This window comes from Epinephelus moara, chromosome 24, assembly GCF_006386435.1.
Source record: "Epinephelus moara isolate mb chromosome 24, YSFRI_EMoa_1.0, whole genome shotgun sequence".
Lineage (NCBI taxonomy): Eukaryota > Metazoa > Chordata > Actinopteri > Perciformes > Serranidae > Epinephelus > Epinephelus moara.
Genome location: NC_065529.1, coordinates 13603952 through 13748130, shown reverse-complemented (window position 1 = coordinate 13748130; position 144179 = coordinate 13603952). Strand labels below are relative to the sequence as shown.

Here is a 144179-nt window from a genome sequence, read left to right as displayed (position 1 = left end):
AAATTAGCAGGCTTGTGGGGGAGACTGGCACCGCACGGGCGCAAATTTCCACACACACGAGGGTGCAGGGAGGGGACGTGCGCAATGGAGACCAGTGGTGGGAGGAGGGTGGTGGTGGTGGTGGCGGCGGTCATCGAGGGGAGGGGGGAGGTCTGTATCGTCAGCTCAGAGTGTGGAGGGAGGGCCCGCCTTGTGGCTTCCTGGCCCCCTGCACCGGACGGGTGTATTATAGATGCGCATCCAAGCAGCCGGGCGGCGGGGGCCACTGGACGGGTGCAATGTGACGGGGGTCGGGAGAGACTGGGACACAGCCTTAACCGCGCGGAGGGAGGGTTTAACCATTAACCAGCATTAACCATTAAGGCAGCTGTGCAGAGCCGGTACCGTACATAAGGCGTGCGCACCGGCGTCCACGCCTCAGCCTGAGCGCGTTACCAGGAGGTGGAGGATACATCCAGCAGCCGGCCACGCGAAGTGCTTGTGCTGTTCATCACTCCGGTCTGTCCGCTTCTCCTCTCCGGGACTGCTGACACTGAAAGGTAACCGAGGAGCTTTTTATCTGACAACCTGCTGGACATTTAGCTGCTTGTTCATAGAACAGAGAGAGACCGGCTGTGACAGTCACGTAATCTAACGGAATGTGTCACTTGGCGACTCAAACAGCTCAGCACAGCTTGTACCCTAGGTGTGTGTACAGTATATGGTGATGATAGAGGATGGAAGATTCTGGTGCGTTTGCGTTTTTATTTTCAAGAGTTAAATACTCGTGGTGATAGTGGCAGTGACATGAGCCCGAGCCCGGTGTTGGAACAGAAAGCCCTCTGCCCTTGTTTAAATGAGCAGTAGAATAGAAAAGGAGGGCTCGTCTATTCAGCCCTGACCAGGGGAGCACTAATTTACGCCTTTGCCATGTTGGGTTCGGGTGGTATTGGTCCTGACTACTAAACAGAGGATTGTTTCAGCGGGGAAAGCCAAAGTCTATGTGCGGATGTCGCAACATGCAGGCGGATGAGAGCTGCGTCAGGTCAGCAGCAATCAGAGCAGAAGCAAGTAGATTGGCCTTCAAAATAAAAGTTTGTATTTATTTTGTTGAGTCAGGGCTGATGCACAGTTTGCTTCATGACATGTGTCTGTCGGGGGACTTAACATACTCTACCAGATTTGATGTTGTAGCTTTGATCACACACACTAGACATCCTCCTCGATCAGTCGTTGCTGATATAAGATCCAGGATATTTTATGGTGACATGCTGTGGTTAGAGAATGGAAAAGGGTGCTAGATGTACCAGCACTCTCTGTATGACTGGTAGAGACATAGATCTTCCCACATCTGTTCCCATGACAGTGTTAAAAAATGTTCCTTCATTTGACACTTTTGTTGCCTAAAAAGGAGTTGCACATTATCCCTATTGTCTGAGACGGTCTGAAAATATTAATTAACATTAACAGCTTCATCCCAAATCCGAAAACTGGAGTGCTATAGCTCAAATTTCTGTTGTGATCACTTGGGTATAAAAAACAAACAATCATTCTGTGGATCCACAAAATCAGGGTCCCATGCATTTTCTATGAAGCAGCTCCACACTTTGTACTTGATGACACCACAAGTTTGAGACTAACTTATCTGGTTTCTGGCTTTGACAGAAAGTAGCTCATGTTTAAATATATCGATTTAACTTTCTTAGACCATGGGGATAGCATACTGGCAAGGCTGTATCCATAACACTGAGAAGAGAGTCATTTATAAAGTTATTATTTTCCATAACACTTTATAAAAACTATCACAATATATATTAAAATGACTGCCTTGCATAGTGGAATTCTTAAATTAGGTGGTATTCCCCTTTAATTCCACTTCATTAATAAAATGGGTCTTTCAAATGAGATTTCAAAATCTGCTTTTTTCCTACTTCTATAGGGGTAAACACTAAAATGTAAATTTACTTTTGCTGTACATTTACTTTTGTCACTTTGAATTTGCCTGAGGATAACAAAGGCTGTGCTCATAATAGGGCCAGGGTATTTACTTTGAAAGATGTGACAGGAATTACTGTCTTTGCATTGTGGGTAACTGACATTAGTGTGACACTGTGTTACAGAGGATGTACTCAGCACCTCTGCTCATGGTAGCATATTTTTAGCTGCCGGGAGGAAATTAGGCGCTGAATGAAACTGTTTAAAACTCACTGTTGGTCTCTTCTCACTGCTGACACAGTGTCAGTGAGGAGTGAAGTGGGTTTCTGTTTGGCTTAGATGCTATATAGTCTATTGAAAGGACTGAGAGCATTTGAGATACTCAGAATGAACTTTATGGGAGTTTTTGATCATCTACTAATAAGTCTAAATATTTTTCAGGAGTGTAGCAGTTGCATTATATTAATGTAGTGAGTTTATGCTTTTTGTGTGTTATATATTTTTAAAATATTCCTGAAACATCAAGATATTTTTGGTTATACAATTTGCACATTAGCCTACATCCATCTAGGATTGCTGTTTTGTGATAAGGGAAATGCAAACTGCTAAAATGTCATTTTTTTCCAGGGAAAGGAAGCTTGAACAGCAGTTTTCAGCTCTTACATGTTGTCTTCTAGGCAATCCAAGCTCAGTTGTGCTGTAGTTAGCTGTTTTATTATGATTTAATTGTATTTCTGTATGGATAATGGCATCCACATTACATTGTCAGGAAACAGTCTTGATCTGCTACCTACTGATATTCTGAAATTAACCTGGAATGGAAGGGAAAGATGTTTAAATGTAAAACTGCATAATGAATGAATCTGTTCTCTTCCCAGGTGACTGTCCACTCTGGTTGGAGAGGTACTTTCCGAAAGCTGTAATTCAATCTTCATACTGCAGACCTTTAAATATCTCCCAGGAAAACCTCCCAGCAGCCACGTGGTGTAAGGTGAGACCTTCCCAGCCCGGTACACTCAACAGTCTGACATGACCAGTGGGCAGAGAGCATAACCAGTCTGTGCTGCAATCTGGGTACTTCAGACCTCTGATTTTATGTTTTCTTTAGCTTATGCTGAACTGTTGACAAGTGACTGGAGGGGATTTCTGTGGTGAGTCCCCAAACCTGTTGTTTTCCTTTCTTTTCTGTTTTGAACCAGTATGCTTTCTTCTTTTTTTCGCTGGCCTACCCTGAGCACCTTGCAGTGAATGGAGAACCTACTGGTTCTGCTCCCGAAGCACCGACAGGAACACGGGCTTTGCAGACACACGGCTGCATGTGCCTTGCTGCAGGTTTTTTCCTACAGTGCAGTTTTCTCCTGGTCTTTAGTAGCGACCCCCACTCCCAGTAAGCCTCTTTAATGGGATAAATCAATTGGACTGATCAGGTTCAAAACCAGATCAGGTGGACCGTTCCATTCTGACTTCCCCAAAACTGTTAGGCCAAGGTAACCTGACCTTTTCTTGTCAAGCACATTGTCTTCCCAAGGCTTCCGCATGGTACTTTGGTCGAAAGAACAAGACAAACTCCCTGACATCGACATGTCCTCCGGGGACATTGAGGTGAAAAAGGAGGGAGGCCTCCAGACCCCGGCCCTCCTCAACTCCAACTGCTCCATCCACCCGGTGATCCTTACAAAGGGCCCCGAGGAGGTGAGCCCAGGGTCCGGGGGTGAGTTCGAACTCACAGAGGTCACAACATTCACCGAGAGGGCCGGTGAGACTGGGGAGGATGAGGAGAGGGCGGAGATTGTGGTGGCGTTGGACTGCCGGGCCAACGCCAAAGGTCAGCGGGAGGAGGACGCTCTGCTGGAGAACGCAAGCCAGAGCAACGAGAGTGATGACACCAGCATCGACCACAGCCCAGAACCACCGGCACCCCTCAAGGAGACCTCCTTCTCCATTGGCCTGCAGGTGGTGTTCCCCTTCCTGCTGGCCGGGTTCGGGACAGTGGCAGCTGGAATGGTGCTAGACATTGTCCAGGTGAGTGATCCCAATATATTCTATAGAGTGAGCACACAACATATATTTATGAATGTCCTTGGCTCTGATTCTAATTAGTAAATGGTCATTTTCAACATAACCTCACACAATGGTTCGTATGAAATCCTGTGAATTAGTGTTCCACAAATAACGTTAGGTCCTTAATGCAAAGTTAAGTGATTAAAGTGTAGTACAGAAGTTCGGTTTAGGCAAGTAATGTTACCATAGTTGGGTTTGGTAAAGGAAGATGTTATAAATGACACTTTGGTATCACAGGATACCTAGATTCAGATGTCTAGAAACACTCATTCAACTTCAATCCAGTGAGCTGTCTCCACTTTATTCCCTTTTCTCACAGTCCGTTACCTCTGATAAACAACGGGAGCTACGTCTTATTTGAACCCCCCGGTAAAGTTAATCTGACGTGTCACAGTTGTGCCTCTGATCAGAGCCGGTGCTCCAGGCGTGTGTGCGGAGTCGCACTGTGGGATGGGCCCCGGGAGTGTTTGAATGAACTGGTTTAACAAGCCCCGCTCGCCTAAGCATGCGTCTGTCACTGTGCTGCCGGCCTTATCTGACAGCATGCGTTTGGGGATGGGTGGGGCAGCCGTCACACACCGTGGGGCTATTTACATAACCTTTCTCACCTCTAAGGCCTGCCTGTCCTCAGGGCTGGCACATGCCGGTACCGTGTGTTTTAATATACGTCACACACCCTTCTGTTTGAAATCTAACTTGCTTTAATAGAAACAAGAATAGAAGGTGCTAATTGTAGTGCAGTGTGTAGCCAGAGTAACAACTCGGCCTCCAGGAAAAGATATGACTACTCTTTTTCCTTCTTTTCCTGTTGGCACACTGTAGCAGTCGTCGTCAATGTGCAGTGTAGAAATGCAGACTAAAGTCATGCTAACAGGTCATATATTTCTTTAAAGTCAGCTTGTGATGCAGATAAAGCTGGAGGTGTCAGGCTGCCAGGAGACCAGTCCCAGCACATTGTGTACACGCATACTGATGCCAGCATGGCGGACCCCAGGAGCTCAGCACATTGAGGAAGCAAAAGAGGCAGGGGAATGAGTGTACTTTCTCTGAGCACCTGAAACGGCAGCTGTCGAGCTAGAGTCAGAGTGAAAACAAAATGCAATGTCAAAGCCTCTATTACCGTGTGGTTAGGTATCGTCACTAAACCAGGAATGCAGAGGTTTGAGGTCAAAGTTTTCATGCTGCCTCAACTTAGGCACCATGCTGCTGCAGTCTCTCCAATTTCCAAAACACTCAGCACACCATTCCTTTAGAGGTGAGGCTGGGAAAGAGGAGACATAGAAGGTGCAGGGCCTTGTCTTTCCCTTCTAGTCAGCCATGCTTGTTCCTGTGGGTAAACCTTGAGGAAATGCTTGCAGTGAGATGCAAGGGGAGGTCATCCTGAAACCATTTCAGCTGAGCATCTAGCAGGGTTGTCTCGCTGCCTAATTCCCCTTCGATGACACTGAAACGCTAACTCAGCTAATCCCCCCCTGTCCTTGCAGGAAGGTAATTGTCTAACTCTCTCTCAGCCTCTCTCCCTCTCTCCCTCTCTCCCTGGTTTGGTCAGACTGAACCAGTTCTCTGCTAAATGTAAGCTTGCAAACTATAACACGCTAGAGCCTTCATTTCATGTGTCTGTCTGGTCTGCAGTTTTGAAGTTGCGGCTTGGACCGGTGCATGACTTGGCTTTTTGCATCACTCTCTATAAGGCTTCTTTGAAATGTGACCTCTTTGGTAACTTTGACTATGGACAGCACACACACAGAGCTCATGGCCTCATTCCCACTCAGGGTTGGCCTAGAAAAGACAGTCCAGGCTGGTATAGAGAAGTGAGACGTCTGCATAGTTCTGCTTAGTGACTTGGCAGCAGAATGACCTAAAACTGTCCGTCAGTCTCCCCCAGCCAGGGCTAGAAACTTGGGGCTCTGAGGGTGATCGGCTCACTTTGGTTACGCAGTAAAGGTTAGGTGTGGTTCGTAAAGGTCATGGGGTGCTAGTTTTCCTGGAAATGCCAGTGTCAAAAGCCAAATTGCTGATTTGTTATCAGTCACAAGACAATTTTAGATTCTAAAACTTACGGTTTCTTCCTCTGCGCAACAAACCAAGAATGCAAAAAAACTTGTTTGTAATATTTTTTTTCTCAAATGAAATGAATCATGTGTATGTCTGCCTCAGTATCTAGCCATCTGTCCAGCGCCAAAACCAAGAAGTGGGACACAGCTTCAGCCTAAAAAACAAACAGTCTAAAAATACAGGCACTAGTAAACAGGAAATCGTAGTCGACACAATGGTTTAACACCAGCCAAGCCCTCGCTGCCCACCAGACACCATTTTGGTCCAACCACATCCACTTGCCTGGTTTTCCACTGTGAAACCAGAGTGTGGGCTTCTTCCCTCAGACTGAATCATCATTCCAGCTACTACTGGTTTCCAACCCCAGAGTCGTTCACTGGACAAATCTGATGCTCAAATTGTATACATCATAAGTATTCCATTTTATCCCAGGATTTTCCTAAACAATGCCACCAAACTATGAAACGTATGAGGAACAAGTGCAAGTATTTTTAAACTTTCATTGGTGTCCAACAATTTGTTTTAGCCCTTCTATTCATATTGGTCATTTCCTTCAGCCAAAGGTATTATGTCCTGACAATCATTAACAACATATCAGCTCACAACTATTAACACCTCATGCTATCCCAGACAGCTACTTGGTTAGGATGAGTGATAAAGATAGAAAGGATTAACAGGTTATAATGCTTTTGTGTTGTCCCAAACCCTGGCTAATCTTTCACTCTGTCCAGAATCCTCATGAATCCATGGAGGGTCCCGTGTCACTTATTTACACTCCCCCTGGTCAGATAGTTCAAGCTTTACCCTTAACCTCCCTCATCTGGTCTCTGGACACCAGCAGTCCACATCGCTGGCCTCTTTAGGTCTTAGCTTAGGGGCTGATCATACTTTTTGTGTACATGTCTGGGAGATTCAGTGCTTCCAATGACAACTTTTCACCTGAATGCTCATTAGCATGTGTGTCACTAGTAACTTTACTCTTCATCCAGATCTTGGAATCCGCCAACTCCACAGAGTTCAAGTTGACTAATTCGTCAATCAATTCAGTTAAAATAAAAAACAACCATTGAGCGCCGTAGGGGGACTAACAATGAGCCAATCAGTACCACAGACAGGACTAACGCTATTGTCAAGCTGTTGCCAAGCATTCTTAAGCTGTGTGCCGGAACCAATGGGGAGTAAATAACAACAATGATGACCACAATGGCTATAAACAAGGAAGATGCTGCCATAAAGGCTGTTCTAGATTAACATGTCTCCTCAGTATCAGCCAACATTGTAGTTAGTTTTTACTTTGCTCCTTTCCATTCTTAAAACTCTAAGAACATAGTGACATACTTAGCTTGTATGTTAGCATGGCTACACATCAGTGTGGACTTAAAATGATGTTAGATTCAGACAAATACATTGCTCTTTAGTGATTGGTTAAGGAAAATCAAATCCCACCATGGAAATAACTTACTGTGGAAGCAATGTCAAACTGATTAGAGTTGTTCCAATACAATTCCAGAATTGGAAATGCCTCCAATACTGTCTGAATGCTGGATCGGGCATCAGTAGCTACGCAGGTCCATGCACCAATCCGATACCACGCAAATCATTGATTAAGTACAGTGTAGTTTTACACCTGGATAAAACAGAAGTTTTCTCATTAATCAATTTTACTTTGCAGCTGTAAAACAGTAGCCTAGACAGAAAGTTGTGCTGTGCAGCCACTGGCAATACTGTTTCAGAGCGGCAAAGAAGTTCTGCTAAATTGTTTAACGTTAGCTGTGGCAATATGTCAACAAGTTGGCAATATTTTACACTGGGTGGAAGTTCTATGGCATTCATTCCCTGCATTCATTTGATTGTGGTTCACAAACAGTTTAACCTGAGCCATGCCATACATCAATGATAGCAATCATTTGTCATTCATACAGGGTTAGTAATTTTTTTTAACACAGTAGTATCAGATCAGTTCTGGGTATGGGCCGATACACAAGTTCAGGTTGGGAATTGATATTGGGAAGGGAAGAGATGGTATCGGAACATCTCTACTGAAGATGGAAATGGAGTGTAATGAGTTGACAATTTAGGCAATTGAATGCCAATAAGGTCTTGCTGCATAGCTGATGTTCATCTTTCAGGTTCAGCTCCAGCACGTCCAGTACTTTTGGCCCCAGCTATGATAGTTTTACCCTTCATGGCATGTGTTTGCACACGAGGTTGGACCCGAGCTGTCCCATCCATTGAAACAGACACCACCTGAAGTAGTTTCTGTGACGCTGCCGGAGTTGCGTTGACGTTGTATGCCATCAGTTATAACTTCCTACTTAGTACAGCAAGTACAGTGATCACAAATATAATTGGGCCATGTTACTCAACCGGGCAACCCGGCCCTTGTGGGGCTTGCATACCAGAGCTCCTATAGGTCTGTACACAGAGGTACTGGGGTTGTCCAGTAGAGTTCCTGGAACCAAGGAGGTGGCCGTGAGGAGGGAGGGCTTGCTTGGCTTGGAGCCAGTGTTCCATGGAGACAACAACATATATCACCACAGGGGAGGCAAAGAGGGAGATAGGGGAGTGAGACAGAAGTAGAAGAGAGAAGAGGGGGAGAAAGCTTGAAAACATGCGGCTGTGAAATAAGAGAGGAGTGCTCACAGAGGTGCTCACAAGGCTGCTGGGTTGGCAGAAGGCAGTGAGCCAAGCTGAGGGGCTGGCTGTTGGAAAGGAGCTCTGCTTGGCCTGGTGACAGCAAGGGGATAGACAGAGGGAGTTTAACCCGCACTGGAGTTTTGGTGCCACGCCTACTAATACAACACACAGTGAACTGCAGACGACACCCCTTCTCAGTGCTGTACATCTGGATGCACAGTGGGAGCAACATAGAGAAACAGAAACACAAGCTAGCTGGTGTGAGAAATGCAGGCCAGCAGTGTTTGTATGTAGCTTCAGTGTCAGCTACTCCTCTATTTTCCTCCCCTCGTCTATTTTCTCCTACGCTTTTCTTTTCTGTGTCAGCCTCGGTGAATATTGATTCAGCTCTGGGCAGGCTGGACTGTAAGTGCTGAGGGCCTGTGGGACTGGCCCCAAAGATAAGCACTTTTACTGGAGATAGGTCGATGGCCACAGCCTCAGCAATAGCGTTGTCTCTGGCCAGTAAACCACAAACCTGCCATCACTGCATGAACTCTAATGGGGGCACAGCAGAGTGAAGCACTTCATGACGGTGACAAGCCCAGAGACTCACAGGGAACCTACCTCTTAAGGGCTGGCCAGCAGCCAGGGAGGAGGTTGTCAAGGGTCAGGTCTAATAACACCAACTATAAATTTCATTGAAGGCCATATACTTGGATCTGGATGCATAGCTGAGCAGACACGTTCTCTTGCATGTGCTAAACAGGATTTGTGAGTCTCTCAAGCAAGCCCACCACCTGCCCAGGTTGCCCTTTAGATTTAGCTGGCTTAGCTCTTGGCTGACTTTGGTTCTGGGGTTAATACATTAAGCAAAATATATTGTTTTATGCTGAGGTTGGCTAAGCAGCAAGGCCACACAGGGTGGTGATTGTCCTAATGCTAAAAAAAGCTTTAGTGATTTGCCATACTTAACTGGATTTGTTGTTAGTATTTCCATCTTGGTGCATGATATAATATGGGTTCTCTATCATCATGGTGCTATTGTGCCATTTTATTTCACTTTCACCTGTTTACGCCTGACATTATGTTCATTTTAGCCAAATTCAGTTTTGGTGAGGGGGTGTCCACTGTACGTCATTTTCAGTCAATGCAGGACCTGGGGTAGTGATTGCTTTGAGCACCTTACTTAGCATTTTTACAGCAATCATAGAAACATGAGATGTTATTTCCTGAAGTTGACTTAGAACAACATGTAGTCTACATTTCCGTCCATGTCATCCATGCATTGTGCCATTTTTCTTCTGCTGCTTTTCATGGGTCAGACCTTTAAATCACTGAACAAATCAAATGTGTGGACAGCAATTAAGAGGTCTGGAACAAGGCTAGAAACTCTAAAATATCTTAAAAGAGAACATGACTTAGAACTTTATACTTACATAAAAGGTCACTCCTGCAGAGAAGGATTATAGAGTAATTATGAAGATAGAGGATTCCACATTAGTGTAAACCACCCATGTTTTTTGACACGAATATCAAAGGTTCTATACACAGCATGCAGACCATCGTCCACCCCCCAGTTTCCATTTACTATTAGCTCTGTCAGCAATGTTGCTGCTGTTAGCATCATTAGCTGCTAGCCCCTGGCTCAGCCACCTCCATGTTGAGAGCTGTATGCAGGCAATCCCAGCTCAGACTCTGACTCAAAGATGTGCTCTGAATGTATTACATTTTTGCTTTAAGTAATAACATTATTATCATAACTAGTCATTTGTAATACACAATTTTAATGGGATGAGGCAGCCCACTCTCCTTGTGTTAAATGAAGATTGGTGGGTAAAGGTGAAAGAGAATGGGGAGAATGGGAGCCAGAAGAGGAGGATGATAAATCATTTCAGCATGAAGTCCCAGTGACCTTGATCTTGTTAGAGGAGAGCAGAGAGCTAAAATGATACATAGTGTTAAAGGTCTGTAGAGACACACTATCTGGTCCATCATACAGGTCTGGTTTCACCACTGAATCAATATTAAAGAACAAGGTCGCACAGGCTATCTGCTCCCAACTAAGGATAGATTCTATGTATGTATGTGACACTGTGAGTGCACTGTGCCTCTGTCAATCTAATATGTCCTGTTTTAATGTGGCAGTATGTTCATTATGTCCATGTTGTGTTACTGACATTACATGGTGGTCGTTACAGCACTGGACGGTGTTTACGAATGTGTCAGAGGTGTTCATCCTGGTTCCAGCACTGCTGGGGCTCAAAGGCAACCTGGAGATGACGCTGGCCTCCAGACTTTCCACAGCGGTAAGAAATGTGTGTGTGAGAAAGTGTGTGTCTGTGTGTTTGTGAGGTTTTACCTTCATCTCAGATATTTTCTAGTCATCCCAGAGTATCAAGTTTACTGTATGTCCTACCAGAAGTGCCACTGGTTGTATTCTATCTTATTATTCTATATAAAAAATAAATCATCTTATCTGTGAAGTAGAAGTAGCCAGTGTATAACACAGCAAATGTCTCTGATTCTAACCTTGGAGATTTGTTTCAATTGATTGTGGTTGTGTAAAGTGTGAAGTTAACTATCTCGTATTGCCTGGCAAACCCTGTCAGACCCATGAAAGCAGATTGCTCCTGGGGTCGGAGGTCATATTGACAAATGTGACCTTGGTTTCGGACAAACTGATAGAAACATTCCTGTCCCATTCTTTGTTTTTTAACATTTTCTGTGGCCATGCAGCCTGTTCACCTCAGCACACAGGTTGGCTTTATCTGAATATGTAGTTCACCTCAAACATCCACTGAATAGCAAGAAATTATTTCACCAATATATATTTTGCATATACTAATTTTAACTAGCAGTTAAAATAGTCAGCATGTTCAATCCTATATGCTGGTTTAGTCAAATGGTGTCGTAGTTGACAGACAGTATATAAAGTAGATAATTAAATAACATAATGCTGATTGGGCTTCTGCTCATATTAATGTCACAGTATCTGTGCTTGTGAGAAGCTTACTGTATTTGATTCAACCAGATTGGTCTCAGTGGGCCTGTAAGCTTCTCTTAGCAAGAGGAGCAGGCTTCTTGTCTTTAATTGGCTTTTTAAAAATAAAACCAATTTTTTGAATTTGTATTATGGTGTGGTTCTTGTATTGTTATAACTAGCTGACTTGCTGGCTATCCATATTCACAGTTTAGACGGTTAAATGGTGTTGTTATCTGGCTGCAGCTACACTGAGCTCTTGGCTGTAACGCTTCACTCTGAGCTAACGTGGCCATTGTATAGTCTTAAGGGTCAATGACCTGGCAACATTGCTGACCAGAGGTTTGCAGCACACCCTACAGTTATGAAGGCATGAGGGAATTAGTCCAGTATTGCTCTTAAGCGCACCAATCCTCACATTCTTTCCACTGGCCTGTGGGAAACAGGTGACGAAGCTGATTAGCATTGCTAACAGTTGCCCACCCTGCACGGGGAGCTCAACCCAGCCACAAAATAATCTATCCTAACAAGATATTTAGAATTACACTCACAGTTTTCATGCCTTGGAACACACTAATTATCTACCCTGACGTCATTAAGTTGCCTTAAATTGCTTATGATGACAGTTTAAAAATGTTTCGTCATCATAGCCCCTATGTCCTCACTACTTTTCAACACAAAGTGATGCCCTTGCTCAAATGTCTATAGTATGCTACACTGCCCAGTTGCCAAAGAAAATGTCAGCATGGTACGTTTCTGCAAACCACAGTTTTGTTACATTTGTACATTTCATACATTTCGTATCAACATTTCTAAAGTGGCATATTATATGAGCTGACTCTGTCATTGGGAGGTGGAGAGGATGGTGGATGGCGCAACACCAAGATGAGATGCCTGCCAAGCTGCCCATAAACAACAAAACCATTTCTTTTTAGTGAGTCACTGCTGTGTTTTTAGCAGCTTATTAGGCTCCAAACACGGGTGTTTTTATAGCAACCCGTTCCTGTTTTCCCAGGCGTGAATGTGCCCCCAAAACTGGGAATTTCAAGATGAACATGACCTTTTTTAACCATAACCAAGTGGTTTTTGTGTCTAAATTCAACCACATGTTAACCCCAGTGTTGGTGAAACATAAAGTTTTATCTGCTACATAATAATGTATGAATGAAACATATTTGTGTTTGGCAGAAATGTACAAAGCAAATATTTTATCTGGGGATTGGGTTGTGCTATGACAAATCCACAATTGTCACAAAGTTTCCAAATCCTAAAAGCATCAACTATATTGAGTAGTAGAACAGTAATTACCAACATTATGTGATTCGGTTAAGGTCATATTATTGTATAATTGATAAGCAAGTTGACATTGTCCACATTTACACTTGAAAATTGAAAATATCTATTAGTAGTAGCTACAGCAAAACGTTCAGTTGAGACTTTAATGTTAAGACCTGCATGCACATCACTGTCAGTATCATGTTGCTTAATGTTGCACTTTATAGACATATATGTAGCTCAAATATATCTTTTTCAGTTTTTCAAAATAAAAGACCAAATCCTGGCTGTAGATAAAGTGGAACTGAGAGTGACAGTATTTAAGTTGAATATTTGACGAGACACCACTGTTGATTTTTTTGTTCCAGTTGTTCTCAGTTAGTTTTATGTTTAACTTTACATAATTACTTCCGTATTCAGTCACAGTGTCACAGATGTGATGGTGAATCAATGCCAGATTAGGAAGTAGATTCAACAATGTTTCACAAATTCTTCAACACTGATTTAACAAATTGTCAGTGGTTGTTGTTTGGCTACGATATTAAATCCGGAGCCTGTGTGGCTCTTTTCAACGTAACAATGTCTTGACATAAATGACCTTAACATACAACATACAAATTATGATATAAGTTAATTTTACACGGAGCAGCTTGACGCAACTTGTGTTCGAAATGGTTTCATAGTTTGGAGTTCAGTACAAAAGGATTCTCACATCCATCATCACAAAGTAGGCCAGAGTCTGGTGCCTGTCCTGAGACATTACCGTTAGCTCTCTGCTGGCTGGCCCCAGCAGGACCACGTTTCTTTCCATGCCGTCGCTAATTATGAGCAGATTAAGACCACTGTAAGTTTCCTAATGCGCTTATTACTGGAAAAAAAATAATGTAATCCCTGGGACGGGCTGGCTGTAGTTTGAGTTTTCACTTCACATGACCGTGTTTCCTTTCTGATTTTTTTTTCTTTCTTTTGAACCTCTTTGTCTTTGAATATGTCATTGAAATGAGTCTTGTCTTTGTAATTTCTCATAATTATTTATTTGAAAAAAGAAAATAAGCAGTTTTTTCTCACCTTGTCTTATCCCCTCTCATGTCATTGATTATATGTATTTGGGTAATGATACTTTATGGATTAGTGGAACTTGCGTTGCAACTGTTTCCAAATTGCAAAAAATGACAGCATTGCCCACACTGTAATCAGAGATTACAACCACTACAAAATCCTACTTTATCCTAATTTCTTAGATGTTTCAACATATTCACGTATGTTCAGGCTCCAACCGCATAAACAACAGATTTTCTCTGAAGTGAACGAGTTGAGAATGAATGGTATTATTCAACTGAAAAACATAGTGATGCTTTGAATCGTATTTTAGCTTTTCATCTGTCTTATGTCATCCGTGAATCACTTTCACAACATTCACCCTGCTCCATCTCTGTGATGATCCAAACATCACTAATCCAATCGCCCACACACACAAACACACCCAAAGCTGAGGACTTGGCGTCTCCATCGCACATCATCACATAACACCAGGCGACGCTTCTGCGAATTTCTGAGCTCATCTGTGGGCTGAATCGGTTTGCATATTGTTGCTCTAACAAGGAATTATGCTATGAGTTTCAAAAGCTTTTCAACTCTTCAAACATCTCCTTAGCTGAACTCCTGAAAGGTTTTGCAGATAACAGTTATGTCTGAAAGCAACAATATGCGCCTCTTTGCATTAGGGAGTTCACTGTGAGTCTATGATGTCCCCAGTGCTCTGCACAGGCTTAGGCTTTCTCTTATCTCTCTTATCTAATATTTGTGGCAGTCTGCCCCGTGTGAATGACAGCATGACTGTGGCAGCAGGAGGCATCCATGCACACGTTCACATGGAGCTAATGGGTGAGGAGTATGCTGGCATGGTTATAATGCTGGCAGATACACATGTCGTAATGACGTACAGTCCTAAACACATGACTGTCATGTCAGTCAGGCTTGTGCGTGTTCCCTGTCATGCTGCCAGATATAGTCGTCAAATGGGCATGGATTTGAGACATTTGAGATGGATAGGAAAGCGACACACACATGAACACACACACACACACACACACACACACACAGAAAACTGATAATAATAATGATGATGATAATAATAATACCCAGTCATCAAGACCATCTCAGTATGGCTCCTCACTATTAAGCAGTTATTAAACGTTTGAATACTTTTTAATATTGATTTATTTTTATTTACAGTCTTTATAGGGTTTCAGCATCTAAAAAGTCTCGTTCCAGCCTTAAAGCTGTTGGCCTTGTTGGTAACTTCTATAAAAGTAACTCTTTATATCCACACAGTAGTACATAAGACAGATAATCTGTCAACAAAATTATGTTCCTACTCCTCCTCATAGTGCTTCTAATGGCATTTGCAAGAATCCACTGCAGATGAACAAAACCAACCAATCAGAGCTGAGGAGTCTCTAACTGTTTATGTCACGTAATATAATAGCATGGCTAACCTTTTAATTTTGCCCTACTTTAGTATCTCTAATCCTTTAAATATTGTTTGAACATTGCATTTGTAAATCAGTTAAAGGTCTAGTGTGTGGGATTTAGTGGCATCTACCGTTGAGGTTGCAGACTGCAACCAACTGAAAGTTCTCCTGTGTGTCTGGCGTGTAGAGCTACAGTGGCAAATGCAAAAAACATGAATAGCCCTATCAAGAGCCAGTGTTTGATTTGTCCATGCTGGGCTACTGTAGAAACACCATGGCAAAGTCAGTGAGAGGGGTCCTGCTCTGCATGTATATAAACACCTCATTGTAAGGTAATGAAAAAACAACGATTCTTAGTTTCATTTGATTATACACTAATAAAATCATAGTTATGTGTGTCATAACTGGACCCTGACCATTATTCAAAGATTCACTGAATAGAAAAAGATTTGGGGCAAGATTCATTAAAGCTACAGATGTAAATCCGTACTGTGACACGCAGCAAAATTACTATTTCGGTGGAGACTAGCTGCCTGGCTAATATAAGCCCAATATTTACTCTTTACTTCTCCTTATTGACTCTTTTTTGTTCCACAACTCCAGAAAATATTGCCATGGTATGTAGCCGCTGGATGTTTGATGTCCTTCACCAGCTAATTGCTAACTTTGTTTGTCTGTCGCTGCACAGTGTACATATGTCTATAGATTCCTTTAAACATCTTACACTGCTTTATTACCCAAGCATGAAGCGGATATTCTCCTTGTAGACTTGTATGTGTTTTCATGTGTCCAGATGTTTCCCTTCCCTCGGCATATGTAAATGTTAGAGGAGAGGAAGGAAGAGGAGATCCTCTGTTTGTGTCCTCTCAGTGTGGATGAGCATCAGGATCATTGCTCTGGACACACAGTAGCCCACTGTGGCCACAGCCACTTGACACTTGAGACCATCAGCATGTGCGCGTGCGTGTGCATGTGTGTGTGTGTGTGTGTGTGTGTGTGTGTGTGTGTGTGTGTGTGTGTGTGAAAGAGGGGAGATGAGATAAGTGGAGTCGGCCACAGGGTGGGGGATCAGATCAGAGTGTCTTTGTCCAGAGAACTGACATCTGATTGTTCTGATGGGACCAAGAGGCAACAGCATGTACACACGCTGTACACCCACCCACACAAACACAGACACACACACACACACACACACACACATACAGATGACAATTTGTTGACTTTGTGCTTTCTTTTCTCTCTTTCAGGCTAATATTGGACAGATGGACACAGCCAAGAACATGTGGAAGATGATCATGGGGAACTTGGCCCTCATCCAGGTGACTGAAAAAACATCGTACTGGGAGCAATCAGGTTAAAGCTGTAGTTGGTGACAATTATAAAAATAACGTTTTGTCATATTTGCTGAAACTGTCACCAAATCCACACAGTAGTATGTAAGAAGGATAATCTGTGAAAAAAATCTGTTGACTCCTCCTCTTAGTGCTTCTAATGGCATTTGCAGGAATTCACCATGTGTGAATCAAAACAGCCAATCAGAGCCAAGAAGTCTTGAATGCAGCTGTCAATCATGACGTGAACTGTGACCAAGCTGTCAAACTAGGCAGTACTGATCAAATATGAGTCAAGCTTCTGTTACCGCATTGCCTGTTTCCGCTCCGGATGGTTGGTGGTGCTGAGTCTTGGCTCGACTGTTTTTAATATGGCAGCCATGTCACAAATGTTCCCATTTTACAGCAAAACTGTGCACTAAAATATGTTTCTGAAAACATTTGAGGTGAGAAATAGGCAATGCAGTAACAGAATCATGATTAATATTTGATCAGCGCTGTCTAGTTTGACAGTTTGACCGCAGTTCATGAGACACTCCTTGGCGAGTTGGGACATGATTTTTTTTACAGTATTACTGTTTGGATGTGGTGACAGTTTCAGCAAATACGACAAAAGTTGTGTAGTGTAGCTTGAGGGCAAGAAATCAGATAATGAGTTCATGTGCCATCCAATTCAAATGTCAGATCGCTCTGAAACTCAGTTTACATGCCTACATTGTAATTTCAGTTTAAGTGTTACTTTGCTTAAATCATGTTGGATACCACAGTCCACAGCTACAAGTTTTAAGGCTTTACCTTTTCTCTGGTCACACTTTTGTCACAGCAACAAAGCCCTTGCCCAGGATCATTTTTAAAAAACCTTTAAAACCTGCTTACAGTTTCACATTGCCCAATAACAAGGTTTCTCTCAACCCCTTAACCTGATAAAGAAAACCAAGTTTCTGCTTTACATGACATTTCAGGACTCAAATTACTGCCAGACCTGGGAACAATCTGGTTTCGTAAGTGCACTGTGTGTACAGTAAACACAGCAGCTGATCATTACTGGGCACACCAGTAACACTTGTGTGCTGTGTAACAACTTCTGAACACCAGCTCGGATCAGAAATAAAAAGGGACGTGCAATTTGATTGGAGAAACATACTTGAAACATCTACACACCCAGGCTACACCAGCACTGTGTGATTCCACTTATTGTCTGATCTGATCCGCACCTTCAGAGTGTTAAAGGTATAAGCTGTCCCGCCCTAACAGGTGCAGCAAAATTGTCGGGAAAGTCGCAGCTATGCCAGTTAAGCCCAGTCTGAAAATAACTCCTGTCCTGAGGCAGTAAGCAGGAGGTACAGGAAATAGCATGGGCAGGAGACTGCAGGAGTTTTTTTTCATCACACACTATTGTCATTACTCTCAATTAATGTCCTTGCACTCTCTGCTGCTTGTATTACTTCTCAGACCAGTTACTGTGCATAAATAGGACTATACACAAACAATATTCCAGGATGAGAAGTCAGTCCCGCCCTTTATTAATATGTATCAATCATCTTCCGTGAAACATTTAAACAGAATTTTATTTTCCAAAATGAATTTGAAATGAGCTTGTGGTTATGTAATGTTTGGTGAGTCCATAGTTCCTGGAACACTTTAAACCGGTGCTGGCCGGGTGCTGACATAACCTCCTATATACTGTAGGATCAGGTTGCACTCTGCACACTGGGTCACACTGGTACTCTATTAAGAGAGCTATATTAGAGACTCAGATTTTTTTTGCCTATTACTTATTCTGATAGTTGGAGATCACTTTGGTGGAGTGTTGCACTTTGACACAGTGTGTGTCTGAATGAATAAGGTGTTTTCTGTGACCTGTGATATTAAATAGATAGCTGTAAATACAACTGTATGTATAAATGGCACATAAGCTTCTACAGTGTGCAGATGAACTACTCAGATGTAACAAGATCGTCTCATATACATCTGAGTTTACATATTAACTGTAATGGATAGCTACATGAACCATTTAAATGTGTGTGTTCAGGTCCAGGCCACAGTGGTGGGGTTCCTGGCATCCATAGCTGCTGTGATCTTCGGCTGGATCCCTGAGGGACACTTCAGGCTGGGCCATGCGGTGTTGCTGTGTGCCTCCAGTGTGGCCACCGCCTTCATTGCCTCTCTGCTGCTAGGTATGGTCACCACATGGGATGTGAGGGATAACGCAATGTTAACAGCTACTCAGCATCAGGCATGTCTGGGTTACATACCACCTAAACTAACTAATGTAACTGACTGAACTTACAGTATGTTTAGTTACACAGCTAGGTTAGATTAAAGTGGCTAACGAAGTTACCCAGAAAAAAGTGCATAGCAGATAGCATAGCTAAATTAGGGCCTGTGTCCACATGGTGTTTTTCTTCTGCAGAAAAGTGGAGGCAGGGCGCGGGGGAGTGCTTCATCAACTTGCTTCATGATGCGTTTAACATGGGTTTTGTTTCTATGACAACAATATCTTGACATTGCCGTTAGCTAGGTAGCTAATGTAACGGAGGGTTGATTACACATTTAACAACAAGTTTACAAAGGTACAGTCATAAAAGCATAACACTTACAATATTCAGACTCCGCTGGTCAATCTGCTCCCCCAGTTGGGCTTCTTTGTCCTTGTTGTGATAGTAGCATAACTAAAAAAGCGGCAGTGACGACACCGGCGCCTTTCTGAAAAGTTCTGAGATCTTCAACTAGAAAGGCACGGAGCGGCCACACAAAAAGGTGGTACGCTCTGGAAAAGGATGCAGGGCATGGCACTTTTCCCCTCTCCTCATTGGGAACAATTGAAAAAAAAAAAAAAACTATTTTGACACAGGCCCTTACTGTTAAAGGTTCAGTGTGTGACATTCAGAGCATTCAGACAGCAGCACACATCTAATTGCCATGTAAAAATATAGAGGAGAAATGGTGTCCTGAGTAGAGAATAAAGTCACACTTCCTCTGTGTGTTGTAGTCTGAGCTTCTCTGTGGTTTGTTGTGGTAAACCAGCCCGGCCACGCGTGTTAGTGCATGTGTGTATCCCAGTGGCTAGCTTACGCTGCCGCCTTGCACTGCGCTCATGCTGCGGTCACTGCTTGTCATGGAAGCTTAGTGCCCAGCCTCTGGTTCCCCCCTGGTTAGCTCTGATGGCACTATTGCTGTTGTTTAGTGGCATTTATGGAGTTAGCGCCATTAGCTGCTAGCCACCTGCTCAGCCATCTCAATGTTGACAACTGTGTCCGAACAACTAGAGCCCCTTTCAGATAAGATACTGTACATTCACCTGCAGCCACAAGCACAGTTGTTCATAATATTCTGACATCATGTTTAGTGTTAGCTTTGAATGTAAAAACAGGCAGAATTTTAACATTAGCACAAAACACAAAGTGTAACTGAGGCTGTTGGTGATGTCTTGCAGGTATTTGGCCGTTCATCAAAGTATTACAGGTATTAGACAAAGTAAAACTTTGACCTGAGAAAATTGTGAAGTTAAGGGATCGTCAAAGTTGCCCCCTCAGGGTGGACATCTAAACCAAGTGTCATGGGAATCCATACAACATTCATTAAAATATTCCACTCAAAACCATGTGAATGTAATGGTGGGTAGAGGAAAGTCAGGGTATTATCGAAGTCATTAGGATTCATCCTCTGGGGACCATAACTGTCTGTACCAGATTAATGACAATCCATCTGATAGTTGTTGAGATATTCAGTCTGTATCAAAGTGGTGGCTTGGCATTGCCGTCCTTAGAGGCATGACAGCAAGGCTAAAAATTGATCCTACAAAATTTCAGGTGAAAATCTGATTATAAAAAATGTAATTTGCATTATCAACACTTTGTGGCTGTGCTATTAATTGTGTTGCTCTCCTTTCCCTTTTTTCTTATCCTACCTTTCTATGAGGGAAGCCATATTCTTAACTGTCCTTGCTAACCTGGTAAACTGCAGTGAAAAGTTTCCTGTTGCTGTCGGACACACAACTTTTCCAATTTCTGATGAACATAAAATTTTAAACTTTAAAACGGTCTGTTCTTTTCATATATCTTAAAGCCCTCAGCCTCTCTGGACAGCAGCTCTTTATTGCTTCAGGTCCTCTCACTTCATATTTTTAACCCAACCTTCAGGTTTTATTTTTGCCAGCTTCAACTTTCCTGGTGGAAAACAACAGAATCCCTTTCCTTTGTTCTGGGAAAAACAACAACCTCTGGCTACACCCTTAAAGACAACATTTTCTATTGTTGTGTTTTTGCTCCTCACACTTGTTTCATGTGGACAGTCAATGAGACCCCAGAACTCTGATGATCGATGGTTATACACTGAACATTAAGTAGAATATCACATACTGATTAACCTCAGATGCCCTCAGATGCCTTCCATGTTTTGACATCTCTGCCCTTAAATCCCACAGGGCTCATCATGATTGGTGTGATCATCGCGTCTAGGAAAGTTGGCATCAATCCTGACAACGTGGCCACACCTATTGCTGCTAGCCTGGGAGACCTGATCACCCTGTCCCTGCTGGCAGGCATATCAACCGGACTCTACAAAGAACTAGGTAACGAACACACAGGTGCGTCACAGAATAAATGTGATACATAAAGTATCTAATGTAATGCTCTTGCCAGTCCTGTAAAATGAGCCTAAAATGCCTACCCAGGGCACACCCAGAGTAAACATTTAGAGTACATGGTGTCTGACAGCTAATTTGAGCTGATGCAACGGCAGTCTTAAGATTTTGTTTGTTTGGTGGTGGTCTGACAGAGGCGTTGGCGTTGTTGTGGCTGTATCTTGAAATAGTTAGGGATGTCAACAGTCAACCATTACTCTGTTAACCACTGAGAATATTTGTGACTGATTACGCATGATGGTCTACAGGTTAATTAAGCTGCTTTTCAGTTTACTGCACTGTGCACCACCCAGGTCTGGTGGCGATAGCTTGTGACGCTGTTTATTGGGCAATTACATTGTGCCCAGTTTCCCCCCTGGTGAGTAAGTGGCTCATTTTTGAGCCACAAACACCGTTTAGCATCGTTAGCATATGTTAGCTCTGTTAGCACAGTTAGTAGTGTCAGCACAGCTAATGGTGCTAACATAGTTAACAATGCTAAAGGGGTTCTGTGGGTCAAAATGAAGCCACTTACTCACTGAGGCTGCCTTGGGGGGGAACGGAGGGTGGCCAACATGTTTCCGTAGCATTAGCGGCACTGCTAGCTTGCTCCAACCCAGACTGGCTGAACAGTGGAGACTGAAGGGTTTGCAGTAGGCACTATATGTTTCCACATGTTAATGGGAGTAGCCGGCTGTCTATCAGCAAAGCCAACAGAGAATTTAATAAAAACCAACACATTTACATCCTTAAAATATTAAAATTTCACCACATTTAAATGGATAGTGCTTTGAAACGCAATGCTAAAGCTCACTGAATCAGTGGAGCAGTGGACCAAAAGGAAAGGCCTCTTGTATTTTGTCATTTTGTGTCGTTTTTTTCGTGAGTTACCAGTTAATGGGTGTCAGGCCAAAATTAAAATTAAACAACAAAACTGACTGTTTGCATCAATCAAATCACAGGAGTCTTAGCTTTCCAAAGATATGTCACATAGCAGTTGTGCCTGTAGGCAGTCGGACTGTTAAGTGCACAATGTGTTCAACAGAATTTTAAGGAGTTAATGATGCTCCTAAGTGTCAGACATCTTTTTTTTTTGCTTGTGATTTAATATTTTTGGCCTTAAAGGATCATTCAGCTGTTTACTTGAATAAAGGACTTGCATGTCGTTTTGTTGTTGTTGCTTTTCACTCATTTCCCATTTGCATACGGTGCAGGCTTTACTGAGCTGAGTGTGTGCAAGAACTGTAAGGAGGAGATAGGGTGTAAAAAATATTATTCATTAATTTAAAGCAAATTATTGCATTTTACTGCATTGTACTGCAAGTATTGTTGCTCCTACAGCTGTATTCAGACGTCAGATACTACAGCTTGTTCCATCATGGCAGGAAAAACAAAAAAAAACAAATAGGTGTTACATAACATACACAGTAATAATTTCTACAGCCAATATTTCTGTGGTGGAGTCACCGCAGTTGCTGGCCTCTATTACCTTTGAAGATGTTATCCTAAAAGGGAGCAGCATGTGCAGAAATGTGTGAAATGTGACTCTGCGTCTGGCTGTGTACGGTAAATAAGGATGAAAGCCGCCCACACCTAACCTCAATGCGCTTTAAGGCCAGAAATCCACAGCTATCTGGCTCTATTGTTAGCCCTGCGATCTTTACCGCAGACAAACCCAGATTTACTAAACCAGCGGTTGGCCACACCACAGACAGACAAACAGACCAACAAACACTGACGCACACAGGAGCAATGAAACCATCCTGACTAGAGTGTGGAGGAATCCCATATCTGCTCCCTTAGTCTGAGAGTCTGGAAACTTTATAGTCTTATTCACTTTTAATGCCACAGTCTGATACTATGTTGAGCTTATTTGGGTTATTCAGACTGTTGTGTTTGTGGTGGCTGTAGTGTCCTGTAGTGTTAGTTCAGTAGTTAACACTGCCTCCTAGAGACAACACCAGGGACTTACTGTCAGTCCACCTATAGTCCTACTCAGCTCTCATGAGCTCTCTGTAGTTATATTATCAGTTCAATGTCAACCTCAGTTTTGCTTTATTACTATTAAGAATGTGTATATGTTGAAGCACTCATCAAAAATTGTTACTTTGGTCTGTCTTTGATTTCATTTTCATTAAGTCTATGGTGTTTTTGATATTAAACAACAAGGAGTGCTAAGCATTTTCATTTAAGAATTGTGTATAGTAGGTTGTAATATTCTTACACACTGCACTTTTTTAATAAAATAAAGCAAACAAAAAAATTAAAATTGTTATAGAAGATGATATATCATTGAAAAAAGACCATCATTAAGTCACAGACAACGTACAGTGCTGTCATTATTAATAAATGATCCACAGACTCCTCAGTAAAATCTGTGCATAGTGAAAGCATCAACACATTCTTGGTGTGTGTCTTCCTCTCATACAGAGCACAATAACTATGCCAACCCGCTGGTGTGTGCTGTGTTTGTGGCGATGTGCCCCCTATGGGTGCTGATAGCCAGGAGGATCCCATCCACCAGAGAACTCCTGTACTCCGGCTGGGAGCCAGTCATCATCGCCATGGCCATCAGCAGGTACAGCTGTTTCACCTTTATGAAAACACAAATCACAGAATACACACACTGTGGGTGTGGTTTAAGGTTCTGACAAACTATAGACTGAATCATCATGACGTTGCACTCACAACATCAGTCACTTCTGGGCAGACCACTGGCAAGTGATGCTGCATACTTCGAGGTCGGAAGCTGGAGCTGAGAATGACGTCACACTCAAACTAACAGCATTCCAGTTACACAAGTTGGAAAAACACTGTAGGTTAGCCAGGTTAGGATAACAACATTTTACATGGTAATTTGCTAACATGCTAATTTAATGTGACACACATAAGAAGGAAGTGCTAATCAACAATCTATTTCTACGGCTTTCGCTACAGTTGGTGCACAGAGCAGCCATCTTGGATTTTGGGGTCGAGGTTTGCTGAGATGCTCCCTGTTTTCCAAGTTAGAAATCCAACTTCAGGGGATGTTCCAGTTGAAATTCCTGTCTGGGAACTTGGAAATTCCAACTTCCCTGTTCAAATGGAACACACCATGATTTAAACTGTAGAGATATGTGAAATCGGCAAACTTGTTTATTTCAGCTGTAACTTTAACATTTTAAGATACATAGTTGAACATGGTGGTCCAACCTATCTGACATTTCTACTGTGTTTATTCTATGTGTTGTGTTGCTTTGCTAGTGTCTTTGATAAACCATGGAAGCTGTTTAAGTGTATGCTATCTTTTGAATATTTTTAATATCTTTACCTTACCAATGGAAGCAGTGGTAAACTAGCAACTTCTGTGTTTTGCAAAATAAATTTTAGTTTTTGTCAGTGGAGTCTGGTGGCGTTGAGATAACTTAAGTCCCCTGTCAGAGACAGCTGTCTGACAGAAGGGTAAAGCAGTAAAAATATTCTAAATATAGCACACACTTAAACTGATATTGACTTTTTAGGTGGCTGTAAACGAACTAATCGAGGCAGTGTTTGCTCAGCACCGTTTCACTTTACATATGTGACGTGGGGGTTTTCTACACGGATATTACTGAAGACAAACATTGTGCTTCGGTCTGTTCCACTGTTTATCACCATATTTTACATCAATATTGCAAATAAGTCTTTTTTTTTTGGCCCTATTTCAAAAATATTACAATTAAATTATAAGAAACTAATTTGAAGACTTATTTTTATATTATCTATTGATACAATTATTTTCAAGTTTTTTACTTTTGCATTCATGTCCCAGAGTCTTAATTGTGTGATGGATTGCCATGTGTTTTTTTTTTTTTTGTTTGTTTTTGTTTTTTTATGATGATTGCAGTGAAATACAACGGCTAAGTTTCAGCTAATCACTCTCGTCTGTCTTTTAGTGTCGGTGGTTTGATTCTCGACAAGACCGTCACCAACCCAAACTTTGCTGGCATGGCTGTCTTCACTCCGGTGATCAACGGTGAGTCACAAAAGCCAACAGATGAAACTTTAATGATTCATTTGGGGGAAGTGGGGGGAAGTAAAGAAAAAGATGAGTGTGTGGTGTAGATAACAACAGCCAATATGCTCATAAGTAAAACATCAAACAAACAAACAGTGACAGAGATAGAGGTTGACATACACGCTTCATCCCTGGAGGTGGAGAACAAATATAGAAGAATCTGTTCTGGCACTGAAATGTGTTTTTAAATCTGTTCGTGTTTCCACTTCAGTCTGCTTTAATAACAGCTGGAGGTGTCAAATGTGCAGAAATGTTTATCCCTTAAAAATGGAGCTTGGCATGTTGCTCTGATGCCAGGTTTTTAGACATGACAAATACAAAGTGGATGAAAATATTTATTTCATATATTTATGTAAATATTCAAATGAAAAACACCAGAGCACACACATATCAACATCTGTTTTTTATCTCATCACAGCAATAATGAGGTTGTTTTGTTCTGTTTCCATGTTTTCTCCATGTGCATGTGTGTGTCAGGTGTGGGAGGTAACCTGGTAGCAGTTCAGGCCAGTCGAATCTCCACCTATCTGCACATGAACGGCTTACCCATGGGGGATCCCAACCCCACCCCCAGGAAGTGCCCCACACCCTGCACCTCCTTCTTCGGCTCCTGTAAGTTGACGGGTGGCTGCGGAATGTTCCACTGTTTCTCTCCTCGTTTTATCTAATGAAAACAAATCTTTCCATGTTGGAAAATATCCATCATCCATCCCAAAAGAGCCCAGCCTTCGTTTTCCTCCAAAGCAGAATAGAATAAGTTCCACTTCATCATATTCTGCTATTAAAGTAAGACTGGTTTAAAAGGAGCTCCTCTTTCTCTTCCAGCTGTGAACTCTCGTTCAGCCCGTGTGCTCTTCCTCCTGGTCGCCCCGGGTCACCTTGTCTTCCTCTACACCATCAACTCCCTGAGGGGGGGACACACCACTCTGACACCTGTCTTCATTACATTCTACCTGGCTGCTGCACTACTACAGGTACACACAAACACACTCTTTATTTACTCTACCTGCACCTGAGGGGAGTGAAATGTGCAGGTAACCAAAACTGGGAGTGATTTATGTATGCAGGATTGACACAGTGTTATTAGTTACTGGGAGTTTTATAACATGCATCAAACAGAAAACCTAATTATTTATTATTACTATTATTAATATCAGTGTGGCAGCAGCAAATACTGTAGCAGTAGGTGAGATGTAAATAAGCCTCTGCAGAGACACACTGCAAAGTAAACATCTTAGTGAACCATTACAGAGAAGAGGAGCCAACACGTACACCTCCAAATCTCAACACGATGTAGACTTGCTTGTTGTCCCTGTGAGGTAGTTTTCTAATTTTATGCCCCCGTGCCGGCGACAGCCATGGCCAGAGGCATTATGCTTTCAGGTTGTCCTTCTGTATGAATGTACATCCCATTCTCATGAATGCGATATCTCAGGAACACCTTGAGGGAGTTTCTTCAAATTTTCACAAACATCCACTTGAACAGATTACATTTTGGTGGTTAAAGTTCATGTTTTTTGGCCATAAGTGGAGAACACTTACGCTATTTATGATTTCAAGATTTCACACAAATGTCTAATAGGATAAAATGATGAAGTGATGACATTTTATATCCAAAAGGTCAAAGGTCAACTTCACTGTGACATCATAATGTTCTGCAAAAACACTTTTCTGGCCGTTACTCAACATCATAACACAGGAACACAAGGGGAGACATTTGGTCAGATACTGAATCGGTGACACTAATCTTGGGTGTCCACCTGTGCTGGAAACTGTGCTGATTGTATAGATCCTCTGTTCGGCTGGGTCGAAGATGTGTGTGCGGCATCCATGTTTTAGAATATGCAGCTTACCCACAGCAGCATTTGAAGCATTATCACATGCCATGGCTTCATATGAGTCTGGACAGACATGGCTGTAAACTGTAACTTGATGGTTTACGGAGGCATGCAACCACAAGGCGGTAATTCTAGTTTCTTTCAGTGTTTTGATGTGTTTCTGCAGAGTACTGCCACAAGGGAGCTTAGAGCTTACTACTTTTATCGTACAGGGCTATAATGCCAATGCAGACGTTTTTATCTTTTATTTAGGCTTACATATTTTGATAGATGCGTTTCAGATGTGCAATTTAGTGTCAAGTACAAACTTTCTGACAGCATGATATGACCTGCAGGTCATATCATGCTGTCAGAACCCCTCTCTCTCCCTCCATTGCCAGTCTGCCATTACACTGTCAAATGTCAAATAAAGGTGAAAATGCCAATAAATAGTAATACTACTAAAAAAATCTGAAAACACATCAACCTCACATACATAATGATATTTCACCCTCAGGGCATCTAATTGGTTATTCAATAAAACAGTTATTTTAATAATGTCCACATCATTTAGTGACATTAATATCTCCTCCTCCAAACCATGAGGGAAATAAAAGCAAATTAAATCAGATAGTTCCATCCTGCCTCTGTCTTCTTAAGCAGCGATGATTGATAACCACCTTAAACATCTCTCATAATTATCCTGAATTATTATCCTGAGATGAGGATCTTATAATTACAAGTGTTCATGTAATTATGTGTGATCCTGATCTTGTAATTATGAGGTAGTTTTCCCATAATTAAGAGATACAGAAGTTATCGTTGCCAGATCAGGCCTCTAATTAATTTTTTCTTTGTAATGCATTTCTGTATTGTGTATTTATTATATTAAAATATTGCAAATCAGTGAGATTGAAATGGGATCTCAGGGCGGTGTGCTCTGTTGCCAGGAGCCCATAGCTTGTACTAAGCAGTACACTGAATGCGTTGCTGAAACATTTTCTTTACCCTGAATTAAAGGGTGACCTCAGCACTACCTACCATGCCATGTAGGACTACTGACAAGCTACAGAGCTTTATAATTGGCAAGCATTTGTTCAGTTTGATGAGTTTATAAGGAAAGATGGCAGGGAGATCTCACAAGGTTTTATGGGGATTGGTTGAATTTCAATTACATGATCATGATTTCCGGGAATCCCAAAACTGACCTGTCTGTACAATCAATCAAACACTGTCTTCCGGTTGAGGTTTTCTGAGAGAGGCAAAGTCTCTGTGGCTCCTGTAAAAAGAGTTTGCTCCTCCTTCTGTCTCCCTCCAGGTGATAATCCTCCTCTACCTGGCAGACTGGATGGTCCACTGGATGTGGGGTCGAGGCATGGACCCCGACAACTTCTCCATCCCCTACTTGACGGCTCTGGGTGACCTGCTGGGGACCGGTTTCCTCGCCCTCTGCTTCCACATGCGCTGGTTCATCGGGGACAGAGACTCTAACGCGGGCAACTGAATGCATGCACAGACACACGCACAGAAGAAAAAGACAAAAAAAAACTTCACATACTGTACGCTTGAACGCACGGACAGTGACGAACATCACCCGTATGTCTGAACATTATCTGAAAGTGGACATTGTCTACTATAAAAGGGCTAATCTCCTTTAGGGCTCTGATTGATGGTATAGCACTTGTAGGGCAGTAGTGTTTCATCTCATCTGGATATCAGGACACTGATGCACCACAGCAGAAGACCAGATTTGAAACAGTATCTGTGTTTCACTTTAGAAACAATGCAAACACACATATCTCCACCTCAACCAGTGAACAAAACTCCACCAGATGGATCCAGCCCCACAAACTATATTTTACTTAATAACTGAGTCCTACTACTTTTGTTATTATTATACTATTGACAATGATTATTATTGTTGGTAAATAATGCATTTGATATGAATCGATATTTGTTCTATGTACAGGGCCGGTCCTCATTATTTTCAATGGGGACGTTAGCCCATCCGTTTTTAAAGATCAAGTTTTAACACTTGAAACTAAGACAACAAAAGATAGCAAAAATATATCCAAACAAGCCTAGAATGCTTAATCACCAAGTGCTCTGTCTTACATACAGAATGAATATTATACGTGTCTCATTTCTGATTCAGTAGAGTGCATAGGGCTAGCTGTTCTCTCTGTTGTACCCTGGCCTTGTGACTGTAGGAAACAGGATTGGGGGGTTTTACTACAGGGGACTGGACCACAAACGTAACAAGCTAAATCCCTTTTGGCATCGCTCCCATCGGCGGATGGCTTAATTTGAGTTGGACGGGAACAGAAAATCAAGGTTGTAATTCCCACGTTTACTTCCCCTCAATTCTGGGCTTGAGAATCAGGAATATTAGATCTAAGGTCAGATCAATGTCCAACAGATGTTTGCATCAGCCACTCCAAGAAGGTATACCTCTGATTTTATCAGCAGTTAGAATTAATTAATGTCTATTTAAAAGTTAATGGGGGTTGTGTGCTCACTCACTTCCTCTGGAGTCCACAGAGGTCACACTGTTTCCTTTTTTGGCTAAATCTACTAAAAACGGACGTAATGAAATGGCCAGAGTACGATTCTTCTTTGTTTGAGCAAACACACAGAAACAGTGGAAAATAGTATGTGGAAAAAGGCCAGACAAGTGTCAGTTAGGAATGTGTCAGTACACCTGACACACAAAAACACACACCTCACTGTTGGTTGCAGCTCACAGTTTTTTTTTCTTTATGGATGCCAAGAGGTTAGAGAGGCCTTATTTTGCCGTGAGCTGTTCCAGGTGAGGAAAGCACCAGTCCCCCTGTCTGAAACCATCTGCCAACTCTCTACTGGAGCAGGCTTGTTGTTGTTGTGTTGCCCAAGCCAGGCTTATAGTAAGTGACAAGAGGCTCAACATGCTGCAACGCACTGGAAACAACCTGCAGAGCTCAGCCAAGTGAACATGGTTGTGTCCACACGTGGTAACAGAGGGTGAAAGTTTAAGTTGCCTTAGCCCAGATGTGCTCACTCAGGTTCAGCTGTCTGATACCAGATGAAACGTTCTGATCGCTGATATTTTGTGTGGATATTTGATACATCTTTAATTTGACTATTTTCATTTCCACAAAGCATTTAGATGGTCTAAGTTGGAGCACTGAATTTTTCCAGTGAAAGACAGACCAATTAAGTTCTTTGAGGTTGGTTGACGGTTAGGTCACAGTAGCCGCAGGAAGCTGTGGCAATTTTACTGTTCATATAGTTTTCATTCTATAGCCCTTAGATTTCACCAAAGGATTAGTGTTGTTCTTAAAGCTGCCTGAGGGCCCGGTCACACCAGCATTTAAAACAGAAACATTTACATAAATTCACTTCAATGGAATCACAGCAATCAGTGGATTCTCTCACAGGGTGGAGAATATGTTCCCAACGTTTTTGCATTGAGTTCAGCTCAAGTGAAACTGACCAATAGCAAAATGTCTTGACAGTCCTGACCTTTGAGGGAACAGAGCAGAGCTTCAAAAAGTGTGCTGGACTTTGAAACCAGCTTGACATAGTGGTCAAACCGTGTAGCTACAACTTCCAGGTCCATCATGTGATGCCATTCCCATAGATGTGCATAGGGTCAGATACTTCTGTAAAGTTCTGAGTATCACAACCCCTTTGAAATTACTTGTTTTGCCATCAGAATTTGATCCTGATCTGAGATTTGATCCATTCAATCTGAGAACATTTCAAATGTCTGCAAGAGCTGCACAACTAAGTCATTTTATCCCCATTCAGGTTAGTAAAGGGCTGATCCGGAAGTAGCTGGCTGAAGCACTCCCCAGGGCCCTGCCACTGCTTTTCTGCCAAAGGAAAACGCCATGTCGACACACACCCACAGAGAACTATTATCCCCCTTATAGTTACTCTATGTTGAATGAAATTATGTACAATCTTCGGCAACAAAATGTCGAGGGGGGGTACAGAGAAACTCAGAGCACTTGTGACTGACTACGCTAGCTTGTTACTGTTCTTTGATTTAATTTGCTAGCTTCTGGTGTGACCGGGCACCGAGGATGATTTAATCCTAGGTTGTTGTCGTTTTGTTTTCAGATACTGTAGAGTTGGGTTAGAGTAAAATTCCAGGATTTTTTTTTTCTTTGGTCCGGAAGGAACCTTCTGTAAGCGAATGACTGACTGGACAATGTTTAATCAGAGGGCAAAATTGGTTTAACCTTGGTGTATCATCCACTGAGGGTAAACCTTAGTCCCCCCCAACACACAAACACACACAAACTATCTACCACCAGACTCAGCTGCCCCGAGCTGACTCTCTTTGAGGGCTTACAGGTGAAGAGGAGAATGAAAAAGGAAGTCGTGAGCCATTTTGACAGACTGTACCAATTACAGACGATGGCCCAGGGCCAAAGCCCAGTGTCTTAGGAGAAACCTGCATGTGATGCTTAAATAATCCGGCGCTTGTCAGACTTCTGTGCTGTTTCTAAGGGGCCAGCAGAATGCATGTGCAGGGCACATAATGTGATTGTGCAAAAAAAAAACTTGATTATTTTTTCTGTTAAAAATCTTTTGTTTTGGGTTTGACTGATTTTTTTTTCTTTTTTATGTGTCAATTATGTTAAAATTGTGGGGTTTTTTTCTATTCCTTTACTCCTTTCCCTAATCTTTTTAACTCTTCATGATTTTTGTTTTGTGTGGTAAATTTCATCAAGCAAACAACCACTGTAATAAGATGAAGCAACTTCTCCACGCTGGTCAAAGGCACAAAGTACTGTAATCTGCAAAGCGGACACCAGAGGGCACCGCAGGGATTCTCTTAACTGTGCAACTTCTCAGTGCATCTCTGGGTCCTCTGGATTCAAACCCCAACGTGTCCACCCGGAGTGACTTTATTTTGTCTTCTTTTCTACAGCGTTTGACTTGTTGTAAAAGTTGCATCCTTCCATCTGTTCACTCTCAGTCTGTATCCTCCACTCTCTTACCGACCAGGTGCCAGCGTTCTGCCTCTGTGTCAATGGAAAGTTGTGAATACTTCTATAAGGGGGCAAGTAATGCTTTGTCTATTTATTTTTAGATGCACACAAAGCAAATTGTACATATTATATTTATTCTATATATAAGGTTGTTTATTTTGTCATTTCATTTTGGCTCTGTTTCCTTGTCACCATGTTGTTGTCATTCTTCTCTTCTTTGTTTTTGTTTTTTCTTTTCTTTGCAAAAGGCCAGTAGAGCTTCTTGGTACTTCCCGCACTAGAACGGCGGTAAGGCTAATGAATAGCACGGTGCCTAATACCAGTCTTTACACACCTCACACATATGCACACACACCCTGTCACACACAGGGTAAGCATACTTATAAGATATAGAATGGCCTTAACCTATCAGAGCCAAGCTCAACTCAGAGTAACCAATCAGGAGCTAGGTTCGCCACAGAGTAGCGTCTCTTTAATTAGCTTTGATTAATAAAAGATGTACAGTAAGTTGATTCTGATGTAATGTAATGATGACTTTATATGATGCAGCAGGGGGGAGGAGGGCTTGTAGCATCAAGCTTTTGTTCACATGACTCGGCAAAAAAATGAGGATGAAGGCTGAGAAACCTCAGTAGGTCTACAGGGCATCTGAAAAGTAGGATTTTAACCCACAAACACGCCAGAAAACCTGAGTGCAACATGACAGAATGCACAGTGTCACTTCTTATGATTCCAGACGTTTCCTCCTTTAATTGAAATACCCAGCCTTTAAAACCCTTCACCCTCCTACTGCCTTGTTAACCTCGCTGCTTCAAACCCTCAAGCCCCTGAACTCACAGGGAACCACGCTGATCCTCAGGCTGCCACCATCAAGATGGAGCCTTTGATTCAGACTCTAAACTTCCACCTGTCTTACTGGGGCCAGGGTCTTTGCAGTCTCTGTGTTCTTCTGGTAAAGCCCTCCCTCTGTGAGGCTGGAGGAACGCTCTCTCCCTGCAGGACTTTGTAAATTGCTGGAAATAAAGGACTATATTATTTCATACCATTCCTCCGTCTTATTGTCTTTGTCAGCTTTTACTGTAAATGTGTGTGTGAACTGAACAGATGTTCAGAGGCAGGGATGAAGCTCAAGCTGAACTCAGATGAGGGATGTTCAACTTGCTTTTCCCAAGGGCCTCTTTTGCAAAATGACACGAGGCCAGGGGCCAGCTAATAAACAGACAATAATATTTATCTGTATACATTATAAACAAATTGCCCGTTTTTAACCTTTTCGACAATTGTAGTCCCCATTCATCTCTGCAAAGATTTGAGGATATTTAGGGGATCAGCCCTGACCTCTGTTGGAGGGTGCGATAAGCTTGTGGCTTATTTACATTCAAAGTACAAAAGAAAATTCTCAGTGTGAATCTCTTAAGAAAAATCGTAGGCGGCCATCCAGCACCCTATCATGGGCCACATTGTGGCCCGCAGGCCATAAGATAAATATCAATGATTATAGGCTGTCCTACAAAACATTCCACAGGCTGATGTGTACCTGTGAATTTATAGTAAAGAATATCAAACATGTGGCAACAATAAGCAAGCATTTTATGGGAACACGGCTATTTGTCTACATCATAAGTTAAATCTTAAACTGCTCTCAAAGTGAAGCTAACTCCACTCCACAGAGACACGTCCACACACACATCTGCCCATTAAAACTTTTAATACTTGAGTGATCCTTGAATGGAAAGTTCTTGTACCCATATGATCTTCTGTGGTCATTGGTTTTGTTTACTATCTCTTAGTAGCTCCGCCACAAAATACAAATCATGTCACATATTTCCCTTGAGAGATAAACTGCATTCGCATTGCTATCTTGGTGGTTCAAACACCCTGAGGGCAAGTTGAAGAAAAAAAAAATTACAAGCAATGTTGGCCAAAACCTAAGTTTATCTCCTCCTATCTCCTCCTCCCATAGTGATAAGACCTCCTATACAAGTCTTATCACTATGTATCGGATTTCATCTCCTACAAAGATAGATACAGGATGTTATCTCCTTTGAAGACACAACCCCATTCGTAGGAGAGAATATCTCGTACATAGGAGATAAACTTTTTGGCCAACACTCACTGCAAAAAAAAAAAAAAAAAAAAAAATCACCCTGTTTCCCAGGGCTTCTATAGGTTACATAGGATTGTGTATCTGCAAAAACTGATTTTTATTTATTTAGGTAATATTTTTTGCAATTTTGGGTGTTTAACAATGTGCTTAAGTGTTGCAATACAGTTTAGACATTATTAGATCACGTCTGCACTTATTTTTCAGTGAAGAGGGAGCTGAGCTGGAAGGCGCAGATTTCGATTTACCGGTCCATCTACGTCCCAGCTCTCATGAACTCTGTGTAGTGACCGAAAGATTGAGATTGCGGATACAAGCGGCCGAAATGAGTTTCCTCCGTGGGGTGGCTGGGCTCAGCTTTAGAGATAGGGTGAGGAGCTCAGACATCCAGAGGGAGCACATAGAGCTGCTGCTCCTTCACGTCGAAAGGGTTCAGTTGAGGTGGTTCAGGGCAATTGATCAGGATGCTTCCTGGGCGCCTCCTGTTAGAGGTGTTTCAGGCACCTCCCCTAGGAGGCCCCGGGGCAGACCCAGAACACACTGGAGGGATTATCTATCTCATCTGGCCTGGAAGCACCTTGGGGTCCCTCAAGAAGAGCTAGAAAGCGTTGCTGGGGACAAGGATATCAGGGTGGGTGCTTTTCTCGGCCTGCTGCCCCCGCAACCCGGCCCCGGATAAGCGGATGAAAATGGATGGATGGACTTATTTATCATGTAAAACCTGATCCACTTAGAAGTATATGAATTGCTATGTGATTGCTTCCAGATCCAACAGTAAGTGACCAAACTGTTTGATTTATTTGGGACCTGTAGTGAAAAACTTTGACCTCCAACAATGATGCTGAACACAAGATTATGTTTCACAATGCCAAAGCTCTCCGCATTAACTCTCACACTGAGAACAAAGGGTTTGGATAAAAATATTTAATCATTTGTATTAAATAGATAAAAAAAGACAATACAAAGAGTAAATAAAATCAAATTTTAAATACACAGAAAATATGGGGTACAAAATATGAAAGTTACGCGGGTGCAAACAAGCCAAAGATAAAGAGAGGGAAAGGTAAGTACCACAACAGTAGCTTATTTAACAGGAGATGAGCAGAGGGTTGACGCTGCTGGTTTGACACCCTGAAGATGAAACCAGAGGTTTCTCTCTGCTCTCTCCGCCTTCATCATCCTCTCCGTTTCCATGGAGATTCCTGGAGGACAGCTGGACACAGAGGGCGTCAGCTACCTGCAAGACCTGAGATGGACCTGGATAGGGAAGGACAAAAGACAATTTCAGTGACAAGTCACAAGCAACACCATGAATGAACTAACTGTGGATACCTCAACTGGGAGATGTAGAACACACCTACCATTTCCACTTCTACTGCACACATCCAGAGTATCCATCACAATCTTCCCCAGCTCCCTGCGGGACACGTTCTACAAATACAGTGAGAGGTGTCTTACTTACTTTACTTTATATTTGTGTTTTTAATTTTATTCATAGAATCAAACATACAACAATATGAAAAACATACCAAACAGCAAAACCTGTCAAAACTCCATATCAGGCATATTCAGCTTCATATCAACATAGACACATACAGTAGCACCTTAAATTGTCAAGTCTAATGCCGTATTTATATCATTAAAGAGCCCAAAGAGTTTAGTATTTAAAAACCAAATAACAACATGAATAAATTGTGTAAAATATATACAAAAAAAAGTCTTTTATTTCAAACCCAATAACACTTTTATTTCACTTTTATTTCATAAAGGGCAGTGACAAGAAGTGACATTATGAAATATAACTTGACATGAAATAAAGTGTCATTGGGGCAAAAAAGCCATTTTGAAATAAAAAACAGTCTTTTGAAAAAGTTTAAAATGTTATTTCTTTGTACAATGTGCCCTTGCAAAATAAAGCAGCATTAAAGAAACATAAAATATAAATATAGATACTGAAGGAATCTATCATAGCAGCTCATCATCTCCATGTACTAGGGTGGAATAAACACTAGATGGCAGTGAAGAGGCGTGTGTGTGTTGTATGCCTGAGCTGAATGGTGTGTGTTATGTGAACCTTGTTGCGTAGCTGCAGCAGCAGTGTAAGGCCATCTGTGAGTTTCTCCTCCAACAAAGACAGACGAGTCTTCTCTTTCTCCTCCAGCCTTGTCTTGTCCTCCTCTTCCTCAGGCCTCTAGCAAACATAAGGAGAAAGAAATAAATGCAAACATTCCCCTAAACTATGTCTACAGTATTAGTCGTCAGGTGAGTCAATATTAACCAGTTCCTAAAATGTCCTTTAGAAGTTTCAGGACTTTAGTTTGAGGAGATTCTGGGGCATTGAGCACATATACACAGAGAGAGAGACCTGGTTATGTTTGCTCTGAGGATTAAGTGTTTTCATTCAGACAGAAGGAGCTACTTAACAAACACAAAGGAATGGAAGTACGACTCCAATATGTCCTCTGTTGAAAAAAGAAGAAAAATATCGGTGATAGAATCAGTAACAATTTGCAGTTCAACAAACATTTCTCCATTTCTGAACTGCTCTGGATTAAGCAGGAACCTCCTGAAAAGTGAAGCCAACACAGAGGTGCCAGAAACTAGCCTGGTTCCAGACCGTAGACCCCGCCCACTCAACTGAGTAGGCTTGCATTACTGGTCTGGCATACTGCAATGAATTTGCGATTTATCTCGTCCAAACGATGGAAGGACCAATGAACGCCGGGGGTGGGGGCGGGTCTAGCGATTAGCCAATCAGCGCCACACTGATGTCAAGCTGTGCGTCGGTGGGTAACTGGTGAGGATAGCAACAATGGCGACCGCTACAGATCCTACAGACCACATTAACGATGCTATCGAGGTATTTCGCCACTACTCGCGTTAATGGAGGACCAAATTAAGGAAGCTGCTAAACTGGATTTAACGGCGATGCAGCTGGGCGTGCACGACAACGGAGACATTTTAAACGGGCAATACTCGCTTGTTTTCGGCACCCCCGAGGCATAGATACTAATGACGTCAGATTCTGGGTGAGTCATTGATCTCTACTGATTGGTTAGGGAAAAATCAAATTCCCTCCCACTTGTAAATCGCCTTCAGTGGAGGCGATGTCAGACTGAAGGTTCTGGGTCGCCTTCAGTGGAGGCGATGTCAGACTGAAGGTTCTGGGAGCTTCAGTCTGACACTCAGGCTAGCCAGAAACTGCAGTTCCTTAAATGGCCACTTGAGGCTGACTCCAAGAGTAAATAAATCCCCAAAGTGACCATGTTAAAATGCCCAACTTTACAGTAGAAATAAACATGTTCACAGCCTGGTACAAAATCTGGTTCTGGTCTCTATAGCTGATTTTCCCGATCATGAAACTGTGTGGGGGTGAATTTTTGCATTGCATTGCCATAGTTAAAGCTATATCAGTGTGTTTTCAGTTCATAAAAGCTAATTGTAGTGAACACCACCACATCATACAGATGTAAGTTATACATGTTTTGTTGCACTTACTTCTAATAATGTGGTCAAATAGAAGCTGCCTGTTATGTTTGTTGGGTCTGTAATTATTTAGTACCGCAAACAATAATGTGAGTGCTGACATTAGCTTGCTGGCTAACGTTAGCATTCACTAGCTAGCTAACTTGCTCCTAGCTACGGCAGCACATTTTAAACAGCACTGACATTGTGGCGTAAGTTTGGTTTACAACACTGCTGAAATGAATGCACCATGCAAGAAGTACTACATTGAAGTGTACTAATGGAAGTATGCGATTTCAGACACACTCTTAGGGTCAGCTTCAGCCTCTCGTCCAAATATGGTCACGTCTTCCAAAAATACAAGATGGCGACGGACAAAGAAATTACAAAATTGAGGCTTTAAAATGGGAGTCCACAAACCAATGGGTGATGTTATGTGGCTACATCCATTGTTTATACAGTCTATGCTGTGGATGAAGAAACATGATGATGGGTGAATTACACCTCAAAGGTTGAAGCCAAAGAGACTCAAGTTATTTAAACAAGAGCATGTGACTGTATCTTCCTTCTCTTTGAACTCTCAAGACATTTTTAAAAGCCTAAATCAAAGTTATCCTGCTAAATGAATCAGCCAAATTACTGGCAATACATAATCTGACAAGCCCTGTTCAGTTTATCCTACAATACTGTATTAAGCTTACTTGTTTGGTTGTTTGGCCACTACCCAGACAGAGGTTTTTTCATTAGCTAATCCAACATTAAGGCTCCAGATCTTTAAAGCTGTTTGCAACATAGTCTGCACTTTGATCTGTTAGTCATCTTAACCAAGTTTCTCTCTCCCACCTTTTCTCTGCTTCCGTCTGGCTGCTCTTGGTTTTGTCCCTGCCAGCTGCAGCTCCCCCTGCTGTCCTTAAAAGTGTTGATGAGGTTTTTATCGTGCAGGTGACTCTGAGGGACAAGGTGATGGACCACATGGTTCTGACATCTGCAAGAAAAAGAGAAGTGATGTCTTACATTTGGAATGGAAAAACGTGTCCACAGTGGTGCTGTGATAGATGTTTGCTCACCCTTTGCCACAGCCGTGCAGTCGGTGCTTCTTCACCTCCAACAGGCAGCACTGTCCTTCCTCCCTGATTCCTCTGTCCTCCTCCTCTTCATCAGAGGCAGCTCTCCCCTCGACTGCTCTCTGCAGACACTCTGCCTCTGCAGGCAGTATAAGCAGTTACTTTACTGGCTCATTCAGTACGTTTACATGACACTTGAAAAAAACGAATTATTGCCTTAATCCGACTATAACTGGACAACTGAAGTGCATGTAAACGCGTTACTCAGACTAATATCGGAGTTCTCCAACTCCGATTAAGACACCCAGATAATGCGATTGGAATTCGATTTTCTCTGGCACGTATACGCCTTAATCGGAGTTAAACTAGACAATACATGTGCACATGCTCCACACCCCCCGCGCTGGCGTATGACCCCGGAACAGAGAAGACAAGCTATTGTTGTAGCCCTCCAACAGCATACGGCGTTCTTGTCTGCCACTCGAAATCACCATGACCACAAGGGATAGCGTGCACCTTATCTGCACAATCAGTAATGCGTACATTACGTACGAGATGAACAAAGCTGTACAATTATCCATCTTGCTGTTGTTCGAAAATGCTGGTCTGCCGCCTGACTCCAGTTGTTTATTATTAAGTGACGTAATAGGTCAACTGGAAAGGGGGCCATATTAACCCGCTGAAACGACGCATATCGCCACCTAGTGTTGAGGAGGAGGATACGTTCCCGTCAGTAATTCGATTTTCTCAGTTGCATGTAAACTGGGACAAGGACAGAAGTCCGATTAGACGCCAAAATCGAATTTTGAGCATAGCTCGATTAAGCTGTGCATGTAAACGTACTGACTGACACCTCAGTGGTTAAGGCTCCACACATTTGCACCGGTGTGGTTTTTTGTTTGTTTTGTTTTTTTCATGGTGTGATCATTAATTTTCCTTTTGCAAATCACTGGTTAATAAATAATGTTCTGTGTGCCCTGTAGACCTTTTCACAGCAGACATTTGGCATGTCGCAGCAGGAAAACCACAGGTGTAACTGATAATATTAACAACAACTGCATTCTGTTTGGGTGTGTCTATTCCTGGGTCCTGGTACTGTTCATGCTGGCTCACTGCCTTACTGCAACACTTGATGATAATGAGCCATTAATTACAGAATTTGTTCCACCTGTGCTTCTCCTGCTTTTACCAGTAAACATGTCGCTGTGATAAAAGGTATATTGCAGAGACAGACTAGTCACTGAAATAAAATGTTGGCATTGTACATTTCTGCAAACCAAGAGTACATTCCTTTTGCACATTTCATACATATCATATCAGTGTTTCTAAAGCGATGCAATATATGAGCTAACATTTGCTATCAGGAGATAGTGGGGATGGTCGATGGCATGACACTTAGATGAGACACCTGGCAAGCTGCAGCCCACTGCAGACCACTGTCCCAGACCAACAAACAACAAACCTGGTTGTTTTTTAGTCATTGCTGTGTTTCCAGTGGCTTTTTAGCTACCAAACGCTGGGATAGTGGAATGAAAAGCAATTTTCAGCGTTGTTGAAACATTAAGTTTTAATGTATCCACTCCATAATAATCTGCAAATGTAACATATCCGTGGTTTGCAAAACCGTACAATCCCAACAGCTTCTCTGGATTGTATATCAACAACTCCTGACAAATAAATGTTGAAAAATGTTGGTCACCATTGGATGGAAAACAAAGAGTGCAGTCCGAACATACCTGTGATCCCAGATAGCTTAGTGATCAATTGGTTTTCCAGTCACTCACCTGTCTTGCTACTGCCGTCTTCTGCACTGAGTGGGTATATTTGTTGAAGGGCAGGGTCAGGGATGCAGGTGCAGTGGGATCTGAAGGTGGTAAAGGTAGAGAACATGCCAGAAATGAATTGCAAATCAGCTGATACTGTGGATAGATGCTCCCTCAGTTGTGCGTTTATATGTGAGTCAGGGTTAGGGGTTAGGGGGTTAGGGTTTCTTCTTTCCACTCTGCTAGCACAGACTACATGTGGAACCCCTTGTATCTTGCCATGTTTCATGATTTGCATTGTGTGAAAGGGTGATCAGGCAGGAGAGGCCAGATAAAGACTTCTGGGATCAGGTAAGTCAACAAGCATGGTGCCTGAAGTGTAACAGAGCATGTCAAAGACATCCATCATCAAACCAAGTGAGGGCAAAACAATCCTGACCTTCCATTCTTTCCATTGAGTGCCTCGTGGGGGCCTGAAGCTTCCTAAACATAGAATCACTTGTCTTCCACATTATACACTGCTGTCATACCATACATACTGATACTGTAGGATTAGGCCATTGTCAGGCTGATATTGTGTCCAACCCCAGCTTTAAGTGAGACCACCCTGTGATGGAAAGGCCCCAAATTTTGACCTTAAAACACACTGTGTGCTGTTGAAGTGTCTCGTCTAGATGTAGTTGGGCACTTGCAGGTGTCCATCTTCACTGGGTTTTGACCTAAAGGTCAAATCAGTCAAAACTGGCGTTTAAGGATAGGTTCACTATTTTCCATACAAGTCTGTATCACAACACTAGTCAGGTATCCATATGAACATTTAAACTGTTTTCCCTTGTTCCTGTTCACACCAGGCATTAAAAGATCCCTGTCTTTCTGACATACTTCCAGTTGCATTGTCAATGGAAATGTCGGGGGACGAAATCCACAGTCCTGCTTTTGTGCAAAAATATATTATAAAATGTATGGGAAGTAAACATGTGGTTTCAGCAGTCAAGTGAGAGCAGTGTGAGCAACTCACAGCAGTAAAACCAAAGCAATGAGCTGAAAGACACCTATAACATGCTGTAGAGATGATAGGAACTGCAAAGGTGTTAATTCTCTGAGGGTTCATCTTTACAAATGACTCCTTTCACAATCATTTGGTTCTGCACAACAGTCAAGTTTCTCTTACAGTCTACATCTATGTCTGTTAAAATGTGAATGCTCACACAAATCTTGCCCAGACACACAAATGATCTTTACAATGAGCACAGTTTCAAGGTGGACACCAGAGATTAGTATCACCACTTCAGTATTGAACCAACTGTCTCGCCTTCTGTTCCTGAGATATGACACTGAATAATGGCCAAAAAAACTTTTTATGCAGAGCATTATGATATCACAATGTTGACCTTTGACCTTTTAGATATAAAATGTTATCACTTCATCATCCCACTAGACATTTGTGTGAGTTTATTCAGTTTATTCTCCAGTTTGAAGAAATTCGCTTAAGGTGTTCTTGAGATATCACCTTCACAAGAATGAGACAAGCTCAAGGTCACAGTGACCTTGAGCTTTGACCACCAAATTCTAATCAGTTCATTGGTGAGTCCAAGTGAACATTTGCGCAAAATATGAAGAAATTCCCCCACGGTGTTCTTGAGATATTGCGCTCAAAAGAGTGAGACAGACATGGTCACAATGACCTTGATCTTTGACCTATGACCATCAAAATCTTATAATTTCATTGTTGAGTTCAAGGGGACGTTTGTGCCAAATTTGAAGAAATTTCTTCAAGGTGTTCTTGAGATCTTGCATTCATTAGAATGGGACAAACAAATGGAAAACCCAAAAACAGCCTTAGGCTACAGTTATCGCCGGCACAGAGGCATAAAAATATGGCAGACGTGTCTTTGACAGCCATCAGAGCAGGTTCAAACTATCTCTTATGCATTGCGCATGTGCATTATCTGACTGTGTGTACAGTCTGGTCACTGTGGAGGGTTAGAAAGAGTTTTTGTTAAACATGAATACAGTAGTGTTTGTTGAAAGTAAACCTTTACACACTTTTACCCAACACTCCAATTCAGATTGTGTGGCACGTGTGTAACTTGAGCTGCCGGCACTGGTGCATTGAATTTCAAATGAGTAGAGCGCGGAGGCAAATGATGTGTAATGGATGTACAAACATGTCTGTTCACACAGTGTTTGTACCTGTACTGGTGTAGTTCAGTCTCCAGTTGGGTGATCCTGGACTGAAGCTGCGGCACAGACTGAGCCTGCTCCTGGATCATCCGGACCCTCTGAAGCCCCAAACTCAGAGCCTCCCTGGCCTCCTCCGCCCGCCTCCTGATGGAGATCATCCAAGATCATTAAACCATTCCTGTAACATCTATCCATGTCGTCATTCAAACATCATCAAGTTAACTACAGAACTCCAACCTGATCTGAGCGTTCTCCTTCCTCAGTGCAGACTCCACCCCATGAAGCTTGCGCACCTCCTGGTACACCCATCGCAGCTCCTCCTCCAGACGCTCATTGAATTTCATGGCCTCCTCCAGTTGCCCATCACGTGAGGAGCGGATCAACTTCAGCTCCCTGACAAGGGGGTCCCTGATGTCCCGTCTCCTCCCCACCCTCCTCGCAGCATCTCCTCCGGCACCACTGCTTTGTCCTTTAATCCTCTGTGTTGGTACCAGTTTCCCCTGTACGAGGGTGATGGAAGATGTGGGAGATGAAACTGTGGACTTGAAGTTGGATGAAGAAGGGAGGGTACGGCTCCTCTCCCGTCGGAGTGCCACTTCCAGGGCCAGGCAACGAGCATCGCTCCCCTGCAGCGCCGAGCGGAGGTCCTCCACCAGCTCCCTCAGAGCAGCTACTTCATCAACTATAGGGACACAGAACAGTTTTAAGTTGCAGTGCAGATAACTTCTCTGTCCTCTGAAGTTGATGTTCTTGCTATTGCGTAACTAACAGGCATCTCGCTCAGTGTGTGATGGGCACTTGTAGATAAAATAAAGGCCTATATTCATTTGTATTCCTCTGTAATGTAGCACAGTGTTAACAATGATACTTATACTATGCTTTCTCAGACTTTGAATTCAAACCATTGTGTGACCCCGCCAAAAATATATAATTTAATAATTAAATTAATACCGTAAACATGTGTGCGACCAGTCAACTAATGACCCTAAATGACGACTATTGGTGGACGAGGAAAACTGTTAGTCTGGGGAAGTCCTACACTTTGTTTTTTTGCTGAAACTCAAGTCATGTATGACTACAAACTCAAGGTACAGTACTTGTCCTTTACTTCAGCGTTTACACTGTGTGCTATTTTCTTATAAGTACTTAAGCACAATTTTGAGGTACTTATACTTTGTTTAGATAGTTCCATTTAAAGCTCCTTTCTACATCTACTCCACATTTCAGAGGGAAATATTGCAGTCTTTACTCCACTATGTGACCGTTTAAGTTATTAGCTAGGAAACAAGACAAACTACATTTAAAAAAACATATGATAAGCTTATAAAATACCACACTCTGTTGAAGATTAAATCAGTGGCTCCCCACCTTTTTGGCTTCGCTTATATTAAAACAAACAAAAAAACAGTTGTGTCCCTTTGTCATGTTTCAAATATCTGAGTAGGCAGCAGTTCCAAAGAGTGATTTCCTTTTTAAAAAAATATTTTAAAAATTGTTAAAGCAACAAATAGGCAGTGGCACCCCCAGACATTTTCAATGGGGTAGCCAGATGGGGTGGCATACCAAAACAAAAGCCAATAACTGAATTTCAGGAATTCAAATATAGGCTGTTAAAGTACACAGGCTTGTTGAAAACTATGAGTAGAGGAATCACATATTGATATACTTTGGTTCAAAGTCAGACTCCAACACTACAATTGCTTTCTTCTTTTCTTTGAGCTTATGTTTGGGAAGCACTGAGCATACGACTGGAAAAATTAGACTTAGATTATACTGCAAGAGTTGTGTGAGAGTTTGTGATTGGATGTGATGATACTTTGCTGTAGTCTGACATGGTCCACAGGGATTGTATCAGGGTGGCTGTGGCCCCAGCGACCACCCCTTGGTGGCGCCACCGCAAACTATCATTAATCATCACAGGACCCCACAGTTTAATCTTGTGACGCCTAGCAGAGGGCTCGACCCCTAGGTTGGAAACCACTTAACTACCTAATCCAAAGAGCTTAAAACCAGCTCCACCTCGATCATACAACAGTATAATGCTTGCTGAACGGACATTAATGCACCAGTATCAGCAATCTGATGTTATAACATATCAGTCACAGAGGACTCTTTTACAGTGTTGCATTGGAGCAGTTGCTTCTGTAAAGGGTGTGAGTGCCTCCAGCACTGTGTAGGAGAACAACAGAGTGACAGAGCAGGTGGTGAGTGTACAGGAGATGGAAAAGATGAAGTACAAATCAGGTGTCAAAGCACAGTGTGTTGGGTGTTAAGATCAAATAAGTTCAAGTAATTGGTGCTTAATTGCCTACTTCCTCTCTTACCACACACTCTCTCTCAAGACTATCATTACTGCTCTGTGCATATGAGCAGATTAGACAGTGTGGTTCTGTGTGTACAGTTAAAACAAAGTCCTATACATAAACTGTAATAAGCTTCATGCAACAATTAACCCCCTCAGTGGTCACAGAGGGCTTTTCAGTGCAATAACACATGTACCAGACACAGCACCTACCCGACTCGCGATCCTCTGCGGTTCGACCTTTACTCAGTCTGTTGACGGATGCAGTCTGATCCCTGGTCAGATCAAAACTCACACATTTTCTCCGTCTGACACGCGGCCACCGGAGCCGTACCTGTCGCTCCACCAGCTCCGTGTCCTCAGTAACGGGCAGGCGCCAGGCACACTCCCCGGTGCCTTTACGCGCACTGCGCACACGGAAATATCCACAAAGCCGCGAGTGGAAGTCTTTAAAGGACAGCTGTCTGGGCAGCACAGAACACACATCCTTAAACTCGTCATTTTCCTCATCCCTTTCTCCATCTTCGATTCCTCCTTTCATTGTCCTCTTTCCTTTCTCCGCTCCGGTGAGTCCCAGCACGGCGCATAGCGCGGTGAAATCCTCCGCCGTCACCGTATCGTCCCGGTTGGGGTAGGCCAGGTGGTGAAAGACCTCCTGCAGGTACTGGTCTATTCCAGTAGCCAGGACGACGATTTCGTTTTCCACGCCGGGGTCGGGGCAGTGGTGGTGGGACAGGGCGCTCCGCAGCCACTCGCTTTTACGCGAGGGCTGGACGCGCGGCAGAGCCGATGCGGTGCGCTTCATGACTGCACATGAAGTGAGTTTTTCTTCACAAGATCTTACCAAATTAAAATCAGATCACAGGAATTAGCATCGGATATTATTTCAGAACAGAATGACGCTAAAACGCACTCCCATTCCCGGTGCGGTTTCAGGCTACGTAATTCCAAGTAAACCTCACTCTGGATTCCTTCCCGGCGCGTCAAGTCAAAATCTGATCCCCTCGGGTGAGAAAAAGTCTCACTGTATCGACTCCACCCTTTTGTGTGCACACTCTGACACCGCGCGCGTGTGTGTGACTGTACCCGCAAGGTGCTTACACTGCTCAGTGCACAGTTAAGAATGCAAGAAAGTGAGGTCAATTTCAGTGCTATGGTTGTTTGATCTCTATTACAAAAGTGGATCACATATCATGTATTGCCAAAACAGTTTGCAGGCTGTATCAGTCTCACAATGTTCCTCCACAGGAAGCACTAAGCAAAACTTCTTTGGTGAATTTAGCTGACAAATGATCGGATTTATGTCATACAAGTGGGGTTTTGAGGTAATGACATAATTTGCAGGGACTTAGGGCATTTTGTGGCACCTGTCATCCAAACCAAACCACAACAATCCAGAGTGAGTCATGCTGGGTTTTAGTTTGCACCTTTTACCAAAATGAATCTTCAGTGGATCTGACTCACTGCCAGTGTGGCAGCAACAACAAAAAGAAAGTCAAATGACTCCTGATACCCTACACCTTCTGTTCTCGTAAACATCGGGTACAGATCTTTACTTGGAATTAAGAGTGATCTGAACTGTCAGCGGAAATACCTTTCCTCACCCTGACCACCACTTGTCACACACCTAACAAAGAGGGCGTCTTGATTACACTCACCTAGGCATGACTAGACCACACAAATTACACTCCACTGCACTGCTGGCACATTACTGAAGCATTACACACAGACAGAATCAGTGCCAAAACAATCTGTCAATTGGAAGAAAATGAATTAATGAAAGGTCCAGCGTGTTCTCCTGGTTATGATTCCTTCAGTGTTTGTTGTTAAGGAGACTTTGCCCACGGGCCAAATTATCCACAGAGGTCTCCAAAACAAAGGATGAAGCAGTTTCACGGAAAAAATCTGTGTGTTTCCGATGCTACTCATCGCAGAGAGGCCGCTAACTACAGTGGCTGATGAGAAAATGCTCTATGTAGAGTCCGTGTTTGGTTTGTCCATTCTGGGCTAATGTAGTAACATAGTGGTGCAACATGGTGACCTCCACAGACGAGGACCTGCTCCCTGTGTAGATATACATGACTCATTCTGAGGTAATAACCACAGAACGATTCTTTATTTCAGATGATTATACACCATAAAGAAGACATACGTGTAATATTATATTCTATTTCTGCCAATATATCCCCCTAAATCCTACACTGGACCTTTAAACACTCAAATCATTCATCTATATCTTTGGGTTTGGGATTGTTACTCAGACAGAATCATTGAAGACGGCCCCTTTAGCTTTGAGGTAGTGTTTTTTTAATTGTTTTCTGACAATTTATATACAGACCAACCAACCATATAAAACCAAATGCAGGAAGACAGCTGAGATTAATGTTAACTAAGTATAAAGTACAAAAAAAGATTTGCATACTCATTTTACTCCCGTAATGAACATGGAAGCTAAAAAAAACAGATTTAAAAAGGCATTCTGATAGATTTGGGCATGCAAACTCTTTTTGTACCTGCCAACATTTTATAGACCAGACGATATGAAAAAGTGCAGTTTAATGTCCATGATTTGTGCAGACCTCTAAAGAAAAAAAAAACTCACCTGTCTTGACAAACATGGAGAAATATACAGAATAATTTAAGATAAATCATGAACACTACTAAAGAGTTGCAGACCATACTTTTCCACCTTTGCATACCACACTCAAATGTACTGGCTAGCAGATGAGTCATCTGAAGTCATATGAGCTCACAGAGGGAAACCTGAGATCTTGTTTAGTCTTTGATTTGGTTTCTCGCACTAATCTGAATATGGTTGAGTTGCAGCACTCCCAGTGACTCATCTGGGGCTTTTACCTTTGGAAAGGTATACAGTAGGAAAGGTGATGTATTGTCTTAAACACACAAATTGTCCTGAAGATATAAAAAGGCACTTATCGCCTGTGGCCTGTGTCACGGACATGTGGGGGCAGGCAGGGCTTAGTTCAGATCTTGGAAACTATGTTTTTCCTTCCAGGCTGCCAGGAGAAAATCTGTGATAGCAGTCAAGGTCAAGGTAGCAAAAGAGACACACACATATTGCTTTTATTTAACACATCAATGTATGGAAATAGAAACTGCTGTACAGCCCTCCTAGCACACATTTACTATTTTTTTTGTAGAAATCATCAGCAGTTTTGGAGGTTTTTTTTCTTTATGGTGTTCTTACATACTAGCCTTTATTTTCATGTGAATGTATATCAGCTGTAAAACTATCCTGCAACAAAAAAGTAGGAGTAGGAGTAGGAGCCAGCCTAAGGCACACCTGTGCAATATTCATCCTGTCTAATCAGCATCTTGATATGCCACACCTGTGAGGTGGGATGGATTATCTCGGCAAAGGAGAAGTGCTCACTAACACAGATTTAGACAGATTTGTGAACAATATTTGATGTAAATGGTCTTTTGTGTATATAGAAAATGTTTTAGATCTTTGAGTTCAGCTCATGAAAAATGGGAGCAAAAACAAAAGTGTTGCGTTTATATTTTTGTTCAGTGTAAATCACATAATAGGTGTTTTGGGGAGGGTAAATGCTTTCTTTATGCTATGTGTGTGTGTATACACATGTGTGTGTTTGTGTGGGGTAACTAGAAGTTAATGTGCAGCTCAACAGTCGTCCCGTCAGCCCTGCTGTCACGCTGCCTCCCTCTGAGAGTCAGTCCTCCAGCTGCTGCCTGCTCTGGGTGAAAGGACCTGATCTGAAAATGAAAGGATGGAGAAGCTATAAGAGGGGGCTGTAAATAAGAGGGGTGGGGGTCTGCAGCCAGTGTGTGTATGTGTGTGTGTGCGTGCTCATGCAGGCATGCCTGAATGTCCTGTTGTTCACCTTTGAGAGGAGGAGCAAGGCAGTATCAGTGTTGATAGGAGCTGGGTTAAGGCTTTGTGTTGGCTGCCATATGTTCCTCTAAGGGTCAACAAAAAGACAAACACTGCCACACACAAGTACCACCTCTTTGAAGTGGTGACATTGACAGATATTCTGTGTCAGTTCACTGAGGGCTAAACCTGGTTTAACCCCTGCAGGGATGTGAAGGTCTCTAAACATGGGGTCACACAGGTTAACCTATTTGTCAGCTTTTAGTCGTCCTCTTACTTTTTATTGATCTGTGACCATTTCCTGTCACAGCCAGTGTGTTTCAGCACCAGGCCACAGGTCAAGGACAGTTGCACATTATAGTATCATATGTGGCTGTGCAAGAACACAGATGTTCCTGACTGTGTACAAAGTATCTGTCTCCTTTGTCTCATTGTGTGTTATGTTCTGTTGCTGTATATAATCTCTGAAAAAACTTTTCATTAAATACAGCATAATGTTCAAATTAAAGTAGACTAAAACTAACTTCACAGCATACTTTATTTTCCTTTAAATTGTAAGATAAACAGACTTAAACCTACAACAAGTGACCTTTCGGCCACTTATGAGCAGCACAAACAAGCCGTAAACACATCTATGTGATTATCCGATGTGTTCTCATCCCAACGCATCAAATATTGCTGCTTTGTAAGTAGACTTTCATGTCTGAACATGACGCGCTAGGTATCTCCTATCTGTTGTTGACATTATGGGACAGTGTGTCAATTTATGCTTGCTACATGCATTGTGTCTTTTCAAAAAACACAGTTTCAGCTTGTTATGTGCATACAGTCTTTTTCAAAATAAACTTTCAACGTCAGAAAAACACCTTTACGTTTATTTCCTCGTGCAATAAAAGCATGTGGTTAGTTTAAGTAAAGACATCATGGTTTGGCTTTAAACTCACACAGTAACAGAACAGCAGGCTCTCAAGTGAAGGTCTAGGGTTTGTTGGACCTATCCACTTCCCCTCCTGTTCGCCCTTTAGGAACTTCTCAGCTCTTTATATTCCATTGTTATCGGTGGCATTATAAGCTGCGAATCATATCCTCACAAAAGCTGCCTTTGAGCGTCTGTATCTGACGCCAAAGTCAGACAAGCAGATAGGCAGTCATAACACACACAGTAAAAGACAAGAAGAGCAACATGGAGGCAGAGAGGCACGCAAGCAGATAGACAGAATTATAGAATTAGTATGAACTACTGATTGTGATCGCAGGCCTGATTATCTTTTAACCATATTTTTAGAGTGTGTTTGAAGGCTTTGTTTGTTTCAATATTGCGAATGTGTGGTGGTAATGAGTTCCAGAACTGGGCAGCTCGCAATGACTGGCTGAAGGAACTTTTTCTCAGTGGTACGATGAGGGTAGTTGTTGAGGCCGATCTGGTCAGTCTGCTGCTCAATATAAAAAAGTCAGCAAGTGGTGGTGGAGCCAAACCATGGAGAATTTTGAAAACTAGATTTATGTTGTGAAATTTTACAGTGTTATCCCATCTTAAAAGGACATGCTTGTCCAGGATACTGCAGTGATGATGACGAAAAGATTTCTTGTCCAGGACTTTTAGGGCTTGCTTATACACAGATTGAATTGGTTTTAATGTTGTTTTGCAGGTCTGGGTCCAGCTGGTGAGGCAGTATGTTAAGTGAGGCATTATCATTGCATTGAAGTATAATTTTGCGGCTTCCATATTTAAACAATTTCTGATGTGTCTGAAGTTGGCCAGGTTGTATTTGATTGTTTGCGAGACTTTCTTTACCTGTTTTTTGAATGTGAGGTTTGAGTCGAGAATAATTCCAAGATATTTGAATTCTGTCACCACTTGAAGCCTCTCACCTGCAACATACACATTTGGGTCAGGTGTATTAGATGTTTTCTTTGTAAAAAACATGCAAACAGTTTTTTTAACATTAAGGTGAAGACTAGATTCTGGGTTAACTCCACCCTCTCATCCAAATATGGTCACTTCTGGCTCAGACAGTTGGTATAGCTGAGGGCATTCTCGGAACCCATCGTCTGTATTCGACGTCTGACTTCCGGCAGACGGCAATAGAGTCTGTATATAGAGACTAAGCTGAGGGGAACTGCAGTTGGTCAATAAGTCTCTGTTACTACCTAAATTCAGAGTGGTACTTAAGTACAGCGTATGAGTAAATAATTATAGCCTTTATTTTTTTAACATAAGCCTATCCTGTGTCATGGAGTTTTTTCAGCTTGAAAGTGGAAGCCTTGAGTATAGCCTAGAGATTTACAGTAGCCTACATCATTGCAGTTAAGGGGTTACCTTGTACTCAAGCAGACAAGTCAACAGCCATTTTTTAGAGCCACTGTATGTCACTGAACATGTAATCCAGCTTTATTTTACGATAGGACAAACAATCTTTGTGAGCAGTGCATAAGCTCTGAGTGCTTTGGTGATCTCACTACTGTGTGTGCTCAGGTGTGGCTATCTGAAGTATCTAAAGTATCTGGAGTATCTGGAGTGGGACAATCACTGACCTAAATCTCTGACAAACCTCTAACTCTGAAATGCCATGGAGGCTTTAAATGAGGCAGCCAACATGAGGGGAGTGAAAAGAGAAAAAGAGATGGAAAGAATGGAGAAAATGGTGTAAAGGAAAGGGAAAGGTTGTCATGACAAAAGAAACACTGGCAAAAAGACAAGATAAAAAACAGAGATAGTTTACAAGTTTACAATATAACAAGTTTGGAAGACACAAAAGTTTTACATTATTTGAGATGTCTTTGTTATGACATTAACTAAGACAACATAACTTGTCATACTGTATGTATGTCATAGCAAGCCTAATTATCAAACTTAAAGAAACTATTTAGCTTTATCCCCATGACCTCAACCACAGTGGTACAATTTGGACTAATCATTCAGATTCAGATGTCATTAAGCGTTATTACACTCTGTTAAGGTGGAACAAGTAATCCATATAGTCAACAGTATCGAGTTCCCACCCATACACCCGTCCGACACATGGATGTATAAGGAAAACTGGATAATAAGGTGGAGGCAGGGCTGCGTTTAGTTCTGTGCAAGTTGCAAAAAGTTTGACTTTACCCAGATCTTCTGCATCACAGACCCATACAGTAAACACACCAGAGACTTCTGTGAGCCAGGCAGCTAACTTCCAGTTTAGCCCTCCGCTAACTTGAATAGGGACAAAACGATTTAATCATGCAGCTCCTCTAGACTTTCAAAATGTTATTGTATACAAGGGATTAAATTTTGCGGGGTTGTCGTCCTTGAAAAAACACCCATCTTCAGGAAAAAAATTTATTTGCCGTGCACATTTTTAGTTTGTCCCATGTTCCCTCTGCTATAACACGAAGGGAGAGATGTTTGTGACCTATACTGCAGCCAGCCACCAGGAGGCAATGAAGATGTTTTGGCCTTACTTTTAAGGAGCTGACATGTTGTCCATCTTTATAGAGTCTGACAGAAATTAGTTCTAAAATCAGGAAATGAGCATTTTACCACTCCTGGTTCATCTGTGGTTAACACTAGCTTAAGAGCCTTTCACATTTTTGTTTGCTGACATAAAACATGCCAGTAAATACACCACTTGTGAACTCTGAAGCTTCTATGCGTCTTAATAAAGGCAGTTGCTAACAAATGGCTAAATGAGACTACAGAACGTCATCACGCTGCGTAGTGCTGAACATGGCTACCAGTCTTGCTATGGTTGGTGATGTTACTGTAGGTAATGTGACTGCAGTGTAGTTTGTTTATAGCCTAACATTAGCTTTTTACTTCTGGTAATTGCATTTATAGGCTTCAAAAATCGGAAAAATGGTGTTCATTTGTGAAGATTATCTTGCTGAACAAAAGGTGTAAGTATCGTAAACATTTGTTTGCCACACAAATTATTTTCTGCAGTAATTCAAAATCCAATAGAAAAACCCCTTAAGCTTTCAGACAAGGGAACCGGTGCGATTGTAACTTCCGCATTGGCCTACAGAAAAAACATCATCCCTGAAGCACTCTACATACAGTTATTAGTTATGACAGTGTCATAACAATGCCTTGTCTGTCACACACACCCCTTCAAATAAAGTGCTACCCAAAATAAAAAATGAGTTCATAGTCTATAATTAATGCAATATTTCACTGAAACATATGAGTAGGCATACTGCGAAAAGGGTCACTCCCAGTGACAAACTCACTGTCACTAAGTGTTTTAGCTTATTTTTTGCTAGTTTTTGTTAAATGGCTCACATAGCCTACTGTTTGGTTCAATCTCTGCATTCTCATCAACCGTGTTACCAGTAGGCAAAGAACAACCTCAACCAAACTGAGCCCCCAGGAACAGTGCCGGGCTGTGTCTGTTATGTGTAAATCTTTCTGGCCCATGGATGTATTAGGAGAACTGGATACAGCTTTGAAAGCAGGGCCTCATTCATTCCTAAGAAAGTTGCTCAGTGGTGCATAAAGCCAAAATGTTTCAGCTGCCGTGTATAAAATAACCCCAATGGTTAGCACTGCTTCCACATCGTGGAGCCCATAGAGCAAGCACACTAGAGACTTACGGCAGCTAACCTGACAAAGTGCAGCCAACTGGCTAACTTCTGCCGGCTGAGTGGCTGACTTCCGGTTTAGCATTCTGCTAACTTGAACAAAGGTACAATTATTTAATCTTGTGGCTCTTCTCATTTTGCAGGGGTTGTGAAGCTCAAAAAATGTATCCACTGATTTACAGATGTCTCTTTTCCAATGTAAGTCAATGGGAAAAAGTCATTTTGGGCTCAATAGCATCACGTGAAGGCTCCCCGGGAAATTGCGTTACCACTTTTTGGTCACTATGAAAATTAGCTTCAAAGCCTGGCACAGTTCCTGGTGGTTTGTTCTGCCCCCTAGCAACAGCATTTTTACAGGAAAGATACAACAGGTAAGACAAATGACAGCCAAAATGACATTTGTTCAATTGTTTTCAGTTTACAGTAAAAGTTTTTAGATTTAAGCAATTTTGTTATTCTGAAAATCAGTCGGCCTTCTTTACAATGTTTTTAACACTAATACAGCCTCAATATAAGTCCGCTATAACTCTGCACAGCAGTAAACGATGGCAACAGGAAACAGAACATTAGGAAGGACAAACAGTGAAATTTAACAAAGTCTGTTATTCCAGTGATCTCTAAACTGTCCAGATGGTCAGACGTCCTTGAATGACCTCCCATTTACTTACTTTGTTGTAGATCAGAAGCACATTGTTCAGCCACATCTGTCAACTTCAAAACCAATCCATGTCCTCTGAGTGAGTTTGTGTAAATGTTATGAAGTTGTGTGTGAAAGTAAACACTCCTTACATGGAATGGTCCCTTTTCCCAAACACCCCGATTCATTCTAATCATGCAATCTGTGATAGATGAGGAGTGTGTCAACATGAGCCTTGACATGACAAATTAGGTTAGACAGGAAGCAAGCCCTGAGTTGACTCTTTGAATGGAGATGTGATTTATGATGTGTGCGTGCATGCGTGTGTGTGTGTGTGTGTGTGTGTGTGTGTGTGTGTGTGTGTGTGTGTGTGTGTGTGACATTGTAAACAGCACTCCACAGTGTAACAATGTAAACATTTCCTCATTCCTCAGATATCCAAGTAGCACTGGTCTACCTTTGAGCTGTCCCACCTGCGTACAAGGTCATGGCTGAGACACATGCATGCACATTCACATTCAGCCACCTATCCACTCACACATCCACACCTTCCCACCCTCTCATACACACAGTGAGACACACATGCACACACAATTTGCCAACTGCATTCCTGAGAGCCAGTGAAGAGACTGGATGAAGTTTAGGGAGAGCAGATGAGGCATGTGGCTACAGGTAGAGCTGCGGCTCTGAGCTGCTACATTCACACACACACAGTGTCTGGGTGTGACTGCACACACCAACCCATCCCACCGTGTCCCTTGAAACTAATGAGTAGCCATTAGTCACTTGCAAAACACATACAAAGTTTAGTTGCTCAAAATATTGGCTGTGAACAAAACCATGCATGCCTTGCTGTTTGCATATCTTTGTTCATCTTTGTACAATGTGCTGCTCATTGATAACCTCCATCTCACAGCTGCACACACTGACACAAACATACAACACATATGCACATTTACTCTTCCCCTTGATGCCTCTCCAGTTATTTAAACCTAACTATAAAAAATAGGAGGTATACTTTAAAACAGGAAGTTGTATGAAGTAACAGCAGTCCAAGACATGGAAGTCTCTTTTTTGTGAATAAGTAAGAAAATTCCTTTTTTTCTGTAAGGCACCATGACCTAAAATTATGGTGCTTAGCATACATATGCCATACAAAACAAAACAAAAAAAAAAGTTTTATAAATGCATAAATTGAGCTGTAAAATGCATCAATGGCTCAACCATAGACTGTTAAAACAATGTGATGTCACTGACTGGTTTGTGGACTCCTGTTCTGAAGCTCCAAGTTTGGCATTCTGGCCATTTCCTTTGATTCCAGAAGTGACTATATTTTGATGAGAGGGTGGAGCTGTGATGGAGTGAGGGGTGGATCTGACTCATAGGCTGTGGTGACACCTCGCAGACAGCCTGTCACTCAAATAAGCCCCGTCCTTGATAATGCGCAAATTTAAGACTTAATAAAATGTGTAGAAAAAAAATTCACCCCTTGTACAGTTGTCATCACCGGGGAATTAGCTATAGAGACCAACACCTTTTTTTGTATCAGGCTGTAAACATGTTTATTTCTGCTCTAAAGTTGGCCATTTTAACATGGCGTCTATGGGGACTGACTCGCTCTTGGAGCCAGCCTCAAGTGGCCATTAGAGGAACTGCAGTTTCTGATACTTTTGCCTTGGCTTCATTTTTCAGCCTCGCAGGTTGCTGCTTGGGCTCAGCAGGCACACTTTAATGTAATGTACACTGGCCTTGGCTAAAGCTATCATAAGGTCAGTGTGAGAAGTGTGTATTGACTGCTGGACCCAGCTTTCAGAGCTAAAACATATATATTTAGCATTATTTTTCATATAATATTTCGCATATTTTCATTGTTATATGTAGTATTGTGTTCACAGATGCACTGTATCCTCTATGTATGACATTTATATTGTATTTACCTGTTGATTTTCTTATCTTATTTAAATAAGACCTTACACATGTATATATTTGCCTAACTCACAAATGTGCTTGCTAGTTTGGTCCATAACAGTCACAGCACACACAGTAAACAGTGTAAAGGCAAAAATCATGAATATAAAAGAGAAATTGATAATAAAAAATATTAAAATACATCTGTTTTAAAATGTCAGTACCTGTATAGTGTTTAAAACAAAGAGGATGGACATAGCAAAATACTGTCAAAAGAATGTGCAAATGTTCACATTATAAATACAAGTAAACTCAATGGGCTGTACATTGAAATGCATACAGAAAGTGATACTTAGAGTAAAATACAATACAGCACAAAAAGTTCAAGAAAAAAACAACCCTCCATAAAAATGTAATGACAAACCCACAGACACAAACCACAGACACAGTCATAAATCATACCCCAGAGAAAACTCAATGTTAGAAAACCACCACCAGAGGTCTGACTACTGTAGTCAGCAGGTCAGAAATGTACAGAGTGGGACCAAATCATGAAGTGCATTAGCATCCAATGAAGGGATCTGAGTGCTGGGGTAAATGTTGAGCACTGTATGAATGCATAAAGACTCAGGCTGCTGCAATAAGAATGTTATGGGTAGATTATACAAATGTATCTATGTAGGCCCAATCACAGCTCTTTGCTCTCAGACAGTAAACACCGCAGCCGAAAATTCCCTAAACTTTCTGTGGACTTGTTTATGTAGTCTGGCTTTGCACACATACACACCAGTGATGTGGAGTGGTTGCCTCTAGCAATATAGGCGACAAGTTTGAGCAGATTTAAATGGCCGGATGTCCGTGGTTGTTTATGTCAATGTTCACCAGCTGTCTGGCTCCTTGGGATTTTAGTAACAGACAGCAGAGTCATGATGAGCACAAAAGCCAAGAGCCACGGTGCTGGTAGGCATCCCATGAGTGTGGAAGTTAAGAAGTGGGAGAAATTAAGTTTTTGATGTAAAGAGTATTAAAGATTTGACATAGTATCAAAACAGCTGAGTCCTTCCCATCTTTCAGCATGTTTAACCCAAGCTCTCATTCATTAAAATCACAATGTGACAAAGTATATCACAATTTCTTGTTTGAGGAAGAATTTGTATTTAGCACTCATATACCCATATGAAATTATAATCATGTGGAAATTCATAAAAGTTGCTTTATCGATTCAAACTTGCTCCATCACTGCTACAACCACCTGAGTGATGTCAGAAGAGTCCAAACTGAGGACAACTGGGAAGTTATCTGTAACAAAAAGGGATACTTATTCTAAACTGGATCTTTACCAGGAACAAAGACATTGATATTGGTACGAGAAAGACAACTTATTGATGCAGCTGAAAGAAGCTGATAGCTACAGAGTTCTCTGGTGTACTCATCCTAACAGGAAGTAGCCCTTCTTCAAAGTCATCCCTCAGGGTAACCTGTCCCTCTGTTTGAACCACTTGACAAAGACATTTTTATTACTATACTGCCACCACTTGACTCAGAGTCGGTACTGCTGTAGTGGAGGTTGCTGGGTCATGTTCCCTTCATTTATTCTTTTCAGCGGCTGGTGGGTGTGCTCATTTTTGCCTTTCTCTTGTCTACTTTATGCAAACTACTTATCAACTTACCGCACAGTGACATGACTCTGACAGAGTTGGTGGTTTTGTGGCATATTGGTAGTCTTTATCCTCATGCATCTTTTTAAGCAGCAGATGTCACGGGTAGAAAATAAGTACACATTTGAGATAACTCGTTATATTTATCCGGTGGCTGTATTTTGTCTTTGCTACCAGGGTTTCCATGCATAAATTACCCAACAAAGCGCTTTGGGGTTGTATTTTTGATGTATGAAAGGCGCTATATAAATAAAGTTTGATTGATTGATTGAACAGCACAGACTAATCATTCAGACCAGCGACTATATTTAAATGATTTTTTATTTCACTGGACCATTCTTCAAAATGACAGCTTTTACTTTTAATCAAGACTTTTACAGGTTGAAATCACGTCCTATTGGGTCTTGCACATTTAGCTACTACATCAGTCCACATAAAGCACATTTATGTACCCGTGCCTAGGCTACTCTATTTTATATGCAGGTATTTTATTGTTTCAATTTACTGTATAGTTTTTGTGCTTATTGTATACTCTTCTGTACTTATTTATATAGCTTTAATTTTATTTAACACAAACACAAGAAGATATAATTAATAAATTATATCTTCTTGTGTTTTTCTTTTGCTCCTTTCTGTCTCTTGTGCTGCTGGAACACCTAATTGTCACTCCTTAGAATTGATATAACTTATCTTACCTTAATTTATCTCCAGTACAGTGGTTTTTAGCCAGGGGTCCAGCAGAGGCCCCAGGTGGTCATAAGAGTGACTATTTTGATCATAATTTTTCTGTCCTCCATGGTTATCTCTTTTCTTGACAATAGGGCAACTATTATTTCCATAATTGATTAATCTGCCCTTTATATTTGTGATTAATCAATAAACCATTTTATTGGTAACATGTCAGAAAATAGTGACACATGCCCTGTATAATTTCTCAATGCCTAAGGTGACGTCTTCAAATTGTATGTTTTATCTTTAACAGTCAAAAATCCAAAGAAATTCAGTTTATTGTCATGTATGACATATAAAGCATCAAATTATTATATTCAAGAAGCATGAAACCAGCAAATGTTTGGCTTCTTTGCTTAAAAAGTTACTATAACAATTACTCGATTATCAAAATTGTCAATTAATTTTCTGTTGATCGACTGATCGATTAACCTGCAACTTGTTGCAGCTCTGGATGACAACTATAGAATCTGGTCTTAATAATATCTAACAACCAAAATCTTTTCAGATGGATGTCTCAGATGCAAATTCTTATCAAATGGAGGTCCTTGACCTGGTGAATATTTATAGGGTTGAGAACCACTGCTCTAGCACACATTGTTCATGCTATCAGTTTAATAAACAGACCAAGATATGCAAGTCCATAATGTTATTATGTTCACTAATTACAGTACATTGGCTATTTTTCTTCCACATTATGACCTGAAAGCAGCTTCTCATTATATTCTCATTAGGTACAAGAGAAGAAGCATTGGCCTCCACAGTTCACACATGACAGTAACTTTAGACAGTGGTTAGACTATTAGTTGTTTGTCTACAAGAAAACCCTCTCAGAAACTGAACCCTAGTGTCCCATAGCTTTTCAGTATTCACTGTAGTTTGCCTACATTAAGTACCCGTAGACTTTGCCTTTGGTTTTCCTCTAAAGAAGTTATCATGACTCATGAGGCCACCAGTATGTGACGCTTTCTTCTTTTCGGCTCAACTCGGCTCCACTCGGCTCCACTCGGAGACAAGGGGCGTGCACGGCTATGGTGCGTCTCAACCGGCGGTACAATCGGATGATCCCGGGCGGGCGGAGCCAAGTAGGAGGAAATGGTGCTGTTGGCTGACTGCTCCCAAGAAAACCGGCGACGAGCATCCATACCCGGCAGTTTGACCGTACATCTTCGCTGCTTTCAATTCACCTTTACTGCAACTGCAACCGAGCAAGACACATCTCTCAAGCAGAACTTCATTCACGCACTAAAACACATCGACATCTCGCTACTTATAAACCAAGCAACACTTGTATGCTGCCATTTCTAGAAATATCTGTGAAGGGCTCGGAGATTAACGTTATAGTTAAACGGCTGCAGGATGGAGACGCAGATACATGTGCCCGTGGGGTCGCCGGTTATTAGAAAAATTCCCATTTTCGTGGACGAGCACAACGTGACGGAGGGGGCGATGAAGCTCATTAAAGAGCTGAGACCGGCGTGGGACACGAGCCATGTCAAGACCAAGGTAACGTTAGCCGCTAAGCTAGCTGTATGCTAGGCTAAGTTAAGATTGACAGCTCTGCAGCATCACCCAGCACTACCAGGCAGCCTGGAGGAGGGCCGTGGAAACATTATCTGCTGTCTAGGTTAATTTCTTAAAACAAACGACACACCGCTCTCTACCTTACTTTTGTTTTAAGGCGTCTTATTAGCTAAATAATATGGAAACGTTAGCTTAGCTAGCCCACGCCCCCAGACTTGAACTCTAAGTAAGATAAACTATCGTCACGAAGTTACCCCAAAGGCAAGCAGGGATATATATTCCTATTACAGACAGTTTTATGTGTCCAAAGTACACAACACGTAGCACCAGATACAATAGTGAAGCCCAGTCACGGTCAGGTTAGTGTCTGAGACCATCTGATGGGACGTGATGGTCAGTTTGGGTGAGAAATATGGTGAAGCAGAGACACACCTTATGAGACTGTGTCATAGCTGGGTGAACTCTGGTCACTGATAGTCAGCCTTGCTTCTTTATTATGTTGCTCACTTATCAGTTTTTAAAGTGTGTCTGGATGTTAATAGTTATAGAAATATTGCTATATATATGCTAGGCACACATATAGGCAAACGCATGCTGGGAGACCTTTCCTATTCAGCTAATTTATTAGGTAAAATGATAAGCAGAGTTTGCATGAATAAAGTCAGTGAACAGACAGGATTAGAAAGCAGACGTGCAGGTCACATTACACAGGTCTGTGCCTGTTCTGTAAATAAACCTGAAGGTGTGTCTGCTTAAGTTTGACACCTAACTTAAAACTGAGACTATTGCAACTTTTATAGCTCATGAAAATTCAGTGACAGCAGCAGGAAGGAGAGAGTTTCAAGGAAAATATCTGAGAGTTAAGCATTTCTGAGCTGTTACAGTGCAAGTACATATAGTAGCCTCTACAAACCTTTATAGAGACTATTTTACTGTATGCATTTTACTTTGTGTGTGTATATGTGTATATGTATATAGCAGGGATGGACCTGAGTACTCGATTTGAAAGTCAGTTTAAATATTTGCATTTCTCAGACAGGACGCAGTGATGTAACTGAAATCTATGAGTATCTGCACAGATCCAAATTGCAAGAATGATAGATCTGCACACCCGCAGATTACATTTAATATTGTCAGTCAGACACACTTAATCTAGCTTTAATGGCAGAGTGGCGACCGGGCATCAGAGTGAAGTTTGGAAGTATTTCAACCATATACTGTTAATAAAAAATGCACAACACGTCTCCACTTACTCCCACTATTAAATAGTGAAGCCAGCATGTCCTAGATATGGCCACCGCCATCCTGTGCCGGTGACGTCATTTTGAGCCAGTCTGTACAGCAGCGATCTCGGCAGCGTCGAGTTCCCGCCCGTACATCTGTCTGACCAATCAGGAGCAGTGCCATTGATCACGAGCACACCAGTGGCCGGCACAGTTGTCAATCATGATGTCAAACCTCCTTTTTATAGCATTGAATAAATAACTAAAACCAAGCCAAACCAAAATGGGCACAAAGCAGCGTGGTAACAGCTACCTTAAATTACAGAAACCATATTTGGGAAAACATTTATTTGATGTGCATTTTGATTTTTTGTTTTGGTCCATGTCCCATCCACTAACATGGAGGGGGTGGAGCTTGTGACCCATATTGCAGCCAGCCACCAGGGGATTGAGATGTTTTGGCATAACTTTTTGGGAGCTGTCATGTCGTTCATCTTTATATACAGTCTATGATTTCGAGAAAATAAATGCATGTGCAGTGCAAGCTACGTAATGTGTAAACTTGTGTTTCCTAGCCACTCTCTACACTCTGGCCTCCGGGAATGCAGCTCAGCTTTGCTTCCGGTTTTTACCAGTGGCCACTCACGGTATTGCAGCGTAAAAACCCCAAAAAGCATTTTCCCCATTGACCGACATTGTAAAAGAGACATCTGTAAAACTGTTGACAGGACACCTAGAACAGCAAACAAGGTCAATATGAATTTTTTATTTTTTTTTTATCATGGAGGTTTTATATTTGAAAAACTTCCTCAAGCAGAGAAAAGCAATTTAAAATTCTGTGACGTCATCACAGTGTAAAAGTCTATGAGCCAAGTGTGAGTTCATGGGTGGGGCTAGCAGGATGAAACATTACTGTGCATATTAAGTAAGCTGCATACTGTGTAAGTAAACCCGGAGGCTAGAAACCTTTTCAGCGTATGTTCCGGGAAAGCAGTTCCATTGGACTGAATAGGTGCTATCTTGACGTCTGGTTTCTAGCTATATACATCTATGTTTCGGACCCTGTTCTTAGGTTAGATTTATTTTGCAAGTACATCAGAATTGATGTGAGTACTTTAACTGTCTATCTCTAGTATATAAGTGTATATAAATGACTGTATGTAGTTTTATGTTATTTGTATGTTTGTTTTATGTGTGTGTACTGTGAAAGGGCTACAACTTACATTTCTTTGTGCAAGCTTGTGTTGTAAAATGACAAATAAAATGGACCTTGAATCTTAACATAAGAAAATATTACTTAAAATGATTATTTAATCTACTACTTGTTGCAGCAGTACATGAAATTGCATAAAATTCATTTAAAATATTTAAATAAATAAAAAGGTAATAAATACACACCAAGACACATTTCTCTCAGAAATAAAAAGAACACATTAAAAACAGAGAGAAGGGAAAAAATGACAAAAGTTAAATCTAACAAATCCCTTTTAAGGCAAGATTTAAACATTGCATAAAATTAATTGAGATGAAGTTGCATTCCCCTATCTCTGATTTAAAAAAAACCTTTTTCTGCTTCTTTCCAAAGTAGCATATTAACCCAGCGTCGGCATTCTGCCCTCAGTAGCCTTCACCACTTCTGTTGAACATTTTACTCTGTCAGTTACATATTCAACAGCCTGATCAGTGTGTAACAGAAAATATGTGAGCCGCATTTTGCCTTTAATAAAGCCAGTACACGTGTGTAAAATGCAAGTGCAGATTATGACACATATCAAGTGTTTTCCATCATAATAAACTCTTACTGATTAATGATATAATGATATTAAATTAGACAGTGTCAGATAGTATCCAAAGAATTTGTCCACAAGAAATGATACAACTCTCAGCACATGGAAAAAGTTGTAAGATTTCTAAATGCAAGCAAAACCAAAACAATATGTGTAGCTGATTGTTATTGTCCATATACAGGCCTATCTGTTTGTTCATGTGAAGAAAAACTAGCACATCAACACACATGGGTGTGCAGTCAAGATAATGTCAGCACACATTCACAGTATATAACAATGAATCAAAATAAACAGTGAGTGGGGCCATACACTATAAGTAATCGATGGTTACATTATTGTATCCATCTCTGGTATACATTTCTCTTTCAACCAGTATGAAACTAAAAGCTGTACGAAAAGCTTCACCACATCATTATCACACACACACACACACACACACACACACACACACACACACACACACACGTGTGTTATTGAGCAATCCATTTTACAGATGCAGCTTGTCAGGGCAGGGAAGATGCATAATTGATTCCTTGTAAAATGATCAAGTGACTGATGTGTCGTGGCCAGGTCAAAGTCCTTGGATTAACTCTGACAGTGGGCACCATTGAACACCATGTACTGTTATTACTCTCCCCAGTGGCACGTTTTGAACACGGTTACGCCAGCCATGTGTTTACATCCTGCTGGCTAATCTCTCTGAATCCAACACCCCACACATTCACACACCTGCAGATGAGGACGCAACAGTGTTTACCTCGACCTCTGCAGGCCAGACCAGCAGAGCTTTTCTCAGTGATCAGCATCCAAACAGGCTTTATGTTCCAGTGGAAGCTTTTGTCAATCAGACCTCATATGGTGTTGTACAGCTGCACAACTGGTGAAGTATTCACGATACGGGTCACAGCTGAAAATAGAGTGAGGAGAGTGTGAGATTAATGTAAAAAAAAAAGTGTTATTTGGTTGAGTTTGGGAGGATGTTCCTGAGCAGCGGGACCATTGTTTTGATGGGAGCGGGAAGCGCTAAATGTGGTGAGGAGCAGCAGGGCAGCACTATTGACAGAAACACCTGATTAGCCCCGCCACCTGGACAGGAAGACTTTTACTGTAAATACACACTGTCCATTTCCAAACATCACACACACACACACACACACACACTGAGTTCCGAAAAAACAGCAGAGTGTGCCAATAGCAACAGAGCATCAGTCTCCTTTTACAACTTTCTCATGCTGAAGACAGAACGATTCCTCTCTGCCAAAGAAAGGCAGCTTCAGAGGCCTCGCAGTCAGACCCCAGAACGTAGACTCATACATGGAAAAAAAGAAAGCGTCAGGCAGTATATGGCAGAATGTTTACCTCTGTCTGGGTCCAAGCTTATCGCTGTCTGTCGATGTATTGATCGCAGGTCTTAGCGGTGTATTGTGTGGCGGGTAGAAGGGATCAGTCATGTGGTAGCAAAGGCGTGTATGCTTGTGTATGTACGGTCATAACAGGGATGCCTGCGCGCCCATCTTTGTGGTCAGCCACGTGTGGAATGCCAGATATGTGTGAGTGAGCGTCTGGGCCGGGGGAGATGCAGGCAGCGTGTATGTTGTTATTGTGTTCGCTGCAGTGGGATGGACTGGCCCACTGGTTTCCACTGGAGTGATGTTGTCACTCAGATATTTAAGGCCTAGCTTTAGACACAGAGGGCTTTTGCTTACTCTTCATTTTAGGAGAGGCATTTGACTTAACTTGTTAACTCACTGATGCAGTGCCAACACCACCCTGCAGATGAGTCAAGTAGTCTTGGTTGCGGTCAGCACAGAGAGGGTGTGGTTGGACGTGCTTCACTCAGGATAAGCGGGAACTTTGGATGTTTGTCAAAGCCCTATGTGTTTAACTTGCTGCATTTAATACACCTGCAGACTGTAGTGTGCAATGCCAAGGTCTGCGTTGTCATTATAAAAAGTTACTAAGCGGTTTATAGGGTAAAGCGAAATTGTATCCACTGTTTTAGAATCAAGCATGTTCTTTTTAATCTTCAAAAATGTTGTCATGTGCTGGACTAAATGGCAAATCTGGAATTATATCAAACAAAGCCTAACCAAATGAACTGTATTAGCAATATTCATACATCATTTTTCATTCTAGATAATTGAAGAGTAAGTGCTACCTATCAGATTACTCTTTTCCTCAACTGCTTAAACACGTCATTTTCTGAAATACTGTTCTCAGAGTAATAAGTTCAATCACCACATCAGTTTATATTGTACAGCATTAGGGTTGTAACAGACAAAGAATTATGTGAGTCGAATCAGATTTAGCTGTTCAGTACAAATATTCGACTATTTGCCCCTTTTTCATATCAAGTTTGGTGACAGCGCCATTCACGTAATATTGTTAAACATGCCAAGTTAACCGTTTGAGCTAATGTGATGTAACTACGCTGACAACAAATTGGAAATTTGCAAAAACGTTTCTTTGCTGACACTAGAAATCAAACAAAATCCAGAAACTATATTGTATTAAGTTGCCGTTCTAAGCAAAAGACAAAAGATAAAGTTATCTCAGGGCCCGACTGGGCAAAGCCTGTCTTCCTGCAGGCAGCTGCCTCCATCTCACTCACGCACACCCTGGGTCTGGGTCTGCAGCTGCCTGGGCTGGAGAGCAGCGGGACTGAAAAAAACTGACTGACTGAAAAATGAAAAGAAAAAAGACTGCTCAACTTGCCGAAACTCAGTCAGCTGAGGGGTCTCAGATTGATTATTTAATGCTTTGACTTTTGGGGGCAGCACTATACAACATAGGAAATCACTTGTAGCAGAAACACCAAATAAATAGTATCAAGACTCATCAGCATACTTTTAAAAAAAAAAAAAAAAGGTCTGCATTCAGTTTACTAAGACAACAACTTAATTTTTTTGTTGTTGTGTTGTCGAGTGCATTGTTGAAATATGCCAGTGACATGTTTTTGCAGAATCTCTTTTATTGTTGGTTGCCCAGCAGTCTCTTAAGGTGCTGCTAGACACAATATTCACAATTATCCCAGTAATGGATATTCACCGCAATTAGCTTATTGTGAGACATGACAGTTGGAATCTAGATAAAAATGCAAGTCACTTTTTGAGTCTAGTGTTTATAGGTAAAAAAACATAGCAGTGATACATGTTTAAAATAGCTCTTGCAGCCTGATGCCATGTGCAATATCTAGGTTGTACATATCAATACAGTACATTAATCTGTTGAAAACGACTGCATCATGAGGAAATTGATGGAACATCAATGTATATTTTATACTTAAAATAAATTATACAGGTTTTTAAATGACTGAATGTGCCAAGATTTACATGTTGAATTTAATTTGTTTTAAAAAGCATCATGGTGAATGCTTGGCATTTATGCAGTATTTGTGGTCTGAGGGCACGTATGACAGTGATTCTGTAAAGAATGTTGTTCTATGGTACATATATGCCATGTAGGTCAGAGCTGCATGGTGTCTGCACTGTTGGTCCTGACCTTAAAACAGCTGATAGCTTTAGAGAACACACAACTTCAAAGATTTTCTTTGGGAAGCACTCAGCACAGTCAAAGGTTGGGCGTATTCTTCTGTATCTCAGGTTAAATGATTTCTTCTCTTCATCTTCCAGCTCTTCACTGATGGAACCACCAACAAGCTAGTGGGCTGCTATGTGGAGGAAAGTCCAGAGGATGTGGTCTTGGTCCGAGTATACGGGAACAAGACAGAGCTGATTGTGGACAGAGACAATGAGCTCAAAAGCTTTCAGGTAGTGTAATAGCAGATGAGTCTAAAGTGCTTGGCTCTCCTGTGACTTTGAAAATAGTTTTTCCCTTCTAACGCTGTTAATGTGTTGTGTATTCTTTTGTCTCTTCTATAGGTGCTACATGCTAATGGTTGTGCTCCTCGCCTCTACTGCACCTTTCAGAACGGCATCTGCTATGAGTTCATGCAGGGGGACGCTCTTGGGACGCAGGACGTCAGGGATCCTTCCTTACTAAGGTTGGGACATGGTAGAGTCTTGGGACTGCTCATGATTTTTACTGACTTAGCTCAGAGATGTAACACAAGTGGCATTGTCCAATTGTGCTCAGAATCAGTCTAGGTTTCCACACTGCACTTATAGACACAAACTGCTTTACAATGCAGCAATACCTCAACACCACTCAGGAAAGAGGCAAATGAAGCAAGAACATAGGAGTCACATGCAAATAGTAGTTGGCGGATGGTTGATACTGCAGAAACAAATCATCAAAGGCCAATTCCAAAGATAAGTTTGGAAGCAGAAGAGTTTCAGTTGTTGTAAAGTGCACAAAGAAATCAGTACTAATTCTTTATCTGTTAAAACTCATTATCCTTGGTGTTGGCTTTTAAACACTCCTATGTCTACATCAACTCAGTGTGTGTCACATGGTGTATTCAGTTGACTCTTTCCAGGAACTCTGAATTCCTTGAACTGGAGACTCATTCAATGTAGCTGAACTGAAGTGGTGTATGGGTTCATGTTGAAACCTGGTCATCTTTTTGTGTGTCTGTCTCCTCGCAGAATGATAGCTAGGGAGATGGCTCGTATCCATGCCATCCATGCACACAATGGCTGCATCCCCAAACCCAACCTGTGGATCAAGATGCGAAAATACTTCTCCCTCGTGGCCACCGAGTTCACCGACCAAGCGTCCAACGTTAGGTGAGATCTGGCTTCTCAGCTGCCTCTCAGCAGCTCTTGGTGGGTGATCCTGCTTGTGGCTCAGCACACACACACACATGCGCTCTGATAATCATGCAAATAGTTCCTGAAGCGCAGCCTGATTTGCCTGTAACATTAGTAATGAGGATGGAGTCAATTTACCCTGAGCCTGATATCATCTGAGAGCACTCAGTGAAGTAGTTTTATCAAAAGTTTTTGCACCAAGATGTGTTCCCCTGTTTAATTCTCTAGGTACCAGAGGTCGTTAATCTGGCACATGATGTACTTACAGAATAGTCATCTGGCTTACTGTGGAGTCAGGAAGTGAGAGGATACTGCCAAGGTTAATACTAGAAGGTGGTGTCTTTTTCTTTATGACAGAACAGAAACTTTGCAACCACCTTTACTGTTTTGTGAAAGCATATTTTTAGCCACACGAGCATGTCAATGTTGTTTCCCCTGATGATGAATCCAACTTCGGCAATCTGACTTTTTATTTAGCACCATTTCACTTTGTCCAATATTTTGGTTTATGACTGATTACCTGCAAAACTAGACACATTCCCACTAGCTGTGCATTGTGTTTAGTGCTTAGTAATTTATTATTTCATGATGACGACATCATGTGCTGTATCATCGGCTGTATATTGAACTGAACAACCTCAGAGAAAGTTAGAGACGAGAGAAAGTTGTCTGACAGCATGTTAAACTTTTGTTCAGTCTCCATCTTTTCTGTCATTACCTGTACTGTTTTATGCAGCCAAGTTCACAAAATAGTTGTTTTGTCAGATAACTAAACAAATATGAAATAGAGATTTGATCTGGTGTCATAAACACTTCCTGTTAACAAGCAGTCAGCACTTATTCCTGTCAGTCATTAATCCAGGTTAATGGCTTAATCCAGGTTACCTTTACTGTATATGTTGTTATGGCCAAGCATAGATGTTGCAGGAAAGAAATGCATTACTGAAAATGTGGTTCATAATGGAAGGATGGAACGTTTTAGCAATCAAGGCAGCTGTTGTAATTTATAAATCACACTGCTTCTGACCAACTTTAAACCCTGAAAGTTTATAACTCCTAGAATTTATCTAATAACTTTTGACTCCTGGGCTGACACACACATAAGGCTGGTGCATTTGGCATTGAGAAATGTATTTTATGGAACTGCATTTTCATCTCAGGAAAAGAGGAAGGAAAAGCAGTTCAGGCTGAAGATGGTTTGGTTTGCATCTTGGCACCGGAGCTGTGGAGCCGACAAAGGTGGACCGTTTCATAACCTGGCCAGCTGCCCAGTCACAGCAGATATCTTTCTTCTGATGGCTATTAGATTAAGTCCAGCATGTGGCTTATATAACTGTAACAATAATAGCCGACTGGATTAGGGAGTCTGAGGCATGCAGTGGGCCAGCAGATGTTTGCTCAGCTCAGTGTATCGGGTCACTTTACTCTCTTCCTTGGTTACACAGACAGCTAGAGTGTCCTGGTCCTGGACAGCCGACACTTGTGGCCCTGTGGTCAGAAGCAGATTGTATAAAAGCCCAGATGTTAACTGGCATTGTCAGAGATCTATGTGATGTGTAATATTCCAGTGTGATGCAAAATTACTCCACCTCTCATAGATTAACAGTGTCATATCTCTGCTATACACCAGGCAGGGGCTGAACAGTTGAGACTCAGCCTCCCTCCCAGCTTTCTCTCATCTCCTGCTATCAGGCTGACGGTGGATTAAGTCCCATAAGCCCATTACCGGTAGCACTGGGGTCTTTGCTTGGCACACCAGTCTGGTTAGCTGAGAAACTAACTCAGCGACTTAACCCTTTCTCCACTAGCCAGTAATACCACTTTCAGACCGACACAGATTTGTCAACGTGCGTCATATGAGCGGGGTTGAACTGTATGAATGTATGAATGTTCAGCAGGCCTGTGTCACATGCACAGAGATAGAGAAGGGCAGATATCTGAATAAATACAGCTGCAGGAGGTGCATAAATGCCATTTTCAAGCACAGTATGTATATGCAGTGATGGAATAAATCACATATCAGATGGTTATAATTAGATCTCACAGGTCATTTCAAAAGGAGACATAGAAGTGTAGCCATAGTGATTCGGTAACACTCTGCAGCACTGCGAATGTCCACTGAGATCTTATTTCTCTGTAACTGTGCTCCCAGGAGCCAGCAGGCCGTAGCCCCACTGAGCCTGTGTGCTGTTTGTGCATGTTGGCCTCAGCTGTTATCACTGCACGTGTGCTCCCACTTTGTGATGATCCAAAAACAAGCAAAAAGCTGTTTGTTTTAGTCAGTAACAACTAGCAAAACTATTTCTGTCACTTTCCTTCATTGTGATTGCGGAGCCGGTGTCGTGTTGCAGACACTTGTGTTTGCATATTTGTCACAGCCGGTCAAGAGAAGCATCTGGGGAAAATGTGTGTGGAAAAAGTTGACCTCTCTCCTATCTCTCCCTGTCCAGAATACAGCAGGAGGTGCCCAGCAAAGCTGTGCTGGAGCAGGAGATGGTGTGGATGAAGGAGCATCTCTCCACTCTGGGCTCCCCTGTGGTGCTCTGCCACAATGACCTGCTCTGCAAGAACATCATTCACAACAGCAAAGAGGGTGAGTGCCCCAGTGTTTCCTGTGGCACGACGGGTTTGCTCTGAGGGCAGTGTTACATCCGAGCACAGACTTCCTCCTAATTTGTGCTTCATGGGTAGAGTAGCAGATGCATTTCACAGCTACAACCACGTACGTGTGCTTTGAGGAAATATTTTCTTTTCTTATGTGACTTTTTTCTTTTCTGTTGCTGCTTGCTGTTTTACTTCTTTGGCAGATACTTTGCTGTGGCAACCCACAAAATGTTGCCAGTGCAAACATTGTACTTTCTACCTAAGTGGTGCCAGTTTGATTGACTTCCTCTGCCACAGCCTGAAGAGCCTGTGAGCAGGCACACCTTTATACACTTTACATTTTACGTGTCCTCTTTGTTGTCTCACAGGTCATGTTCGCTTTATAGACTATGAATACTCCAGCTACAACTACCAGGCATTCGACATCGGCAACCACTTCAATGAATTTGCAGGTTTGTCGAACCAGTGTGATTTGTGTGTTAGAGTTAAAGGGCTAGTTTTGAACTGGGGTTGTACAGTAGATCAGTTTGTACAGGCAGGAGTACAAACACGGAAGCTACTGCTGTGAACAGGGCAGCAACAAAACATATTGTTGCCACTTAAGTCCCACCTAAAAAAAAAAATCAATATCAGTTTAAGTGTATGCTACATTTAGAATACTCTCACTGCTTTTCCTTACCATGACACAACAATCTCTGATGGGGAACTGAAGCCGTTAAATGGCTCTCTTCAAAGCCAGACTCTATTGAGAAAGACAGCGATTTAACATCGCTGAACACTACCTGCTGGTGCACTGCTGCCTCTCAGTTATTTTGTTTGGGTTACTGTGTGACTTTGTTTTTTTAAAGGGTTAGTTTGGATTTAACAAAGTCAAACAATAACGCAAACTAACTAAGGGAATGAGGCAGTGGTAGATCAGCAGCTCCTCTGTTTAGCAAGCCAAACTGGGTGTGCTGACAGACATCTACTGTATGTAATACACTATGGATAAGTTCAACTATGGATAAGTTCCCCATACAACCCCCCTTCAAAAAATCCAAACAATCCCTTTAATGTTATATCCAGTGTGGCATCTTGTACAACTGTGTGTCCGTGTGTGTGGTCAGGAATGGCGGAGCTGGACTATGGACTGTACCCGAGTCGGGAGATGCAGATGGAGTGGCTCAAAGTGTACCTGCAGGCATACAAATTCTTCACCAAGAAAACAGAGGAGGTCAGCCAGCGAGAGCTGGAGACACTCTATGTACAGGTCAACAAGTTTGCTCTGGTGAGACACACACACCTTCTCTTACACACTCATACCCACAGTGCCTCACATTACTTTACCTCACCTGATATCTGCTTTGTCTCTATTAAGGCTTCTCACTTCTTTTGGGGCTTCTGGGCGCTCATCCAGGCCAAATACTCCTCCATCGACTTTGACTTCCTCGGGTAAGTCTCTGTGTGAGTGTATGAAAGATGTAGAGCTGTGTGTAGTGACCCCCCCTGTGTAGGATATTACATAAGTGATAGGTCAGCCTGTGTGACTGAAAAGAATCTGTCTGTGTGGGTTAAACAGAGCATTGTAAAAGACTGAAACCCAAAACCCAAAAGCAAAGTCACTTATTTCTTTTGTATGCATCCATACCACTTAACACTGGACAACAAGCTTGCCCCCACCTAGTAGTTCACAGAGAGGAGGTAGACCTAAGGAAAGATATGACTGGCAACCCAATCACTCTCACCTCACTGAGGAAGAAAGCAGTGAAACAAAACAGTGGATAAATAAAGTAAATAAATAAAAGAAAACAATATCTGTAATAGCTTCACTATAATTGTAGTTTATATTTCCTCTTCCAAACTTGGGGCTGTTCTTGCAGGTACGCTGTGCTACGTTTCAACCAGTACTTTGAGACCAAACCTGCAGTGATGGCCCTGCAGATCCCAGAATGAGAGGAGACGGAGAAAGACAGACTGCGGAGAGAAGACAGGAGGGAGGGTTCTATGCTGGGACTTCCTGTAGGGTGGGAACTCTTCTCTGTGAGCCAGCTGTTGATGGACCTCTGCTCGGTCTACCCAGCATCCTTTTTCTGCAACAAGCGCAATTACTCTTTCATTGCCCCAACGTAGCTCCACGTCTGTCACAACTCTAGCTCAAGAATGATGAAACTTCAGTGAGCTCTGTGTGTATGTGTGTGAGTGTATGCTCGTGTATGTTTGTGTACTTAATTTATCTTGATAAACCCTGACGTCTCGCTTTCCCTCTTCGGGCAGCTGAACAAGGCATAGTGAGCAGAGCCGTCTGAGTTTAGGGTAGAGATCACAGACTTGCTTTATCGTCTGTCACTCTGGCGCCAAAATGTTCCACAACGCTGGTAATGAAGGTCAAAAGAGGGACGAGACTGTTAAGGAGGGTTTGATGCTGACATTGGCAGATAGTTTGTCCTGCTCTCTGTGCACTGTATCTATGGCTCAATGCCACGGCCTCGTTATAGTTAGAAACTGACTACAGAGGCATTTCACCTGGGATTCCTCAGATTTTGCATGTGGTGTGTGCGGTGAGACCATTCCTCCTTCTGTCTGCAGACATTTTAACACTTTAAGTTCTGACTCGTGCGATCCTTCCTCTTTTATTCCTCTGTCTTTGATGCTAAGTGCTCGTAGCTGCGGTATTTCTGCACTGCACTTCCCAGAGATTACCTGTGCATCAAACCCTGTGGACGGTACTGTGTTGTCTGTTTCCTCTGATTTTCTTCTGTCGTTGCAGTTTGAGCTTCAGTATCTCTTGTAGTTATTCCAAGCAAACTACTGCTGCTGCTAGAAATGCAAAACAAACTTCTCTGTGTGCTAGTGGACTTCTCTTTAGGAAGAACCTCCACTGAGTCCATGGAACAGCAAATGGAAAAGCTTTTCATGGACTGGCTGTAGGTTGAATCACTATTGTGTTATAGCAATCGGTGATAGAGAGTAGCTTAATGTGCATTTATTTATTTATGTGAAGACATGTGGATTACTTAACATCTCAGGTGAAACAGCTCCTCAGTTTGGGTTGTTTTGTGTTGAACTTGGAAGTGATATGAAGCAGGAGGGGAGATAGATGTTGGGTAAAAAGAGAGGACCTGTGTAAACGTCACTTTCAACTCTGTGTGCATTGCTGTCCTCGAACAGTTTTCCACCTTTTTGACTTTTATGGTTACAGCGAATCGCTCCGTTAAACTTTCCATTTAAACTTTCCAGACCTCTTGGAAAATCACAACCTCTGTCACCCCCACTGCCAACCCCTCCTTTTCTCTTTTATGCCCTCCTGTGTCTGCTCCCTCCTCACTGTTACTATCTTTGTTCTGCTCCCACCACAGTTTTGTTTCATATCTCCCTTTTTGTGTTGAGATTGAGGCAGTAGCACCTGTTCCACGGGCCATCTTACCATCAGAGACTGCTCTCAGCCCCACACTGTAATCTATTGCTATTCACATCCCAGATTTGGAGCTAAATTTTGTTACGTAATCAGACATTGCATAAGTTATATCTGGGGTCAAATCAAGTGTAGCTTTCAAAATGAGGCAAGAGTGGGTTATCTGGGGCTGTGCTGCTGTCATGAGAGCCCCCTATTACTGGGATGAAAGAGCATAGCATCGGACTCTCCAGAGATGTAGTCATAAAAAAAAATAAAAAAACACAGACACGTACAGTGTCTGTAAAAGCAAAAATACTATAACTCCACTGATTTTATACATCAAAGTCTGTTTCCAGGTGTTAGCAAGTACTACAGTATGTGTGAAAAAGATTGTATCAAGCCTGTCGTGTCTCCAGAGGGAGCTGTGTGAAGTCTGATAAATGTCCTCAAGTGATGTCACTTAAGTCAGTGTTTGCCGAAGACTACATCTTAGAAAATGGAAAAAAAAATTCTAGAGGTGTGGAGTCGGATTCAAGTGAGCTTACCAGACCTCACCACAGCACGCAGCTCATATCTGCTGGAGGCTAGCGACTCCAGGCTACATTAGATGCCACCCATGGGGCTTCATTTTGGTGCGTTATCCGGCGACTCCTGATCTTTTTTATCAGCCGTGATGCGAAAAACCAGGCTAGACCTGTTGCTTGTGTGGGTATATCATGGTATGAAACACACAGGTACTGTAGCTTCAGCGAGAGAGAAAGCAATGACGTCACTTAAACAACTTGTGTAGTCTTTCTAAGTACTTATTACATACTTGCATAATGCGTAATTACATACACAGGTTTTGCTTGAGAAGTGAAGCTGATCATTATTTATGTCAGTCGATCAATCAGTTTCAGCTCTATTTGAGTTCAGATTTGACAAAGCTTCTTCAGAGCCACAAAAGTAACTTTACATCCATTTCCACAGGCTGAGTAGTGCTAACTGTGCCAGGTAAACTGAGCTTCATGTGTAAAATCAGCGGAATGCGCCTTTATTAAGCACAGTAGGTCTTAATGGTCCTTAATTATTGATTTTTTGTTCTTTATTCTAATTTTGGCCACTCATAGTTTACATGTGTTCATAATGAACTCAGATTTAATTAGACATCGGTAACTTCTTTCCTTTAATTCAGTAGGACTTACATAAAATTCTGCACAGACTTTTAAACTGTCAATAATCCTATATTTGGCTTTTGGTGCAGATGATCTTTGCACTGACCAGTAAAAGTTAGTCAAATCTTGATACAGCACAAGCACTGGCTTTATAATGAACTGAAGCACAGGATTCACTCCTCCTCCTCATCCTCCCCATAGTTGACACAATCACTGGCCTGATCACACTGGACTGATAAACACAACACGTTTATGAATGAATCAGAGCTTCAGATCATATCTTCTGAAGCTGTTTCCACAACACAGATGTGTCCTCTCTCTCTCTCACCTACACACTCTTCTGGATATCCAGTACCCACATAATCCCAGCAGGGGGAGACACTGAGCCCTGAGCTTTGTCCTCCTCTGCAGGTCTCATGTAACTGATAGGCTTAATAATTTACCAAGTGAGCAGCAGCCCTTCAGGACAGCAGAAGAGACACTAACTGATGTTAATGGTTTTCAGTCAGAACCGTTAACCTGAGAAAGTGTTTTCAGAGGGATCACAGCTACATTTGAAATGTGTCAGTGGTTCTTATCCTGAGATGGGATGATCAGAGCATTCTGATGTGAATTACAACTCATTTTAGGGCTGTGAGGCTAAGTGGGTTTAAAGGGACAGTTCATCCTGAAATCAAAAATACACATTTTGACTCATCCCTTTAGTGCTGTTTATCAGTCAAGATTGTTTTGGTGTTAGTTGCAGAGTGTTGGAGATATCGGCTGTAGAGATGCAATGTCTCTTTCCAGAAATCATGACTGGGTTACTAAAATAATCCACAGATCTTGTTGTTTCCTATCATGCTTCACCCGCCAAAGAAGGAAATGTGATTCTACTCTTGGACAAGAGTCTCTTGCCTGCTTGTTTGTGTGGCGCTAGATGTAAACACTGGTGGCATCCTCTTTGGCTAAGTTGTGACATTTGCTAGCTCAGTGGTGCTAGGTGAGCTAGCAGTAGATTCACACTTCCTGTAGTTCAGTAAAAAGAAAATAGTTCCTACATGAAACTGCTCACAACAAGGTCTGTGGATTATCTTGAGTAACTATGTCATGATTTCTGGAAAGAGACATTGCTATTGAGTTTTTGAAATGTTGTTTTTTTTGTGGCGCTTGGAGCACCACAAGCTGAGTGACATGTAGTTCCATTATATTTGAGAGAAGTTGACATCTTTACAGCTGATATTTCCAACACTGCAACTCAAACCAATACCATCTAGACTCATAAATAGCACTACAGGTAGGAGGAAAAATATTCAGTTTTGATTAGGGGTGAACTGTCCCATAAGGTACATAGTGAAAAAAGTACTTATGTGTTGGCACATATTTGGGAGCAAAAAGCTACTGGCGATATTGTCTTTTGAAAGCTCAAATGATCCCGGGTCAGTAGCACATTTTCCATTTGAGGATAATCAAGAGGCCCTTATTTTAGGGGACTAATAGTGGAGTAATCTGCTTAGTAGATTTGCAGACAAAGGCCAAATTAGTAAGCTTGCTGCTTGAACGCACAATCCTAATACCCTGGTAGGAATTCAGCCTGGATAAAAAAAAAAGGGCATTTGCACTGAATGAATTTCTCCATTCACTTAGCTAGAGGACACCAACCCTGAGTGGAAGTCATCTGTTGACACAGTTTGGGATTTTGGAAGAGAAAAGTTAGGGCAGGTTTATTTAGTTTCCTCTGAAATTAAATCTAACACTCCAGCGGTCACCAATGTGAGAGGCTAGAGCTAAATATAGAGTTGTACTGAAAACACATTCCACACAGATCTGAGATTGTCCTAAAAACTCTGCTCTCATTCTCGAGTGTTGTAGTATATTAGCAGCTGTTTGGCCCATTGGTCACCTTACCCACTGTGTTGTATGGCATCAAAAAGTTTGATACCAAAATCATGTCTGAAATAGTTTGGTACACACCGCTTTCTATAATCATTGAAGCACTCTTGTCCTTGAACTTTCTCAGGAAAGGTTGCCCTTCTCTGAAAAAACAAAAAAACATGGACACACCATCAAAAATCCGAACATTAACTAAGAGTTTTCTGTCACTCTCTAAATCATTGACATGTCTTTAAACAGTAACTTAATATCAGGCTGAAAAGCAATGTTTTAACTGCCTTATTTGGTAGAAAGTTTCAAGTCTATTGCACCACCCTGCATCTGTGATCGTAGCTAACCGTGATGTCAGGGTGTACTGACAGACCCTGGAGTACACGTCCACATCACTGTGGCAAGGGGAGATATTAAACCACTACAAAACTTGTGTTAAAAGTGTTAAGTTACTCAATAAATACACTAACTAGCACTGGACAACAAGTAATGGATTCAACAGAACTATGTCAACTCAAGGCTCACTTACTAGCTTTTTCAGGAGCTTTCAATTGTATCAGACGGTCTTCGTCAGCAGATGGAGTTTGCTATGTTGTCATGGAGACGGATCTGTTGTCTGGTATAAGCTAAACGTGTTAGGATCGCTTTGTCAAACTAAATTTTGTGGATAAACCTAAAAAAAAAATTGTAGTCAAAAATGAGACCAATGACAGATCTCTCTTCCTACTCGTCTTAATTGTAACTTACATATTAACCAAGGAGTTAGCTAAAGTTTTTGCACTGTTGACTGCACTTGCAATCAAGTTCGACATTTCTGCTGCAGAACTTGTAGCTCTACAAAACATAAAATAAAACACTGACTATGATTACATGCACAAAATAATCCAGTTGTCCTTATTCTGAAAAATAAAATACTCCTACTAAGCTGTTTGTGGCTAATGAAAGTTCCACTAATATTCCCTGTTACACGCAGCCATGCACACTCCAATAAACATGCCGTAGCATGTCGTCAAAATATGGAAAAGGGGATCGGCTGTGGCTTGTGCCAGGATTTTTTCAGTTTTACTCCAGTGACGGACTTGTTCAACCGTGTGAACACAGCCTCCCTCTTTAATTCTTTTAATCACCTTCTTGAAAAGGTTGGTGTTGCAATATTTGCACATATCTTCAAACCTCTTAATATCCAAGTCTTTCATAATGTTAAGAAGTTCGGTGTGTTTCTCCTTCAGACCAGAAATGTGGACTTTTCTTTTGGGCATGCATCTGTACCTCACAGCCCTACAAACTGTTGGCTAGTTGGCTGTGTACAACACACAGAGCTGACGGCAAACAGGCAAGAGGCATTGTGTCGTAAAACCCCCACTGAGACACATATTCCATATTGGCTGTATACGTGTCCAAAGAATGCTCCTAAAATCAGACTAATACAGACATATCCCTCATGATTTAACCCGAAATTGGAATATTCAGACAGAATATGCTGTTAACATGACCCCTATCAAATTCACAATATTGTCATATTCGCAATAATAGTGGAATATTAATGTGCATGTAAACATAGCTGAAGATAAGTGTTATTTTAATTTCTTATTAGCATTACTAGCCACAACAATGACGTTTCTCAGTACATAACACACTGGGTAAGGTGAAAAGAAGCCAAAGGAGAATGGGAACTCTTTTTCTTAAGACCAGTTTGATCTGTTTTTGTGGCGACCTCTAGTTTCCCAAAAATGTCCTGTTCCATGTTGGCCGTCAAAGATTTGACTCTCTTTTTGTCAGGCCTTATTGGTGTTTTAAAGCAGTTTTAAACAGGGTTTATTTATTGAGTGACTCTAACATTGTTTTTCCACATTTTGTTTTGTTGTTTTCTAATCATACCAAAATGGTTAGCTTCAGAGGGTTTGCATTGCAGTTCATTTGAGATTAACTATTTTTGTGTGTGAATGTACTAACTTAATTTTAAGAAACACTGTACAGATAACTGATTATTTTTGTTTCCTTTGTATGCTGATATTTACTTTTTGTAAATGCTTTGAGCGCTGTTTAAAGGGACCCAGCATTTAGCTTGCAGATGTGACTTTGTAAATGTACTCATCAACTGCTCAAGGAGATGCTGCGTTATCGCGTGCGGCCAGCGGAGATGGAGGATGTAAATAATGTAAGAAATACTGTGAAAAGCTTACTGTACAGTGATCCTTCACACCTGTAGGAGTGGCAAGAAGAATTATTTAACAGTTGTCAGTAAACATTTCCATTAAAATGTATAAAATAATTTTAAAAAGTCTGTGTTTTTCATTGGTCTGCTCTCAGAAGTTCTGACTACCAATATAGGACTTTTATTCTACTGACTCTCCAGTTTCCTCCTGTTTGTGTGTGCGTGCCAGCTGACCTGGTGCCTTGGCCTTAACAGGAGGAAGGAAGGAGAAAACACTGCTGTGGGACATCCTGCCAAAACACACACACACACACACACTCTGAGGTGATGACTCCTAACATCCTTGCCGTTGAGCTTTCATGTCTCTGACTGCATCTGCCTTCGCCATCACTTTACTTTATTTAATAGACTCCAATCAAAACTGAGTTAGCTGCCATTCAAGAAATAAAACAACCAATAAAATTTAAAATTTAAAGAAATAAAAAAAAGTCATCCATCAGTAGGATACCAGTGGGTAAGAAGGTTACAAATGTGTTTAGAAAATACACTTTGCTTCTGAGGAAATTGTAAACTGATTGTAAAAGGAGTTTATTTTTTGACTCACCAACTTATCTAAATGAGAACCAAACTTGTCCACATGTACACTGGTATTTTTGAAAACAGGGTTGCCCCCTCTTGTTCTCAAAAAATTCCTGTCCACACAAGCACCATTTAAAAAAAAAAATCTCAGTCCAAATGAAAACGCAAAACCCAATCGTTCGCTGCCAAAACAACAGACAGTGATACAGGCTGATCGTAACCTTAAAGCCGCACAAAGAGGAAGATGATGGTGGCCAATCAGAAGCCTGGAAATAAGCTATTATCGGAAGGCTGCCTGGAGCAGTGACCTCTGTAGTGCATTCTGATGCCTCTGGTTCTCAATATAGTGGAAGAGTAACTGTACTTTTATGTGCAAACATGTAAAAAGTCATGTAATTTTGAAGGTTTGAGCCAGCTCTACTTTGGTCACATGGCGGACACAAAATGCCGCCTCACAAAGCAGATAACAGTGCATACTCCAAGACAGCTGTTTTCGGGAGTTCTGATCTTCGCCCTGGACTAAGTTTTACCAAAGAATGTTTTTTCCCACATGTGGACGAAAGGTCAAAACGCAAAGAAAAAATGTTTTCAAATATACCCGTAGACGTGTGGACAAGGCCTGAGAGTCTACAGCCACACTAGCTGTCCTGTGAGAATGGAGGCCTACTTAGACACAGAAGTGCTGTGATCTACATGCTAATGTCGGCATGCTAACGTTAAGCAGGTTTGGTATTTACTATGTTCAGTTAGCACAAAATACGCAAGGTAGCCTACACAAGTGTCATTAGTTTTGCAGGTATTTGGTCATAAGCCAAGTATAATGGACAAATAGAAATTTGACCTGATTGCACTAGTTGAAAAGTCAGAGGGTCAACAAAGTCATTGCAGTCTGTTCCCAACAATGGTCTCAGGAAGTTGTTCACAACCCAATTACCAGAACTTTTTTTAAGTTTTTAAGCCTTTTACAGTGCAGTTGTGATCCACTTAGGTGCATCAGTTCCAGTCAGTTTATGTGGACCTGAACCTAGATCGTCTGATTGGACAATCCAGGTATAATTAGTGCTATTAGTTAAAGCTGTGTTAAATTTTTTTAACACTTTTCGAGGTCCCCTGTTAAGATTATAGTGAAAATTATTTACTAAGACTTGAATAATCAGTTTACATTAGATATATAAGAGAAAAGTAGAACATCCAAGTATACACTGCTGTGCTGATATAATGTGTTATGCAGGCGTGAGCTGAAAAGAGCTGAGGTGATGTGTTACCCAGGGAACGACCTCTGGGAGACCTGAATTATTGAGCAAAGTAATTACTGAACCAACTGAACCAAGGTCTGTGGGGAGAGATCCACACCTGTCTCAGACACACATACACACACACAAAAATAAAAAAAATCGTACCAAACGCAATTAGCACAACCAATTTATTGTCTTTCAAGAAAAAACAAAACGAAAAAACAACAACACAAAACTCTGAAAACATAGAGAAACATACACCTTTAAATTACACAGGCTCTTATAAACAAAATAAAGTCTCTTTCTATATTTACATCAGCAGGGGTAACGACTCCTCAGCATGTCTCCGCTAAAATAAGATAAACATTTTCCTCTGATATCCATCTCTGTGCACAAAAGCCAGCATCTTTTCTCCACACAGCCCTGACCCTGATTGTTTTGGATGAGCCCCAAACCCAAACATCGAGGCCTGAAACTCCTCTTTTCCCGCCATTTTGATTTGTCATGCTTGCAGCTAGCTAAGAGTGGATTGGCCCCAGTGTTATGTAGGTACACTACATTTTGTTACATTGCCCTATTAGTCAATATGGTTATTGAGTGTTGAGAACAAAGACACCAAAACTATCCATGTGATTAGAAGCGTTAGCCACAGATTCCTTCAGGCTAATAGCAACATGCGAATGGATAAACATACTGAGTAGGATGTAGCAGGTTTATTTCTGGCACTATTTTACTTGTGGCAACCACATATTCATCTGTTGAGCATTGAATTGGGGAGGCACACATTCTCCAAAAATCCAACACCTTTACCTTTTTCCACGACGTTACATGGAAAGAGGTAAAGCAGTAGCTAGTTAATCGTTTGCACATCTTTTGTCCTACATTTACTTTAAAGTATAACAATGTTTTACATAAAACTACAACTTAAACTACAGTTTAAGACTACTTTTGACTTCAAACTCAAACTATTTTTGACGTTAAAACTAACTCATTAAATAAATTTGGAACCTACAGTCACTTAGGACCATGCATGCTAAACTGTAGCATCATTAGCATGAAGCTAACCAAGTTTTATTATTGGAACTAACCTGTTTCCTACAAAGAAAAACAAAATAAAGCATACCTCTAAAACAATCAGTATGCCAATATGTTAACTCCAATCATCAGTGATGCAGCCCTACTATCAAAGAACATAGTGCTAAGTGCTAACATGGAGCCAAATATCACTCAGCAAGCTAAACTGTTAGCGTGGCACACTGTAGCCGAAAACGAACTGAGGACTCACGGATGATTTTGGTTTCTACGTTCTCATGAAGTTGACCAGTGGTTCAGTTACCCAAAAACTTTGTTTCTATTTAGCCTCACTGTCAAAAGCTGACAACCATTAATGGACCTTTTCTCCATCTCTGTAACTGTTAGAGAGAACATCCTACCGATAAACAACAGCCTCCACGTGACGTGTGATTTGGGATTGATTTGGCTCTGTTTGATAGCTGGAACAGGGAAATAAAAGATGAAACAAGAAGACAACAATTTAGCCTATTCAGATGGAACTTTACCTTAATTCCACTACGACGCTGATTGATCTGTCTGCAAAAATGTCATGTAGTTTAACTTTGAGCCTTTTAAATATGAAAATAATTCCTGAAAAATTATGGTGCATGTTGGATATTTTCTGCAGTGCTGCAAGAGGCTGCATCTCAAAAGCAGCGAAAACAACAGCTGACATTTGGATACACAGATAGGAGGTGCTCAACACGACAATCAATTAACACTCAAAGAAGCAAACACAGAGGTATAAAAAAAATAGGTAAGGCTGAGGTCAACCCACTGTGCTATGGAGAGGGAACTCATAGACACACAAATACAGCATATACAACACAGCTCAACTGAACAGTGTGATGTGGGAGGACGAGGAAGAGGAGGGTTAGATTGTTAATTTACTGTACATTATCTGGGATGTAACTTCTTAAAAAGGATTTCATTGGCGGTCTGATTGTAAACCACTGGGTGCTGTGACAGACCCCTCAGATTTTTATCCTTTTAATTAGCATTTGAATGATTTTATGCAGTTTGTCTTTCTGCTTTTTTAAAATTGTTTTTAATGCATTATGTAAAGCACGCTGAATTACCGCTCTGTATGAAATGTGCTACACAAATAAATTTGCTTTGCCTTAACTGAAACATTTACTACAACCATGGTGACCATAGATGGACGACATGACGGACAGCTCCCCAAAATTGAAGCCAAAACGTAACGATCGCCCCCTGGTGGCTGGCTGCAGTATGGGTCATAAACCCCACCCCACCATTTTAGCAATGGGACATGAGCCAAACTAAAAACTCAATGTAAATGTCAAATACATTTTTCCCAAAGATGGTTTCTGTCATTTTACGTAGTTCTTATTATGCAGCTGTACGTTGAAGTGATATTTTTTCTTCAAAGTTAGTTATTTGATGCAGTATTAATGGGGTTTGAGGTCATGATTGACAGCTATGTGTGCCACTGGTGTGCTTGCGATCAATGGTGCTGCACAAGACTGGTTGGACAAAGTGTTTGGGCGGGAATTCGACGCCACAGCGATCGTTACCACGCAGACTCCGGCTCCAAATGACATCACCAGCAGCCGTATCTGGGATATTTTGGCTTCATTTTCGTACAGTGGGGGTAAGTGGAAATGTGCCGCTCATCTTCATATACAGTCTATAATGGTGACAAACAAAACTCTGCGTATTCTGTCGAGAGCCACTACATGTATGTGAAGCAATGACTGGCATCTGCCATAGTTTTGTTTTAAGTGAGATCAATTTAAAGATGTATCTTATCTGCTTCAAGTAAACAATGTTCCAGAATGCTGATGTGATGTGATCTGATGTGATGTAATACATTTTACACATTAGGTTCATTTTGTTTGTCATGACGACTACTTGTCAGGCTGTGAGAACAGCAGAATAATGTCTGAAAAATAACCCTGATGATGTCAAAAGGGTTTATCAGTGTGAGATTAGAGACTAACAATGTATACTTTTAAGTCAGAGTTAGAAAGTAGGGGTTTAAATTTTGAAACCACATGGACATTTACCAGGAAGTGGGTGTCTAATGTGGCAGGGTATGAAGCTGCATCATGGGAAGTGTAGGATCCAGTGTTTTAGGTGCTTGAACCATACTGAGGTTAGTCCTCAGTATGGTTCAAGCACCTAAAACACTGGATCAGGATATCAGGATCAGGATATCTCAGCCTCTTACTTACTTACTGCCCTTTATGTCAGCTGGCATGTAGGGCAGCATCTCAGCCTTTGCTGCTAACCATTCTTTTTTAATCTGAGCCCCCCATCTTTATATATCTTACCAAATTGCTGAAACAAACCTTCGATCTCTCTATTTATTTTCTCTTTGTAAGATCAAATTTAAATTGGAGCACTATAATCTGCCAAACTCCAGGTTCCATACTACTCCAGACAATCTGATCCATGACTTGCGTGAGTGTCATATAATATATGAGCATGTGGTGCAACAAGTGTCAGTGTTCTCAACACTGAGATACTTAATGTGAAAATTAGCAGACAGGAATGCTGCTGCTCTGGGTTTTTCCATGACGTAATAACCAGCTTCTACCAGCAGGGGGTAGTACTGACATGCTGATAACATACAGCTCCATCACTGGCCTGTTGCTTCAACCACAGAGTAGTAACTCAGCTGTCAAACAGGTGAAAACAGGGATTCTGGTAAACGTGTGTGGTTTTAAACTTTCCTCCAATGAGAAGAATCCCTGTGGTGCCAAAAGTCAACATGGGAGGAAAGCAAGTAGCATAAGGGATTAAACAGTAAACCCTCTCCCTTGTAACTTAAGTATGACTTCTGTATTCTAAAACAAAGCAGCTGATGACATGTCTATGAAGGGAAATGAGTAACACAAGAGCTTGCCTCTATGTGTGTGTGTGTGTGGGGGGGGGTTCTACTAATTTCAACTAATTTACAAAGGAGTGAGTATGACGTTTTCTCACCACATCTGTTCACGTTTGCCTACCAGAGGGGCAATCTTATCATCTGGTGACAACTCAATCCCTCCCGTCTCCCCTGTTCCTCCTCCATTCCTCTTCTCCGACTGTCAGTCAACAAAGAGCTCCCTTCCTCCTCAGCTACCCTCCCCTCTCATTCCTCACCGCCATTTTTTCCTCTCCCACCCACCCCACTCCCCCACTTCAGTCTGTCAGGAGCACCAGTTCCCCCTCGCTCCTCTCTCCCGCGTCGCTCTCCTCTCCTTCACTGTACGGCGGCCGCTCCCTCTCTCGTTCCCTCTCTCGTTCCCTCTCTCTTTCTCTGGGCAGGGACGTAGGTGTGGCCTGGCCCTCTGCTCGACGCATCGTGGGGGGCACCTGTGGCAGGTAGTGCTCCAGTAATGCGGGGTGAAAGGGCATGGTTGCCACTGAGACCGAGCTGGCACCGCCCGGGTACTGGCCATCGCTGTGGGAGTAGTGGATCTGCTGCGGTTCTGTTTGACTGTAAAGACAGGAAGTGATGCGTACCATAAGACTGTAGGATGAATCAGCTTTCTATTGATACATCAGTTTGCTGATATTCAGAGACTTTTACCTTTAATATCATGAAGGTGATGAGTTTAATGGACAGTAACCACTGCCTAGTCTGAACTGTTGATACAGTTTCATCTGGTTTTAAACAAGTACGCATGAATATGTTTGATTATTTATCTAAATCAAACTGAAATTTGAATTCTCCTTTTTGTGCAAGGACATACAAATTCTAATGATATTATTTCATTTTTCAGAAGAGGAGAAATTTTTTTTGGATGTAACATTTGAGATTCACCATTCATATAACTTTTCTGTTTGAATCATCAGTACAAAAGAAAACAAAATATATCTAATTCTTTGATTAAATGTCAAAGGTTCAACCTTGTGAGCATAAAAAGCATTTTGTTCACAAACTTAGTGGCAAAGTATTTTGAATTTGCAACACTGATTGACCTCTTCTCCACAGATACAGTCAGTATTTATGGGAAAGCCCACAAAATGTCACATCCTTTCATGCCAGGGGGAAAGAAGCATTTGCTACTACACCAAAGAGTTTTTGTGTGTCTTTCTGCACATTGAATAAGCTTATAAATCCAGAGTTAATGGGTATTTTTCAACCTGGACCTGATTTCCCCATGTTTTTTGTGTCTAAGTGAGTAATGGGAACAACATTTTTTGAAAATAGTTCAGCAATGAGTGAGACCACTGCAGCTGACGGCAGCCAGCAATGTAAACATGGAGGGCAATTGTGCACCATCAAGCTACGTCCACTAAAAGAACTTGTTTTTGCCACTGACAGGCTCAGGACAGGATTGTTATTGACAACATTATGGAAAGGATCCTTACAGAGATAGACCGTTTTGTTATCCTTTTTGATTAACCAGAAACAGCCCCGAAATCGCCATCACCAAACCCACCAGACTCCATTTAAATGATCAGTACTTTTATCATTGTAAAACACATTTCCTTCAGAGTCAAAAGAAATAAAATAAAACTCACAAAAACAACCCTAGTTCGTCTTTCCACTGTTTTAACAATAACCAACTCTGGCTTGGTTGAAACAAACCCTTAATTCATCCAGTTAGATGTGAGAGTACGCTGACTCGATACATGCTAGAATTACTGTTTATTTAAATGGGATCTGGTGGGTTTGGCGATTGTGATTTGGGGGCTGTTCCTGGATAAACAAAAAGGGTCTAATGCTTTATTCAGTGTTAGCCAATGGTAAAAAAGTTGTGAGCGTCCAAGAAAATGTAGTTCTTGAGATTTGACAGTCCCAGTATGTGATGACATTATAGCAAAAAATGGTTGATGGCTAATGGTGTTGAGTACCGTTAGCACTGCCATACTGTCTCCAAACATGCATGGAATTCACTAAAGCACACCAGTCTATTACATCAATGGCTGTGCTGATGGCTGCGGGGCAACGATATTATGGTAAGTTTAACTACTCATATTGTATCGTGTAGTAAATTTAATAGTGTCTCTTATGTTTGTTTAAAAATTGCACTTTCCCAGCATTGACAGGCTGAGGGAAAGGACTGTTTTCCCCCTCGTCTACTCCACCCTCACCATGTCTAGACCATGTCTAGACACCGACTGTATCTATAGCAATGGTAGCCAAGGCTCATGGGTATTGTAGTGTTAAGACCCATCAACCATGCAAAACTACTGCACCTGGAAAATGGAGGCTCGTTGACCTAGCTTGCCAACCTACACACACCTAGAAACAGGAAGTGAAAACATAATGGTCTTTAAAATACAGTATCCCAGTCACTCTGAAGAAAGCCGATATGAATAACACGATCACAAATGAAATCTAAGGCCATTTTGAGGTTCTGATATTGACGTTTATTTCTCTCAAAAGAGTCTAAAAGACAAAAGATGTGTTGAGCATATCTGGGAGGCAAAGAAAAACATCACTGAAACAGAAAAACGCTCAAAACCAACCACTGTTAACAGTTCCAACCTCCAACTCCTCCAGCTTAACTAGTTGGAGGAGTTAGAGGGAACAATGGCAAGGGATGCTATTCATCGTCAAGGACAGACTGAAAAAAAAAACAGCCCAGCTGCGGTATCAATACTCCACTTTTGTTTGTGTCTTAAAGAATAAAAGGAGAGCTTTGGGAGCTGCAGGCATTGTCTACAATGTGTGGAGGTGCAGAGAAAACTCTCGTCAATGGAGCGAATTGTCAGCGTTGTCTGCCAGGGACAAACTCTCGTGCATTGCATTCTCAAAGTTGTGCAAATGAAGTTGGTGCGTGCATTGGTTTCTACCTGTGTGTGTAGGTCGCTCTCTGCTCCTGCCGGCGGTTCTTCATCATGGCCTTGTACTCGCCCACCCTCAGCCTCCGTCCCTCCACAATACAGGTCCGTTTGGGCCGGGGCTTGTACTTGTAGTCAGGGTAGCGCTCCAGATGCTGTCTGCTCAGCCTCGCCTGCTCTTCGTAATAAGGCTGCTTCTCTTGATTGGACATGCCCTTCCATCTGGAGCCTAAAGACACATTGGCACAAGGAGGATGAGGGAAAAGTAAATAAACAATAAAGATGAGTTCAATCAAAGTGTTCTAGCAGTGAGGAGAGAGCACGCTTAAATGTTTATGTAGCTTCAACTTAGTTTTGGCTGGGGTTCTCGTCCTTTCTCAGGTCTGTCAAAGGTGCATCAATTTGATTCCATCTGGGAACCTTGTTCACATGTTATGCTTCTCTTTCTCCCATTGTTTCCTGTCTGTCCTAACTGTTCAATGAAGGTGAAATGCCAAAAAAAACTAAAGACAATCTTGTGGTGAGATCAAAAACAACAGGATTAAATCTAATGTGGGCCAGGGACATTAAGGACACATTCACACTGGTGCTATTTGGTCTGCTTTAAACGAACCCTGGTCCGCTTTCACGGATAGTTTGGTTCATTTGGAGTGGTGTGAACACTCATTCGAACTCTGGTGCGGGCCAAACTAGCTAACCCTGGTCCACTTGAAAACTGGGGGTCTCGGTTCACTTGCAAGTGAACGCTGGTGCGGTCCGCTTACAGTGGGAAATGCAAACGCACAATCCAGCGGACCAAAGAGAGGAAGTGAACCAAAGAGAGGAACTGATGTAGAGCGCAGTGCATTTTGGTGTTAGGTGTTTTTGTGAAGGGAATGGATTTCCATTTTAGTCCTGGCCAATCGATGAGCTGGGTTTTCTTCTTCCTCGTGCTTTTTTTCTTCCTGTTCAGTGGTAGTTTCGGGCAATACCGCCCCCAAACGAGCAGCTGTTGTAACTGTGTGACGTTGTCCAGGCGGTTTGGTCCGCTTTAATAAGTGCAGTGTGAAAGTGAACCGAACCAAATGAAGGTGTGAAGTTTTTCGGCATTCCCCACCCAATCGAACCAAATCCCCTGGACTATCCTGGTGTGAATGCGCCCTAAGTGTGTGTGGGCAATGACCCCGTCTCTACTTCCTATCTGCCTACTTCTGGCCCCTTTGCTCAGACCACACCCCCTTTTGAACTTGGCGTTCATTTAGATCTCAACTAATTTCAATCCTCTCTGCTGATGTCAGGTGTCATTTCAGGACAATCAGATGCGGCCCTCCACCACCCCATTTACCTTCACTTTTAAACATTCAATGCCCGGTCCTGCTCCACATCCCATCATCCTCATCTTCATTTCCATCACCAGTGTCCAAGCTCCATCAGGGGAATATTCCAAAACTTACCATGGTACCTCTGCCCACTTTGTATACACATCATGGTGGCGTCTAATCGCCAAAGAACTTTCCACTATCCACCAATATCCTGCACTATGTAATAAATTATTGTTAACTCCATATGAAGTCTGTCCTGATTGAAATATCGTCATCATGATATTTCACAATGTTACTATGCATTGCATGTTTTCCTTGTATCATGCAGCCCTAGTCTACCCATGTATTTAAAGTTGTTATGGTTTTGTCACTGTCAGTGTGGTACACAAGAATGCACATTTTTAAATTCATATTAGACCAAAAATGATTTGATTGGTTCCTTGTCTCTGGGTGAAGGTGTGGTTAACACATCTTCACCCACAGAGGTGTGAGATTAGCTGCTGTAGTAATTGGTGTGAAAACCAGCACAAACATGGATCTCAGTGATCCCACCACAATGAACAGAGAGTACTGGAGAGAGCAGTTCTCTGCAGATTGAGATGAGGTATTTAAGTAATTATTAATAAAATGTATATTTGAATTAAGTCGTGGTTTATGTGACATATGACATGACATATGCATGACTTGGATGCATGTGTGTATTCAAGTCTGCATGTCATTGTGTGTCCGTGTGAGAGGTGGTTGCTCCCAACAACCAGCTCTCCACAATAGAATGGAATGTAAACGTTTGGTCCAAGGAAAAGGATTCAATCCAGTATGTGTGTGTGTGTGTGTGTGTGTGTGTGTGTGTGTGTGTGTGTGTGTGTGTGTGTGTGTGTGTGTGTATGTCTGGTGGGACAAGCAGGTGGCTATTCGTGCCCTCACATGTGCCAGGCAGTGTCTCAGAATAGAGGCACAGAGTGAAACCCACCCCTGCCCAGAGCTAGGCTCACCCAGGATCTTGCTGATGGAGGAGTTGTGCATGTCGGGGAAGGCCTGCAGGATCCTCCTGCGCTCGTCCTTGGCCCACACCATGAAGGCATTCATGGGTCTCTTGATGTGGCCTGAGGAGGGAGGGGGCCGGGCCTCAGCATAGTTGCCTTGGACCGAGACGGACAGGGCACCTACAGGAAAGAGGGCTACAGTCAGTGGATCACAAAAATCCTTGGGTAAACACTGTTAGTTCACATCTGATAAAGGGGGAGCAAAAGGCGGGACTTTGAATGTGCAGTTATTAAAATGATGGAGCAAGTGTGTGATTGGTCTCACTTCTTCTTTAGACAGAATTAAACCAACTGAAGGAACTTTGCTCAGCTGTGTGAAGCTTGAAACCCACTCGCTGTAGCTTGTGGCCTCCATTTTGGTACTTGAGCTGCCTCCTCCTCTTTGCCAGGAAAGGGCTTGAACCCGCAATTGTGGCTGTATCTCTTGTTCGTTAACCTTTTCTTTTACACCTCTCTTTTTTCTCACCTGGTTATTAACCTTGACTTGTTGAAGGGGAAGTTTCTCTTCACCCACAAACATCCGATTTCACAAGCAGTTATGACTGACTTTCCCCGCCCACATTCATCATCCTGGGTCTGTGCCAGAAACTTGTTGTCTTCTTTTTTCTCATTAAAGTTTCAAGAGGATGATGCAATATGTTGATACAGCTGAACATGGAGGTGGTGGTGGTGCAAGTTATTTTGGGATATTTAAATGTCAATCCGATATTCTGAGGTGGTAACACGAAACCATGTTAATAAGTAGTGTAGTAAACTGCCTTTGAAACATAAAATTGTGACACTACTCATGGAGGGTTTACTGAACAAGCCTACCAAGTTTCAGGGCCCCCCCTGGCTGTCACCTGCAAAATGTCACTCAAATTAACAGTTCCAACCAGGAAGAGACCACAAAAAGACCACAAAGAGATGCAAAGGAACTGCAAAGAGACAAAAAATAACTACAAAAAGGGGCAAAACAAACACAAAGAGTCAAAAAAATGACACAAAATTGCCTAAAAAAAACCTCAAAATGACCTCATGGAGGCACGAAACGACTACAAGAAACACAAAGATGTATGTGTGTGTGTGTTCCTAATCCTGAGAGGGAAAGGTGGTGGCGCCTTTTCCATGTCTATGCCCAGGGGCCTACTGTCTCATACTCCGCCCATGTCACTACTCATGCCTGGGAATACAAAACATTTGCTAAACATCAATGCATAAGGCCGTCCTTATTAAACAGGCTCCTGCGGGGACACCTACCCTCAGAGTCACTGCTGAGGTGGTCCTCAGTGGACAGCGGAACGTGTCTGTCTTCACCCCGCTCGGAGGAAGAAATTTTCTCGCTGCGGGGAGAATCTTTGTACTCCTGCAGACATAAAAAAAGACAAAGACAGATGAAGTCAGACACGCAGTGAAGTCACACAAATATTCACACCTGAGCACAAAGGGTCGATTTGAATTTGGACTGCAGTAAAATGATGACCCAATGTGCAAGGGGTGTGTTCAAAGCATGCATGTGTTTTACAGAGTTGCTATTTAAGGTAAAGAAACTGCACGCTCACCATATCAGCTGCTGTTATAATGCAGAGCTGTAAATGCAAAGAAAGGATATGACAACGCCGTGCTGGAGGAAGAATGGTGTTTATTGTTTGAGAGAGGAGAGGTGAAGGAGAAAAGGCAGAGTTGGGAATCTAACTCTAAATTTGCAAAACTATCACACCGCCAGTGTTTCTATCGCCCGTTCACGAGCTGTAAAACATTATTTATCCCCGTTCGGCGGAGTGTAATACCAAAATAGGTCAGTCATTGGGATTGGTGTTAAAGCAGCGGCAGAGATGGAGCAGGATAATGGAGGAGAGGAGGAGGAGAGCCACAGAGTACAGTATTACTGTGGACAAAGAGAGAGGGCAGGTGGCTCAGTCAATGCCACACTGAGGCCTTTGTGGTATTGTGAGGCTGCAACAGCTGTTGCGCCGGGACGAGGCTGAGACCAAAGCTTCAGCCACCTCAAAGAATGAAAACCAAGACTAGAATAGAAGACAATTTTTACAAGAACCAAAACAAAAAAAACAAAAACAACCGGCACTTTTACTGTTGAGTTCCACACAAATTATGTAATGTTGAGATGCTTTAGGAGCATGTTTCCATTTTGCTCCACATTTTACTGCTAACGTCAAGTGTGTAATTAAAACATGTTGTACATTTTCACTGGAGCACATGACTGCACTCACATAAAGAGGGATAGCAGCAGTTGATAGCATCTTTGTCAGGGGATACTGAAGCCCCTTTTCACTTACTAAAAATAGACACAACAGACACATAACTTCTTTGTCTTTTCCATACAGTGTTTACTCAACAGCATATTCCCTAAAGCAGCAGCGACAGTGCTGAGCTGTCACAATGCGCTTCTGTGCGTGGTTATTCTTCAGTTGGTTAAATCCTCAGGAGAGGCATGACTCTCTGTAACCCTAAACCTGCCTCTGACCCCCGATTAGACCCCTTTGTCAGTCAGAATCAGACTGTGAGTGTTTCTTCATATCCAGTTTGTTCAGTAAGACGGTATCGGTATCCAGCTCACCACAGGAAGATCTGACAGATTTCTTTGTTGATATACCGGCCTTGTCTGAACAACCATAAGATCATTTAATTATTCAGAATTTCAGTGGTGAAATGAACATAATGCATTTTCACAGGCTTTCAAAGTCTCTTAGCAGCTGAATGCAGAAAAAGGGAATTTCAGACATAAAATACGTAATATTGCTGACTTCACACTTCAGTTAAAGTAATGGCTTCCTGTAATTCAGACTCAGGTGATATAAATTTATAAAATTACCCCTGAGAATTCTCAAGTCTGCTTGTCTGACAGGTGTGGATTAATTTTCAAGATATTTTTTCATTGGGCTTTGGAGCAGTTGTTCCCAACTGGTGGGTCGCGGTCCAAAATTGGGTCGTGGGTCCATTCTGAATGGACCGCAGATGACTCGCGAATATGTCAAGTCTGTTATAAACACACTTTATTTTGAAGTGCAGTTAACTTCCAGCACAGAGCTTTAATTTTGAAGTGCTGTTTCCTGCTGCAAAGTGAGTGACTAATGGGCAGCTTCTTAACAGAGACAGCAAACTAGCTCGACGACATGACTGAATGCCAGTATGACGCTGAATATATGAAACTGTTTGGACTGTGAACTGAAGATTAAGGAAAAATCTGGACGAGTTGGGAGCTGCTGCTTTAGAGACTAGCTGGTAAACATAGTGGAGCATTTAGCAGCTAAAGATCTGAATATTTCCCTCAGGAGAAAAACAGAGCAATAAGTGAGTGAATATTGGACTTACATTCATCAGGTGGCCGTGACTCCAAATGAATGATAACATTGCTTCATAATTGCTGTTAGAGTTAATAATAAACTTTGCTAAGTTGTCAAGTTGTTGTGTTAACTACTTGTTTCCGCTGCTCCAAGCAGTCCAAAAAATCACTTATTGCAGGAAGGACCTATGACGCAGGTGTTTGTTTGCAGTGGCAGCAACAGTGTGAGAGGGAAGGAGAGACTGCAATAACAATGTGCATTTACATTCCCTCGGCGCATGTCTTATCTCACTGCTGTAGCCTTTAAGCTAATCATACAGCATTCAGCTCAGACCTCCACTGTGCAAAAATTAAGCCAAAATATTTTGGATACTGTCACTGCCATCTTGTGCTGGTAACGTTATTTGGAGCCAGAATCCGTCCGTTCAATCGCGACAGTGCCAGTACAAGCGAGCGTACCAATTAGCACACACAGCTGCCAGTCATGACCTCAATCTGCCTTTTTTTTAACATCAAATTACTAGTTCTAACCAAACTTACCAGAAAAACAAACACTTGAACACACATCAGCATGATCTTTTGGAAAAATGTGGGAAAAAGGTTTGGGCTATGTCCCATCTGCTAACATGGAGGGGGCGGGGTTTATGACCTATACTGCAGCCAGCCACCAGGGAGCGATTCAGATGTTTCAGCTTCACTTTTGGGGAGCTGTCATGTCATCCTTCTTTATATACAGTCTATTATCTGAACAGAATGCTTGGGACTGCGTGTGTGGACTGTGCATTTTGGACATCAGCTCACCATCTTTCCGCCACCATCTCTCTCTCTGTCCCTGTCTCTTTCTCGCCCTCCGGTGCTGTGACCTCTCAGGAGCTGCTGGGCATCATGGATGGCCTGGGTGACCACATCGCCTTCTCCGAGGAAACCTGAAGACAAAAATACAGGTAAAGTTAAAGTGATAATGTACAGCTCCTGCTTTAAATTTAACTAGTGCCCATTATGTCGCTGTGCGCTGGTGTGTCTGCATGGCACAGAGATCATCAAACACTGTTGAATGCATTGTTTTCTCAGCAGTATATCATGTTCTCAAGGAAAGACACCACACATTAATGCTTTGGGTCAATAATGAACAACAATAGATAAAACACAATTTATATGACTTTAAAAATTAAAGCTACTATGTGTAAATGTTTTTGTCTTTTGATTTACATAGATACAAACAAAACAGGGACCCACTCTTAAAAACATTGCTCTATAGTGCTACTAGTGCTAACAACCTCCTCAGGTACCTGAAAAAAGATTTAAAAGCCCTGTTACCATGCCAGAGCAGAAACACATAAGGTGTCTAATATAACCAATTTGATTCAAGCATCTTAGAGGAGCTGTGAGAATGCAACAGTTTTTTTCCCCCTTTTGGGATCACGATTTCCCACTTTCTATCACAGCAGTGCAGCTGTCAGCATTACTCACTGAGGGCAGATCGTGGCGGGCTGTGGGACACCTCTCTGTGGAGATCTCTGGACCTGTAGGCCCCCTGCAGCGCCAGTGATCCCAGCTCCAGGCTCTGAGGACTGGGTGTTTTCCCCAGCTCCAGCCCCTTTGGCTTGGAGGTCAGGTTCAAGGGCTGACTGGCTTCCTAAACACACAGTGAGAGCAGATGAGCAGGGGTGGGGCCACTTAACACATATTTAGACGTAACCGCAAAGGGTGAGGGTGTGGATGTATTCCGGTTATGCATGGCAGATTTGGCATGTCGGAGCGCATCTGTCACACCTTTGTGGAGTCTCTGTTCTTTTGTCTTCGTATTCACCTCATCCTTTCTTTCCTTTTGTTTTTCTAAGCTGTGTTGGGCTATCTATGCTTGAAAACCCGCCGTGCAAATACAGTTCAGGCCACATACACACACAGGTACACTCACACACACACACACACACACACACGCGCGCGCGCACACACACACACACACACCTATACCACACACATTACGTCTCTGAACAGAGGGTGTGGTGTATTTGAAAAGCTTTAGACTTCCAAATAACTAAAAAATACAATATCTGTTAAATCTGGAGGCAGTTTCTTTCTTAAAAATCCATTAAATACACACACTGTACATTTAACACACACACACACACCGAACCATAAGTTCTCACGGTTATCTTCACATTTTAGATATGTAATGTAGGTGCGTACATTAGAAATGGACTTGGGAGACGAGTTTGTTACATTGAGATAAACAATGAAATGCCTGACACACAATACATTCTATAGTGATATTGTACCTGTCGGAAGGAACCACTGCTCCTCTTGACAGGGGTGGGGTGTGGGTTCTGCAGCAGCTGCATGGAATAGTCCACAGCTGTGGAGGGTGTAAAATTTGAAGAATGAAAAACATGAACACTGAAATACCTGTGTAGTTACTTTGATGTGATTGAAGATTTGCAGTGGAGCCCAAAGTGAGGTGACTATTAGCACTCACTAGCTAACGGTAATTAACTCTGATGGCAGCACACAGCTAACTGAGGTGTAAGTGACCCTCCTGTTCTCAATAGCCCAATTTACATTCTACATTATACTTTTCAGTTATGTATGCTGATGACACTACTCTGTCCAGTGCTGCCACAAACTGGACTTGTAAATAGACGTCTACACGTGGACTGAGTGCAACAAGTTGGCTTTAAATATTTCCGAGGTAAAGTCCACTGTGATCGGATCCTGACACATGTTGGCCAACTGGCCATTGGTTTAAAAAATACTGAACACCTAAACACAATAAAAGTTCTAGGCATAACTTTGGATAGCTCACTATATTGGTCTAAACACACAAACAATATTGTCATAAAAATGGGAAGAGGAATCCCTATGACTTATACCAAGCATGGTGCTAACTCCATAATCAGTGCTGAACAATGGCAACAGTGCTGACAGAGCTAATGGGGTCAACCAGGGGGAAACCGCAGGATGGGTGCTTTGTCTCTGTGATGACGCCATCCTGATATCAGTAGTAACTGCTGTATGAGCCCAGTGCAAAGCGGCCGGACCTGCTTACCACAACAAACCACACAGAAGCTCAGATTACAACACACACACACACACACACACACACACACACACACACACACACACACACACACACACACACACACACACACAGAGTCTTCATTCTCTACTCAGTATGACATTACTCCACTATATCTTTCCAAAGATAGTTCTTTGCTGTATTATTGCTCTGAATTTTGCATACAGGACCTCTAAAGTCCTCCTCACTGTTCATGTCGCCTAATGTCTGACCTTGACTATACTGACTTGTACATGGTGTAAAGTTTGTCACTGCAGAGGTGTTTTCACATTCCTCTAATGTCTGGTCAGTCTCCTAAAATCTGAGGTTCAAACGTACCCCAGGCAAGCTGAATTAGGTACGTCGCTACTACGACAGTCAATGGCTGTCTAATAGAGGAAGCACATATTGATGGAGAACAGACTTCGACACAACATCGGCAAAGAAACCTGAAACGTCCACAGCACTGAGCGGACTTGTCAGTACAGAGAGCAGAGTTAGCATTAGCATAGTGAAAGTTTTGACAGGAAACATGATAGAGTATGCAGTTTTTGGATGTAAACTGGACCCCGAGCTTCTTTCCACTATTTACGGACTAAAACTCCATCATAGCAGATATTATTGTGTGTTTCACAACCATTAATGCTGTGTCTCCCACTGCCAGTTAGCCCACAAGCTTACAAGCTAACAAACAACATAAACAAATAAAAGATGATAACTTCACTTTCTATTCTGGTAGTAGCCGATTTTGGTGCGCAACAGACTCCTCATGTAAGTCTGGGTCTGACTGAGGCTAAAACACGTCTGGCTGAATCCCTCTCATGTTTCCTCTAACGCTAGCCATCTTGATGCACACTGCTCTTTCACTGATCAAACTAGTGCAAGCAGTGCAGGACAAAATGGAAAGTGAAGCCGCCAAAAGTAGCGGTGCTGGGCGTGGCAGAGGCCAGATCCAGAATTCTCAATGCAGCGCTGCAGGGACGATGTGTTTTTTTGTAGGTCGATGCAGAAGTTAGTGTTGCCCTGGTTCCCTCGTCAATAACACAATGGGGTTTTCTCACTCAATGTTGGATAATTACAGAAAATAAGCTCTGTGGCAAACCAAAGTTTATGAGTCTACTTACACATTTTGTTCAGCTAGATAATATTCACAAATAGAGACCACTTTTATGATTTTTAAAGCTGAATGCAATCGCCAGAAATAAAAAGCTAACATAGGGCTACAGACAAACTACACTTTGGTCACATGACTTATCATTGCCACCTCAACAAGGCTGTAAAGCCGTGTTTGCCGTGATGATGCTCTGTTGTCATTTAGCCACTTAGCAACCGTCCTTTTGAAGACACCCAAGGGCTTCAAAATCCATGAGTGGGGTATTTACTGACCTATTTTATGCCGTAGAACAAATCGTGAAAATCTCTAAAGCTTGTGTTAACCACAGACATTATTTCAGGCATCTAACCAAAAACCCATTCAGTGGACATTGACCTTGAGACGAAGGAACCGGGAGTGCTAAAATGCTAACTCATTTTTTTGTTTTAGGACTCATTCCTGCAGATCTACTCTTTGTGGGACAAAGAGTAGATCTGCTTCTGACCCCATTTATTTTTTTTTCTTTTTAAGTAGGAAAACCATGTTAAACAAAATATTAGTATTCATATATGTATGGAGGGGTACTTTTAAGAAAGTGACAGCTATGAAACCTATTATGGAATAGGGAATGTTTTATCGTAGCATTAGTGATAGCATTAATAAAACTCACAGCATGGCTAAAAAGGAGGTGCATTTAGTTTGGACTTTGTGGTAAGACCCCAGAATATTATGTCCAATTGATAGTGAAGTTATATGCAAATGAGTAAACTTATAAAAGACTCTGACAAAATGAAATCAAACAGCAAAGCTCCCTCTCTCTGTCTATACCTTCAAAGAAAACACAACCTCAGATTGCTGGATATAGCTGACCTCTTCCACACAACCCTGCAGTCCTTCAACAAATTATTACATTCATCTGTCAAAGCATTCTGAAGCACACACACACACACATACACATTTGTTGAAATAAAATAAAGCAAATGAATGGTTATCCTTAAATTCCGCCTACAATGTTTTAAAGACTGGCCTTGTGTCTTTTAGGTTTGAAAAGATAGAGAAGACAAGGTCACCCATGATCACAGCTTTTAAGACTCGTGAAAGCAAAACTGCACAAAGCTGCGGCTTTCGAGCTGTACCCTCTATAGCCTGCGAACTGTACAAGCATAAGTGTGTGAAAGCTACTATCAACCATATTGTTCAACTGAAGTCCGCATTTGTAGCTCACTGATGCCTTTCCATTTACTTTAAAGTAGACCTTGAGTTGAAGAGCTTAAATATGCTTAAGTCTCTCTTCAAAAACACTTGATTGAGAAGACGTTGCAGCGTGGATGGCAACTCATGGAGCTGACAACTTTTCAGCACTAAGTTTCAGACCTTGAAAGCACAGTCATTGTCAGAGTGTCCATTCTACTTTTAATAACAGAGAATGCATGAATAGGCTATGAAAGAACTGACAAAACCCCAACCTTCCCTGCACTAAAAACCTGGTGGAGGAAAACCTTGATGGATTATCAAAAGATCACAATGATAATTCAAGAGACTACAGCACATAGAATGCAGTAGTAGAGAACATTTATAAGCCCATTATGAATTCTATCAATTCCTCTCTTTCGTGATTCTGAATAGATATTCTAAGGTTGTTAATAAAGTTATGTTGATGCAATGAAAAAGGGGTAGCTCAACTGCAATGGCACAGTGCAGCACACAGAGTACAGAGCTACTTAAGTTCATATTCGGGGAAGACAAGCACTGGAGAGAATTTTGGATTTAGCTTCGTTAGATGAAGGTGTAGTGTCTGACAGTACTTCATCAACCATCATCCAGAGACTAATATTAGCAGCGTGGAGCACCCAAGGAGACAAGCAAAACAATTGATTTTTTGTGAAGCCATAGGAAACTGTTCCTCTAAACTACCAGTTGTGTTTCATAGTGCAGCAGTTTGGACAAAGGCGCAAGGATGGGAGCACAGTGCACTTGAGTAAGAGCCTGAAGCTAGTACCCCAGTTTTAATGAATCATTGAGAGAATCTTTTGAGTATTGTGAAAACACAAAATTTCTTGACTCTAAAATATCTTGCTTCAAATTAAATGTGATTATTTTTTCACCCCTGTCAAATGTCAATTACAAAACAATCAAAAGTAACTGAATATTGATTTGGTATTTCAAATACAAGTAACAGAAGTACTGCCCATCTCTGATCACAGTTTTGTATGAAAGCTTGAAGTTTGACTTTGAGGAAAATCAATAGCTGCAAAGAAAACAACACACCTATATAGATTTTTTTATGATTAGTCTGATAATTTATTTGTTCATTATGAGTTTAATATTCAGTGATCCAGATTTATATATCCATTTCAGGTATATATTACTTGAACAGAGATGTTCAGTTCAACAGTTCTCCAGTTTTCTAATAAAGTCAAATAGTGTGTGTAAGGGAGTGGGGGATGATATCGGGCAACTTATCGGCCATTGGCTTTTTCCTGTTCCAAACTATCATCATTATGTCAACCTTTAAAAATCGACTATCAGTCGACTTCTAATCAGAAGCGAAGCGAATATGCTGTGCTGGTAAAAGTGCCACCTACACTGTATAAAATATAAAACATGTAAATGCAATATTTAAAAATTACTCTGATCTCCTCTTAACAACTTTCAAATATTTCTGTAATAAATGTAAATTTACATTTACATTTATTTAATTGTATTAATTTTTTCTATTTTGCCATTCCAACAACAGTTTTATGGTTTCATGGGAGCCAGTGTGTCCCAACCCAACACTTCCCAGGGCTAGAACCTCTCTGCTAGCTTAATAACTGACCTGGCTTGCAGGGGATTGGTTGCAGTGGTAGGGTCATCTGGGGGTCAGAGGTGACCGAGAGGGGCTGGGTGTTGGGGTGGAACGCAGGGATCATCACGTAGGGCATATTCACCTGCTGGGACAAGGCAGGACAAACATACCTTACATAAAATGTCTTACCTTATTTGTCTAAAACACAGATTTGTGATCTGCAATGAGAACTTGTCATTCGTAACAATGATCCCATGCTAGTGCTGCTGGCTGTGGTATGTGATGACATGTGAAGGTCATGAGGGGAGCTGACCTGGATCTGCTGCTGAAGCAGGTTGATCTTGTGCTGCTGCTGGATCAGCTGCTGCTGTTGCTTGGCGATCTGAGACACAAGACAAGTTTATTGTCACAAGCATCACGTTTGTATGTGGCAAACAGACACAAGGTCACACAGTGTAGGTGACCATGATCAGGGCTTCATTCAAACCCAACACCCACCCAATGCAATTCATTGCAGAATGAATCTTTTTCTGTATCCCAATGATATACTTAAACAAAATTCAACTAATCGTCAAAAAGTACATTGATTTTAAAAGAGTGATTGTCAGACAAATACCCAAAACATGTTATAAGTATTTGTACTTTTTTGAATCGATAATTTTACTGATAGAAACATTTTGGAAGAGATACATGTTGTAAATGTTAACGCTCACATTCAGAGGGTGGGAAGGATGTGGAACAGCCAGGTTTAACATTTAGTTAACAATGCAAATGGACAACAATGCCATCAAATTACGGATCACATTCTTATGGGTTATGGTTAACATCATTGTACTTTGGCATATTTAAAAAAAGGTTGCATCTACCTTAATTATTCACTCGATTAATGCTCCACCTGACGAACACGCTCAGTGACCCAAATCAAACACACCAGACTCAGGCTAACATGCTAAAATGCTCACAATGGATCCACCAGCAGTGACTTTTGCTTTTACTGAGAGACTTTTTTCTTCAGTGAGCTGGGAGAGGGCTCTCTAATCCCTGATGTGACTGCATTTAGCTCAACATGTTGGAAAACCTTGAGGAGCGCAGTGGGGCAGAGAGACTAAGTGGACTGGTTATAGTGGAATAGAGAAGCTTGTGTTTATGAAAAGGTTGTATAAAGCAGTGTAAAATCTGATAAATGTCCTCAAGTGATGTCACTTGAGTCAGCGCTTGTCGGGTCTGAAGACTACAACTTTAAAAATGAATAAAAAAACCTGGAGGTGCAGAATTAGAAAGACATGAGCTTATCAGACCTCTGTAGCCTGCTGCTTATCTCTGCTTAAAGCTAGCGGCATGTGGCTACATTAGCTGCAACTAGCACACGTGAATCTCCAACTGAACCATCAGTCGCTGAGATGCATTGTGGGTAATGTAGGCGGAACTGTATGTGGAATTAAAAAAGACGATATATCTGGCTCTGCTGCACCGATTTTGATCCTTTATGTTTTAAAGTCTCCAGCATAAGTTTGACAATGTTGCGCAAGTGCAATGCTTTAATGGTGGAGGCTACTTGTGTTACTGACTTTATTATCACTATTATTTTTATGTTGATTTTCCATTTCGTCGTGAGATAAGGAGAAGGTGTGGAAGTGACAGACACAAAAAACTCACTTGTATAGTTACAAAATAAGCCTAAACTAAAATTAAGAGATTTACTCTCTATTTCGCCGACAGGTATCTTGCCTTTCTTGCCTTTTCTGCCTCCTGCTCTACCACTGCACTTTTCTTACACCCATTCAAGCACCACACAGTCGTGCAGCAGTGAATTACAAAGAACAACACAATGACTCCCTGCTGTTGTCTCGTCGTGTTCAAAAAATGACATCTCAAACAAAGATCGCTTTAAATTTCATCTGCCTAATTTGCCTATTCTTCGTGCTTCTTCATATGCAGTCAAAACACAAACAAGACAGAACAGAAGGGACTCTAGACTCTTAGTTCCCTGGGATTTCTTAGTTTCTGGGTCTGTTGGGTCAGAAAGGCTCATTCTAGATTTCATCAAGACAACACACAGAAAACTGTTCTGAAGTTTTGATGGATGGATTCTCTAGTTCTGTGATTGTACACCTCTGAGTGGTACCTGTTCCTGCTGTTGTCGAGCCAGCTCCATCTGCTGCTGCTGTTTCTCCAGCAGCAGGGCGGCCATGTTCCTCTGCTCAGAGTGGGCTCCCAGTAGTTGCTCCCTCAGACCACTCAGCTGGTTGATCATCATCAACAACTGCAGCTCCTTCTCTGCCAGAGCCTCTGGGGTACCTGGAAGGGGTCAGATGGTCAGGTTACTCAGAAAACCGGTTGAGCACTTACATTCCTGACAACCTGTATCATGATCAGTGTAAGGTGGTAAAGAGTGTCTGTATATTTTTACAATTTGTGAGCAGTGTAGAGTGTAGACACCGACTGGAGCCTATTGGTTCGGGCAGGTTCTGACAAATATTTACAAATAACGTTCAGGTACAGGTTGGGTTTGGCTTGGCCCAAAATGATGGGCCTACTGTCAGCATTGGGCTATTTCTTGTTCAATACTGGGGTTTGCTATTTACAAGACAACACTTGAGCACAACACATGGGCTATTTTAGGTGGTAAACATTCATGTAAGTTAACATTAGCTAGCTAATGATGGAGAACATCAAACAAAATGTGTCGTCACCTACAGTAACATTACCCGAAGCTCAGTGTGCTTGCTCGGGGCATTCTGGCCATTCTAGCAGCAGCAGCAGACAGAACTTCAGCACTGCAGGAAGACTGACTGAACAAAGGAGGACAGTGCTGGAGCCATCCACAGTGGATGCTATCCTGTTCCTCCATGATGGTTAAACTATGTAAATAGCTTAGCTAACTCTTGACATGGGCCAATCATAAGACTCAAATTCTATTATTTACAACTGCTGATGACTTTGCGTAATGTGTGCATTTTGACAGTCCCAAGGTGCCATGTGTAATCACAGTATACAAGCAAGCATGTTACCATGGTAACAGCAACAGTGAGATTAGGACAAAACTCAGTGCTTCAGTAGCCTACATTAACTGTGTCGGGTTCAGGTTAATTGGGCTCTGTTGCTACTCTCTTAGGCTCAGGTCGGGTTCAGACAGAAATATGCAACTTGAGCCAAACTCTAAAGCAGTGTAACAAATCACAATTTTAAAGCACAATTTCAAAGCGGCTACCATCCATACAACAATATATCAAATGACAATGTGACGATGTGAAAGGGATCACTCGAGTGATGAATCTGCAGAGAATTATGAGCTGCATCTCCAGCTCCTCTCGGCTTTACAGAGCTTTATAGTGAGTTTCAGCTCATTGTTAAGCTGTCCGATCCACAACTTTACTGTTTCATTCTCTCACCACTCTCATAACGTTGTTTTCGGCAACAGCAGGCAGCTGTTTTCACTGAGAAAGCTCTAAAAACCTACTGTACACTACCTGCTCAGCAGCAAACAGCTGTCAGACAGCCAGAGACTAGCTGGTGAACACATTCAGTAGCTAAACAGACATTTTCCTCAGGTTTACTCTATCTCTGCAGTGCTGTAAACTGATTACAAATATTCCTATCTCTTTTTTTTTTCTAACCGATTTTCTTATTAAAGACATCGCACACAAGGTTTTCTGGGTTGAATCATTTCTCCTTGATTTTATTCAGCACAACTACAACAACAAGGACAACGACAGGACTATTTAGCTGCTTGCTGATTTTAACAAGAGGAAACTATCTTTATCACATTACTGATGTATTTTTTATCACTTGCAAGGACATCTAAACAGACTGAAGTACTAGAGATAAATAAATACTGAGATAACAACAAAACTACATATAAGGTCTGCAAGACATAATCAAGGCTGAATACCTCTGAACATCAGTTTGCGAACACCAGGTATTAATATAAATTTAATTTGGTAAGTCAAGTCTTTCCTCCTGGCTCTGTCTCTCCAGATGTGTCATTCTGTCACAATTTACCCTGATTTTAAAAAGGAACACAAGATGAAACCCACAATTTTGATAGCAAAATGATCCAAACAGCGGTGTGCCAAATCAGTGCTTGCAGCCTAGTATCTTTTGAAATGTGTAACAAGTGTTATATAACATTTTTCAGTTAACAAAGCAGATGGGGATTATGGCAAATGAAAAAATACAAGAGATATTTGCACAATTAAATAGTAATGCATTTGAAATAATGATTTGTAAGTGGTATATAAATGGTATAAATGTGTTGGTAGCGTTTGAAAGCTGACCTTTCAGTTGTCCTGCCCCCACTGTGCTTTTATCCAGAAGTTTCTCCTTCCAGTCAGCATTCAGCAGCTTCTCAATGGTAGGCATTACTGTTAACAGGACACAACAGGTACTCAGCTGAGCCGCGATGGGTTGCACTAGATGGCGTGAAAAATATATTCTGTCAAATAAAATCCATCTGACACCAAACTACTTTCTCAGCCTCTCTTCTGCCTTCCTAATGGCATTGATTGAAGAAGACATTTGAGGTGCCGTAGGGCAGAGGTTGTTTGTGCCTCTGGGAGAAGTTTTGAGTGTTTGAGTGGATCGATATTTGGACAGAGAACAATCCAAGGTCAGCTAGTGGAGAGAATTTGAGAAAAATTTAAGGCGAGGAGTGCAGACTGGTGAAAGACTCGAGGGCAGGGAGAGTCTCGGGAGCGGCTCAGAGAGCAGCCTTTTACTCCACATGTGAGGGATTGAACAAAATCAGACAAAAAAAAAAAGCACCCCGTTCCCCCCGAACCCATTCAGGAACCAAAACAACACCCTCGCTTCGCTAGAGAAACTGTCACTTCTACGCATCGATTTTCAGCAGACTGCATTGTTTAATGCTGAATAGCAGCAGAATGTAGTGCACTTAAACACATAAAATATGGAGTCGTCAAAGTCTGGTCGGTTAGAAAATTGTATGGACGTGGGTATATTTGAGTAATAGAGAAAGACTCCCATAGAAGTAAATAAAACTGAGGGGCAGACTGGAGACAGACTGTGGAGGTACACTGATACCAATGTTTTAAATCCAATATGGAGATTTAAAACCACTCATGCTCAGTGCTGTAGAAACAAACTGTTCTAAAACATTAAAGTGTATCAGCTACAGTTTTCATTGATTTGAATAGTGTTTGCATATTAAATATTAAAGACGATGCCACTTGACATGCACCACCCACCCAAACACTGTTGCAGACGAACTTTCCCCATTCATGGCAATGAGCTCCCTGATGGCACTGACCCCCTGCAGGAAGAAGCACCATGCCAAACCACAAGAAAATGCTCAGGAATGGCCCAGGGATCATGACAAAAAGCTCAAGGCATCGACCTGGACTCCAGTTTCCCTGGATACCAATCTGATCAAAGATCCATGGGACATGCTGGTACCCCACCTCACAACTCACACCACCAACAACACCCTGGTGCCAGACACCACAGGACACCCCCCAAAGGTCCTGTGTGCATGCTTTGACAGATCAGCACCAAGTCCAATCCGAGGAGGCCCCACCGTGGATTGGAGGTACTCTTGAGGTGCCAGCACGTCACATGGATGCTCGGCCAGATTGGGATCTGGGGAATTTGAAACTTTGAGCTCTTTGTCTCGTTCCTTGTGCCATCCCTGAACAAGTTTTTGTGGTGTGGCATGGTGCACTGTCTGGCTGGGAGGTGTTGTCCTGTGCCAGTTCGTCTTGTGCGTATTGTCAAGTCAACCAGCATTTCTTGACAGTGTTTTGATCCCCGGTTTTTTGATCTTGTTAGTGTTTTTTCGGACCCGCCTTAGCCTTTCCCTTTTGTACCTCTGCCTGATTTTGCCTATCTGGATTTTTGACCTTGATTCTGCCTGACCACGATTTTGCCCATTGTTTAATAAACTTGACTTTGACCTTTTTCTGAGTTGTGCAATTGAGTTAATCAGAGTCTTGTCACTGTCCATCCCTAGAGCCACGCTGCTATTGTGTCTAAAAACAAAACTAATAAAACTTAAGTTGTGGTAAATCATAATTATTATTTAGTATTTAAAACACTTATTATAATAACATATAATTAATCATAAATTAATAGGGTAGACAAAAATAGTTTTTCCACTCTGGAAATGGTCACAGATGGATGCTCGACACAGCTCTGGAAAATGCTAGCAAAACCCTTTGGTTAAGAATGTTTTGTCAAAATATTAAAAACAGGTCACAGAAAAATACAGTACAGAAATACAGTTGCTCAGCCCTCTGCAACGACTTCTGATTGATGACGGCCATGTTTTTTGACCAGTCTTGCTTATCTATAATAGAACTGTGTAGTTCTGTCTTGCAATGCTGTATACTAAATTTAGCAGTGATACAGTCAAAATCCAAAAAGCAGATGTTGCATTACTGTTTTTCACATTATGCAAAGTAGCAATAATCTATCATGGTGGCCTTAACTGTCCAAGAGTCTTTTTTGTAGAGCATATTGAGATGCAGATGTTTTTCAAACTTCCAGTCAATTACACTCATGATGTGAGGGGCGTGGCCTGTCAAAGATTCACTTTTTCAGTTCTTAATTACAGTGCCACCATCAGGCCGATCAGGATCAAATTTAATGTGAAGCAATAGGGCATGATTCATAGTTATGGTGCCAAGATTCGTATCTCTAGCTCGATCCGACTCCCAAGAAATTGAGCAAAGGCATAATCTAGCATAGAATTCTAAGTAAGCCAGGTACATATGCCCTAATCATTATGACATTTCAGATCTTGGTTAATACTCGCCCCAAGAGCATGTGTACCAAATTTAGTGACACTCTGTCCATCTGTAATTGAGGTGCATATATTATGTATATGTGGTATTTGTGGTGCCCCCTATGGGCTGGGCTCAAAAGGCTTTGGTACGCCTATTCCTTAACTCGAACTAAAACTATCCACCAAGATTTAGGATGATTGGTCAAATTGTTAACGGACAATTTCCTGTAAAGCCTCACCCTTTGCGAAGACTTTTTGATTGACCATGATTGGCCATGTTTTTTGACTGACCTTGCACATTCATAATATGGATGTGTACTTAAGTCCCACAAGGCTGTAAACCAAATTTGGTGCTGATAGAGAACTTTTATGGTCCCCTTTGGGGCTTGAACCCTAATTAACACACACAGTCTGTCATGGCTTCTTCTAAATAATAAAAGAGGTATGCCTTCATCTTCACAATCAGGGGATATTTTCAGTTTTATATTGCACCAAAGCACAAGTTATTAAGAGTTTCAACAGACCTTCCTTGAAGTTGGATTGTCCTTCTGGTCTATCATGTGTCCTGGCCTCCTTCCGTCCCACGGGGCTTTGCCTGAGAGGCAGCTCCTTACCTGGAGAGCCCTCCTGTCAGGGAAAAGAAATAATCCGTCAACTGACAAAGCATCAGAGCAGGATGAGGAAGAGTACATATTTTACTTTGACTTATCAATCTGTGACATTTCCTACATTTCCTAAAATGCCTGTCATCAACCTTTCTCAGTCTGTCACGCCCTTCTTAATGTTCTTACCGAAGGGGAGCGGGAGAGTGGTGGGGTCAATTGGCGGGCCTCCAGTGGATGATTTCCTGACCAATCACGTGTGGGAGATGTCTTAAGAGGTTCAGTGCATGTAATGACTCCACCCCCACCACCTGACTCCTCCTGTTCTACTTTGACACCAATACACGCCATGCTGACATCCCCGCCTGAGAGGAGGTGCAGTGCTGGAGGGCTGGGCTCAACCATCCTGTTGAAAGACAAACACAACACACAAAACTAAGTGTCATTTGGGTGTGGTGAGGCTTGGCCACTTGCCATGTCAATTTTAATTTGATATTAGATATAATTACAGCAAAGAGCAGAGTTCAAGCACTATTGATTTAATAGTTTATAACACTGACAAAATGATAATGCCGGGTCATTCCTGCGTGTGTTCATCTCTGAATATGTCTGTTTCACCTCTACCTACTCGTTAGAAATGAGAAACTGCATTATGAACAAGTTAAAACAGCTTTGGGAGCTACCTGACTCAGAGAACAAGACTAATATTTTACAGCTATGCTAACATTTGCTAATTAGCACTGAACACACAGTACAGCTGAATCTTAAGGGGATGCCATTCTTTTTGCAGGTATTTGGTCTTTAACCTATTGGACGAACCTTTTGTCATTATAATGGTGCTAGATGAAACAACAACAGATTAAAGTTATTACAATATGTCCTCTGGGGACAATGAATGTCAACCAAAGTTCATTAATTGAGTAGATGTTGAGATATTTCACTGAGTGAATGAAAACTTTCCTGGTGGTGCTAGAGGAAAATTCAGAGGATCACCAAAGTCATAAGAATGTAACCTATATCTGTTGCAAATTTCATGGCAATCCATCCAATAGCTGCCATGATATTTCACTCTGGACTACAAAAGTGAAACCTCATGGCAATGTTAGAGGAGAGGTCAGAGGATCACCAAAGTCAGTAAGCTTCATCCTCAGGGGACTAAGAATGTCTGTACAAAATTCCATCACAACCCATGAATGGTTGTTTATATTTCAGTCTGGTACAAAGAGGAGGACTGACAGACCAACACTACCATCCTTGGAGCAAAGGTGCTAGCATGGCTAAAGACTGCACTAAACAATTGCTGTATGGTAGTTATGCATGTCATCATCTGGTCCTTCAGGAGGCTTCCGAAAGGTCTTCAGTGAAATGAATACTGTAAATTCTCAAATTTCGGGCACAAAATGTGTTAAAATGACATGCTAGTAAACACAAAAACAATGCCAATGCAAAGTCAATGAGCATCTTTTATCATGGTGGACACAAAAAAGTAAGCATGAAGAGAGAAAGTCCACGCACAGTGGGTGGGACAGGTGGTGGATGGGGTAAAACAAACATGGACTTTCAACCAGGAGACTGCTGTTGGTGTGAAACCACAAGTTAGCCTATTTACGTCACTTAACGGCTTTTACGTAACTACGCAAAGTACTTTAAGTAGGTAATTTACATAACTTTTCGAAGTATGCATGTTTATGACACTACCCATTCGTAGTTATTTTAATCGAAACCACAATCTTTAGCTAAACCTCACCAAGTATATTACTGTTTTCTAAACCTAACCAAGTGTTTTTCTTTCCCTAAACCTCACCAAACTGCAACCATTTCACAACAAAACTGTGACTGTTCCTAATAGACTGTGCAATGGGATTGTTTTCCTGTTGCCAACATGTCATTTTAACACATTTTATGCCCACCATGTAATGCTTCATTGAGAGGTTGTGTCCATTTCACATATTTATATGACTGTGCTGGGCCACCACAAATCCCATCAGCTGAGTTGCATTTTCAAACACAATTATCAACAACAAGAATGATTCTATTGACTCAGTAAATAGTTCCAAACTCAGCTTTGCTCCTCTTTTAACACCCCTTGCAGGTGTGTCACGTTAAAAGCCTAGGACAGATGTCATTATCAAGTTTCATTGGTGGTAGCTTTACAGTGATTGAACTTAGATGACTGGAATTAATAAGTGAGTTGAAAAGAAAACAGAGAGCAGCAGAGTTCTGAGTGTTACTTGACTCTATTCATGTAATAATGGATTTAATATGGATTTAATATTGTGGAAATGTACATTATGCTACATTTATAATGACAAGTAAAAATAAAGGCCACTTTGTTCTTATTAAAACAAGATAAAATATATGTATAAAACAGTATGAATTAAAAATAAAGACATATCTTTAATATAAGCTTGTTTCAAATACAGGCCTGGTTCTCTTTCTCACTTTCTGTAAATTTGTGCTGCATTTCAGAATGTATAAAACTAGTTATTCCAGTGATGGGTTTCACTGTCATTGTCCTTCCATCATGCCGAGGTGATGCAGATACGGTTGTTAAAATATGGCCCAAAGCCTCTTCACATGGGGCCCCTGGTGTCTGATGTGTCTCTCAGGGTCTGTTTCATGACATCGATTGATTGGGAACCGCTGTTCTGGGTCACTGCTGAAGTCAAGGTCAAGGGTTAGGTACTGGTTGTGTTACCACCACCTAAAGTCACAGCTAGGCTTATTGTCTAAGTGTGCGTGTGTGCGTGTGTGTGGGGCTATAGGGGAGGGAGACAGACAACGCCTCAGTGAGGGAGAAAGGGAGAGAAAGGAAGACAGGACAGGTTGAGTGAGAGAGCTTTGAACCACAGTGAACTTGAACATATCAACTCGGGCTGGTGCGTGTATGTTTGTGTGTATGTGTGTTATTTCCCAGCTCTGCAGCGGGAGGAAAGAAAAACACAGCAGACAGCAGAACAAAACAAACAGAACACACAAGGGCAAAAAGTGCACATATATATTAAGAGGCAGAAAAAAAGCCATTGTTGGAGCCGGGGAACAAAGGAAGCCGGGACAATGGGGGAGAGGCTGACAAAAGCCGCCGGCCGCAGGAAACAGGCCGGATAACAATGCCAGCGGAATGTGCCGACCAACTCGGGAACACGGCAAAAAAATGCGGAGCGCCACCGTTCTGCGGAAAGCATAATAATGATTAGAGCCCCCCCTCCACTTCACCCAGCTCTCCCAGCCGGCATACTGTGTTTCTGAACAAAGCCACCTGTCTGCCAGGGTCCAAGGCTCCAAACCTCAGTGATGTATATGCATGTGTATGTGTGTGCATGTGTGTGTGTGCGTGTGTGTGTATGATGAATCAATGAATCAAGTAGTGCAACACAAAAGTGTCTTCAAAACAAGAGTGGCAAGCGCCCTGGCAGATGACTTTGGACTGAACCACCAGCGAGTCACACAAGTTAATGCACTCTGATTGTATCTATTGATGACAGCTGAACACAATCAAGCTATTGTTCCTCTGCAATGACAACCCTCTTAGAATTAAAGGTGCAGAGTTTTCTTGTAAGTAAACTGTTCTGTTTACCTTCTTTGTTTCTCACAAAACAACACTGTGTGTATCCTTGAAGCCTAAATGTTCAGTGCATTTCCTTCCTCAAATGCAAAGTTGTTTGTTTACTCTGACTGAAACCTGCATTGTTTACATCCATGTTTGCTAGTTAGCATTATTCTTCTTTGGCCCTTAGCCAATGCTACGTCTCTTGGCAAAATATTGTCACCTATTGTTAACAGGTCAAAAAGCATGTAACCATCAGCAGGAACTACATCACCTGCATGCTTATGAGCATACATGATGTCAGAATAACTACTTTTGTTGGACTTTAGAATTGCAAAAGACATAATTATTCTCATTTTGAGACGACTTTATGCCACTGATAAAATGATAATATAATAGCCTAATAATGCATGTACACCCTGTCAGAGAGCAATGAATTTTTAATCTTAAGTATATTCAAACACTGAAATTGAAATATGAAAAAAACAAAACAAATTTTACATTTTACAAGAGAGTATACAGTGTATTAAATTATAGTACCTTTATAGGTATAGCCCAAAAAAACTTAGGTTGAGACAAAATTTGTGATGTCTTTTGCATTTAACAGACAAGCTTACTGAGGCTCCGGGAACAGGCAGTTACCTCCATAATCCGGCCAGTCTTCTGCAATCAGTGGACGGCCTGGGAGCCAAGCAGTTTGCTGGTGGATTTACAGAGTTGACGAAGTTGTTGGAGGGTAAAACCACAAACGAAGGACGTTTGGGTCATTGCAAGGCGTCGGCAAGCTAATGACTTTCAGGACTATGCGCCTTCCACTCCAAAAGTGCAGCCGCAGGCTACCGGTGAGCTACATTGTGTCGTCTTTAAAGTGTTGTTTTATTTATCTTCATATTTACGTAAATAGGCTTGACTGGAGAGAAAAAAAAACAAGAAGTGCTGCACCCAAGTCTTCTGATAGACGGGAAAACCCTGCTATTTATTTTGGCCTCCTGTTGGCAAAAATGCTGGTAACATTCTTCAAAAAGTCCCACAGGGTGCCTTTAACTTCTACTGAAAAATTGCCCCCTGTGTAAACTTTACTGCAACTACTACTTCAACTCCTCCTGCAACTACAACTACAGAGGACATGTCAAATATTATTTCTAGTATTAGTACCGCTATGTATGTATATTTTTTCAGATGAATAAAGGTATGTTGGAAAGGCCAAACTAAATTCAGGATAAATATAAACAAAATTTCTACATACCCCTGACATGGATTAAATAAAACAATATATGAAAAAACTAAGACTCCCATATGTGAGCGTTTCACTTTAAATTGCTGCTGAGCCACAAAACAAATGCTTCCTACATCAATACTGTGCTACGATGACAAAGAATCATTATGTTACATATTTTGGTACTGCTCTCCAGTGGCAGTGTTCTGGACCAAAATTAGTATTGCTTGTACTGCTACCAAACTCAACCCATTTTTATTTGTACTCCATTACTACTAGTAGCACTGCTCCTATTAGGGAGCTGGAGCCTATCCCCGTTCGTACGAGGAACCCTCTTGCTGTGAGGCGACAGTGCTAACCACTATACCACCGTGCCGCCGCACAAAAACACGGCAGCACAGCGCTGCCTAGTTTTACGGTTTGATCAGAGTCTGGTCTGAGTTTAAGAGAGACAGAGGCAGCTCTCTCTCTCTCAATCCACTTATATACTCTTTGTGTCCTAATGCAGAAGTACAATGTGTAGTTTGAGCAACAGCCCTAGAGTCAGATGATGCATCATCTGGTGGATTGTCACTGGCAAATGAGCAGGGAGGTGCAAGCACTGGTAAGATGGAGGAAACTTTGCCACACTTTGTTACAAACAATGGACCCACGATGTTATTACACAAAGTTGCTTAAAAATCGACAGTATCGAAAATCGACAGAATATCTCTGTGTGTGAGCTATGTTGGAAACCACTTGGCCTATACCATGTAGTCTGAGTGGATCAGCCTCTCATTGGGCAGAACGAGCCACCCGCTGAAGTCCCGCCCTACCACCTCCGGTTGCAGTTTTCAACACGTCCTTTACTAACTATAACAGTGTTTGATCTTGCGGGGATGTAGCCATTTTTCTGCCATGGTTCGCGTCCTGTAGGTGATATTTTTGTGGGCGTGTTACACCAAAACCTGTTTCCCCCCAGCAATATTTTTGCAAGCGCACCGTTGCTGTGGCACCGCCCAGAACGATTGTGATTGGTTGAAAGAAGTACAAGCAGCCGGGGCGTTTTCTTCTCCAATCTCAATGTGAGAGTCGGCCCAGCCAGACCTTTCTTTTCTTGAGAAAGGTCTGGTGAGCGAGACTATATACCATGATATACAGTATGGCAGTATAAATTACACTAATTCTGTTCTTATTCACTCCTGGTTACTGCTGCTACTGTTGTTGACTATATAACATTTTCTACTAAGACTACTGTTAGTTTGATTATATTAACAACATGGTATGGCCAAATTGAGCTGGTCGATGTGGCTCAATACTCACTATCACAATATTAATGTGAGTATTGTTGTCCTGTCTATAGACAGGACAAAATGGCAAAAGTCAAAGTTAAAACTCCTTCAAACAACCTTTTTTTTAAATGACATTTTACTTGGACTTATTGAGATAACAAGTATTTCTAAAACAGTAACGCTGTATCATCATCATCATCATCACCATCATCATCATCACCACATGATTCCAATAATACGTCTGTAAACAATACTAAAATGTCACCCAGTAAAAAATCCTAATTATCCATCAAGTGAAGCTAATCCACTTTATTGTTTTAATCAACTTTTACACTCACTGCTTGTTACTTCCTGCCCAGTGCTTTCTTTAAGAAGAAACCAGGTGTGTGTGCACCTTCACCAATAAGGAAAGCCACATTAATTTAACAGCTTCAACCAGGCAATGTAAAAAAAAAGGCCAGCATTCTGCCAAATACATTATACTGTTACTGCATTTCAACAGAAAGCCACCTGTCAGCCAGAGCTTTAAACCTGTGCGAATTGCGCGCTTATGTGTGTGTATTTGTACCTGTGTGTGTGTTTGTGTGTATGTGTGTAAACTCTGATTCATAATAAAACCATTTTACACAGCTGATGGTGACTAAAAAGCCTCCTAGCACATTAAATACAGCTGCAAGCCGGGGGGAACAACAGCACTCAGACTCATTTGATGCCACCTGCTTGACTACTGTTGACTTTGAACACGGTATCGCACTCAGTTATTTGTGTGTGCATGTGTGTGTGTGTGTGTGTGTTTGAGTGCGGGTGTGAGTGGGTATGTGTCCATGTTGTTTTTAGGTCCAAAACTGAAATTTCCTAAATAAAAAAATCTCTCCCATCATCTAAATGCTGTTTCAAACTCGTGTATACTTTCAGTAGTCATCTGTGGTGACCGCTGGAATAAACTATCAGCTATCAGCACACCCACAAGGATCCATATCAGCCTGATCCTGTCTGATTGCTATTTTCAAGTGATGTGTGTGGTTTTTGCAGAGCATTAGAGAGGAATGAGGATGGAGAGATGAAGATGGAGAGGTGCGAAACTGTTTAGCCAACACTGCAGCAACCACAATCGGTATCAGTGAGGGGTTGATTGTGTTACGAGGGGTGGGGGCGGCTGGCAGCGGCGACACACCGAGTTTTGTCCCACGGCGAGTTATTCCTGGGTCTCCCCTCCACGTTCCACAGAGGACTGGACTGTAGAGCTGCCACAGGTGGCTTTCACACGCCTCTGCACAGACTGTGTGTGTGTGTCACCCAATGCAGAGGTATGCGCTGAATCTCAGTGACCCACAGAGCCGCTGACAGCAAGGAATGCGTCAAGGTGCGTGTGTGTTTTACAAGCACAAAGGTTGTTGTTTTTTTTTTAAACAATGCCTTTAGCGTCTTAGCGAGAACAATAGAAACCAGTCAAGGTTATGGCTTCCCTCCACATCAGTCTCATCTACTTAAGCACACCCTTAGCCTATGTGCAGCTGACTGCACCCATGTGGAACCTGACCTTGTGTATGTATGTATGTATCTATGTATGTAGTGTGTGTGTGTGTGTGTGTGTGTGTGTGTGTGTGTGTGTGTGTGTGTGTGTGTGTGTGTGTGTGTGTGTGTGTGTGTGTCGCATGATTTGAATAGCATTGCCTTCTTTCGAGGTTATCTGATTGAGGCCAGTTTTCCGACCACCTACGGTATTGTTCAGCTTTTATAGGCACTCACCACATGCCGCGAAGAAATCACAATAAAACAGACCTCAGAGCAGCTGTTGAGCTAAACAAAGCAGAACAAAGTGACCAAAAACAACTATTAGACCTCTGCAACTGTGTTCTGACATTTAACATACACAGTGAGCTAATAACTGACTGTAGTGGTATAAACCGCCCGAGCAGGTGAGACTATTTTTTGCTTCCAAGTCACATCAGTGCGTTTGAAGGATCACATATTGTCTATTTAAAAAAACAGGGGTGTGATCTGTGTGATTCAGCTATCAACACACTTATACCGGTTTCTAGGAATTCAAAAAAACAAGTGAAAGTGCGCCAACAAAAATAATAATTGTATCATATTTCAACATATAGAAGTTTGAAAAAGAAATACTTTTCCTGCTAATCACTGTCAAATTTGGGTTTTACAGCAGACGCTGAACTATAATAAAGAAAAAGGATGGCCAACATATTGTGGAAGAAATCTGTATCTAAATGAATCTGTCAATGAGACTTTCTGCTGTACTGCGAGGAAAAATCTTCAGGGAACAATAAAACTAGTGTCAGCCTTACGACAAATGACTTCTTAAGCGATTTCCAAATTTCCAACGTTGGAATAAAATCACCTCAGTTGGTGCGCGCTACCGTGATCTGGATTGTTTGGTGTAAGGTGGTCATAAAACTCAGTTCGAGCTGTCTTAGGTCAGTCCTTTTCTCATCCAGATGTTCTGACAAAACATGTCTAATATGTTTTATACGTTTTTAGTCTTGGCTCATGCGAATAGTGAAGTTCAATGATCTAATCATTGTCAACCAACAGCTGCACTCTCTGCAGCACTTAACAGGGTAGATAGTCAACATGGAGGGGATTCTACGAGGGCACAAGAACATTTCTCTTGTACTGTGGAGTGAACAAGGGTTGGTGTTTAATTCAGTGTGTGTCTGATCCACCAACCTGCACCTATTTCAGGGAGAAATCTCTTATCTCTCTAATCAGTTAACCAATGGAGGCCGGCAGCGAGTTAAGGCGACAAAATCCAAAATGTTAATTTTGTATGCAAATACAGATTTTCATGGATAATACTGACATCAAACTGACAAAGAGTACTGTCAACATATGACGCCTTTTATCTCATGCATCTAGAGTTATGTTTTTCCAGCAGGAGCAGGATGGGAACCTGGGAACAGGGACCTTCAAGATCCCCAGTCTTTGCAAAATCTGAAGTGTGTGACTAAAAACTCACAGTTTAGATGTCAGACTTTAGTCTTTTAAAAGTCTTTTCCCCAGTGTAAGTCCCCCAGCGTATGTTAGGCCTAAATAGGAGAGAAAGGGTTTTTTTGTCATTTGGATGAACTGAGCCTTTAAAAAGAAGCCCATTGTGGCTCACTGTCAGTCTGACCACAGTAATGGCTGCGCTGTTACAGAAGTATACTTGTCCTGTCCCCCGCTGTGAAGTGAATGCTCCTGCCGCAGCAGAGAGGGAGGCGATGGAGGATGACAGTGGACGGAGGGAACATGCATCTGCCCTCAGATAAAAATCAGCTCCTCTCCTTTGAGCGCTGACAACACTGAAACCTTACACTTCCCACGACACAAGAATCACTTCACACAAAACCTTCAGTTACCCAACAAGTTGTAACACATAAAACCTAACATTTCCCCCCCGGGGGATTGGCAATGCAAATTCCTGCTGTTGTTCTCCCTTTCTTTTCTCTTCTTTTCTTCCTTTGTTCCTTCTTCTTTCTCTCACTGTTTTCTTTTCTCCCCCCTCCCAACAGAAGCAGCTTGTTGGGTTTATATCGTTCTTGTCGCTTTCCAACTAGTAGCGCCTGAGGCAGAATAGCAGAGAGTGCACAATAGACGGAGAGAGAGTGCCAAGAGCCCGTCTCAGTGGTTGAGAGCAGCAGGATAAAGTGTTAGACATCTAAAGAGGTTTACTCGGTGATAAAAAAAATAAAGGCATTCTCATTGTCAACCCTGAGAGTGACAGCTGTAATGGCAGAAGGTTCCCTGTAGGAATGTATCAACGGCAGAAAACCACAACACGTCTCAGTCAGCTGGCTCAAGCACAACAGTCTATTAAACAACAACAACAAAGGAGCAAATGTAAAATATCTCACACCCTGATCTTTGCATATTTCCACAGCCAGTTCCATCACACTTAACAGAGAAACATTTGCAATACATTTTCTCACACTGTTCAATTGTCAACCGCATTTTGTGACAGAGCTCTCACAGTAAGTTTCCAACCTGCTGTGCAGTCGTGTTAAGACAAGTGTGAGCCGATGTATAAACAAATGTTTGGGGAAATGTTTCACGGTTAGCAATATTTGCTTAGGGATGATAAAACAATTCGGCTTACCACGCCAGCTAGTGTCTGTCTGCCCACAGGGCCTGGCTCGGGATGATCGCGTGAAGAGCTTCCACAAAAGTGAAACATCACTGAAAGACACCTAATCTCTTCTCAAATCTTTGTTTTCTTTTATCTTTTTAAACCTGCCAGGATCTTCTCCTTGGATTGACGATCAGGGAGGGATGTTGCTTTGCTTGCTCATCAGAGAAAATTAGGTTTTAATGGAGCCAAGTTAAACTTTTTGCAGAACTGCCGTTAAGAAAAAACAGAAAACGCTATTTTAAAAAAGGAAATTTATAGCAGCGCAATTCAAAGTCTTAAACCTAAATTTAAAAGAACACATTTCCATTGAGCCTTTAGTTTTCTCTACTGACCTGGTAGGGAGGAGTGGACAGGAGGAGATCCAACAGCGCTCCCTCACCGGAACAGAGCTGCTGACACAAGTCATAGTGACTGGCTCTCCCTTACCAATAACGCCTGTCTTTTCTACTCTTCTGTTACCTCTGACCCAGCCCCACAACTCCCGCCCCCCCCATCTCTCTTCTCAAGAGGGAAAGTACAAAGAGCCTCTTCTAATCCCACCGTCCAGGGGCTTCATTTGCATAGCATTAGCATGCTGTTTCAGGTAACCGTTGCCGCAGCCCTACGTGTGTGATACCGATCGAACATCAGCCCCATAACAGGTGCGATAGGGGTGTGATAAGAGCATTCATTAGCTTCAGCCACTTTCTAACAAAGTGGGCTTTATCCTAGGTTATGATTTCCAGGACACGTGACTATAAGTGGAGAAAAAGAGCTGTCAGATAAACGACAAAGCCGTGGAGTGTTAACAGCAGGAAATAACATGTAAACAACAGAGTAAGAACAACAGTGCAAACTAAGAGATTGTCACTGCTGTTTAATATCACTTTTTAATTGAGAAGAGAAGAACCTGTCAGAATTCAGCCTAGCTGTGTGCATAATACTCTGATTATTACAGCAGTGATGCACTAAAAAGCCTTTAAAAAGCTTCTTCTGGTCCTTATTTTTTAAATTCACTTTTTGAGTCAGAAAAGAAACCAATAACAAATGGAAGATGAATTAGGTCGTCATAAACTGTAATTTGTGATAAATGACTCAACATATTGTGATTCTTTTTGGTCTAAAAAAGAAAAACTTTCTTGCCATGCACTGTTGGTTGTTTTCCACTTAATTTTACTTGAGTTGGACGCAGTTACAGTAGCTGCTTCTGTGGCCATATGACTGTGGTTGGGTACATTAAATGCTACATTCTTATATTAAGCTGCAGGAAATGTTCCATCATGCCTTTACTTCGTCTCTTGTATTAATCATTTTGGGCCAGTGACTACATTTTTGCTGTATTACTACGAAACCTACCTACATTTTGGTACTCTGTCGGGAGTCAGCCGTATTTTCAACACTATACATGTGCTTTGATGGTTACATAGCAAGTGATGTACAAGGAAGTGCAGCAGGTTGCCAAGCTGGATGCAAATAGGTAAGGCAGTGTTTGTTTGTTTCAGGGCTTTCACACGTAAACACAAGCACAACAACTAATAAACTATTAGAGACAGTGGCTACGCAGACCATAGCAACACACACTGCTTTTCTACCATGTTTAGCGGCCCAGAGGTCGAGAGGTCAACCAAAGTGAACACTGACCCCAAAAAAGACACATGTCCCAGTAGTGACGGGAGCCAGAAGTAATAATGGTGCAAATTTCACTTTAGAGAATTAATTTTTGGTGTCTCTGAATTTGCAGTTATACAGACTTGGCTAAAAAATACAAAGCATGGCAAAAAATGTTCAAGAGGATCGGCACACCAGGATAGAATCCGAATAACTGTTAACCAAAGTCACACAATGACACAAACTAACTGATCAAGGCAGCAGTAGACCCTCAGCTCCCATGTTCAGCGAGGTAAAATTACTGTTTTTGTCAGTGGAGTCTGGTTTTGAAAAAAAAGGGATGCGAGGCAGAATGCACTATATGGGTGCAAGTCCTTCAAATCTCCAACTACGCTTTTTCCGCGTCCACATAGCTGCGAGGGTCAGCATGACTTTAACACCATCGTAAGCCCACGTCTGCGAGTGGACTGGGGGGACTGTGTGAACACCCAATATAGTATAAACAGAACCACATGGTCATCTGTGGCTTTGTCCGATTTGGGCTTTTAGTTGGCAATGACTCTTTAAAAATGTGTTGTGAGTTTAGTGCAGTTGAGAACCAGCTACAGAACTGAGTGATGTAATGAGCTCCGCAGTTGAAGCTAGCAGTCGATCATACCAAATGGAGTAAATTCAGGTGTGATGCAAGATATGTGGACATGTGCCACCAGTCAGACGGTGCACATTCAGGAGCACTTCACTGATCACACACTGAATATTCAGTAGGTTTTGTTGTACATACTGTACATAAATGTGAAAACATTTTCTGAACAAGAGCGAAATTGAGATCCAAAATACAAATGGCACTCACCTCTGTGATCCAGTCTCTAGAGACAGGATGGGAAAGGATGTGTTTTTTCTGTCCTGTTTTACTCATAGCGAGAAAACAGTTAAAGGAAAATAAATAATTACATATTGGTTCCTTCAGTCATTAACAACAAATACCTTGACGAGGTGTTGAAGATGTTAAAAACAGTGGTTGATAACAACTAGAGGTGTCAATGCAGCCTAAAATGAGCAAAGAAAATGGAAATCTATATTTTCTGCAACAGCTGGAAAAAAACTTTCTTATAACAGCTACAATGAGCCTTGAGCCGCAACAATTATCGATTATCAATTAGTCGACTGAAAGAAAATTAAAAGCCAACTATTTCGATAATTGATTCATCGTTTCAGTAATTTTTCAAGCAAAAATATCAAACATTTGCTTACCCCAGCCTCTTAAATGTGGGAATTTGCTTTTGTCATTGACGATGTAGTGAACTCATAGTTTTTGGGTCTTAGACTGTTCATCAGACAAAAGAAGCAACCTGAAGATGTCACTTTGGGCTCTGTAAAATTGTGATGAGCACATTTCTGCGTGGTTCACAAAGTGATGCATGTGGCATTTGTTTGCTTTTCCAACAGCTCTCCTGGCATTTATTTACTGCTACCTGACTGACTTTTAGAGAAGTTCAGAAACAGCTTTTCACTGAAATTTCAAGGCCTTCCAACGGAGCACTAAATACTCTTAAGATCACACCGACAGATGAAGTCTCAAAGAATCTAATGCGTATGTTCAGGTCTTGAATTATTATTTTATTTTTTGGAGAGGTCGGTAAGACGTTCACACACACATAGCAACAGACACACACAGTTCTCGAACAAAGCTTCCTTGCGTTGCTGACTGGGCCTCATTAGAGAATGAGCTCTTCAGGACTGAAGACACAAAAGCCTTGCCCTCTTCTCCTTTCCTTCTCCTTTCTTCCTCTGTTCTCGTGGCCTTTTGATGTCAAGGGTACTGAACCATATAGTGCATAGTCCAAAGAATAAGCTCATCAAGAATACACACTTAGTTTCCTCTTTTTTTTTTTTTTTTTTACCTTGTACTGAATGCGTGTGTGTGTGTGTGTGTATGTGTGTGTGTGTGTGTGTGTGTGTGTGTGTGCCAAAAAGCGAGCACAGAGACCTACAAGCCCTGATAAGGTGCTGTTGTTCTGTGGTTGCTGGTCAGTTCATCACACAAAGAGCAGTGTTGGGAACTCCAGCACTGCGATTGAGTGATAGAGACATCACAAAGACTACATTTTACTCCCTTTTCCTCTTGGAGTTCAGGGGCTGCCCCACAGAGGCCCGCCCACTGCACACACACATGAGAAACACACACTCTGCTCCAACACATTTCTATCTCACACTTCCGATTTCTCCCATACCTAACGATGCCACAAACATTACATCAGTACCAGAAGAAGTATAAAGAAATGAGCCAACAAGGAATGAAGAAATAGGAAGTGTGAGGCTGATTCATTCACACACTTTCATTAACAGTCAGTGGCAAATGAATTGATACGGACGTTGAACATTTTTGCCGTATGATCACAGAGTTTCTGTTTCTGCTGAAAAGAGCATTTGTGTTGGTAAAATGGCAGCTGAAGTAAATTAGAGCTTTGAAATCCACCCATCGGCATGCACGCCACCACGTGTTAATGCATGACCTGTGGCAAAACAAGCAAACAAAAAGTGTTTCATGTGTCAGACAGACTAATAAGAGGATGGCAATGCAATCTATGGATCTGTAGTGTGGTATTAGGAAAAATAACAATTTGAGTTCGGAAAAGTCTTGTTGGAAAAACTAAGGCAAAGCCACAAAATGAATGCCACAGCACAGGTAGTTAATTATCGACTTAATCTACAGTAGGGGCCTTCACAGGTCTACCCTGACGCCACAACCTGAGACCCAACCATACGGGTTTGGTTCCAATTTTCATTATGGTGAACTGGGTCCGGCTGTGGTCCCACTCTTTTATGGGTGGGTCCCAGGTCTGTTTTTCATTATGTGTAATACCCAAGTGAATCAGAGAAGACCCATGATCAGCGCTGATCACGATGATTGGGCGGATTAAGGATCAGATTACAGAGCAACAGCAAGGTGACAAAGATTGAGCAGCAGGGCCAGCAAGTTGGCGGGGGAGCGGAGCGAGGTAAGATGGATACTGAGCCTGACAATATTCACAACATGCAGTCATTTTATGAAAAAGTCTTTTGATCCTTTTAAGTGGTGAACGCTAACAGAGCGAAATTATAAATATAACTTATGAAACCTTTACAACTCAGCCTGTTTCAAAGGTAAGGTGTTAGCAGTTTTCTTAGTCTCTCTACCATGTAAATCTGAGTGAATTATACTTTGATGCTCATGGTTTCCATTAATTTAAACTGAATGACTAAAATCTGGTGATTCTAGCCAAGCTAACAATGTAGCATTTCCATACTTACGAGAGTTTAAACATTTATATTTGTGTGCGCAATCTAAGCCACTTAGAACTTTTCTAAACTGGTCGCTGGCAGGTGTTACAGGAGCTTACATCAGAACAACAAAAATAAATGACAATAGAATAAAATTAAAATTAACAGTATTTACAGTAAGATGGTTCCTGATATGAAAATTGTTTTTAGCAGTAGAGCAACATTTTTGGTAGCAATTGTAATTACGCTCCATTAAAAAAATCTATTTTTAAAATTACCAAACAAACTTCCCAGGTCATTTTGGACCCGTGAAGACCTGAAATCTAAAGTATCTACTTTAGTGTTTATGACATTAAGTCACTGTTAGCAGTAAGTAACACAAAGCCAAAGTGAAGCAGGAACTTTTGTACATTTTGAACATTTGTAAGAACACAATATTCTGTGGTTCACTCAGTATGTTAAGATAAGGATCACAAATAAACTAAAAAGACCAAATGCCATTATTTCTGTTTTCAGGGGCCTTAAAAAACACAATTGCCCACAAGCCCAAGACCTTTGCTAAACAATGCGGTGATGGCTATGGCTAATCCAGACATGGCTTTAAAGCACCTGTATGGTTCAAATGAAGTGCTCGTCAAATCACCAAACAGCATCTGAAGCCTCCTCCCCCCAACAATGTTACGATAAACGTTGGAATTGGGGGACTGCGTCGGATAAATTTCGTAACGTTCTGAAAATGACAAATGAGGTATGAAAGCTTGCAGGATTTGGAAATTTCTCTCTACTTCCTGCACTTTTCAGTTGTACAATGGAGCGCATCATGAATGCCTTTCAGAAGAGACATATCTGAAATGTGCACAGTTTCACCCATTGGAACCGTTATTGTGTCCTGGCTGTTCTAAATAAACGTGGACGAACAACACAAGGTGGGCTGTAGGCAGGAAGCAGAGGAACAACACTACACCACGTACGGACTTGATTGTTTCAAGCACACTTGCCTTAACAATAGCAAAACATGTGGGCCGAACGGAGCAGAAAAAGTTGGAAACATGACATTGAGAGAGCATTGGTAGATTGGTTCCTTTCGTATTCATGGTGGATATGGGGTGGCATTAGCTCAGTCCATGAGGACTTGGCTTGGGAACCGGACAGTTGCTGGTTCAAGTCCCCTTATGGACCAAGTTTGGAGCTTTAGCAGATACACATTGACTTTACAGTAGGGATACTAAACTCTGCTCCACTGGTTTATAAAGACTGCTAAAGAAACCCTTAATGTACTGAGTTACAATAGCTTATTATTGGAATACCTGCTAGCTAGAAGTTGCTGCTAAGCAAGGCTACTCTCTAATTACAAAACTAAGACAATAATGAAATAAGCCTTTCCCTAGTACCAAGAAGAAAGAGGACTTTTCTGAGGACTTTGTCAGTATTGTTCAAATTTTTTTTTCATGTCCTTGAAAAGTACACTGACTAGATTTACCTGCATTAGCGCTAGGGATGCTAACGACTGATCAGCTGATTGTTCAGTCATTACATTACAGCTTGATTTGACTAAGAATTTATCAACAACACCCAGGTTGGCATAACAGTATTAGTGCATTGGTTACATACCGGAGTTGTTGTTTGTGGCAGTTGGTTTTACTCCCCAATGTCAGCGCCCAGAACTTCGCCAAAGCACAAGTTCACCAAAAACAAAGTCCCCTGCTGTTCTTCACTGTGGCTGCTGCTTTTCTTTTTCTTTGATTCCTTGATCTGCTAAAGTTTTAACAAGGACTTACAATGAACAGACTGCATATGACTCACCCCTGATCGCGTAGATAGGCTCATTTTCTTAAATAAAACCACAAAGGCTTTAGTCTGTTGTCAGAAGATCAGGTCTGATCTGGTTATTTTATTTAGATAAAGTTCTTTGTAGGCTGCGGCCTTTTTCATTGATACAGGAATGAGTCAGGCTTTGTTTTAAATTCTCTTCCTGTAACTTAAGTTTGGACACTTGTTAAATAGGAAAATAGCTTCCAATGATAGAAGATAACTATTACATCACTAGTATGATGGTGTGAAGGGATGTGGGCGTTGTTGGGGGGTTCTGAGTCATAAAGTTAACCATCCCACTTTAACTTGCTGTGAACACAGGACTGCTCTTTCCTCTGTCTTCTCATGATTGACAAAGTTGTCTGGGTTGTGGTTTCTGTTTTGTTCATGTGCTTGTGTGGTTGAGTTTCTTTAGAACTGATAAATGCAGAGAGCAACAGCTTTTTGTAGTGTCAGCACTGGTTTCTCTTTTAACATTAACTTAGCCCACACTAGTGAGCATGTAACCGTGCACCTCATAGTACTGTAGGGCACATGCTCTGCTTCGAATGATGCAAAACAAAGTATATTTTTAGCCCTTTGTTACGGCCCACCGTTTAGGCTGTGTATTGTCTGTCTACTTATTTAACTGAGGGACATTTATTTACAGAATAACGTAACCTTAAAGTACAAAATGTTTTCATATCCTCATCTTTGTCTAAAACTACAAGGAGATGATTTGGCGAGCGGCCCTGTCAGATGGAGCAGCATGTGCAAAGCAGAAGGATGGACACATTTGTATGAATACTAATTAGAAATTAAGGCCTCAGTATTTAGGTTTTTATGTGCTCGTCCAATACAGTACGAGCAGCAGAACTATTAGCGAGAGTTTTACAAGCACAGATATATCACTGCACAGAAACAAGGGCTTTCTAAGTGATATCTAAACGATTCTGTGGACTACGCTCAGTAATCTTCCCAGTCAACGGGTTTACGACTCGAGGTAAGTGCACTTTTCGAAGTTCACAGCCTCTCCAGACAGCAGTGGGCTGCAGCTGTGCTGCTTTAATGCAGTGCTTTCAGGCTCAGATTGTTTGTAATTTTCACTAGAATTAGTGTTTCAGCATCAAAAAGACAAGAAACAATGCAGCAGGACAAATCGTCCTTGTTACATGGCTCCGTTTTTTGTTTTGTTATTACTGTGTGTCTGTCTCTGTATGTTTTGTGAGGGGTGCTGCAGCAAAAAACAAAAAGAAGAAAAAACCTTCCTTTTTGTTGCTTAAATATCAAACACATAACTTTTATACTGTAGGACGACGTCACTGGTACATTGCAAACAGCAAACAATATACTATGGGACACGATACAAAATGTAACAGGAAACTATCACAACAGCTGTGATGCAGATCATATTTTGTTAATGCAGAGCTCTTCACATATTTCACACATAATCGCAATCACATGGTCATATGTCCTATTGATTGGTTACCCAACATCTCATCAGATAAAAGCCTGTCAGGGGGTAGAAGCCAAAGACAGCAAGATAAAGCAAGAGGAAAGAGATACGAATGCTGGGAAGTCAGTGTGCCGCAGATTAGCGAGGAACTCTCTCATTGACACCGTGATGGACAATGAGTGATAACCCTCACAATACAAACCAAACTAGAACACAGTCGCACACATTGCTACATTGCACCAGTGGTGAAAAACTCCACAAGGTACCTTTTAGTAAAATCTGAGCTACTTGTAGCTAACTTGAGATCGCTGCATTTTTCTACTCCATTACATTTCAGCTGATAATATTGCGCTTTTTACTCCCTACAATTTTTGACAGCTGTAGTTACTTTTTTCATTCAGGACACATGAATATCTTGTAAAAAAATTAATCCATTGCTATCAATAAATCTACTCAGAAGTATACAAATTTAAAATTAAATTGGTTCCCTTGTTTGCCAAATACAACATTAGAGGAGCTCTATATATTATCAGAGCGTATCTGTGATTCAGAAGTTGCCTGCAGACTGCTCTCAACATGAAGGTGGCTGCTAGCTGAAGCTAGCACTAGTGGCGCTAGCAGCTAGTGGTGCTAACAGTGCGTACAGTGCTAACAGCAGCAACAGTGCTGGCAGAGCTAACATTATTAATCTGGAGGGAATCGGAGGGTGGCTTGCGCGATGACGCTGTTCCACTGTCAGCAGTGACCGCATCATTGTATAATGATAACAAGACACCAGACAACAACATTGCTGGCTTAGCACATAATGCTAAAACATTTTTTAACTGTTTTGTGTTTGGGCACTGAAGCTTCAGTGATACATATCTGTACGTAATGATAATTAGCGTCTTTGTTGCAGGTCGTACATTTACCATAATGTACACACACACCTCCATGTATCAATTTTCTTTAATAACAGATTGAGTCATAATTGACCTTGCAGTTCGGGGTGTCCTGTCAACAGTTTTACAAATGTTGTTTTACAGTGGTCTATGCGGAAAATAGCTTTTGAGCCACAGATGATGTTTTGCTGCAATACCACCAAGTGGCCACTGGGAGAAATTAGAAGCAAGGCTTAGTGGTGTTCCTGAGGGCACTGGTAACCACCTTATGAGCGCAGTGCAGAGCAATGGCAGTTAGCTAGCCAGTGGGCTACACAGATTCACATGCACTTACATGCACGCGTGGCCGGACCCTCCATCACAACAAAAAACAGAAAAGCTCAGATTACAACACACAGGTAGTATCACTTCATTCTCTACTCAGGACACCATCAGTCCACTATATCTTTACATAGCAAATAGTGGTTGGCTGTTATAGTAAAGCTTGGGAAATCATATAGGGGTCCTTTAAAGCCCAGGTTACTGCATTAGTAATTACAGTTCAGTAGTATAATGTATATACAGTGTTATGTTAATGGGCCATTCTGCTTTATGAGTGCTTTTGATGCTTTTGATTCAGTAAATTTTGATGAAACATCTCTACTTTTATTTAAGTGCAAGTTCAATGTAATATTTGTAACAGATTATTTTACAGTTTGTTATTGCTATTTTCACCAAATTGAAGGATCTGAATACATTTCACTAATGAAAATATTCTACAGTAAAGAAAAAAAACAAGACAAAGGACATTTAGTCACTGCTAGTTAATCATTGTTCATTGTAGTCAGAAATATATCATCTCAAAGCACAGTTCTGACTTTATGTGACTATATGTCTTCAGTCACAATTACATGCTAAACATGTCTGCCATGTTTCCATCCTGCTCAGATACACTTCATACGCCTCTCTCCCTCTCTGACCACTCTCTCTGTGTCTCTCTCTCAAAGGCTTTCTAAATAAGATGTATAAATAGGCTGATGACACAACTGTGCCCTTCACAAAGACACGAGGAGAGAGAAAAGAGAGGAGAACAGGACTCTGGCTTTAGTCACGGCTGCTTTATTCTTCTGCTTTTCAGAAGCACAGGTTAAAAAGCAGCCATTTTTTTCTTTTCATGCCTCCCTCCCTCTCATCCCTCTTTCTCTCTCTCTCTCTCTCTCTCTCTCTCTCTCTCTCTCTCTCCCTCTGCCCCTCTCGCTCTCTGAAACAGGTCGTCTATTGTGGCGGCTAGCGAAAGGCTACTGTGGCATTTATCAGAGAGGAGGAGGGGGGGGGGGGGAGAAGACAAAACACACTCCCAATAAAGAGATAGAACAAGAGAAAGGGAAGAAAGGATGTGTATGAAGGCCACTTTTTTCTTTTCCTTCACAAAGCCCCCCCACCCCCACTCCCTTTCCACCCCCTACTCCTTCAGGCTAGCTCAGACAAAGGAGGCCCGACTCTCACAATGTGCTCTCTCCTTTAGCCCGGCACACTTTATATCCTCACTCCATTCACTGCCGCTTCTTGAGAGCACCCACGTGTGCACAACGTATGTGTGTGTGTGCGTGCATGTGTGTTTTATGGAGTTTGTAACGGTGGTAGTGGGGGTCTATGTTTGCTGAGGGTCTTATAGACCAAGGGGCCAGGGCTCTGAGGTGTTACTATGGAAACGCCTTTGAGCAGTAAGGAGCACAACAGGTGATTCTGCTGAGGGCCTGTTCGTCTCAGCATTGAGAAACCGCAGGAGGTCTATGCTGTGTGTGTGTGTTTGTGTGTGTGTATGTGTGTGTGTATGTGTGCGTGTGTTTCACAAGTATAGCTGCTGATGCCACAAACAACTTAGTGCCATAGGTCTTAACCAGCTCCAATAAGCTGGAGATCATGTCTGAAGTTGCCGGCTGACCGCAGTAATGACACGCTGCCTGGCTTCACACACAGGCCCGGCTCACAGACCTGACTACACAGCAGATATGTCTGGATAGTGTCTGAAAATAGGAAAACACAGGAGGAACACTGGTGGAACAAAAAAATAAAAATCCATTGAATCTTTTGTTGTTGTTTATAAAGCACAGACTCAATGTCAAGAGCCAGTCAATTGAAGAGGCAGAAAGAAAGATGAAAGCAGGGCCATGAACATATATGCTCACCATTCTCACAGCGCTGTTTCTGGCCTCAACAAAAACGCTCTAAAAACCTGCTCTGTGGAGAAGTGAGGGGTTGATCTGACTGAGAAGCAGAGGACAGTGTTGGCAGACAGCCTGTCACTCAAAGCAGCCTGTCCCTAATTATGCATAACTTAATAAAACATAAATGGGTGAGTTACATGAAAATTCACCCATGTACGGTTGCAATGAACGGGGAGGGTCATTTCGTACAATCAAACTTTGGACAAAACTTTTTTAGGAAACCAAAACATTTCAATTAACTTTTATGAACTGTGAACACACTGAAACAGCGACAGCCACAGCTACCTGGGGTTAACCATGGTTAGTTTCCCTAACCAACGTGGTCAACATGGCTGCAACTTAATAACATTTAAACAGGTAAGTCATATAAAAAGCCCTTTAGTTTGAGTAAAGTTTGTTAAAATCTACAGCGCTCAGTCACTTAAAGCTGTAGTTGGTAACTTCAAAAGAGCTGGCTCTGTGATTGGTTTCAGGTTGGACACACTGGAGGAGGTGGTGGAGAGATGCACACTGAAGATTTTCGAGGCCATCATGAACAACCCAGATCATCCACTCCACAACACCTTGATGGACCAAAAAACTGTGGTGAACAGCTCCTCTCTCTTCGATGCAGGACAGAGAGATACAGAATATAGAGATCCTATATACCAACAGCCATCAAGCTCTATAATTTTTTGACATATAATAGATGAGCTGAAGATAATTGAATTTCCCCTTGGGGATGAATAAAGTTATTCTTATTCTAATTTTATAAAAATAACTCTTGTCATAATTGCTAAAATTGTCAATAAATCCTGACAGTAGTACATGAGACACTTGACCTGTTAAAAAAAAATCCTCCTCCTCCTCGTAATGCTTCTGAAAGCATTTGCAAGAATCTACCGCAGCTGAATGTAAACAACCAATCAGAGCCGAGGAGTCTCTAACGCAGTTGTCAGTCACAGCTTGTGAACTGCGATCAAACTGTCAAACTAGGCAGCGTTGATCAAATATAAATCAAGATTCTGTTTCTGCATTGCCTGTTTCTTGCCTCAGATGTTTACAGAAACATATTTTAGTGTACTGTTTAGCTTTTTTTTTTTTAACAGATTATCTGTCTGGACAAAATGACAATTTCAGCAAAAATTACAAAAAGTTATTTTTGTAAAAGTTACCCTACTGTAGCTTTAAGTGAATTACTTTCAACTACTTCAGATTGACACTGTGTATTTGTGACCTGTTTTTTAAAGATCTGCATTTTCAGTAGGACCCAATGGGATACGGTGCCGCACAAAAGGTAGAGATGAATATGACTTGCTCTGCTCCGCTTAAGACAAAGCAAAGCAGGCTGACAGAAAAGCATTGGTGGTCAAAACAACAGTCATGTTTAATCCGAGTCATTACGTAAAACTCTGGAGATCGCACAAACAAACAACAGGAGCCACTCGAGTTAATGATGACATCAGGGTTAAACAATGTAAAGTGCATCATGTGATCCAGTTGTCAAATTGGAGCTGCTAAGTAACGCTTGCAAACTAATAAAATCATAATAAAGAAAATTCACTTTCAACATTTCTACTTTTTTTAATTTGATTCTCTTGTTGTCAAACACAAGCTACTAGAAAAAATATTGCTTTGTAACTTATGGGGAGAGTTCAGCATTCGTCACACAGTCTGCAGGAGTCTTTGTTTTTGGAGCTGACAGGCTGATAAAGTAGCTAAATGCCACATACTGAAATTTATCTGGGAGGTTTCTCCTTCAATTGTGTTACACTTCAGCTCATGATAAAACCAACATACTGTATGTGAAAAAGAATTAAAACATGGGGGGAAAATCTTTATCTGACAGAGGAACAACAGTGAGCAGCAAACAGTGGGGGTATAACAACACAAGTTTAAGGCATGTAACTGACAGTGTATATGCTCGTACAGCCCTCATCTACGGCTTCACCACTGCAACAATATCTACATCAGTCAGCTTTGTTTTTGTCTTCTTTCTGACACAGTGAGGTATCCCGTGCATTTTCTGTTTATTTCCCCGGTGACTTTACAGGTTCGACATGGCATTATTTAAATTGAGATGTTGAGAATGGCAGGGGACACATGACGGGGACGGAGTTATCTCAGTGTCTCACTGCACAGGACGTAAAAGTGAGCGCATGATTTTCAAGAAGTTATCGAGCAGATGCGGTTAGTGGAAGATAAGATTGCAGAGAAGCTGCTGTTATGTTCTCTGACATCTGTCAGAAACACATTTCACTTTACTGAAACAAAGTCATGTAGGAAAGGAAAAGAATTTAAAGCAGCATCACTGCCGAAGAGGTAGTGAGACAACTTTTCTACTTATGAGGTGCTAAAAGATATCAAACACCTAAACGCACCATAGTCATAGTTATATTATAGTTCAAAGAAGTTTTTACAGCACACCTGGTTTAAATGATGCACACATACCACACGTTAGCTACAAAGCGGCACATAATCGCCTACTGTCACTTTAGATCTCACTGATTATAAATAAAACTGTCTCTGGACATAGGGTTATATGAAAACAGAGCGCTGTTGTTTGAGTCCTGGGGAAAGTCATGTAAATGAACCAGGAAACTGGTTTGTTTTTATTTGTGCCTGCCAAGTTCATGTATCAATAGCGGGTTTGTGAATTCTCATGATCTGGGCAGGAATAAACAAATCGGCTGGAAAAAAGATCTTCAGTCACGGCAAACATCAGTGCGCTCTTCTCTGATGGCAATGCAAATCTGCTAGTGAGGACTGAAAAAGTTGTAAAAGAAACTGAAAACTGAGCCTTTTTTTGTCCCTGTAATTGTGCAGAAGGTCAAACTATGTTACTTCTGTCATAATCCACACACTTTTGGCATTAAAGCTCTACATTTATCATATTTTAACACAAAAACCTTTCACTTTTTAACTCTTAAGTCTCTTTAAATTAACAGGCAGATTTTACAAGGCTTTACTGGTTCACATAAACCTGCTCATTCACGTCTTGTGCTAAACAATACAGAGCCGTTATGTGACGAACATAATGGGAACACTGAGACAAAAGAAACCTGTAGTTATGAACAAACATCAGAATAAAAAAAAAAATAACACACACACTCCCCAACAAAAGCTTCCCTCCCAACTCTATATTTAATGAAACACACCTTAGTCCTGTAGGAGCTTGCATATGACATTGCGTGCTGAATGAAAACACTTGCATTTCACACAGGCGTTCACACGCACATAGGAAAAGTTAAGAAATCTCTAGTGCTGTTTTTTTTTTCTTTCTTTCTTTTTTAGGGATTAGAAAGTGTTTAAAAGTGGCATGTGAAACGCAGGGCAGCGTTCAACAACTCTTCCGTTCTTTCTTCTTCAAAACTGATTTACAGCCGTTGATAAATAGCCTGCCGTGGCTGAAAGCGCGGGCTTTGCTCCTGCATTATTAGCGCATTATTATGAGCTTATGACAGCATTCATGGACGAGTGAGTGCACATCAGAGTGCAGCTGGCATAACATAAATGCACTTTGCAGCGGCGTGTGCAGGACAGAATGAGGTCTTACAAATATCATTCAAAATCCCTGTTTAATCTTCAGCTTTATAGAATACAAACCTAAACATGTGGATACTACACTGCTGCTGTCACACACACACATATGCACACACACACATGCACACGCACACACACACACCTTATCAGATGCTTCAACAGTGCATCTGCCTCAGAACCAAACACATGAAAGCATATATTTAACCTTGTGAGCAGAGAGGTAAATCAATCTTCCTCATGTTATTGAGGTTTTTTAAAACAGTTGTTGCACATGAAACAGGAATCTTACCTTCAGGGCGTGTGTGTGTAGATGCTTGAAGGATTGTGTGTGTGTGTGTGTGCAGCTGCTGTTGTCTCTAGGTGTCTCTGAGAGTGGCCCATCACCAGTTTAAGTCTTGTACTTTATCACCCGCCCAGCGGGAGCCACTGTGTGCACGCTCACATGTGTGTGTTTCCTACAGTCATCTTTTTTCTTCCTCTATTAAGGCAACAGGTGGAAAGTGTCTTTTTAAAAAAGTCCTGAGAGGAGATGTTAAGATAAGGCAACAGGAATCAAATAACCTTTTCACCTTAAGAGATGAATTCTAAGACCTTCTCCTAACACATTCAACATCTCTGCTTATAATTCCTGCTCTTTCTCACCCTGTTAGCCTCAAAGGTTAAACAAAAAAAACGAAGACACTTCGCACCTTGACACTTAAAGGGTGACCAAGAAGCTCTCACAGCAGGCAGTTCTTATAAAAAGAAGCAGTTCTCAGCACTTCACTGAATGTTCTGGATTTTGTATTTGTGATACTGATGTACAGAATCATTAAAGAGCACATGTTGGTGGGTCAGAGTGGCTTAACGTGAGGAGAGCAGGCTGTTACATAATGCAAAAGAGGACACTGTGAGGCATAGAAACTGTCTGTGATAACACACTTATCAAGGATGTAGTGAAGAATTAACTTGAATAATCTCATTTTATCCGCTTTTTAAGTCACAGAGTTGAAGAGGAACACCTTCGTCACCTCTGCCTGAATAGAGACCTGAATTAAGAAACTTATTAATTCATAATTGACACCACAAAAGCTCACATCAAACTGATGTCATCACCTCCATCGAATCTCTGAGCAATAGACCATTGCTGCTTTAAAGTACAACTGCAACTGCTAATTATTTTCTGGATTTCTGAATGCTTTTGTGTGTTAACTACAAGAGGACAGTAAGAAACATGCCAAAGGTGACATATTAAAATAAGTGAATAAAATGTTCTGTTTACAATACCATTTTTGCTCGAAAAATTACTGAAACATTTAACTGATTGACAAAATGGTTGCAGATGAATTTTCTGTTGACAGATGGTAATATTGTCGGATTGTTTCTATTTTCTGTATTTTTTAAATTTGTGAAATCACAAGAATTTAAGTGTATCAAGTAATGAAGGATTTTAAGAAATGAGAAACATGTTACATTGCTGTACAAGACAAAAAAAAGCCAGGTGAGTACACACTGTAGTGCATAATTCAAACACCTTTTCATTTCTCTGTGCTCTCACACAGCTTTTAAGTATACAGTCCCTAAAGAGGCAATGTGCAGTAAAAAACTAAATTGTAAGTGATTTTTTTTTTGGTCAATTCTAGTCCATTTTAAAGGATCTATACAACACTGTTCAACTTGTTTTAACTTACAGATAAAGATATAGATAAATACAGATAAATTACTGCTTATTACTGCTTACACATCTTAACTGGATATTATTCATGTGCCTTTGTAGTGTGTGTGTGTGTGACAGTCGTCTGAGCCTGTGTGTGTGTGTGTGTGTGTGTGGCCTGGTTAACTCAGAAAGAGAAAAGATAATGAGTTTAGCACTCAGTCAGAGCTGGGTGATATGATGAAGATCATCCTCACAATATTAAAATGTTGCCAATATGGTAAATATGTGCACAACCACTCATAAAATTGTTAACAATTATTCTGATTAAAAATGAATTTGTCAAATATGTTTGCATAAAAAATGTAAGAAAACAGTGAAAATTGTCGAGCCCAGTTTCTTAGAATTCAAATTGGTGTCTTCAGGTGTTACGTTTTGTCCAACCAACAGCAAAAACAGGCAAGCAACAAAAGGATTGCTACTGATTATCGTTTCAACTCTACAAATGAAAAGCTTCAATGAATAATTTTGCCAATTTTTTATTCACTACTATTACCACTATTAGCAATTAATCAATTAGTTGATCAAAAGAAAATGAATCCCAAACTATTTTGATTAATTGATTAATCGTTTCAGTCATTTTTCAAGCAAGTACTTCAACTATTTGCTGGTTCAAGCTTCTTAAATGTGAGAATTTGCTGCTTTTCTTTTGCATTTATGATAGTAAATGAAGAGTCGGTTTTGGACTGTTGGTTTGACAAAAGAAGCACATTATAGATGTCACTTTGAGTTCTGGGAAATTGTGATGAGTATTTTTAATACTTTTTTGAAATTTTATAGACTAAACAATTAATTGATTAATCTTGAAAACAATGGGCAGATTTGTCAAAAATAAAACAATCATTAGTTGCAGCCCTACTGCTGAGTCAGTCATTCATTTCGAAGGATAACATAATATGAGCATATTTGTAAGATTCAGATAAAAGTTGACGAACAAGTCTGTTTTTTAGTCGTTGAATAAGCAGTGAAAAAAGTGAAAAGCTGAAGTTTCTGTGCGAGACGTCACATGAGGATAAAACTGTTGACTGCCAGCGTGTTTATCAGCCAGTCAACCAGCTGAGTGTTTTAATGTTCACACTTCTTGTGATTCTTCCAAAGGAGACAATACAGCCAGAGGGTTTTATTTAAAGAGATCATAAGGCTTCCCCGAACCCAGCATTGTTCTGTGTGATTGGCTTGGCCTCACACTGCGCTAAAGGAGAGGCTGAGGAGTACACACACGCACACACACAAACACACACACACATACAGACACACCATTATTCTCCATTGTGATGTTTCTCTGTGGACTCCTGGTTCAATAGGATTGAGAGAACAATGTCCAGAGGATATAGGAGGTCAGGAGGAGAGAGGGGGAAAAACCTTTGTCTGCTCTGCTGCCCTTATGGAGATGTCCCATGTATAGGAAATGGTACACACACACATGCACACACACAAGCACATGCACAAACCATTCAAAACGCAAGGAAACAAAGTCAAAAGTCTAACGTGAGTATGAAAACAGGTAAGAGGTTTTCTAAACTACAATCCTGTGGAGTGCATTAACGTGATCATAACATGACTGGAGGATGGAGAAGCTCTATAAAAAACAACACCAATACGGAAATTGATTTTTTAGGAATTTCAGAAATACAATAATGGTATATGAGCCGATAGAATATTTGTGTACATAAATATAAACTACAAATCTTGATATGGATTCTTTACATTTCTTTTTTTAAACTGTGACCAATATACATACAAATCAGGGTGTTTTACAGTGTAAACACACACCAATATATCCAACCCGATCACCAGAAAAAATGTTGGTGTTATACATTTTCTGCAAACCATGGATACGTTACATTTTCATGTTATTATCATGTGTAAAGCTTAGGCAGTATCATGGTATCACAATATACCGGGGTACTAAGGAATCCTGACGGTATGATTTTCAATATTTCTATAAATACAGGCGCTTATCAAACCCAGACGGAGAGGCTGAGGGGTTGCGACACACATTAACACCGTCATACAACATACACCCTGGTGAAATGTCAGGAAGGTATTAAGGTATGAAAAAACAGATACCGCAGAAGCCTACTGTGTAACGAATATGTCGAAACTTTACATTTCAACAGTGCTGTGGTTAACATGTGGTGAGGTTAAGGCACAAAAACCACCTGGTTAGGGTTAGGAAAAGTTAGTATTTTGGCTTAAAATACCCGCTTTTGGTGTCACAATGTTGGCTGGAGACACAGCTATGTCTTGGTAAAATACAACTGCTTTTTGTGGCACTGTCAGCAATGGGCTGTTACAAAACATCCACGTGTGATGGCTAAAATGCTGCTGGAAACACAGCAACGACTTGCTAAAAGACAACCCGTTTTGTTGTTAGTCTTGCACAGTGCTCTGTAGCTTAGCAGGCGGTTGCCAAGGTGTCATGGCGTCCAACATCCCCCTCCATCTCCTGATGACAGAGTCAGCTCACATACATCACTTTAGAGAAGTTATATGACACATGGAAATGTAATGTATCCATGTTTTGCAGAAACATACAATGCTAACATTTTCTTCTGGTGACTGGACTGATATATCCGCAGTGGGCTGATATCAGCCAATAAATGGGACTGGCTGACTTATCGGTCTAACTCTAATCACCATTACTTTCAAGTCCCAATGTTAACCATCAGATTGTCGTAAAGAGAAACACCCAGAGGTCTTTGAAAAAGCCTAAAGGTTGTTTAACAACCATTACTGCTGTTCTAAAGGTCATTTAAAATCCTCAGAGACTCTCCTCAACATCTGCATGAGAAAGTTTCCTGCGCAGGTAGCAAGACGTAACACATGCCCGTGTCATTTTTTTTTCTTTAAAGAAACAGTGACATATATAATTGTGACAGATTTTTCATTTTGGTTCATGTTGCACGAATTGAGACAGGAGATTAGTCATTTCTGTCTCTCGTTTTAGTATTTGGAAAAAGACTCAGGGAAATGTGTTTAAAAGCTTTTTTCCACTAACCAAACAGTGGACTGAATATTTGCTCATTCAGAAGGTGAGAAAGGTTTTTGAGGATTTGATAAATACCTTCAAAATAGCACTAAGAGTTGTTCAACAACCTTCAGACGTCACTGGATATTTATTTTTTAGGAATATTGGATGCTGAGTTCTGTGTCTCTAACGTGATAGGAACACATGAGAGCCACAAGGTGGGACAAAGTTTGTTAACTGGTTAGGTAGTATGGAGCATAAGTGCTGTTGCCGTGGTTACTGTTGACCAGTTTAAGTTGTCCTGATGTCTGATTTTAACAGACACCTGTCTGCCAAACACAACTATGATGTAAGACATGATAGCAGCGCTCCACCTAAGTGACAGAGACAGAGAAAGAGTGAGCGCCTGGAACACCTTTTGTCCTGCGTGAACTCATTCACCTGAGAAGACAAAGCTCTACAAGAGACAGAAGAAGGGGGGGGGGGCAGAGGTGAAGGGTGAAATGCCAAACCACTCCCTGAGATTATCCTGCATGTTTATGTCAGAGTTAGAGCAGAGGTATATAGTCCACAGTATGTGCACTGCTCCATCCTGTCCTCGCTGTGGAGGCTAAAAAGCATGATGGGAGCGTGTGCATGTGCAAGTATAGAGATGCAGCATTACTGTCTTTCTAACTGGCCTGAAAATAAAGAGAAAGAGAGAAAAGAAAAGGAGTGGTGGCAGCAGTGGGGGGTGTGAGGATGGGAGTGAGGAGCGAGTGAGGAAAAGAAAGAAGATTGACGGAGAGAAAGGTCAGGGACTCCCCACTGACGGATAGCTTTGTATGCAGCCAGCCACTGTAAAGACGAGCACACGCACACTCGCGCAAATCTACAACTTCACTGTTCAGTTCCACCCCCACTGTGGCAGAATGCCCACTGGCTTTTCCTTACTTTGTACTCTGCGCTGAGGCAGAGAAGTCACCTCTGAGCTGGTCACTTTACGCTCATGGTGTCCTCAACTGTTTCGCATATCGACAGCTTTAGTATGTGATCAACATCACACCCTTATGTGTGACCCCTGTCAGATGCAGCGGACCCCTGAATGCTTTCAAAGCACCCATGTGTACGACCCAAAGCACCACTGACCTACAATATCCCCATGCTTCACATACTGCATGTAAACTATGTAAACTATGACTACTCTGTGCAGCATGAGCCTTACATAAACGACACACTAACCTGACAACTGATAAATGACAGTAAGTGCTCCCTCTCACTGAGACGACCTCACATCCCTCCGACACTTGATAAAGTTCTAACTCTTCTTCCTAAACTTCAGTGAATCAGCTGGAGAACAAAAAAAGAGGGTGTTAAAAGCTTTGGAACAATGTTGCCGTCTGTACCTATTCTCAGTGAACCTGCTGATATCTGCTCATTTGCATCTGCCAACAGGACTGACATCATCATCATCATCACCATCATCTCCCCCTACTAGGTAACTGTACACTGCCAGTCGGAAGAATCTCCTGTGTGGCACATTCAGAGAAGGAGACATAAAGATGTCACGGAGAGAGCAGAGTGGAGAGAAGTGGGTACAACTTAGAATAAACTGGACCATGTGTTTGTTTTATTACAGAGGAAAGCTGAAATAGAAGTTTTTGGAAGTTGGGAGTTAATGCATGGGGTGATTGCCCAACCATGTCCCTTTTAAGCTGCTAGATGGTTCACACTCTCACAGATCCACACCTGAAATTCAAGAGAAGTTTTGAACGCAAAGGCTGCGTGACACTGAGACTTTGAGTGAGTTGTAATGTGCGCAGCTTCCTCACATCTACAGGGTTAGTTCATGACAAAGATTAGTTGTTACATTTCGCCGATGTGTGATCAAGCCTTCACTCACCAGTCCCGGTGCGCCCTGAGCTCGCCACGAGAAAAAAAAACTTCCGTCCTCCTCCTCTTCCTCTCCCGCTTTAATTCCTCACTGCATTCAAAGCACGGTGGTTTGGGACGGAGGCTGCTCGGTACGTGTGCTGACTTCCCTGCCCCCGGTCCTTCAGAGTGGAGAGAGCCGGTCGGTGGTGGATGTTGGTGTTAAGAGGACGGCGGGGAGTAAAGAGAGAGAGAGGGGCGGAATACTGCTGCGGTGCGTAAATGTTTTGGAGACAGAGAGCGCAGCGCTGCTCTCACTCACTCACCCTCTCACTCACTCACTCAGTCCCGGTGACTTTGTGTCTATCCACTGCTCTGGGTTTCCAACATTCACCGTCCGCAGCGCCCTGCCGCTCACCTCCCACTTAAAGGGAGAGGGACTGATTTCCAGGTGGTGGCGGAGGGGACACAGAGGGAGGGAGGGGAAATAAACCCGAACGATTATCCGTCACTGGCGGCTTGTTGCAGTTATACACAAATCGGTCGGACTATCGATCGCTATTGATGGGTTAGTCCTGATCAATTGACAGCCTCTTTTCCTCCTTTGGATCCATATCCAATCCAATATCTATTCACAGAAATGTTCACTTTAGTTTAGCTCAGTTCGATTGTATGGGAGAGGATTAGGGCCAAACGTGGAGGCAAAAATAGAGACGTTTTTTGTTTTCATTATGAGAATAACATCAAAATGTCATGACAAAGGTCAAAATGGTGCGAAAAAAGTTGATAAACCATTTTTAGAATAAAGTCAAAATGTCAAGAGTTAAGTTGAAATATCAATAATACAGTTGAACTATTTTGGAAATTAAGGCTTAGTTTAGTGAATAAAGTTGAAATACCATTTTTAAAATAAAGTTCAAATGTCGAGAATAAAGTAAAAATATCAAAAATAAGGTTGGAATGTTAAGACTTAAGTCAAAATGTCGTAAATAAAACTGAAATACCATTATAAGAATAAATTCGAGATATCAACGATAAAGTTGAAATTTTGAGAGTAAAGTCGAAATGTGAATAAAATTGAAATACTATTTTGAAAATAAAGTCTTAATATCAATGATGAAGTTGGAATTTTGAGAGTAAAGTCGAAATATCAATGACAAAGTCGAAATGTTGAGAAGAAAGTTGAAATACCATTATGAAAATAAAGTCACAATATCAATGATAAAGTCAATATGTCGAGAATAAAGACGAAATATAGGAATAAAATTGAAATACTATTTTAAGAATAAAGTCTTAATCAATGATAAAGTTGATATGTTTGGAAAAAACATTTTGAGAATAAAGTCGAAACATCAACAATAAAGTCAAAATTTCGAGTACAAAGTCAAAATGGCAATAATAAAGCCGAAGTGTCGAAAAAATTCACCTGAAATACCATTTTGAGAATTAATTAGAAATGTGAATAACATTGAAATGTCGAGAATAAACCTGACATTTCAAGATTGCAGTTAAACGTGAGAATAAATGAAACCATTTGTGTAAGCGTATACAGCTGCCTCTGCAAAATGCCATTTGTAGATGACTTGGTAAACTAGTCCTTCAGAATCGGTTTCAGTGTCACAGAAATTACTTCTGTTTTCGTGTGTAAAAACAGTTTGATAATAAGTGTTAGGATATTAAAGAGATTGTGCCAAAATTGCATCTTTTCAGAAGGAGACAAATTTGTAAGCGCTGATCACAAACTGAAATAGGGTACTGATACTAAAAAAATTAAATTACTTCTGACTCTAAACTCAGAACTTAATTTTTTTCACTATTCGATTAGTTGTTCAGTTCATAAAATGTCAAGTACCAAAGGTGATGCCTCAGATGTCTTGGGGACTGTACATAAATTATTAGAGGGGGGATTGGTGGTCATAATCATTTTTATTTTTGCTGAAGAGAGGGTAGTCTGATGTACTTGCAAAAGAACTCCTGCACACTGTCTAACTTGCAATAAATAATTTATTTATGACGTTTCAGTACTAGACCTTCATCAGGCAAACCTGACCTTCATTGCCTGATGAAACGTCATAAATAAATTATTTATTGCAAGTTAGACAGTGTGCAGGAGTTCTTTTGCAACTTTTTGATCTTCTCTCTCCAACGCACCTGTCTTTTTTAATAGATGTGCAAAGTGTTTCCTTTGCTCTAAATCTGATGTACTTGAAAAAGCCAAAAAGATGCTATCATGTCCACCACAGGTCATAAAAATGTCTATACCAGGGGACAACAATCATGTCTCAGGACCAGGCGTTTATTTTCCCATGACAATCAAATAAGCAACTAATAGGAACAAACACCAAACATATGGGTCATATCAGTTATTGAATCTGTAACAAGGAGGCCATTTTCTCACTAGCCTGTAAACTCTCTCATTTGCTCTGCATCTTAACAGACAGCAGAATTGCAGCAAGTTAAATGTGTCACATAAGACATCACATGCTGCCACTAATTCGTCCAGTGAGATGAAATACGTTGACAGTGGTTGTTTACAGTTTGGAAAGTTAGGACAATGATCAGCTCAGCTCGCATGTTTGCAGTCCCTGGGTGATTAAAACCTGTGCACTTTGACTAAGATAAGGCTCTCAAAGATTTGTTTTGCATATAAAATATTCCCTAATGTGTCAAATGAGAGTATCTAGCTCTTGTATATCATCACCTTAAATTAATTTTCTTTTCTTCTTTAAGTTATTTATTGTTAAAGATATTGTTCCAACTCCCTTATATGTTTTTAATATACTGATGGGAGGGTTTTGCTGTGTTTTCTTCATTCAAGGGTTGGGTCCAAAGAAAAAATGATTATTTATTTTATTTTTCTTTAATGAAAACATAAAGTTCAGCCACTCTCCTGTGTAACTTTAGTACAGTCCCTTATTTTGCCTGACCAACAGACTCGACAAAAATGCTGTTAATAATGATACAACAGAGAAAAGCAGTGCATCTTGTTAAGAAGCTGAAATTAACAAATGTTTGGTATTTTTACTTAATAAATGCCTTAAATGATTAGTAGATCACCAATTAGGAGATCATTCAATTTATTAGTTAATCTCATATAAATAATTAACCTCTTAATGGCTCTGTTCTACTAAACTAAAAAAAAAAAAAGTTTCCAGTTTGCCCATAGTGGTTTGTATTCTCTGCAGAGAGTTTTGGTTTTGTGTGTCATATTTTTTACCAACATCTGCCGCCACCCAGATACCTGAGGGATTAATTGAATTTCATTTCTGCTGCTTAAAGTAACAAAATAAATGACATTTGACAAACTCAACAGCAATGCCTCATTCCAGTAAAAACTTCAAATTGTTTTGTGACCTGGGTACAAAAAATACCAATTATCTTTTCCTTACAAAAACATTTGAAAGAAAAGTTTTATCCAGAGCAACCGTTTGTTTCCAAAATTCTTTGCTTTGAGTGTCACATTTCTTTTCCACTGTATTGATGTTCTGGCAAAAAATAGTCCAAAACTTCCAGCGTGTGTGGAAACAACTTGTTTGTGTAATTTGGGTGCAATGAACCTTAAATCACTTCATTTATTTTTTAAATTCCCTATAAAAGTAGATTTATGCACACACGCAACAGCAGTGCATGAAGTACACTGAATACTCTGTTTGGATTCTGCTTTTTTTTTTTTTCCAGATGCTTACTCTGAACGACACATTCATACCCAGAATCATGTTTTTAATGGCTGCACTGTTACATCAAATGAAAATATCCTGGATGCCTTCATCTTTCATTTCATACTTTATATGCTGTATCCTTGAAAATGACAGGCTCTTTGGAACATAGGAAGACAAATTTAGAAATTAATTTCCACAGTTTTAAATGGCCTTTTGTAAACACAACTGTGGATAAATTAGAAAATGTGGTTTGAATTACATTTTATGTCCACACTAGTGTTTTTAATGTGTTCAGTCAGTGAAGGATTTATCATAAGAGTGCTGAAGAGTTTAACTCATTCAGCCCATCAGTTACTGTATGCACACTGTGCATCAGTGTTTGTTGTGGACGGACGATTCTAACCTGCAGGTAAAAGATGAACAAAAGTGCAGTGTTAGGGATAGATAAAGCTAGAAAACAAGTTGGTAATTCATAGTACTGTTGTCCAACTATGTTGGAAGGCAAATGTGTTTATAGCCGTTCCAAACGGCCACGCTCCAAGGTGCAGTGAAAAGCCAGCCATCAGTGAGAGGGGTGAGATGCAAAAATCAATTCAACATGAGGATAACACATTTTCAGACAGCCTTTCGTGAAAGGCACTCATAGTGTTGCACTCAGTTGTTCACACAAAAAGTCACAGAAATAGTGGTGTGATGAATGAAAAAGGAGCTGAAGGGGTAAGTTCAAACTCTACTTACTTTCTCACCTCCACACACCTAGCCAACCGCTGTGTGAAGTGAGCATGAATGTCAGATTGTGGATTTTGGAAAGTAACAGAAATGCAGATGCAGCCCCTCCAATTAGGACGCAAGAAAGTATTGGTAGGAGCTGTTTGACGATCTGACAGGCATGTTCTGATGGAGAATATTGGCACCTTTAATCACAGCTCTGCCAGAAGGTTGCGCCGAAACAGGAAATTCATCCTCAGATTCACTGGTTGTAATTAAAGCTGGAGTAGGCTGGTTCATTTTGGTTTAATTGGGTTAAAGTCCCATGATAAACTTAGAGCATATGGTAATTCAAATCGACTGAGAGAAAACAAGACGTCTGCAACTCCTCTTAACTGTTTTCAGGCTGTAGAAAATCACGGCTGTGACAGGAGATTTCAGTCAATCACGGGTCATTTCAGAGAGAGAGCGCTGGTATTGGCTGTTCTGCAGATGCAGATGCATGTGCATGTCCCTTCAGTGAAAGCCTAATTCAATGGCGGAGAATCCTGCAGAGAAAGTTAATGTTCCAGCATTGGTAACAACTGCCTACACTGCAAGGCAACCCAGAGAAGGAAGACGGACTTATCAGAGGGTGAGTTTAAAAGACAGTTTGACAATGAACGCAATAAAACATGTAACAATATCAGTGAAGCGTTTTGAAGATGGAGAGAAAATGTTGCTAATAGTTAGCCTTCTGCCAACTGGAGCTAAAGGCTCACGTCTGTGGCTTAAAGTTCACGTTTATTTAGCTAATGTTAGCTGGAGCCTTGAATCACAGTGTGCCATCCGCCTCACTCGCCGCTGTTACAGACCACCTCGCTGGATGGAGAGCGGGTAGCAGCTTCAGAGACAGACCCCCAGTCAGTGGATGCAGCAACCTGAATCCAGCTAGCGCAAACCCCAGCTACAGGGGCATGGACTGCCCGCACTTTCACTGGATCACCAAACTTTCTGTTGCTGCCGTTACACAGGTTGGCCCCTCTGGCCACAAGCGCACTGTGACACCCTGTGCTGGGAGGTTTGCGCTGGATAAATTTGAGCTACTAATGCCACTGACAGTAGATCCATCTCC

General features: G+C 41.5%; 4 protein-coding genes across 11 annotated transcripts; 2 read left to right on the top strand and 2 right to left on the bottom strand.

The window, feature by feature from the left end:
• Nucleotides 1-210: 210 nt before the first annotated feature.
• slc41a1 (solute carrier family 41 member 1) lies at nucleotides 211-33213 on the top strand. Of its 2 annotated transcripts, none has more exons than XM_050037929.1 (11): nucleotides 211-539; nucleotides 2793-3936; nucleotides 10848-10955; nucleotides 16626-16697; nucleotides 18742-18886; nucleotides 21136-21297; nucleotides 23764-23911; nucleotides 25248-25327; nucleotides 25847-25981; nucleotides 26195-26343; nucleotides 28505-33213. In XM_050037929.1, the coding sequence occupies exons 2-11, from the start codon at nucleotides 3451-3453 to the stop codon at nucleotides 28688-28690; spliced, it is 1671 nt and encodes a 556-aa protein (XP_049893886.1). In that variant the 5' UTR covers nucleotides 211-539; nucleotides 2793-3450; the 3' UTR covers nucleotides 28691-33213. The 2 variants fall into 2 exon arrangements, with proteins under 2 accessions (XP_049893886.1, XP_049893887.1); XM_050037930.1 differs by having other exon boundaries at nucleotides 213-539; nucleotides 21136-21282.
• Nucleotides 33214-35181: 1968 nt separating this feature from the next.
• On the bottom strand, nucleotides 35182-46065 carry si:ch211-112f3.4 (EF-hand and coiled-coil domain-containing protein 1). Of its 2 annotated transcripts, none has more exons than XM_050038150.1 (9): nucleotides 45264-46065; nucleotides 42986-43430; nucleotides 42758-42892; nucleotides 40586-40665; nucleotides 38805-38940; nucleotides 38581-38722; nucleotides 36347-36463; nucleotides 35630-35703; nucleotides 35182-35529 (listed from the first exon to the last, which is right to left on the bottom strand). In XM_050038150.1, the coding sequence occupies exons 1-9, from the start codon at nucleotides 45853-45855 to the stop codon at nucleotides 35502-35504; spliced, it is 1749 nt and encodes a 582-aa protein (XP_049894107.1). In that variant the 5' UTR covers nucleotides 45856-46065; the 3' UTR covers nucleotides 35182-35501. The 2 variants fall into 2 exon arrangements, with proteins under 2 accessions (XP_049894107.1, XP_049894106.1); XM_050038149.1 differs by having other exon boundaries at nucleotides 35634-35703; nucleotides 45264-46064.
• Nucleotides 46066-59469: 13404 nt separating this feature from the next.
• On the top strand, nucleotides 59470-79250 carry etnk2 (ethanolamine kinase 2). The gene is made up of 9 exons (XM_050038384.1): nucleotides 59470-59907; nucleotides 66568-66705; nucleotides 66817-66938; nucleotides 67483-67623; nucleotides 70098-70240; nucleotides 70620-70703; nucleotides 71358-71518; nucleotides 71609-71682; nucleotides 72111-79250. The coding sequence occupies exons 1-9, from the start codon at nucleotides 59761-59763 to the stop codon at nucleotides 72181-72183; spliced, it is 1083 nt and encodes a 360-aa protein (XP_049894341.1). The 5' UTR covers nucleotides 59470-59760; the 3' UTR covers nucleotides 72184-79250.
• A 4588-nt stretch (nucleotides 79251-83838) lies between these two features.
• On the bottom strand, nucleotides 83839-139115 carry LOC126386278 (transcription factor SOX-13-like). Of its 6 annotated transcripts, none has more exons than XM_050038513.1 (14): nucleotides 138730-139115; nucleotides 107505-107721; nucleotides 107238-107340; nucleotides 104249-104383; nucleotides 102097-102269; nucleotides 100285-100353; nucleotides 100002-100116; nucleotides 95315-95391; nucleotides 94506-94671; nucleotides 93837-93961; nucleotides 90992-91097; nucleotides 89702-89872; nucleotides 87421-87637; nucleotides 83839-85111 (listed from the first exon to the last, which is right to left on the bottom strand). In XM_050038513.1, exons 2-14 carry the CDS (start codon nucleotides 107718-107720, stop codon nucleotides 84814-84816), a joined length of 1971 nt encoding a protein of 656 aa, XP_049894470.1. In that variant the 5' UTR covers nucleotide 107721; nucleotides 138730-139115; the 3' UTR covers nucleotides 83839-84813. The 6 variants fall into 6 exon arrangements, with proteins under 6 accessions (XP_049894470.1, XP_049894472.1, XP_049894471.1 ...); XM_050038515.1 differs by having other exon boundaries at nucleotides 100002-100113; XM_050038514.1 differs by lacking the exon at nucleotides 138730-139115 and adding an exon at nucleotides 117811-117874.
• Nucleotides 139116-144179: the final 5064 nt, after the last annotated feature.

Bases quoted from the DNA above. Each gene is read 5' to 3' on its own strand.
- slc41a1 (XM_050037929.1), top strand. From the start codon at position 3,451: ATGGTACTTTGGTCGAAAGAACAAGACAAACTCCCTGACATCGACATG. The intron at 21,298-23,763 runs GTGCGTCACAGA...CCTCTCATACAG, and splicing joins ACTAGGTAACGAACACACAG to AGCACAATAACTATGCCAAC. The intron at 23,912-25,247 runs GTACAGCTGTTT...TCTGTCTTTTAG, and splicing joins ATCGCCATGGCCATCAGCAG to TGTCGGTGGTTTGATTCTCG.
- si:ch211-112f3.4 (XM_050038149.1), bottom strand. From the start codon at position 45,855: ATGAAGCGCACCGCATCGGCTCTGCCGCGCGTCCAGCCCTCGCGTAAA. The intron at 38,723-38,804 runs GTGAGCAAACAT...TTTTTCTTGCAG, and splicing joins CTGCACGGCTGTGGCAAAGG to ATGTCAGAACCATGTGGTCC. The intron at 36,464-38,580 runs GTGGGAGAGAGA...TATGTTTGCTAG, and splicing joins CAGACGGAAGCAGAGAAAAG to AGGCCTGAGGAAGAGGAGGA.
- etnk2 (XM_050038384.1), top strand. From the start codon at position 59,761: ATGGAGACGCAGATACATGTGCCCGTGGGGTCGCCGGTTATTAGAAAA. The intron at 67,624-70,097 runs GTGAGATCTGGC...CTCCCTGTCCAG, and splicing joins GACCAAGCGTCCAACGTTAG to AATACAGCAGGAGGTGCCCA. The intron at 70,241-70,619 runs GTGAGTGCCCCA...GTTGTCTCACAG, and splicing joins CATTCACAACAGCAAAGAGG to GTCATGTTCGCTTTATAGAC.
- LOC126386278 (XM_050038513.1), bottom strand. From the start codon at position 107,720: ATGGTTGAGCCCAGCCCTCCAGCACTGCACCTCCTCTCAGGCGGGGAT. The intron at 102,270-104,248 runs GTCAGCTTTCAA...GACCCCTTCCAG, and splicing joins GGGGGCAGGACAACTGAAAG to GTACCCCAGAGGCTCTGGCA. The intron at 85,112-87,420 runs GTAGAAACCAAT...CTGTCTTTACAG, and splicing joins AGAGCGACCTACACACACAG to TCAAACAGAACCGCAGCAGA.